The sequence below is a fragment of the Gigantopelta aegis genome, chromosome 10 (genome assembly GCF_016097555.1).
Source record: "Gigantopelta aegis isolate Gae_Host chromosome 10, Gae_host_genome, whole genome shotgun sequence".
In the NCBI taxonomy this organism is placed as follows: domain Eukaryota; kingdom Metazoa; phylum Mollusca; class Gastropoda; order Neomphalida; family Peltospiridae; genus Gigantopelta; species Gigantopelta aegis.
This window is the reverse complement of record NC_054708.1, coordinates 84,722,628-84,866,806: the sequence shown is the minus strand read 5'-3', so window position 1 is coordinate 84,866,806 and position 144,179 is coordinate 84,722,628. Positions and strand designations below refer to the sequence as shown.

The 144,179-nt window shown below is 38.0% G+C and overlaps 2 protein-coding genes across 2 annotated transcripts; one reads left to right on the top strand and one right to left on the bottom strand.

The window, feature by feature from the left end:
- The first annotated feature begins 71,231 nt into the window (after positions 1–71,231).
- On the top strand, positions 71,232–133,345 carry LOC121382596. Its single transcript, XM_041512110.1, has 17 exons — positions 71,232–71,664; positions 100,977–101,212; positions 118,997–119,047; positions 119,366–119,424; positions 120,374–120,468; positions 122,514–122,582; positions 123,720–123,780; positions 124,340–124,442; positions 125,151–125,206; positions 125,665–125,852; positions 126,267–126,549; positions 127,439–127,615; positions 128,286–128,531; positions 129,119–129,272; positions 129,878–130,143; positions 130,709–130,916; positions 131,735–133,345. Exons 2-17 carry the CDS (start codon positions 100,990–100,992, stop codon positions 131,932–131,934), a joined length of 2,439 nt encoding a protein of 812 aa, XP_041368044.1. The 5' UTR covers positions 71,232–71,664; positions 100,977–100,989; the 3' UTR covers positions 131,935–133,345.
- Positions 133,346–137,857: 4,512 nt separating this feature from the next.
- On the bottom strand, positions 137,858–138,331 carry LOC121383877. Its single transcript, XM_041513974.1, has one exon. It carries the CDS (start codon positions 138,329–138,331, stop codon positions 137,858–137,860), a length of 474 nt encoding a protein of 157 aa, XP_041369908.1.
- Between the last annotated feature and the right edge of the window lie 5,848 nt (positions 138,332–144,179).

The window sequence follows — 144,179 nt, the reverse complement described above, 5'->3', positions numbered from 1 at the left end:
CTTCACTGGATGAACTCCAACATGTGAAATACCCTTGTGTCATACTACAAAGGTGGACCTCAGTTTGGGTTAACTTCATTCACTGGATGAACTCCAACATGTGAAATACCCTTGTGTCATACTACAAAGGTGGACCTCAGTTTGGGTTAACTTCACTGGATGAACTCCAACATGTGAAATACCCTTGTGTCATACTACAAAGGTGGACCTCAGTTTGGGTTAACTTCACTGGATGAACTCCAACATGTGAAATACCCTTGTGTCATACTACAAAGGTGGACCTCAGTTTGGGTTAACTTCACTGGATGAACTCCAACATGTGAAATACCCTTGTGTCATACTACAAAGGTGGACCTCAGTTTGGGTTAACTTCACTGGATGAACTCCAACATGTGAAATACCCTTGTGTCATACTACAAAGGTGGACCTCAGTTTGGGTTAACTTCACTGGATGAACTCCAACATGTGAAATACCCTTGTGTCATACTACAAAGGTGGACCTCAGTTTGGGTTAACTTCACTGGATGAACTCCAACATGTGAAATACCCTTGTGTCATACTACAAAGGTGGACCTCAGTTTGGGTTAACTTCACTGGATGAACTCCAACATGTGAAATACCCTTGTGTCATACTACAAAGGTGGACCTCAGTTTGGGTTAACTTCACTGGATGAACTCCAACATGTGAAATACCCTTGTGTCATACTACAAAGGTGGACCTCAGTTTGGGTTAACTTCACTGGATGAACTCCAACATGTGAAATACCCTTGTGTCATACTACAAAGGTGGACCTCAGTTTGGGTTAACTACTGGATGAACTCCAACATGTGAAATACCCTTGTGTCATACTACAAAGGTGGACCTCAGTTTGGTTAACTTCACTGGATGAACTCCAACATGTGAAATACCCTTGTGTCATACTACAAAGGTGGACCTCAGTTTGGGTTAACTTCACTGGATGAACTCCAACATGTGAAATACCCTTGTGTCATACTACAAAGGTGGACCTCAGTTTGGGTTAACTTCACTGGATGAACTCCAACATGTGAAATACCCTTGTGTCATACTACAAAGGTGGACCTCAGTTTGGGTTAACTTCACTGGATGAACTCCAACATGTGAAATACCCTTGTGTCATACTACAAAGGTGGACCTCAGTTTGGGTTAACTGTGAAATACTGGATGAACTCCAACATGTGAAATACCCTTGTGTCATACTACAAAGGTGGACCTCAGTTTGGGTTAACTTCACTGGATGAACTCCAACATGTGAAATACCCTTGTGTCATACTACAAAGGTGGACCTCAGTTTGGGTTAACTTCACTGGATGAACTCCAACATGTGAAATACCCTTGTGTCATACTACAAAGGTGGACCTCAGTTTGGGTTAACTTCACTGGATGAACTCCAACATGTGAAATACCCTTGTGTCATACTACAAAGGTGGACCTCAGTTTGGGTTAACTTCACTGGATGAACTCCAACATGTGAAATACCCTTGTGTCATACTACAAAGGTGGACCTCAGTTTGGGTTAACTTCACTGGATGAACTCCAACATGTGAAATACCCTTGTGTCATACTACAAAGGTGGACCTCAGTTTGGGTTAACTTCACTGGATGAACTCCAACATGTGAAATACCCTTGTGTCATACTACAAAGGTGGACCTCAGTTTGGGTTAACTTCACTGGATGAACTCCAACATGTGAAATACCCTTGTGTCATACTACAAAGGTGGACCTCAGTTTGGGTTAACTTCACTGGATGAACTCCAACATGTGAAATACCCTTGTGTCATACTACAAAGGTGGACCTCAGTTTGGGTTAACTTCACTGGATGAACTGGAAACTCCAACATGTGAAATACCCTTGGAGTGTCATACTCCAACAAAGGTGGACCTCAGTTTGGGTTAACTTCACTGGATGAACTCCAACATGTGAAATACCCTTGTGTCATACTACAAAGGTGGACCTCAGTTTGGGTTAACTTCACTGGATGAACTCCAACATGTGAAATACCCTTGTGTCATACTACAAAGGTGGACCTCAGTTTGGGTTAACTTCACTGGATGAACTCCAACATGTGAAATACCCTTGTGTCATACTACAAAGGTGGACCTCAGTTTGGGTTAACTTCACTGGATGAACTCCAACATGTGAAATACCCTTGTGTCATACTACAAAGGTGGACCTCAGTTTGGGTTAACTTCACTGGATGAACTCCAACATGTGAAATCACTGTGTCATGACAAAGGTGGACCTCAGTTTGGGTTAACTTCACTGTGAACTCCAACATGTGAAATACCCTTGTGTCATACTACAAAGGTGGACCTCAGTTTGGGTTAACTTCACTGGATGAACTCCAACATGTGAAATACCCTTGGTGTCATACTACAAAGGAAATACCCTTGTGACATCAGGTGGACCTTTTGGGTTAACTTCACTGGATGAACTCCAACATGTGAAATACCCTTGTGTCATACTACAAAGGTGGACCTCAGTTTGGGTTAACTTCACTGGATGAACTCCAACATGTGAAATACCTTGTGTCATACTACAAAGGTTAACCTCAGTTTGGGTTCACTTCACTGGATGAACTCCAACATGTGAAATACCCTTGTGTCATACTACAAAGGTGGACCTCAGTTTGGGTTAACTTCACTGGATGAACTCCAACATGTGAAATACCCTTGTGTCATACTACAAAGGTGGACCTCAGTTTGGGTTAACTTCACTGGATGAACTCCAACATGTGAAATACCCTTGTGTCATACTACAAAGGTGGACCTCAGTTTGGGTTTCACTGGATGAACTCCAACATGGAAATACCCTTGTTCATACTACAAAGGTGGACAGTTTGGGTTAACTGGATGAACTCCAACATGTGAAATACCCTTGTGTCATACTACAAAGGTGGACCTCAGTTTGGGTTAACTTCACTGGATGAACTCCAACATGTGAAATACCCTGGTGTCATACTACAAAGGTGGACCTCAGTTTGGGTTAACTTCACTGGATGAACTCCAACATGAGAAATACCCTTGTGTATACACAAAGTGGAAATTTGGGTTAACCAGTGTGAACTCCAACATGTGAGGTACCCTTGTGTATACTACAAAGGTGGACCTCAGTTTTGGGTTAACATTCACTGGATGAACTCCAACATGTGAAATACCCTTGTGTCATACTACAAAGGTGGACCTCAGTTTGGAGTTAACATCACTGGATGAAACTCCAACATGTGAAATACCCTTGTGTCATACTACAAAGGGGACCTCAGTTGGAGTTCATTCACTGGGAACCCAACATGTGAAATACCTTTGTAGTCATACACAAAGGTGGACCTCACATGTTGGAGTTCACTCAGTGAAGTTAACAAACTGAAATACCCCTGTGTCATACTACATTCAGGTGTGACCACAGTTGTTGGGTTCATCCAGTGAAGTTAACTTGAGGTCCACCTTTGTAGTATGACACAAGGGTGGATGTTTGGAGTTCACTCCAACATGTGAACAAGGGTATACACATGTTGGAGTTCATCCAGTGAAGTTAACCCAAACTGAGGTGTTTCATACTACACTTTGGGTACAAACATGTGTATTGTCACATGGTTCATCAGTGAAGTTAACCCAAACTGGTAGGTATGGACCACATGTTGGAACTTCAACCAGTGAATGACACAGGTGGTCCACCTTGTAGTTCAAGTTTTCACATGTTGGAGTTCATCCAGTGAAGTTAACCCAAACTGAGGTCCACCTTTGTAGTATGACACAAGGGTATTTCACATGTTGGAGTTCATCCAGTGAAGTTAACCCAAACTGAGGTCCACCTTTGTAGTATGACACAAGGGTATTTCACATGTTGGAGTTCATCCAGTGAAGTTAACCCAAACTGAGGTCCACCTTTGTAGTATGACACAACAGTATTTCACATGTTGGAGTTCATTGAAGTTAACCCAAACTGAGGTCCACCTTTGTAGTATGACACAAGGGTATTTCACATGTTGGAGTTCATCCAGTGAAGTTAACCCAAACTGAGGTCCACCTTTGTAGTATGACACAAGGGTATTTCACATGTTGGAGTTCATCCAGTGAAGTTAACCCAAACTGAGGTCCACCTTTGTAGTATGACACAAGGGTATTTCACATGTTGGAGTTCATCCAGTGAAGTTAACCCAAACTGAGGTCCACCTTTGTAGTATGACACAAGGGTATTTCACATGTTGGAGTTCATCCAGTGAAGTTAACCCAAACTGAGGTCCACCTTTGTAGTATGACACAAGGGTATTTCACATGTTGGAGTTCATCCAGTGAAGTTAACCCAAACTGAGGTCCACCTTTGTAGTATGACACAAGGGTATTTCACATGTTGGAGTTCATCCAGTGAAGTTAACCCAAACTGAGGTCCACCTTTGTAGTATGACACAAGGGTATTTCACATGTTGGAGTTCATCCAGTGAAGTTAACCCAAACTGAGGTCCACCTTTGTAGTATGACACAGGGTATTTCACATGTTGGAGTTCATCCAGTGAAGTTAACCCAAACTGAGGTCCACCTTTGTAGTATGACACAAGGGTATTTCACATGTTGGAGTTCATCCAGTGAAGTTAACCCAAACTGAGGTCCACCTTTGTAGTATGACACAAGGGTATTTCACATGTTGGAGTTCATCCAGTGAAGTTAACCCAAACTGAGGTCCACCTTTGTAGTATGACACAAGGGTATTTCACATGTTGGAGTTCATCCAGTGAAGTTAACCCAAACTGAGGTCCACCTTTGTAGTATGACACAAGGGTATTTCACATGTTGGAGTTCATCCAGTGAAGTTAACCCAAACTGAGGTCCACCTTTGTAGTATGACACAAGGGTATTTCACATGTTGGAGTTCATCCAGTGAAGTTAACCCAAACTGAGGTCCACCTTTGTAGTATGACACAAGGGTATTTCACATGTTGGAGTTCATCCAGTGAAGTTAACCCAAACTGAGGTCCACCTTTGTAGTATGACACAAGGGTATTTCACATGTTGGAGTTCATCCAGTGAAGTTAACCCAAACTGAGGTCCACCTTTGTAGTATGACACAAGGGTATTTCACATGTTGGAGTTCATCCAGTGAAGTTAACCCAAACTGAGGTCCACCTTTGTAGTATGACACAAGGGTATTTCACATGTTGGAGTTCATCCAGTGAAGTTAACCCAAACTGAGGTCCACCTTTGTAGTATGACACAAGGGTATTTCACATGTTGGAGTTCATCCAGTGAAGTTAACCCAAACTGAGGTCCACCTTTGTAGTATGACACAAGGGTATTTCACATGTTGGAGTTCATCCAGTGAAGTTAACCCAAACTGAGGTCCACCTTTGTAGTATGACACAAGGGTATTTCACATGTTGGAGTTCATCCAGTGAAGTTAACCCAAACTGAGGTCCACCTTTGTAGTATGACACAAGGGTATTTCACATGTTGGAGTTCATCCAGTGAAGTTAACCCAAACTGAGGTCCACCTTTGTAGTATGACACAAGGGTATTTCACATGTTGGAGTTCATCCAGTGAAGTTAACCCAAACTGAGGTCCACCTTTGTAGTATGACACAAGGGTATTTCACATGTTGGAGTTCATCCAGTGAAGTTAACCCAAACTGAGGTCCACCTTTGTAGTATGACACAAGGGTATTTCACATGTTGGAGTTCATCCAGTGAAGTTAACCCAAACTGAGGTCCACCTTTGTAGTATGACCCAAGAGTATGACACAAGGGTATTTCACATGTTGGAGTTCATCCAGTGAAGTTAACCCAAACTGAGGTCCACCTTTGTAGTATGACACAAGGGTATTTCACATGTTGGAGTTCATCCAGTGAAGTTAACCCAAACTGAGGTCCACCTTTGTAGTATGACACAAGGGTATTTCACATGTTGGAGTTCATCCAGTGAAGTTAACCCAAACTGAGGTCCACCTTTGTAGTATGACACAAGGGTATTTCACATGTTGGAGTTCATCCAGTGAAGTTAACCCAAACTGAGGTCCACCTTTGTAGTATGACACAACAGTATTTCACATGTTGGAGTTCATCCAGTGAAGTTAACCCAAACTGAGGTCCACCTTTGTAGTATGACACAAGGGTATTTCACATGTTGGAGTTCATCCAGTGAAGTTAACCCAAACTGAGGTCCACCTTTGTAGTATGACACAAGGGTATTTCACATGTTGGAGTTCATCCAGTGAAGTTAACCCAAACTGAGGTCCACCTTTGTAGTATGACACAAGGGTATTTCACATGTTGGAGTTCATCCAGTGAAGTTAACCCAAACTGAGGTCCACCTTTGTAGTATGACACAAGGGTATTTCACATGTTGGAGTTCATCCAGTGAAGTTAACCCAAACTGAGGTCCACCTTTGTAGTATGACACAAGGGTATTTCACATGTTGGAGTTCATCCAGTGAAGTTAACCCAAACTGAGGTCCACCTTTGTAGTATGACACAAGGGTATTTCACATGTTGGAGTTCATCCAGTGAAGTTAACCCAAACTGAGGTCCACCTTTGTAGTATGACACAAGGGTATTTCACATGTTGGAGTTCATCCAGTGAAGTTAACCCAAACTGAGGTCCACCTTTGTAGTATGACACAAGGGTATTTCACATGTTGGAGTTCATCCAGTGAAGTTAACCCAAACTGAGGTCCACCTTTGTAGTATGACACAAGGGTATTTCACATGTTGGAGTTCATCCAGTGAAGTTAACCCAAACTGAGGTCCACCTTTGTAGTATTTCACATGTTGGAGTTCATCCAGTGAAGTTAACCCAAACTGAGGTCCACCTTTGTAGTATGACACAAGGGTATTTCACATGTTGGAGTTCATCCAGTGAAGTTAACCCAAACTGAGGTCCACCTTTGTAGTATGACACAAGGGTATTTCACATGTTGGAGTTCATCCAGTGAAGTTAACCCAAACTGAGGTCCACCTTTGTAGTATGACACAAGGGTATTTCACATGTTGGAGTTCATCCAGTGAAGTTAACCCAAACTGAGGTCCACCTTTGTAGTATGACACAAGGGTATTTCACATGTTGGAGTTCATCCAGTGAAGTTAACCCAAACTGAGGTCCACCTTTGTAGTATGACACAAGGGTATTTCACATGTTGGAGTTCATCCAGTGAAGTTAACCCAAACTGAGGTCCACCTTTGTAGTATGACACAAGGGTATTTCACATGTTGGAGTTCATCCAGTGAAGTTAACCCAAACTGAGGTCCACCTTTGTAGTATGACACAAGGGTATTTCACATGTTGGAGTTCATCCAGTGATGTTAACCCAAACTGAGGTCCACCTTTGTAGTATGACACAAGGGTATTTCACATGTTGGAGTTCATCCAGTGAAGTTAACCCAAACTGAGGTCCACCTTTGTAGTATGACACAAGGGTATTTCACATGTTGGAGTTCATCCAGTGAAGTTAACCCAAACTGAGGTCCACCTTTGTAGTATGACACAAGGGTATTTCACATGTTGGAGTTCATCCAGTGAAGTTAACCCAAACTGAGGTCCACCTTTGTAGTATGACACAAGGGTATTTCACATGTTGGAGTTCATCCAGTGAAGTTAACCCAAACTGAGGTCCACCTTTGTAGTATGACACAAGGGTATTTCACATGTTGGAGTTCATCCAGTGAAGTTAACCCAAACTGAGGTCCACCTTTGTAGTATGACACAAGGGTATTTCACATGTTGGAGTTCATCCAGTGAAGTTAACCCAAACTGAGGTCCACCTTTGTAGTATGACACAAGGGTATTTCACATGTTGGAGTTCATCCAGTGAAGTTAACCCAAACTGAGGTCCACCTTTGTAGTATGACACAAGGGTATTTCACATGTTGGAGTTCATCCAGTGAAGTTAACCCAAACTGAGGTCCACCTTTGTAGTATGACACAAGGGTATTTCACATGTTGGAGTTCATCCAGTGAAGTTAACCCAAACTGAGGTCCACCTTTGTAGTATGACACAAGGGTATTTCACATGTTGGAGTTCATCCAGTGAAGTTAACCCAAACTGAGGTCCACCTTTGTAGTATGACACAAGGGTATTTCACATGTTGGAGTTCATCCAGTGAAGTTAACCCAAACTGAGGTCCACCTTTGTAGTATGACACAAGGGTATTTCACATGTTGGAGTTCATCCAGTGAAGTTAACCCAAACTGAGGTCCACCTTTGTAGTATGACACAAGGGTATTTCACATGTTGGAGTTCATCCAGTGAAGTTAACCCAAACTGAGGTCCACCTTTGTAGTATGACACAAGGGTATTTCACATGTTGGAGTTTCAGTGAAGTTAACCCAAACTGAGGTCCACCTTTGTAGTCCAGTGAAGTTAACCCAAACTGAGGTCCACCTTTGTAGTATGACACAAGGGTATTTCACATGTTGGAGTTCATCCAGTGAAGTTAACCCAAACTGAGGTCCACCTTTGTAGTATGACACAAGGGTATTTCACATGTTGGAGTTCATCCAGTGAAGTTAACCCAAACTGAGGTCCACCTTTGTAGTATGACACAAGGGTATTTCACATGTTGGAGTTCATCCAGTGAAGTTAACCCAAACTGAGGTCCACCTTTGTAGTATGACACAACGGTATTTCACATGTTGGAGTTCATCCAGTGAAGTTAACCCAAACTGAGGTCCACCTTTGTAGTATGACACAAGGGTATTTCACATGTTGGAGTTCATCCAGTGAAGTTAACCCAAACTGAGGTCCACCTTTGTAGTATGACACAAGGGTATTTCACATGTTGGAGTTCATCCAGTGAAGTTAACCCAAACTGAGGTCCACCTTTGTAGTATGACACAAGGGTATTTCACATGTTGGAGTTCATCCAGTGAAGTTAACCCAAACTGAGGTCCACCTTTGTAGTATGACACAAGGGTATTTCACATGTTGGAGTTCATCCAGTGATGTTAACCCAAACTGAGGTCCACCTTTGTAGTATGACACAAGGGTATTTCACATGTTGGAGTTCATCCAGTGATGTTAACCCAAACTGAGGTCCACCTTTGTAGTATGACACAAGGGTATTTCACATGTTGGAGTTCATCCAGTGAAGTTAACCCAAACTGAGGTCCACCTTTGTAGTATGACACAAGGGTATTTCACATGTTGGAGTTCATCCAGTGATGTTAACCCAAACTGAGGTCCACCTTTGTAGTATGACACAAGGGTATTTCACATGTTGGAGTTCATCCAGTGATGTTAACCCAAACTGAGGTCCACCTTTGTAGTATGACACAAGGGTATTTCACATGTTGGAGTTCATCCAGTGATGTTAACCCAAACTGAGGTCCACCTTTGTAGTATGACACAAGGGTATTTCACATGTTGGAGTTCATCCAGTGATGTTAACCCAAACTGAGGTCCACCTTTGTAGTATGACACAAGGGTATTTCACATGTTGGAGTTCATCCAGTGAAGTTAACCCAAACTGAGGTCCACCTTTGTAGTATGACACAAGGGTATTTCACATGCTGGAGTTCATCCAGTGAAGTTAACCCAAACTGAGGTCCACCTTTGTAGTATGACACAAGGGTATTTCACATGCTGGAGTTCATCCAGTGAAGTTAACCCAAACTGAGGTCCACCTTTGTAGTATGACACAAGGGTATTTCACATGTTGGAGTTCATCCAGTGAAGTTAACCCAAACTGAGGTCCACCTTTGACCAACAAGTTAAAGGGACAGACCCTTGTTTTTAAACACTAAGGCATATTTTTCACCATGACTCTAGTTTCAACCCATACAAATGGACACTAAGTTTGGTTAATTTACAAACCTGTAACGAACTTGGTTACAACAGCAGGGCCGTACCCTGATTAAAATCCTAAAGTGTGTGTGTGTGTGTGTTTGGGGGGGGGGGGGGGGCACACTACTTTTTTAAAACAAATGAAACACTATACAAATTAAACCCTGAGAAAGTGAGATTTTCAGAGGGCAACTGCCCCCCCCCCCCCCCCCCCCCCCCCCCCCCGGCCCTGAACAAGGTGAAACAAGAGTCTGTGGCGGTGATATACCCTTAAAAATAAGACTAAATCGTGACTCCATAACCATTACTTCTCAGACCGACGTGCATTTTTAAGAATATGAAAAATGTATTTTGTGGTGACCAGAAACACTTCGGTTGTACGGAGATGGACAATCTAAGCAATACAATATAAGTAATGTTTGATTTCAGTGAATTTAACTGTGGAAGCAGAAGTTTCCTTAATTAGTTGAAATGGAGGTTTGTTTTTGTGTTTAGCATATACATGTAGCCATTTAAGACAGAATTCTAAACGTTTTACCATCTATATAGTTTACAAATTGTTGTTTCAAACGTATCCAACTCGCTTTTGCTCACTAGGTAAGTTTTGAAAAAAACAGTTGTAAAATAAATGTTAATATTTTACGGCTACTCATGTAGTGTTAAGTAGTAAGGGGCGGGACGTAGCCCAGTGGTACAGCGCTCACTCGATGCGCGGTTGGTGTGAGACTGATCCCCGTCGGTGGCCCCATTGCGCTATTTCTCATTCCAGCCAAGGGTGCACCACGACTGGTATATCAAAGGCCGTGGTATGTACTACCCTGTCTGTGGGATGGTGCATATAAAAGATCCCTTGCTGCTAATCGAAAAGAGTAGCCCATAAAGTGGCGACAGCGGGTTTCCTCTCTTAATATCTGTATGGTCCTTAACCATATGTCTGATGCCATATAACCGTAAATAAAATGTGTTGAGTGCGTCGTTAAATAAAACATTTCTTTCTTTCTTTGTGAAGTAGTATACTCTGTCCATATACTATACAACCAGTGCCCCACTACTAATATATCAAAGGATGTGGTATGTGCTGTCCTGTCTGTGGGAAAGATTTCTTGCTACTAATGGAAATGCCAGGTTCCTATATGAAGACTACGTGTCACAATGACCAAATGTTTGATATCCAATAGGTGTTAATTAATGAAATCAATGTGTTCAAGTGGTGTCGTTAAACAAAACAAACTTCAACTACATTATACTGTATACGCAATTTTAATTTATAACCAATTCTTCAATATAATTGCAACACTCGTGCCTATGACGTCATCCCATTATTGTGAGTCACGTGATCACCTGCTGAGAATTGACACCTCCAGCTTTTGATGCCTTACTTACTAACAGTTCCGTGTTCTTCAAACAAAGTTAGCTCTGTCGATAACAGATGATGCTAAGTTTGCCTGCGGCCGCAAGACGCACGCGCAACTATGTTTACCGATCACTTCATATTATTTATGTTATTAGAAAATGAATCGTGACTCGTGGCCTGGTGGAGGCAGCAGGTGTGGTGCATCTCTTAAAGAGGGCATAGCACTGGTGTGGTGTGTGGCAGACCCGCGGTGGGCCTGTGACGTGTCCGTCTGTTGAGAACTAGCACACATTGCGCACGATGCACTCGGAACACACCGTATGACGCCATTAATCAAAAGCTCTGCCAAGTTTAAAGTCACCGACCCTACTTTTAAAAATAGTTTTATAGATATATCTTTTTTGTTTCATGTTTCGTATGAAATGTATTTGACCCCAAAATGTTTCAAGAGTCGGATAAGATCTAAAACGGGTCCACAGGCTTCAAGGCCAGAAGTATTATTTTGTTTTCACTTATATTGTTTTGTTTGTTTGTTTTGTATGATTGTTTGTTTGTTTGTTGTTGTTTTTCTCTCTTTTTTTATGAAGGCCTCAGGCGGCAATGTGTTTCAGTAATGATATTTAATGTTTCCATAATCAGCATTCCTTGGATGTTTTCACACAAGTTACTTAGGTTTCCATCAACCATCATTTCATAATGTAACAGGCCTGTAGGACGAAAGTATACTGGTTTTTGTCTTACTCTATACAAATAAAGAAACAAACACAGATTAACGGACTCAGTGGTCTCATAATTCGCGTCCCAGTACACGCTCCAAGGTCAAGTTTTAGCGGTTCATTAAGGTGAAAGACGACTGTACTGACGTTTCAGTAACAAGACTATTTAGCATTCAAAAACCGTAGGGGTAGGATCATACGGTAACTTCTAGTTTCTACCCTGGGACAAATTCCTGTCGTGGTCACAACTTGAGCTGTCCGGACATGCCTCAACGTATAAGTGGATGAGGGAATAGGTATAGGGTAACATATTTATGTGCCGGACATTTCCCGTGAAACTTGGTTTGTCCAGGGCATTCGTGCTTGAACCTTCAGTGAATGTAAACTGCGCGTCAAATGGTCGAGTGATTTCACTGAACGTATCCTTCAACTTTCTGTGGCGGGATTTAGCCCAGTGGTAGAGCGCTCACCTGATGTGCTATCGGTTGCCGGATACATCAAAGGTCGTGGTACACGTGTACTATCTTGTCTATGAAAAAATACATATAAAAGATCGCTTTCTGCTTTCTTGGTAAAAGTTGCCTGTGGCGGAGGCGACTTTTCTCCTCCTTTCTAATCTCCCCCCCCCCCCCCCCCACCCACACACACTTCTGTTTTCTCTCTGTGTGTAGAAACAATTATACTGTTAATACTTTCCACGACAGTCTATTATAGATGTTTTTGTTATAATCGCCATCACATCGGTAGAGCCCAATCGACCAATCTGCGATTATAGATGTTTTTGTTATAATCGCCATCACATCGGTAGAGCCCAATCGACCAATCTGCGATTATAGATGTTTTTGTTATAATCGCCATCACATCGGTAGAGCCCAATCGACCAATCTTCGATTATAGATGTTTTTGTTATAATCGCCATTACATCGGTAGAGCCCAATTGACCAGTCTTCGATTACAATGGAATAGGAACACCGCTAACTGAGACGTTCACATGTTTAATCCATGCAGAACACTAATACAAACTGTACTCTGTGCTTGCCAACTATACAACATTGCCACAGCAATATGCCAAACCCAAACTCATTTTAGTTCTTAGGTACATTGATGCCAAACTGTTTTGATATGTACATATTGATACACGAAACCACAAGCTCTTGTACAAGGAATGCAAACTGTGACCAAAAATATCCTCATGAGAGATGCAAGCAATTATTGCATGCGCTGGAATTCTTTCATATCGTATGCCATGTATTGTGTACTGAACAAATGTCGTACCAATTGTCCCCCCTGATCGGATATACAAAGTGCAGATTGAGGTGAATAACTGCAATCAGTTGACACGCACATTCCGTGACGTTATAACATGCTCACTGGACTGGTTTTGGCGCTTAACGTTAAATGAACTTGATGGGAGGAGAACACGCTCGCAACAAAACCTATACATGTACTCAACGCAACCTGTCATCTTACCTTAACGGGCACGAAAAAAAAATGTCCACACACCTTAGCATCACTAACAAAAAACCAGCCTCGGTGGCGTCGTGGCAGGCCATCGGTCTACAGGCTGGTAGGTACTGGGTTCGGATCCCAGTCGAGGCATGGGATTTTTAATCCAGATACCGACTCCAAACCCTGAGTGAGTGCTCCGCAAGGCTCAATGGGTAGGTGTAAACCACTTGCACCGACCAGTGATCCATAACTGGTTCAACAAAGGCCATGGTTTGTGCTATCCTGCCTGTGGGAAGCGCAAATAAAAGATCCCTTGCTGTCAATCGGAAGAGTAGCCCATGTAGTGGCGACAGCGGGTTTCCTCTCAAAATCTGTGTGGTCCTTAACCATATGTCTGACGCCATATAACCGTAAATAAAATGTGTTGAGTGCGTCGTTAAATAAAACACTTCTTTCTTTTTCTTTCTTTCACTAACAAAAAGCTGTTTGTCAATATTATAATGTACAACCAGCTACCAGCATGCATACGATATGTATGACGATACTATATACATGCATATCTATAGGCGTACATATATACATGTAAAAACACCCTCCGTAACAAACAGCTATAGGCCTACTACAATTATTAGGTACAACCAAGAACCACTGTTTGACGGTTATCCCTCCTGTACGCCATCAGTTGCAAGTTAGTCACATATTTCGCATTTCTATCCAGGAGCTAAGATAAGAAATCAAAGTGATCAGATTTATTTGCACCTATGCTACTCCCTGCTAGGAAATAGGCTTACAAGGTGCAGAAGGAGAGGCAGAAGTCAAAGAAGACGAACAAGAAATTCCTCACCAATCCCTATACCATTATGCACTTGCATTTACAAAATGTATCTGTTTTTTCCGAAATACTACTATCCAACTACAACAACTTGACAAGCAAATGGAAATATTTTCTCCTATTGAACTGCATGACCCCCGTCAACAAGACATGGAGTGGTTATGTTGACTGTTTGTATTTCTGTTTTCTCCATCTCACCCATCATAACTTCTGTAGCTTTAGCAATAACAGATATGACAACGATAGCTCTTTTATCGCCATTCCATGCTTATCAAATGATATATGGACGCGCGTTTCCTTTAATTTGTTGTCTGATGCACTCAGTAACGATGGCAACAGCACTCGTATGACGTCACGGAACCAGTGGTCGTCTGGTTAAATGATCAACGTCGCCAGATTTCGGTACAAGAGGCGCTCTGTTTAGTAACATAATGGCAGGTTTTCTACGTTTCTCTCCGGTGGCTGGTGTACGGAATAACTTTTATTATGATATGATTTCATCTGCCTAGCCAGTAGGACTTATTGCGCTCACAAATTATATTATATTAAAAGATACCAGCCCAAATGAACAAATTGTCGACTGGGGTGGTGTTTGCAGGTACGAGCTAGGATGTAAATACAGTTAAAGCTGCTATCTAGAGAAAACATGTTTGCATGTAGTATACAATCAGACGTCGTTACTACACCATCAAATTTACATTATGTTATTCTGTTCATTACACCAGAATTCACACCGTTTTACACTTGTTTAACGACACCTCAGCTAAAAATTAGCCACAGCGAAGAGGAAAACAAACAACCCCCCTAAAAAAAAAAAAAAAAAAAAAAAAAAAAAAACCCATTAAAAACAAACAACCCCCCCCCCCCAAAAAAAAAAAAAAAAAAACCCAACCCCAAGCTCTATGACTCGTTTGTGCACTTGCCGTTAAACTGACTGCCTATATTGGGAACTACTCAAATGGGTTGCAGGGACGAGGAATCTTTATTTAACAACGTATTCAACGCATTTTAATTTTTTCGGTGATATAGATGATCTGGCGTCAGACATGTATAGTACGACACCAAATGGTTGGCGCGGTCACGAACGTTTGCGTTGCTTGCTTATCGCTAGACGCAGGCCCCACTCAGTTTCTAGTGAGTCCCGAGGAAACGTTTGAAATGTTCTTTGTGGTGTTTTTGACGTACAGTATCCACGTCAACACAGACTTGTTTTCAGTCGGCTGGTCCCGGTGACCTATAGGCTACTATAAATGTCCTGTCTGTGTAAACACTGTCATCGAACACCGGGTGAAATGTCACAATATGATCTTTACGATACGACCGAATCCTAAAATCCTACCGAACTTGATTAGTTACGTTATTCCGTGAGACATAACAAACCAAGACACTCCATAATGGACGCCAGCTCGACGAACATCCGTACCCCATCAGTGAGATATTAGATTATGTCACCGATACTGATAGATATGTAATAACGTAAGCGACATCTTTCACAAACTAGTCTGTGACAAGTATCAGGGACGGATTCAGGACGTTCTAATCGAGTGTGTGTGGGAGGGGGGGGGGGGGGGGGGGGGGGGGAGGGGGGAGAGTTAAAGTTTGTTTGTTTAACGACACCACTAGAGCATATTGATTTAATAATCATCGGCTATTGGATGTCAAACATTTGGTAATTTTGACATATTGCCGTAGAGAGGAAACCCGCTACATTGTTTTTTTCATTAGTAGCAAGGGATCTTTTATATGGACTATCCCATAAACAGGATAGCACATACCACGGCCTTTGATATACCAATCGTGGTGCACTGGCTGGAACGAGAAATAACCTAATGGGTCCACCGACGGGGATCGATCCCAGACCGACAGTCCATCAAGCGGACACTTTATTACTGGGCTACGTCTCGTCCCAGGGGGGAGAGGATAACAAAATTCAAAAATGGGTAATTTGAGGCTGTCGAAGGCAAATGTGCCGAGCACCCAAAGAGAACAGGTTCCGGGGGGGGGGGGGGGGTGTATTTAAAATGGACACTCCGAATGGGCGGGGAAGGACATCCACCCACTGTGGACCCGCTAATGCGCATGGAAAAATGCACAAAGTAGGCCTATATATATGCACAGAAGGTGGGAAGGTCTCAACATAATATTGTGAATTTGCATACAGGAGAGAGGGTGGATAGCGCTGAAGGTATCACTCCGCTATTTCGGACTATAAGGGACATGCATATAGACTACAGTAGGTCCATTGAAAAGAGTGACCCTTTTGGTTGAGGGTTTTTTTTTTTTTTTTTTGGGGGGGGGGGGTAAATCACAACTGATTTGCCTGTTATGTTAAATACATGTTCAAAGTGGATCCCACTCCCATAATCATAGCGTAATCAGGCTTTATTCCTGCATCTGAAGCTGAATATCACACCATGTAGTGTGATACCCACGTACTGAAGTTTAATAAGAGTTGCCCCCTTTTCGGACCTCTCGAAATGAAGTGGGAACGGGTTAGAGCTGCAGCAAAGAAACTTCAAGGTTGCGGGATCGGAAATGGAGAACAATTTCCGCGAGAAATTCAAGAACGGCGGAAAAAACTAATTCCAGTGATGAAACTTTTGCGAGAAGCTGGTAAAAATGTGAAACTATCAGCAGATAAACTGTATGTGGATGGACGATTGTATGATGGTCCGGAGAGCCGGGCATAGGACAGCGCGGAGAAGCAAGTTTCATTTTGTGATTTTTTAACTGTGAACTGTGAATTTGTGTATAAGTATGATATTATATTTTTAATTGAAACATGGTTATCTAAAAATAATTCACCCAGTTTAGATAGTTATATGTCAATTATTGTTCAAGGGTAATTAAACATAAACGAGCCAAACGTAATAATGGCGGTATATCTGTATTTTATAAGAGCTACTTTAAAAAACGGGATTAAACTAATTAAATGTGATAACAGGGCTATTATATGATTGAAGCTATGTGAATATTTCTTCAAAGTTAATCAGGATATTTTTATATCGTTAGTTTATATTTCACCGAGAAATTCAAAAGTCCATAGAATTTTAAAACATTACAAAATGACATTTTAATGTTTTCACAAAATGGCCGTGTGTACCTTTGTGGAGATATGAATTATCGTACAGGAATTGAAAGCGATAGTATCCAGATGGGCTGTTTAGACAAATATATTGATGGCATACCATTTAATGATGACGTATTTATGAACAGATTTTCTGAAGATAAAACAGTTACAGGTAAAAAAAAAAAAACTATTTAGCTTTGTAAAGAAACAAATATGACCATTGTTAATGGTCGTCTTGGAAATGACAAAGGTATAGGTAAATACACTTGCTATAATCATAATAATGGTGCTAGTGTTATTGATCTTGTAATTGCATCCACTGAAAATATGACCATTAAATATAACTAAATTTCAAGTAGAATCTCTAACAGAATTTTCAACGCATACACCTGTTATATTTAACTTAAGTTTGAGCCAATCTGAATTTGTTTCATCATCTAGCACAGTTAGTTCACGTATTTGTTATGATGTGACCTACGGAATTGCCGGAAAGACTTTTGTGAAAAGACATGCAAATAAAAAAGAACAAGGAGAATGGTTTAAGTCTGAGTGTCATAAAGCAAGAGCTGACTATAGGAGAGCAGAAACCAGATATTCACGGGATCGAAACTGTTTGAATAATAAAATTGAAATGTTCAAGAAAAGGCGATTTTATAAGAAAATAAAGCGGCATACTAAACTACTTTATAATAAAAGAGAACAAAATATAGTATGTGATCTAGCTAAAACGTCGCCTGGAAAATTCAGGAAAAAGACTAAACGATGCTTGAAAACGAATTATGGCGATCTCACTCTTGAAGATTTTGTTGATCATTTCAAACAATTGTCAGAGAAACAAAGGTGCGGAAAGTCTGCAAATACTATTCTTTTTTTTTCTTTCTTTTTTTCTTTTTTATTGTCCCCAGAAACATAAGCAAGGTCAAGGTTGGGGCCTTGAATCATTGCTGTACATGGTATTATTGTATACATAATTAAAGCTATACACTCGTATATAAAGCACTTATTAAACAATATGTGTATACATATGCATGTGCGTGTGTGTGAGAGGGATAGAGAGAGAGAGAGAGAGAGAGAGAGAGAGCGGGGGGGGGGGGGGGGGGGGGGGGGGACAGACAGACAGACACGGACGTGTGGAGTAACAGGGAGGAGGCCGAAGATAGACAAAAGGGAACAGAAACGGCGCGAGCCGTATGCACACATACATAGTATTCAATATTAAGATGAAACAGATAGGCTTAACATGATATTGTAAAACAGGATATTAGCAATGCAAAAGCCTTAAATAACTGAAGAGGAAATATTCTGGAGACTAGGAAGAAGAGTACTAGAAATAGAGACAAAGAGTGAGAGAAAAAGAAGAAGAAGAAGAAGAAAAAAAAAAGAGAAAAAAAAAAAGAAAAAAAAAATTTCTTGAAAGATAAATAAGATCAATGCGATCTTTTAAAAAAGAAATTATAGAAAGTCAATATACGTTTTCCGAACTGGCGATATTTTGCATAAAAGTATGTTCATTAGCTTATTCGTATATTTTGCTACTAATAAGTTTATACATGAATTTATACAATTTGTTTGAGGAACTGCTGCCACGGTTCCCACTGATCATCAAAGTCTTTATACAGGCAATTTTTATAAAATATATATTTTTCAATCTGTATTTTATCAATAATGAATCTTAGCATTGCGTTTTTATTTAATCTGATCTTTTGTAATTTGTTCTATATATATAATACTTAATATTAATAATGAACCAATTAATAAAACAATGCTTTTTTGTTATGATACCAAATAAAACCATGTTTTTATCCAACTGAAATTGTTCACCTTTTTTTAATGCCCATTCTTCTACTGCTTTCCATAGGACAGTAACTTTAGAGCACTCATAAAATAAGTGTTCCAGTGTTTCTGGCATAAGATGGCAAAAATCGCAAATATTAGAATCAACATATTTTATTTTATTTAGAAATATATTTGTAGCTATTATCCTGTGTAAAATTTTATACTGAAACCATAATAAAGATGGGTCTTTAATAGTTTTGAATGGTAGAGCATAATACTTTCCCCATACTTGTGAAGTGAAGTCAAACCCCAATACTGAATATCTTTTTTGGGACGTAGGGACTATTGTAGTGCGATTTAATATTGCGTATATTTGCTTACTTGTATCTTTTAAAAATAGTTTTATTTTAAACGGAAGAATCGGGTTGCAAACAGTGTTAAAACTATGATTGTTTGATTTTGTTGTTTTACAAATATATAGTTTAATGGCTCTGATTAAAGAAGCATATTCTAAAAAATTGGACTGTACTTGATATTTTGTTATGAAAGTATTGTAATTCATTAATGTCCCATGCAAATACTATTCTAACTGATATAACTGAAAACAATGTTTCTTTTGAAGTTAGTGAACTCGATGAACCCATAACGGAAAAGGATATATATACAGCAATAGATTCATTAAAAAGGAACAAAAGTTCAGGACTGGATGAATTAATTTCTGAAATATTGATTGATTGTAAAAACGTATTGAGTCCTATTTTATTACAACTTTTCAATTTTATTTTTCATTCTGGCGTTTATCCCGAAAGTTGGTCCTGTGGAGTACTTTTTCCAATACCAAAAAGGGAGACCCATCTGATGTTAATAACTACAGAGGCATAACTATTATGAGTTCCTTTGCAAAGTGTTTTCTTTAGTATTAAGAAACAGATTAAATAATTGGTGTGAAGACTAAAATAAATTAAGCGAGTTTCAGTTTGGTTTTAGGGACGGATGTAGTACTGTTGATTGTATATTTATACTATATGCAATAATTACAAAGATTCTAAGTAAAAAACAAAAATTATTTTGTGCATTCGTCGATTTCAGAAAAGCTTTTGATACAATATCTCATACCTTTTAATGGTCTAAGTTATTAAAATGTGGTATAGGAAACAGATTTGTAATAATGCTGAAGTCGATGTATGCGCAAGTACAGAATTGTGTCAGACCGTTTTCTAATGTTTCAGACTTGTTTAATGTATCACTAGGAGTTAAGCAAGGTGAACCTTTATCGCCTATATTATTTATCATGTTTTTGAATGATATGTAGTCTGAATTTCCTGATATTGCCGATTCAGTTAGATTAATGAAGGGTATTTTTTTATTTATGCTTTTGTATGCGGATGATACGATTTTATTTTCTAAATCGGAAAATGGGTTGCAGATATTATTAGATAAATTGGCAATTTACTGTGATAAATGGGTCCTCGAAGTAAATGAAAAAAAAGACAAAAATATGTGTGTTTAAAAGTCGTAAATCTAACAATGTCTTTAGATGGCGTTATAAACATACAGTATTTAATTTTGTTGATCAGTTTACTTATCTAGGTATTAAATTTAATTACACTGGTAATTTTAAATTAGCATGCAAAACTTTGTCAGAACAGGCGTTAAAGAGTGTGCATTCATTATATAATTTATTTCGACTGGTTTCATTAAATATTAGTACAAAATTATATATATTTGATAAAATGGTTGTACCAGTTTTACTGTATGGTTCAGAAGTATGTGCAATAGGTAATATTTGCTATTTCAAAATAGAAATGAAATTTTGTAAAATTATCCTCAACGCCAAGACAAGAACCCCAAATAACACCATTCTGTTGCAGCTCGGAAGGGTACCTATTTCTGTTGAATGTAAAGAGATAATATTGATGTTTTGGTTAAAAATAATTCGTAAAAGGATTCTCTTATCTACAGAATGTATAGAATACTTAGAGAAAACACTAATACTATTACTAAGTATAAAAACTGGGCATTGTATGTTAAAGTTTAGTTACAAGAACTTGGATTTTTATATCTCTGGGATTCTGAAGATGTATCAGCTGTGTCATCACAAAGTATTAAACAGAGACTTAGAGATCAGTTTATGCAAAATGTGTTTCCTAACATCTCAACGTTTTCACGTTTAAGAAACAAATTCAAAACTAATTACTGCTATGAAGCATATCTAGATAGCATATTTTGTACAAAGTACAGAATTGCTTTGTTTAACCTAAGGTGTGGTGTGTTAAATATTAATATTGAAAATGGTAGATTTAACAATATTCCTGGAGAACAACGACTATGCACTCTTTGTAAGCTAAAAAAGATTGAAGATGAATATTACTTTTTTACTTGTTTGTCCTTGTTATCGTGATATTAGATCACGATTCTTGAAGACATATTACTGTGCTTGGCCTTGCTATAACAAGTTTATAAATTTATCAGCATTAAAATCAAAGAAAATTGTACTAGATCTATCAAAATTTATTTATGTTGCAATGCAAAGACGTAAAACGTTACTCTCATAGTTCTTGTTTCCTCCTCTACTATTCTTATTACATTATCAACATTATTACTATCATTATTATTATTGTTTATAAATCATTAACTCTTAGGCCTATATATATATATATTTCCATGTTTTGTATTTTCTCATTTTTAAATGTAGTTTTATAACATGTTTATTTATATATTTTGAACACTACTGTATTAATAACAATGCAATACATTTTGTATGTTTCAGCCAATGGCTGATTTCAGCTTCCGCTGAGTAATAACTCCTGCCCCAAGTTCAGCCAGCAAACGTTTCGCTAACGTTCTCGAACTATTTGACTGGTTTTCGACGTGGCCATTTGGTTTACCGTGAAGCGCATAACCCAGTCTAGAGAGGACGTTTTTCTGCTCGGTCTAGCAGAATGTAGCCCATGGGTAAGTTCAGTCGGCCCTAGACTGGTTTTTATGCTTCACAGGTCAAAATATATACAAACCATCGCTGCTGCTACTGGGTCAAGAAACTGTGTGTGTGTGTGGTTGGACGCACACTCTGCCCCCCCCCCCCCCCCCCCCCCCCGATTCCTACGCCAGTAGCAGGCCTATATCAAAGGCCCTGGTATGTGCTATCCTGTATGTGGGATGGAGCATATAAAAGATCCCTTGTCACTAATGAACCAATGACAGGCGTGCGCTAAAACAGCTTGCTCTGAATGTGCACATTAATCCCTATACCATAATGTATTCCTCTAAGACTATATGTCAAAATTACCAAATCTTTGACATCCAGTACCCGATGATTAACAAATCAATGATCCTAGATTGACCGCGCAACTAGCGAGCGCTTTACCACTGGGTTACGTTCCGCCCATAGGCTTATATGAGCAAATGACAGTCGATACAGTTTGTGGTCGAAACGGTCTGTATGAAGATGTGTAAGGAAATGTTTTATTTAACAACGCACTCAACACATTTTATTTACCGTTATATGGCGTCGGACATATGGTTAAGGACCACACAGATATATAGAGAGGAAACCCGCTGTTGCCACTTCATGGGTTACTCTTTTCGATTAGCAGCAAAGGATTTTTTATATGCACCATCCCACAGACAGGATAGTACATACCACGGCCTTTGTTACACTAGTTGTAGAGCACTGGCTGGAACGAGAAATAGCCAAATTGGGCCACCGACGTGGATCGATCCTAAACCGACCGCACTTCAAGCGAGCGCTTTACCACTAGGCTACGTCCCGCCCACTCATACATGTTCTACATGTTCTACATGTGCAGGAAATTGTGTAAGGGGATCTAGACTGACTGACTGACTGAATGAATGAATCAATTGATGGATGTATATTTAACGACACCCCAGCATAAAAATAGGGATCTAGACTGTGTCAAGCGAAGATGTGTGAGAGGTCGAGTCATACTTCCCTGTAATATATATTGAAAACGGGAAGAAAATTCGCTTCGAGCAGGGTTTTGACCCCAACCCCCTCTGCACACGCGTCTGAATTGTACTAATATTTTTATTTGGTCAATAAATATTCTAAATGAGATTCGTGTCAAGGGAAACAACTCCAGGGATAGTATTCCTATGTGAGTTGTTTCCCTTGCATCATTTTTTACACACTAGGTTATTCCTAACGATATTAAAGCATCATTGGATTTTTATTTATTTATTTATATGCACATTCCCATAGACAGAACAGTACGTACCACGGTCTTTGAGGTGAGAGTCTCGTGGGGCACCCGTCCATCAAGGTGTATCGATCGATAGTTCATCGCACCTCGTGACTAACGCAAGTGCTGTTTAGGTTGAAAAACTACCGGGGTTTTAGTTTGTTGGGGTTTTTTGGTATAGATCGGAAATCCAACTTGTAAATTCTAATATTGATCTAGAATTTTATTTTTTCTTGTTTCAGAGACCGTGATCTGTAAGACCATTTCACAAAGTAATCGTAGCGCGATCGAATGACTTTCTTTCGCAAGCAAAATCTTCAGTGCTGAGAAAGAAAAAAAATCAATAGTTACTGACGGAACTTTTGGAAATTGGTAAATCATATAGGCGCGGATCCATGGAGGGTTGGTGCTGGAGTCTGCAACTCGTTTCAAAGAATCTCAAAATATGCCCTTGTGGTGTACAGTTGCCAATGTGGAGTTTTTCCATTACACTGGTGAATACAACATTGGCGGATCCGAAATTGTATATGGGAGGGGGTAAGGCACCCACACAGTCTATGAGTTGTGTTATGGGCGACGTGCAAAATATAAAATGTGAGAGGAAAAGAGGTGTCATTAGAGAGGGGGCGTGGCCTTCAATGCCACCCCCCCCCCCCCCCCCCCCCCCGGTGACGACATTAATATAGCGCGTTATGACCACACCCCAGAGTGTGTTAACAGTGTAAAATGAGTTGAGAAAGCATTGACCTGATATTTATACTGATATGTTTCAGCAGCGGATCCAGAGCGAGTCACAGGGGTCCCATGATCAACTCACCCACCCCGCCCGTTTCAAACTCGTTCCTTTTAATGACATTTTTTCATGTCTTTTTTTTTCTTTTTTTTTAAACTTCATCATTCACAACATACAACACTAAATACCAAAGTGCCCTGACAACGCGTCTCTTGTCGACTATATTTAAAAAAAATTTGGACAGAATGCCCCCGAACCCCCTATAGATCTCACTCTTTTTGAAAGCTCGGCAAATTCAAACTTACCGGTTTTTTTTAGAATTTTATGACCACCACCCTCCCCGTACAAAATCCTGGATCCTGTGTTTGAATATGACAGCTCTATATACAAAGTTTCTAAGATTTGACCATAAATGTTTTTGTTAACATTGTTTCTATTTCGTGTTGTGTATTGTTGGATCTTTCAGTGATGTCTTGACATCCAATAGCCGATGATTAATAAATCAATGTGCTCTAGTGGTGTCGTTAAACAAAACAAACTGGGTTTTTTATGTGATGAAGATGTCGTTGGTGATGAATATCACTATTTGTTTCAGTGCATTTTTTTCTCTCAATAAAGCAAGATGCATCTACATACCAAAGTATTTCTTTACTAGACAAAATATTGTTTAAATACCGTGAACTGTTTTGTAGTACGAATATTAAGTTACTAAAGAACATCTGTATTTTAAAAACATTTAAATCCCTAAGCTAATCGATTTATTTATTTATTTACTTATTTATTTATTAGGTAGGGCTGTAATATTTTTTATTGTACATGCAGTAGTAGCTATTTGTTCATGTCTCATTTTTATTTGATACGAGTTGTATTGTTGTTGTTGTCTTTTGGATGTCAAACATTTGGTAATTCTGACTAGTGGTCAGACAGGATTGCACATACCACGGCCTTTGACCATTTGTGGTGCACCGGTTATAACGAGAGAAAAAAAACCCCAATCAGTTGAATAGATCCACCGAGGTCCTTCGATTCTGCGACAGAAGCACCTCAGGCGAACGCTCAACCGACAGAGCTAAATCCCGCTCCCTGGCCATCTTTAAGGCGCTGCCACACGATACGAGTGTCTCGTACGAGAATAGCCGATTGTGACAAGACAACATTACGATTCCATCGGTGGTCATGCAATCGGCTATTCTCGTATGAGGCAATCGTACCGTGTGGCGGCACCATTAGACATCCAATAGGCGATTTTCTTTTGTGTTATTGGCGTATTCAAGATTTTTTTATTATTATTATTATTTTTATTTATTTATTTTTATTTATTTTTATTTTTTTGGTGGGGGTGGGGTGGGGGGGGACACCCACATTGACTAGTCTGACTATAAATTGTGGCCCTCGTGTTCATCCACCTGAACGGGGCAGCGATGTGTGTTTTTAGGTATAACAACTAAAAATAAAATACTACCTTCACCCTGATTCCTGGTCCCAGGAAACTTAACAATTCTTCCCTGTATTGAACAGGGCCCCGTTCCACGAAGCAGTCTTGGCGCTAAGATCACCGTGTATTGAACAGGGCCCCGTTCCACGAAGCAGTCTTGGCGCTAAGATCACCGTGTATTGAACAGGGTCCCGTTCCACGAAGCAGTCTTGGCGCTAAGATCACCGTGTATTGAACAGGGCCCCGTTCCACGAAGCAGTCTTGGCGCTAAGATCACCGTGTATTGAACAGGGTCCCGTTCCACGAAGCAGTCTTGGCGCTAAGATCACCGTGTATTGAACAGGGTCCCGTTCCACGAAGCAGTCTTGGCGCTAAGATCACCGTGTATTGAACAGGGTCCCGTTCCACGAAGCAGTCTTGGCGCTAAGATCACCGTGTATTGAACAGGGCCCCGTTCCACGAAGCAGTCTTGGCGCTAAGATCACCGTGTATTGAACAGGGTCCCGTTCCACGAAGCAGTCTTGGCGCTAAGATCACCGTGTATTGAACAGGGTCCCGTTCCACGAAGCAGTCTTGGCGCTAAGATCACCGTGTATTGAACAGGGCCCCGTTCCGCGAAGCAGTCTTGGCGCTAAGATCACCGTGTATTGAACAGGGTCCCGTTCCGCGAAGCAGTCTTGGCGCTAAAATAATCTAAAGTGCATATGATAGTTTTAGTACTAATATCGCTTCGTGGAACGGAGCCAGGAAGCACAAATACACCTGCAATGCATAGCTGTGTAGGGTTGTAAATGAATGACTACTCATTTTTACTTGAATTACAACTGATAGTGTGGGTAGAATGATGCAAATACATGGTGAAACGGTTTCAGGCCAGCTTGTTTTGTCCGAATATCTCTATCGTTTTTGACCGAATATCTCTATCGTTTTTGCTCGAATTTGAGGATTTGCTCCAGCACACACACACACAAACTCGTAAATTTTAGTCCAGTCAGTATAAGGTTTTACCCAAAACAAATTAGAACAAAAATGATTTTTTGTTTTTTGTATTCATATATTCATTCTATATAACATATTAAAAATCCGCTCTTGAAACTGCGTCCTAAATATGATTTTTGGTGGGTAAATAGTCATAAAACGTAATTGGGGATTTTTGGAATATTTTTTATTAGTTTATATTATGATTATATTCCTTCTTCTTTTTTGTGTTACTCATTAACGGGAATACAAACGAAGGTAAAATGGTGTTTCTAATAGTAAGTTTCTAAGGCGAGTGGGTGGGGCAGAAATGCGAGTTTTTAACAAACATATTGTTTTCATTTATGACATTAATTTAAAAAATAAATGATCAAATAAAGACAATTTTTAATTGTTTTGTATTAAAAACATATATAAATAATTTAGTTATTTCCATAAATAGCAGGTGCTGATCCAGGGGTTTGTGAAAGGGAGGTGGTGGGTTGGGTGCCGGGCATGGTAAAACGTGTTTTAATAGGGTTTTTTTGTAGGGGTTTTTGTTTTGTTGACGACAGCGAAAAAAAAAAAAAGGAGGCGCATGCCCCTCGGCACCCCCATCTCCCGGATCCGCACCTGAATAGAAAACCTTGCGCCCAAATAAGGTTTTCAGTGCTAGACAATTTACAACGTCATTGACGTACATGACAGAACGTTGCATATTAAGTAACTGGGTTATTATATGTGCAACTATTGTATAACAAGGTATATTATTAATCCCGCGTTAACCAATGTCAGATATAAGCCCATTTTTTCAATTCCTAAAATCAAATATCTCAAACATTATCATTCAGAAATTTACTGTATGGATATGTCTGAACAGATGGAAGTATAAGCATACGGTCATTACTGTTGTTAATACACTCTACCTCAAATTTAAAGATTTCATATCAGCTTCATGAAAATAGTATGAGAAACGTATGCCTATGGTAGGAGGTTCATAAATTGCTATGAACTATCTGTATGTTTTAAGTTATCCGTTATCACACGAAAGGTTCTGGTATAAAGACTGATACGGTGGAATCACTTTTATTCGAGGTGGTCAAATGCTCATGTAATTTGTGGACTAGTAAAGTGAACTAGTAAATAATTTGCAGTACGAACTAGTAATACGAAGTTATGATACTACATTTTTAATCCACGAATTTAAATACCCAATAAAATATGTATTTTAGGAAAACCACGAAAATTAAAGCCCTCGGAAATAAATGACTTCACGGTATATTTGATCCTGTAGCTGCTGATCAGTTATTGGCAGGAAACCAACAGACCAATTAAATGAGAGCTCATATATTAACATCTCAAGGACTCCATCATTTAATCTGTTTGCTATTAATCAGTTTCTTAAAACAGAAATACAGAAACTTTCGAAGACTGATTAAAATAAAAACTCGAATGGCAGTGATGTATGCTCTTATTTCTGTGGTCCAATGTTCCTTAAGTTACATAACAAAATGTAAATTTTCGTATTTTGATGAATGGTTACAGAGCTTCTCATATTGTGGTTACAACCTTGGACTGTGGCTGATGATCACCGGGATCAGTATCTGTACTCGTATTGGGATATGTTGCTATGGTTTAATAGATGTGATCACATGAACTACAGTTGTTGATGTACTAACACGTGGATGCTCATCAGCTGCCATATGGCATCCTTCGCGAATGTTTATATGATAACTTTATAGTTAAAATGTCAAAAGCACACAATTCAATCAGTTAGAATCCAATACACTCCTTGAACGTAATAAGACATATTGCACAGACTACTTACAGCCCATAACGTTGGCCAGGAAGTGAATAGTGTGTTAATCATAAAAAACGAATTGCTACCTATACCCATACCCAGTGTTGAAACAAAAGAAAGATCGAAAGGTAACTGTGAAATTATTTGGCAAGTCAGTCTTTGTTGTTGACGAACAGGGATTGAATCAAAGTCCGAACCCTGAAGGGAACAAAATGTTTGAGAAATATGCTGACAATGAGACATGTTGTACTTGATCACTACAAGGCTCTGTTAATCAAACTATGCAAATAACTAAATGCATAAACTAGGGATATACACACCTGTAGGAAGGATGCTAATGCCTAATTGGTTGAACAGAAAGCAGTTTTAAAATAGTTAATTTCCTCTTTGAAAGGATTTTAGACTCTGCCTTGAATACAAATGGATTGGGGTTTGGGGTGGTTTCACTGAGGACGATGCAGTGTAGAGTAGTAACAGCGAGTGGAACGTTGAACAACCAAAGGCCAAGCATTAGGAATCTAATGTCAGAATAGAAGTTCATGAAATTCGCTGTTCAAAACTATCTGACTAAATATTGTTGTACATATTAGTAAGAGGCTGGTGTCCTGTTGGGTGTTGCTTTTTCACATATCAATGTCCATGAAACAATTGAACAGTTTGTGAAAATCAATTCCTATAACCATAATATTGGAAAGATACCTCGTAGCACTGGAATGGTGTGTTTGCTTTTCATACTCTGAGATGCAGTGATGCTATTTTATATGGTTTTCCAAAGAGAATTGAAGGATCCTAAGAATTGGTGGTTACTGTGAACAAACAGGAATGCTTCGAACAATTAATGTGTAAAGTGTATGGCCTGACAGTAGACAGTGTAGACGAAATGTTCTATCTCGGAAACTGAAAGGTCCAAAATGTAATGTTTGCAGATGACGCATTTGGTGACACATATTAGCTATTTCGCGTTCCAGCCAGTGTACCAATTCTGTTATATCAAAGGCCATGGTTTGTGATATCCTGTTTGTGGTATGGTGCTTCTGTGGGATGGTGCTTATAAGATCCCTTGCTACTAATGAAAATTTTTAGCGGATTTCCTCTCGAAGATTATACATCAAAATTACCAAATGTTGCACACGCAATAGCCGATAATTAATAAATCAATATGCTCTAGTGGTATCGTTAAACAAAACCAACTTTAACTTTGATATGTTTTAGCATTCATGGCAGCAAACAATGCCCTTTATAAGACTTGGATGTCGACTGTATCATTTTATGACAAATGGCCGCCATTTTGTTTACCGCCAACTTGTTTTTTATCATTTGACCATAAAATTATTTTTTTAGATCTTCAAAACAAATTTTTATAAATTAATGTATAAACACATTTTGAACTAAAAAACGTAATTTCTCAGATGCACAATATATTTTGGGGGTATTCAGCATCTCCATATTAAACTTATGTTGGACCAAATCTCGCATATGTCATATTTCGTGAAATTAGACCTGACTTTAATATTTTTGGGTTAAACAAGCATTTTTTAAATTCTAAATATTACTAATTTTACTTATTTAGCACCATAAAGCTTCGTATGTTCGTATGCCCTTTAATGATAAACACAAAAATGAAGAAAGAATATAATCATAATACAGATTTATAAACAATAGTCTAAACATAAAACGTTTTCAACTTTAGCGGATTTTTAATACGGTATACTAGATACATACATGAATGCAAAAGAATAAAAATAAATAATAAAAAATAAAAATAAATAATAATAATAATAATAAAACAATAATAATTTCTGTTGTAATTTGTTTTGGGTTTACGTAATGTTTGGGTTAAATTGACTGGACTATTTATGCCCCAGAACTAATGAATTCTTCCCTGTATTCAACAGAAACACAAATACAACTCCAATGCACGCAGCAATCTTAGTGACGTCACAATCACGTAAGACATATTTAATGTGGGTGGGTTTTTTTTGTCAAATATGATTTATATCTCATCTCGTGAAATTTGCAATCATATCTCACGAGTCGCGCTTGCGAGACGATTTTGATATGATTGGAAACTTCACGAGATGAGATATAAATCATATTTGACAAAAAAACATGAAATTTTCTATTTATTATATAACGTTTGGCAATTTACCTTTATTTTTAAAATGCCAACAGCAAAATAGTTCCGGCTTTCTTACAGTGAAGATAAACGCTTTCTGCTGTGACGATAACACACGTGAAGAGTGAAACAGTAACATTTTTACTCTAAAATGTGTTATCGTCACTGAGTGACTGATAACACTTTTATTTCACTGATATTTTAAGATATTTCACTAAATGTAATATAATAAATTATGATATCGCCACACGTTGTTTATGGAATTTTGTCCACCAAGGTTGAGAAGCCACGCCATCCCTCCAACTGTTGACACGTGTCGGTTAATGATAGGACCGCAAACATTTGGTCATCATATCTTATCGCGTCTCCCATTAAACGAAGAAGACGGCAACTTGTTTGCGCATTAATTAGATTCATTACTGGAGCGCCCCCTACCGTTGACCCCTCAGTGTGACACGCGTGGCTTCTGTCGGTAATAACAAGAATGCTACCCCCTTCCAGGTCCTCTGTAATACTTTATAATCACGTGGAAGGGGCACAAACAAATTCGTGTTGGGACGAGTTCGAGTGATACTCGATTAGAATTAAATATATAAACAAAGGTCTACGTGTTTACCTGGAACTGCGGGGACCAACACTACTTCAAAGAATGTTTACAAGTGGTGACGTCATAATAACGTACGAGAACATATTATACTAACAGGTGTTATATTCTGACGAGCATCTGTATGTTGGTATACAGATCCAATTAACTCTTTATCTGTCGATGTCTTGTTCCAAATGTTACTGATTTCCACTTGTTTGCATTAAAGTGACAAGCTCGCCTTTTCATATTTGAACATTAGTTACTAATACAAAATACAAACACCTACACTTTTATGAAGCTTAAAAAAGTTAAAGTTCCTTTTGTTAAACGACACCACTACCAGATTCGGCGGTGTAGTGGTTAAGCCATCGGACTTAAGGATGGTAGGTACTGAGTTCGCAACCCGGTACCGGCTCCCACACAGAGCTAGTTTAACGACTCAGTGGGTAGGTGTAAGATCACTACACTGACTTCTCTCTCACTAACCATTAACCCTCTGTCCTGGACAGACAGCCCAGATAGTTGAGGTGTGTGCCCAGAACAGCGTGCTTGAACCTTAATTGGATAGAAGCACGAAACAAAAGCTACTGTATCTTGTACTGTATCAACACCACACTAGAGCACGTTGATTAATCAATCATCGACTACATTAATTTTGGTAATTCTGACACGTAGTGTTCAAAGAAAACTGTACTACATTATATGTTTTAAGACACATTGAAATGTAACCCCCCAGTGACGGAGAAATGTAACCCCCCAGTGACGGAGAAATGTTATCTCTTCATATAAAAGAATACACCGAACCCATTATCATTATTGCGTGTTTAAATCTACCTGTTACACAAAGCTATCAGACAGCGGGAATAAATTTGATAAGATTCTAGGTATTAAATTTGGCATTATACTTGCGCTGTGGTGATAAAGGGGTGTTTAATATGAAAGCCTGTCCCTTATTTTTACATGAAAACGCAGTTCGGACTCGTTAAACATTTTGATCGTGTTGTAAACAAATGAAGGCGCGTTACTATAGGCGTGTAATTTACAGTAACGATATGTTGTTTACAACCGAGTTCTGATATAAGAAAGAAAGAAAGAAATGTTTTAACGACGCACTCAACACATTGTATTTACGGTTATATGGCGTCAGTCATATGGGTAAGGACCACACAGATATTGAGAGAGGAAACCCGCTGTCGCCACTTCATGGGCTACTCTTTTCGATTAGCAGCAAGGGATCTTTTATATGCACCATCCCACAGACAGGGCATTTGATATACCAGTCGTGTTGCACAATGGGCCAACCGACGGGGATCGATCCCACACCGACCGCGCATCGAGGGAGAGCGCTACCACTAGGCTACGTCTCGCCCCAAAAGAGTTCTGATAAAGTCTAAATCATGAACATTTTACTTTTACGGAAATCCAACTATTGCCAAATAATCCACTAAAATTATTTCTATAGACGTCAAATGAAACGCACGAATTTAGTGATTTTATAATGAAGCTATAAATTCGTTTGTATAAAAAACGTCGAGAAACACTCGGCGATGGTTACAAACGGTTTCTTGTTTATATGTTTTCACATATCAGTCGAAGGCAGGAAAAAACAATCAGAGAATGAGTCTTTCTGATTATTGTTTGAAGTAATATTTTTTTACACCTCTAATCATGTGAAAGTATTTTATGATCGCCTATCATTCGTCCTGCACTTTACGATACTTGACGATTAAATTCTCAATAGTCACGCATCCTGGCCACACATCCTGGCCACGCATCCTGGCCGTCCCGCGGTTAAATCATAACACTGCCTTCAGCTTCTATAGACAGCACAACCTAGAATATTCTAAAGAAGTAAAATTAAAGTTGCTTTTGTTTAACGACACCACTAGAGCACGTTAATGAATTAATCATCGGCTACTGGATGTGAAACATGTCGTAACTCAGACGCGTAGTCTTCAGAGAAAAGCTGCTATAATTAATTACACAATGTAATACTAAAACTACAGATTAAATGTATGTATATATATATATATATTAGAATGTCAGTGTCTATATTTTAACGTCTTTCTAACTCCATTTTATTTAGTAATATATGTTTTATCATACGTACGAAGATAAAATCCATTTTGGGCTACTACGAATATTACAATGACAGAAACACGAAACTACTAAAAACATTGTCCTGATAAAACGGGGATGAATTTTAAAATCAATTAATTCAAATCCACATTTTGTTTTATTTTCAGCTGGGAGAAAACGCATCTTCTAACTCCAGTTTCAGAGATGGGGTGGGGTGGGTGGGTCGAAGGAAAGGGTCACCTGCCCACTTCTTCTCACTCAAGTTAGGGATTTTGTCCACACAAACATTTTGCGATGTTTTTTGTTTGTTTGTTTGTGTGTTGTTGTTTTGTTGGGGTTTTTTTTTTTTTTGGGGGGGGGGGGGGGTTGGGGGGTTTATTCAAAAATATATATTTTTTAAAACCTTTAAATTAATAATAATAATAATATACTACTTTTAATAAACAAATGAAACACTACAAATTAAGCCCTGAGATGTGTATGCTATTTTCTGGAGTAAAAAAGAAAAGAAAGAAAAAAAGTGCCCTTTCTGCGCCCCCCCCCCCCCCCCCCCCCCCCCCGAAAATAAGTTGAAATGAAATGAAAATGGAAAAATGTATGGGGTTTCCTCTCTAAGACTATATCATAATTTCCAAATGTTTGACATCCAATCAATGTGCTCTAGTCAATTTTTAAACAAAACAAACTTTTTTTCATTCGTTCGTTCGTTCTTTCTTTCTTTCCTTTTTACTTTCGTTCATTCTATCGTTCTTTCTTTATTACTTGCGTTCATTCGTTCGTTTATAAATTCATTCAATGATATATTCACGTTAATAAGTAGGCCACGTCACAACGCGATAAGTGTTATCTTGCAGTACAAATACAGTAACTGGTCTTTCCTACTTTCGTTTTAATTTTATGTTCTAACAACTATTACAAAATATGTACATATTTTTGCGAAACCAGTTGGAAATAAAGTACGTTTTTAAAAGAAATTAACTTTTTGGTACTAAAAATGATAAAACATAAAAATATCCCTTATATATCACGTGACCTGACATTGTGAGGGTTATATAGCCAATATGTGTAAGTTCTGTCGGTCCTTGGGTTTGGACGTGTGGTGTGCGTGGTGAGTTGTGGATCGCATCATGGTGGGCTCGATTCCGCAATCGGTCACTGTGATGGATCTCGGTTACTACGTGGGCTTCACTTCAGGCTCTTGGGCTATCCGAAAGTCACAGACTTTTTTTTTTTAATTTTTTTTTTTTTTTAAATACTCTTTATTTTTATTTATATACCTCAATATTTGCAATAACAGCCACTTTGTTCAATAACTTGTCTAGAAAATAGTTTTAATTAATTAATTAAACTTAATTAATTATAAATCGATTGATTGACGATACATATTTTAAATACTCTGTATGCAGCTGAACGGTGGTTTAGCGAGGCGGGGGGTGTCACGGGCGCAATGCCCCATCCCCAATCAAAATCTTTATTTTTTACTGTATTAAACTTTTATAAAATCATACATAAATACAGTGTGGGTTGCCCCCCAACCCCAATATAAACTTCAGTGCAGCTGCAACATGCAAAACACACCTTAAAAAAACCCACAAACAAAAACCAACAATTACGCTTGTCTGTCTCTCTGTCTCTCTGTCTCTGTCTCTGTCTCTATCTCTGTCTCTCTATCTCTGTCTCTCTTTCTGTCGTTTTTGCCCGAATTTGAGGATTCGCTCCATCACTCGCTTGCACGTCGTGTAAACGGAGTCGCGTTCAGTATGACGAGATCCATGTCTTATGACGTCGTCACAAATCTTATGAAGTCGGCGAATCCACAACATGTGGCAAGTTGATTGTTGACAATTAGATAGGGCCATCAGTTAAAGTTATAACTAGTTTTGTTTAACGGCACCACTAGAGCACATTGATTTATTAATCGTCGGCTACTGGATGTCAATTATTTGGTAATCTAACAGTCTTAGAAAGGAAACCAGGTAAATTTTTACAGCAAGGAATCTTTTATATGCACCATCCCATAGACAGGATAGCACATACCACGGTCATAATATAACAGTCGTGGTGCACTGGTTGGAACGAGAAATACCCCAATGGGCCTACTGCCGGGGTTGGTCCTAGACCGACCGTGTACCAGGCGAGCGCTTTACCACTGGGCTACGTCCCGCCCCTAGGACATCAGAGACAGTACAGGTGAGGTGGACAAAGACAAAAACTTTGACAGTAACATCCTCCTGACATAACATTATGGAGTGTTAGCCTCTACTGAACGCGCCCAGTTCTGTCAGGTTTTATTATTCTACTAGTAAATTATTTGGTTTTTTAAAAAAACAAAAAAACTCAAATGTCCGGGGGTGCGGTCTGTGGGGCATATAGGTGAAGGTATAATGTGTATATTTCAAAGCAAAAGTTATGAATAATTTTGGCGGGAAACCGCCATTGTGCAACCTTGACAATGTAACTACCGTGGGTAACCATATTGTCTATGAGTCATGTTATGGGGCTACGGGAAAATATATAATGTGGTGGGGGAGAAGAGGAGTGATTGTGGGGGCATGCCCCCCCCCCCCCCCCCCCGGCTACGCCAATGGCTGAGTGCATGTTTCAAATGATTGTATTTAAATTTTAGTTTGTATGTTTTCTTTTGTATACAACACACGAATGCGTAAAGCAACTTTCCTAAGTGTGCAGCAATTGTAACACGTTTCCGACCGACATAACAGTCTTAATCACTACACTTATATAAACCGAACTTTACTTTTCACAATATCAATGTTTGTATATACATATAATATATAAGGTGTTTCTCGTCGCCTGAATCCTTTTAGACTAAATTTTACCTTCCAATTATTTTATACGAATGGAAAACCCCCCAAAACAACCCCCCAAAAAAAACCCAAATACACACACACACACACACACACACACACACACACACTCACACACACACTACACATGTTAACAATGCCCGTCCAACACACTAATTATGAAAGAAGGAATGTATGGCCTTCGTGGATTATGCCCAGAGTGAGGCTTCCTAAGTAGCATTTGGATTTCAATATGAGTAATGGTACTTCCACTTATAGGCCACAACAAACTGGTAAAAGTTATGCAAACATATGTAACAAATGAGTTGTCTCAACGCACCCATGCACTGCGTTCTCATCATGGGTATAAAAGTGTGCATGGTTGCCATCCACATAAGCGGTCAGGCCCTTTATGTGGGCCCTATGAGCAACCTAGGGAGACACCACAGCATCGTAGAGGTCTAAAATTAACGAGCTACTCTCGATTCACTAATATCAAAACCTATATTAGCTCGGCCATTTACCTTTCGACCGACCGTTCAAAATTGCGCCAAATTCCCTGAATCAAAATTGCGCACCCTTTTCTCTGCTCCATTCAAATTCCATAGCATCACCCCCACCCCCACCCGCCTACTACCGATTTAATCGCACCTGCCAATGCAGGCGGTCCCTCCTCTCCCCTCCCCCCTTTCCTGTCATGGACGGAGGAGCCGGCCAATGCCGGCTCTTGTGCCCACGACAGGCGTGCGCTACAACAGCTTGTTCTGAATGTGCACGTAAAACCCTATGACCCGACCTGACCATCCACATATAAACCTATGTCAGCTCTGAAACTTTCTCTTTCGACCAACCGTTCAAAATTGCGCCCACATCTCCTCATCAAAACTGAGTACCATTTTCTCTTTGGCATTTAACTGCTCCAGCAAAATTCCATAGCACCATTACCCCCCCCCCCCCACACACACACACACACACACCTCCGCCTGTTACCAACCACAGTCGGGCTGCTGGTGCTCCCTTGCACCTGCCAGTGCAGGCGGTCCCTCCTCCTACCCACCCCCACCTTTCCTGTCTTGGACAGAGAAGCCGGCCGAGGCCGGCTCTTGTGCCCAGGACAGGCGTGCACTACAACAGCTTGTTCTGAATGTGCACGTAAAGCCCTATGACATGACTTCCACATATTCACGCACACTTCAGTTGAAAATGCGTCGTGTTTTTGCTTTGCTTAATGCTGGCCCTGGTCTTTGTGCATAGGAAACGTATCCAGTCATTCGAAGTCGTTGCCTCATCCACCCAATCACACTACGACTGACATTAAAGTGCCTCGCGACTTCTCGTTGACCGTGTTCAACCTGTATCCGACCTACTCTATTGCCCTTCTCAACATTAGTCAAAACACGACGCAACTGAAGTATATATATATTACAGACATTACGCGATATTCAAATGACGTAAGAATATGTGGGAATGACGTCAAACTCAAAGGATGTCATTTTGGATGCCCTTACTTCAAAATAAACTAGTGCATAACGTTTTTTTGTTTTCTGAACGCTGGACAGCGTTCAGTGTAAAATTGCTATTGAAATATTTGCATTTGATGACTATGAATGCATACGTCAATTAGGAGATAAACATATGGAGTTTTTAGATTTGCGGGTGTTATATTTGATCCCACAAATGTCATTTTTGACCGAAGGTGTTATTATCATTTGATCCCAGAAAAAGAATGTAATTAACCAAGCACAATAAAGAACACATTCGCCATTAGTTTACCATTATGGAGTGTCACCCTGGTAGGTTTGCTTAAATGCCAATAAACCTAATCCCGTTGATCTCGATTAATTTACATCTAATTTGAAAAGTTATCAAATTCTTAAAGTATGTGATCTGAAAAATATCACATAGGCCTACTTTGATTGCACTGAAAATGTAAGATATTATATGATAAATATTATAATTAGTATTATTAAATGTTATCGCTTTATCTACTTAGTAACTTCACTTATTTTTTGTTTAAGTTTTATTTTATTACTCGGGTTTTTAGGTGGGTTTTTTAGTAATATCGGCTATATGTCGATTTGGCAAATCGTGACTTTGGAATATCTCTTTTACTTTTCTTAGAACCGGTGTCCCAGTTTGAAATTCCTCCCGTATTCAAGTTACTCCCCGGTAATTTGAACCTAGTTTCAGATTACCGGGGGTTGTTTGAACCTAGTTTCAGATTACCGGGGGTTGTTTGAACCTAGTTTCAGATTACCGGGGGTTGTTTGAACCTAGGTTCAGATTACCCTCGGGGTAGTTTAAACCTAGTTTCAAGCTACCCCCCTTAGTTTCAAACGACCCCCCGGGGGTAGCCTGAAACTGGACGGTAACTTGCACATACCGGTATATGGTAGTTTCAAATTACCCCAAGTTTCGGATTAACCCATTTAATATCTCAAAATAGACGGCGATTCATGAACGTGTTGTGAATTAGATTAATTTTACATAGTGATATTTCCTGGGGAGAAAAATGGTGAGTGACTGAATCGTTGTTTAACGTCCGTGTATATACACAGACGACGTGATGTCGACGCAGGAAGGGGCTATACGTAAAATACAATAGGACAGACATATTATGTGTTCTATTATTTACGTATTGACTATTAACAGGGTTTGTATTCTCGAAATATTTGCTTAAACATAAATTCTGATATCCACTCTATCTAGGTTTCCATACTTTTTATGCAAAATATGTGTTCGTGTAATATGAATTTTCATATTTTATAGGAATACTTAATATATATATCAACGTTTCGATGCAAAAAAACACAAACAAAACATTGAAATCTGTCTGTTCAGGCCATGTTTGAGTCATGGTAACCGGCCTCGGTGGTGTCGTGGTTAAGTCATCAGATATAAGGCTGGTAGGTACAGGGTTCGTATCCCGGCACCGACTCCTACACAGAGCGAGTTTTAACGACTCATTGGGTAGGTGTAAGACAACTACACCCTCTTCTCTCTCACTAACCACTAACGACTAACTCACTGTCGTTGACAGACAGCCCAGATAGCTGAGCGTGCTTGAACTTTAATTGTATATAAACACGAAAATAAGTTGAACTTAATGAAATGAGTCATAGTACATATTGGTACACGGTAATCTGTCTCTGTATCAGGTTCCACTAAACTTTTTCTGTTTTGTTGCCATTTTGTATACACATTCTTACAAACGTTTGACACGTGTGTGTGTGTGTGTGTGTGTGTGTGTGTGTGTGTGTGTGTGTGTGAGGTCAGGTCAGGTCATAGGGTTTTACGTGCACATTCAGAACAAGCTGTTGTAGCGCACGTCCGCCCATGACATGGGGGGGGGGGGGAGAGGAGGGACCGCCTGCACTGGCAGGTGCAAGGGAGCACCAGCAGCCCGTGTGTGTGTATGTGTGTATATATATATATATATATATATATATATATATATATATATATAGACACATACACACACACATTTGTATACACATTCTTACAAACGTCCATGACATGGGGGGGGGGGGAGAGGAGGTGCTGGTGCTGTGTGTGTGTGTGTCTATATATATATATATATATATATATATATATATGTGTGTGTGTGTGTGTGTGTGTGTGTGTGTGTCTATGTGCCCAATTGTGTGTGTGTAATGCAAGTATCCATCTAGGAAAACAAACCCTCGATATGCTTTTAGCTCAATTGCAGGTTTGTAAAACGTTTCGCATTTCCCACGGTGTTTCATCCACTTGTACCACAAAGAGATGCACTTGGCTGTATTCATTAAATTTGATGTCGGAGAAAAAATATGTATAAACTGGAGGTAACTACAGGTGAAGTCGTGTCTTTTATGCAGCAAAGTAAATAAAACTCTCAAACAGTGGGCAGCTCCTCGCTGGAACCACTTAGCGGGCCATTGTTAATCCCCTCAATGAAGTACAATGCTGTAATTGATCGCCTAACGTGATTACCTGTTTTCTTTAATTACCTTTTATGCAGTGGACCCGCCCCTCCCGATTCAGCGCGGCTTAGTGGAAGTGGGCAACAGGTAGTTAGAGGAAACCACTTCTCTTTTGTGACTCGTCTCGTCATTTGCAGCCTTTTATCGAGCAATTCACTTAAATACCTATCTCAACTACATCCTGTGTGCTAATGTAAATAAAGCAAGAACAAAACACTCGTCCGTATAGAGAACTTCGTATGACATTATTTTATTCTGGAATTCAGTTTAAGTTTCCGAGAGTACTAAAGTGAATGTCTGTACTAAAGTGAACACCGCTAGAACAAAACCCTGGCTTGTGGACAATAGAAAGATACACTACACTGGAGAGTGTGCTGGAAGAGTTCTAGGGTTTAATGTTGAGTGCGAGTGCGAATAATTTTTACATGCTCATATACCACTAGAGTTTCGAGCATGTCCGTCCCGGGGCCTGTTAATGTTGAAGATGTTTTATTCGTACACTTAGACGAACAGATCACTCTGACACTGGTGGTGTGATTCTAGCACAATGTCTCAGTTATCAGCCTCGATTTTTACTTTTCTTCATTTCGATGTCTATATCCAGTTATGGTATCAGGTCTATATCCATTTATGGTACCATGTCTATGTCCAGTTATGGTACCATGTCTGTGTCCAGTTATGGTATCATATCTATGTCCAGTTATGGTATCACGTCTATATCCAGTTATGGTATCACGTCTATGTCCAGTTATGGTATCACGTCTATATCCAGTTATGGTATCATATCTATGTCCAGTTATGGTATCATGTCTATGTCCAGTTATGGTATCATGTCTATATCCATGTGTGGTCTTTGTCCAGTTATTGTATCATGCCTATGGTCACTTATGGTACCTTGTCTATGTCCAGTTATGTATCATGCATATGCCCAGTTATGGCATCATGTCTATGTCCAGTTATGGTATCAAGTACGATATCCTGGGCACACACCTAAGCTGTTTGGTTGTCTGTCCAGTACAGTGTTCTGATTAGGTGTTCTTGGTTGAGGGTACTGGTAGTAGGATGCGAACCCAACATCTACCAGTGACGTAACCACTACACCACTGAGATCCGACTGTACTGTCATTAAATATTTCTTAGGTCGGCGTCGATCTGCGTCGGGTCACGACCTGCCGCAGATTTGACATATCTTATGGAAACCAGGCTTAAGATCTCGGTCTTCACTCACTCATCCATGTTTCACATGTAGAAAACTGTGATATTCGTGTTGTTGTTGCAAACATATTTTATTGTACAAAGAACAAAAGAATTGGGCACAAGTTTGACAACTTACGAGGCCCTCTTCTATCATCATACAATATACTTGGCGACCTATATCACATAGCTGTAAATATAAACTACATGTGTACATTCAAGGATAACCAGTATTAGGACATGTATTATACACAAAAGAATGTGAAGGAAAGAAAAACAAATATGATACAACAGATTACACAAATAGTACATCACGTGCAGTTAAATTCGCTATCACATTTACAAATAATCCTTAAGGTAATTTAAATAATACTTTATTAATCAAAACGATGAGGGTTTTTTTAATATATATTTGAACATAAGTAAATATTTCTTTATTATTGGCATCGCTTAATGTCCTTCTAGCATATAACGGTAATTGTAAATCTATTGGTTGAAAAAGCTGTAAGGAATTACATAGAATCCGTCTCTGTTGTTCATATTGTTTACATTGTAAGAAAAAATGGATATTGTTTTCTAATCTGTATCCACAGTTACATGAAGGGTCTGTGGTAAATCGGCGTTTAAAGGGCTGCATCCATGTCGTAATCTAGTATGCAATATATTTCTATTCTTTTTCCACAGGAAAAATAATATGGAACTTTATTTACCACTGGTGTTACTGCTTTTTTGAAAGACGATATTGTTTCACACTTTTTAATTGCTGGGCTTAAATTATTCCATAAATCAATTGCTGAATAAATAAATGATGATTTTAATAAGCAGGTTCTAGCAAAAGGTGTAGATATGTCCTCCCGATTTCTTAAAATATAAGGAACCCTTTCTTCTAATCTGTTCGTGTATGTTGAACAGTCGCATTATCATAGTCGCAAGTGCCTTATGTCGCTCGTCTTTTTTACATTTATTTGAGATAAATAACTACTAATTAATATATAGCCTACACATAACTGTTGCTTAGTAATTACTCCAGTAATATTGAATTTGCTCTCAGCTGTCCTTAGGCAGCATGGCTATATATTTTTGGGACTTCTCAAGAATTTATTTTGGGGGGCGGGAGGTAGCCCAGTGGTAAAGCGTTCGCTTGATGCGCGATTGGTCTAGGATCGATCCCCGTCGGTGGACCCATTGGGCTATTTCTTGTTCCGTCAGTGCTCCACAGCTGGTTTAACAAAGGCCGTGGTATGTACCATCCTGTCTGTGTGATAGTGCATATAAAACATCCCTTGCTGCTAATCGAAAAGAGTAGCCCATGAAGTGTCGACAGCGGGTTTCCCCTCTCTATATCTGTGTGGTCCTTAACCATATGTATAACGCCATATTTTGAGTAAAAAGCCAAAAAGTATCTGTCACATATCTTTTCATTTATCATCCTCTAAAGATGTTTCAAGAAAACAAAGTTCTGCCAATCAGTGAAAATGTGGTTCTCGTGTCTATGTGTCTATGTTCAAGGAAGATCTATAAACATTACATTTGAAAACGAAAATTAATAAATATTTTTGGCTACTGTGTAATTTTGATACAGCCCCTTTAAGATCCCTTATTGGTCAGTCTGACATCTGCCGCGGAACCGGATGTCGATGCAGCACCATTTGAATACGAACAGGTTGCGTGTGTAAATCAAATAATTTTAAAGGGAAATTGATTTGTTGGCATTTATAGTTAAGAACTGATTATACATCTGGTAGGACCGTCTGCATACATTATATCATTTATAGTTAAGAACTGATTATACATCTGGTAGGACCGTCTGCATACATTATATCATTTACATACCCAAACAGATATTTAACCGCGTGGACACTAACAACAGAATATGCATATAAAATTAAGTCTATGTAATTACCAGTTTTCTTCTCACATTTACACTAGGATCCAGGTTTGTGTGCGTGTGTGTGCGTGTGTGTGTGTGTGTGTGTGTGTGAGTGTGTCAATCTAATTAAAATTAGCTCCACTATTACATGTGGATCTAACACCAGCCGGTTGGAGCTCATGTCCACCAATAAAAATTTCCTTGCAGAATCCTGCCAGTGATTTAAAAATAATTTGAAAACATTCCGAATTATCCTGAGGGTATACGGCATGTTTCGTGTGAATTACGAATACCTTAAAACATGTTTTATTTTATAAAATAAATAATTTGTAATGTAAAACTGAAGACTGATTTAGTTGGGGTTTTTTATAAATAAATAAATAATTTTTAATGTAAAATTGAAGACTGATAACCCACCCCGTACGTACTGGTATGGTTCGCTGTACTGCGGCCACTAAAATAGACTCGTCCGATATTTTTAGAATTTGTATGCTCCCAAATAACGTTATAAAAGGCGAAGTGTGACTGGTCAATATTTAAATTATTATTTACAGACGAAATGTTACCTAGACATTGGGGACTACGCAGTGTTGTTAGTTTTAAATCACTGGCAGGATTCTGCAAGTAAGGTTTTGATTGGTGGACATGAGCTCCAACTGGCTGGTGTTAGATCCACATGTAATAGTGGAGCTAATTTTAATTAGATTGTGAGTGTGTGTGTGTGTGTGTGTGTGTGTGTGTGTGTGTGTGTGTGTGTGTGTGTGTATGTATGTGTGTGCGTGTGTGTGTACTGGGGGTGCGCACCCTTCCCCTACATTTTTCGATGTTCTCCGAGAATTTTAATGTTTAGCGGATGAGTACAGTGAATTAATTTGTTTTTGTCGGGGTAAAATCTTGGTTGGTTTTGGAGTTTCTGTGGTAGATTACCATATTATTTCATTTCATTTCAACTTAGTTTCGAGCTTATATCCAATTAAGGTTCAAGCACGCTGTCCTGGGCAGGACAGTGGGTTAGTTGTTAGTGGTTAGTGAGAGAGACTTCGTTGTAGTGGTCTTACACCTACCCGTTGAGTCGTTAAAACTGCGAAGCCAGTACCTACCAGTTGGATGGCTCAACCACGACATCACTGAGGCTGGTACCATATTATTAGAGGTGCATGCTTGTGTTCTTACCTGAAGGGATGGCAGAATGGGTTTCGGGTATCACGATACGTATACTAATATAATATATACAGCACCGTCAATACAAGTTAAGGAAGGCGTGTAACAAAATAAAGAAAATACATGGTACAAACTAAGTTTATTGTTTAAAACATGAAATATATGGATCACTTCGTTTCGGTGTATTCAGTTTACTTAATAACGGGCCCTTCCTTTTATCACTTGCTTGAACATAATTAAAAAAAACCCAGTCGAATCTAAGAGATCAGGGTTTCCGATTGACAACGAATTTCAAAGGGTAAATACGTATTATTTACCCTTTGAAATTTAACTTTGAATCCTATATATCAGTATACCAATAATACCGCGCATTCTTCTTTCATGCACTGTATTTGCTCTTATAAACGTCGAGCCCGCTCTCTGAATGTTGTGGGTGTCGTTTTTAAACGTGGCACCGCCTGCCTAAAATACCCAATGCATCCGCTCCTGCATCAATTGCGTGCAGACCGCACATTTTGAGGAAGGGATTCCAGGGGGTGGATTCCCACGTATAGGCCTACTGATTATAAAATGGTGATTTGTCGTCGACCCTGTGTGAGTTTTGACCAGAACGCAGGTCAGACCAAAGGGCAGTTTAAATTAAAGGCGCTGGATTCTCGAACACCTTACTGGCCCTGTAATTAAGATAATTGCTTTTAATCGGCGAGCCAGTTGGCCGCATGGTCCGACAAAAGCACGTGAGGTTCTGACCCCTGAAATAAGGCATGTCATACAGCTATTTATGAAACACATCATGACTCCGGTGTTTCGCGCGAGCCAGGAGAAATTCCCAGGGTTTCGAAGCCCTTGTTTGACTAGTGGCCTCAGTTGGCCTCAGTTTTGATTTTACGATCAAATCAAAGTTAACGATCAAGCAGTTGGTTATCAGCTTTATAGTTTATGGTTTGTTGCATGTCGTAAAATGACGTAATGTTATAAACTGTTGCCAAGCTGTTATTAAACTGTGAAACACGGTCAGTGGCAAACATCGGTCCTGTAAAACTAGCGTCATAGTTATCAATGATACAAAAGAAAAGTGGCATTTGAAAATGGAGGAAAACTACCAGATTGGATCCATTTCGTATTGGGAATGACTCCCTTAATTTTACAGATTATCAGGAGAGAAAAAGAGAGATAGAAGAAGAGAGGGAGAAAGAGAGATAACCTTACAGAGAAGGAAGAGAGAGAGAGAGAGAGAGAGAGAGAGAGAGAGAGAGAGAGAGAGAGAGAGATGAGAGAGGAGAGAGAGAGAAGAGAGGGAAGAGAGAGAGGGAGAGAGAGGAGAGGGAAAGAACTCTCTATAGAGAGAGAGGAGAAGAGGAGAGGGAGAGAGAGAGAGACAGAGCGAGAGGAGATAGAGAGAGAGAGAGAGAAAGAGAGAGAGAGAGAGGGAGAGAGAGGAGGAGGACAGAGGAGAGAGAGAGAGAGACAGAGAGAGAGAGAGAGAGAGAGAGAGAGAGAGGGAGAGAGAGAGAGAGAGAGAGAGAGAGAGAGAGAGAGAGAGAGAGAAGAGAGAGAGAGAGAGAGAGAGAGAGAGGGATGGGAGAGAGAGAGAGAGAGAGTCAGCGAGGGTTTGTTTTGTTTAATGACGCCACTAGAGCACATTGTATTTATCAATCATCTGCTATTGGATGTGAAATATTTGGTAATTTTGACATATAGTTTTAGAGAGGTAAACCTGCTACATTTTGTTCTATTAGTAGCAAGGGATCTTTTATATGCACCATCCCACAGAAAGGATTGAACATACCGCGGCATTTGATATACCAGTCGTTGTGCACTCGCTGGAACGAGAAATAGCCCAATCGGCTCACCGACGGGGATCGATCCAAGCGCAAGCATAGAGACAGAAAGGCAGATGGACAGACAATCACACCTCCAATCCTATATAATATTCCTTGCTACGCAAATGAGACAAACAAAGAACTGACGTATAGACAGACACAGAAATAATGAAAATTAAAAGACATGGGGTGGAGTGGGGATACGGCTAAATATATAACTATTAAAACAGATTGAAGCCCAAGCTGAGGGGTCTGCCTCCCCCAAGTCGGCACAGGTGATCCAACAATATACTCCGATCTATAGCTTGCGGCATGTTTTACTATTACCCCAATTGACCGCTTTATGCGTTACTAGATGAGTCCTATTTGAAATAAGTGGAACGGGGAAAAGGGGGAGGGGGAGACATCACCGTGTCTAATAGGGAAGGGAATTGGCATGAAGATTTCATTGGACACCTCGCACACGGTCCAATGAATCGGTGTCACTCGGGTCAGTCTAACGAGACGGGTGACAAGGGCAGACCACTCTGAGCTGTTTCCTACAACCACGCGGACAATGCGACCGATCTTACGACAAAATAATGCTGAAATAAATAATTTTTGGCTTTCAGACTGTCATTGACTGGAGACAATGGCCAGCTCCCAGTGCGCGAGATGTACATTCAAGCGACCTCACCAACCCTCCTCGGGGCTTCGCAATGTCACAGGGACGAAGCGGGGGGTGTCACTAAATAGCACCATTGACGTTTTACCATGTCCAATTGTAGAAAGCAGCACCGTTTGCGTGGGTCAGACTGAATTGTATATGAACGAGGAAGGCTAATAAACTCGTTCACAATATGCTAGATCTCTCCACTGACAATAAATCACGTATTGTGTGCCTCTACAATGCTTTAGCAAATAGGGAATTACAATTTTATTTAGAGGTCGTTCGTAATTGAAAAGTGAAGTCCAAAATAATATTGTGGAAAATGGAGATAACTGGCTTTAAGCCTTAACAGATACAACGTGCAAGAATGGGTTAAATCCCCTTTTATTATTAATATATGTATACATCAGCGGTATAACCTGAATACACACACACACACGCGCACGCACACGCACACGCGCGCGCACACACACACGCACACATACACCTACACATACACACACGCACGCGCACGCATACGCACACGCACACACACGCACGCACGAGGAATATTATCATAACTTTGTGTTTGTTTTAAATGGGTACGCTGGCTTTTCCCTAGCGTACTGTTTATGTAGTTTTAGTCTGGGTGGCTAGTATACAACGTGGTATTAGAAAGAAAGAAGTGTTTTATTTAACGACGCGCTCAACACATTTTAATTACGGTTATATGGCGTCAGACATATGGTTAAGGACCACACAGATTTTGAGAGGAAACCCGCTGTCGCCACTACAAGGGCTACTTTTCCGATTAGCATCAAGGGATCTTTTATTTGCGCTTCCCACATGCAGGATAGCACAAACCATGGCCTTTGTTGAACCAGTTATGGATCACTAGTCGGTGCAAGTGGTTTACACCTACCCATTGAGCCTTGCGGAGCACTCACTCAGGTTTTCGAGTCGGTATCTGGATTAAAAACCCCATGCCTCAACTGGGATCCAAACCCAGTACCTACCAGCCTGTAGTCCGATGGCCTGCCACGACGCCTCCGAGGCCGGTAACGTGGTATTGGTTTCATTGTTGTAATAACAATACACAAGGTGAGACGAAAATTACAAAACTATATTGCCGTCTGTTTATAACAAAATACTCTGCTCCGTAACGAATTATCAACACGTGGGCAGCGGGACGTAGCCCAGCGATAAAGCGTTCGCTTGATGCGCAGTCGATCTAGGATCAATCCCCGCCGGTGGACCCATTGGGCTATTTCTTGTTCCAGCCAGTGCTCCACAACTGGTGTAACAAAGACCATGGTATGTACTATCCTGTCTGTGGGATGGTGCATATAAAATATCCCTTGCTGCTAATCGAAAAAGAGTAGCCCATCAAGCTATCTTAATATCCGTGTGGTCCTTAACCATATATCTGACGCCATATAACCGTAAATAAAATGTGTTGGGTGCGTCGTTAAATAAAACATTTCCTTCCTTCCTCGTCATGTGGTTTAATACCAATGTAATGGACGTAACGTGTCGAGAGAGCTCGGTGATCGCAATATACATGGGCTATATAATTATCGAGACTTGGTGTTCTTCCATTCTCCAGACCAAGTTCAGACTATGTATGATCAATATCTGTATATCAAACACTGATCTGTTATATTACATATTAGTTTGCTTGTTTTGTTTAACGACACAACTAGAGCACATTTATTAATTAATCATCGGCTATTGAATGTTAAACATTTGGTAATTCTGACAGAGAAGAAACCCGCTACATTTTTCCATTAGCGGAAAGGTATCTTTTATACACAGTTTGGCACAGACAGGAAAACATATACCACAACCTTTGACCACTGGTTGGAACGAGAAAACACCAATCAGTTGATCCTGCGATCTCAAGCGAGCTTTCAGCCGACTGAGCTAAATCACGCCCCTTTTCTAGACCAAGTCCAGTGTACGTATGTTAATTATCTGTATATCTAACACTGATGCTGTTATATCATATATTATACGTGTTCTTTTTAAAAAAAGTATCTTCTGTGGTGTTTAGATGTTCCTGACTTGGTCTTCATTCACTAGATCACTCGTTTGAAGAAACAGAAAGGACGATGTCACTCACACCAAACAGCATTTATTACATCTTTTCAACTATAGTGAAACAGGAAAGATGTTTCTATAAAGACACCAAAACGCAATGTTTAAAGCCGCACGCCCTAGTTCCATCCAGCGAAAATAAATTATAATTTACAAATCTACAAATCTGTAACACACTTAGATCACGTTTTTATCAAATGGAATGAACAAGCAGGGTTTATATCGATAAATACCATGGGAATCACCATGTCCCAATTGCTTGAAATAATTTTGAAAGTTAGTATTCTGATGCCTACGTCACGACAAATTTCACAGAGTGCGCACAGACTCGGGGTGCGTTCCTTTCACCTCTCCTGGACATGTTCCAACTGTCCCCTCTCCAGATATCGTAAGACTTATCAAAATTATTGGTTTTAAGGGTTTGTAACGTTTTGTATTGAGACACTTACTTGTCTGAACTTTATTGTTACTGAAAATGTTCACGAACTGTGAAGAAAAATCTCACAAATGAACAACAAGCAAACGACAACAAATCGGATGTTGATTGCGCGAACCGTGCACGAGAAAACAAACCGAACCAAAATGATAACGGTCACGTGGTATACCAACGTCTGTGACGTTTACACAGGAAGATTCCCTTTAAAAATAGATTGGACCTCGCTTGCTTAACGGTTTTTTCTCGAGTGCGCGCGGCTTTTACAAACATCAGTTTCAGAGAAATATAGTCTTTTGTTTTGCATTTTTAGCACAGTGGTAAAACGCTCGTTTGATGCACGGTCGGTTTAGGGTCGATCCAGGATGTGGGATGTTGCACATAAAAGATCCCTTGCTACTAATGGAAACATGCAGCGGGTTTCCTCTCTAAGACTATAATATTTAAAAATTACCAAATATTTGACATCCAACAGCCGATGATTAATTAATCAATGTGCTCCAGCGGTGTCATTAAACAAATCAAACTTTAAAAAGAACAAAGTTTTCTTTACTTTGCAAACACTAATATGACCAGAATCATGTTAGGACTGGCCAAAGTTGATAATGTAAGCCAATAGTTGTATCAGTAATGTGTAGATCAACGGTCAAAAGGAAACAATTTTCAAAGCTAGGGTCAGTGACTTTAAGATAAATCAATTTTTAAAAATGTACATGATGATGACCCGAGCAGTCTGAAAACTGGCGACAAAAGGTTCTCTGTGATGAAGATGGCCACGAGATGATGGATGGCAGAAATCACCTTTCCTGGATCACATTCTCTCGGTGCAGCGCGCTGGAAACGGTTTATTTATTAATTGCCATGGAGACTTGAAAGCGACAGTGCTGTTCTTTATTCGTTTGAACGGAGAACAAGCCGGACACGTTCTCGTCAAGCCACACGTGTTTTGCGTCAAGCCCCCGCTCTGTCGGACCATGTCGCGCTCACCCCGGCCATTGTCGTCCAGCGGTGACTGCTGCCCAAACACGACCTGGCACCACGGTGAGGCTAGAAAAGGCCATGTTAGACTTTGATGGAAGTTGCTTATTGAGATATAAAGGTCATGTGGTCAGCGCTGAACGACCACAGGTTAATGTGTGGCTCGCTGTCCGTGGGTTTAATCTGGAAAACCTTTGTTGGCGGAGTCACTAATTTTGTATGTATATTTGATTCGGGTTATTTGTCCTGTCGCGGATCACGAGAAAATCTGAAAGACCGTCACTCTTTCTTGTAGTTTTTTCTTTTCTATTTTTTTTAATGATGGTGATGATGCAATTTATTTTCTAGCTTATATACACATACGGCTCAAGTGCGATATCCAGGCACACAACCTCAAGGCCGTAGCTAGAGAGAGAGAGAGAGAGAGAGAGAGAGAGAGAGAGAGAGAGAGAGAGAGAGAGAGAGAGAGAGAGAGAGAGACAGACAGACAGACAGACAGACAGACAGACAAACACACACACAGACAGAGGACAGTACACAACACAGATATAATATACTAGTTAATAACGGTATCTCGCCGGTAATGTTTTTACGTAACCAAGCATACAAATATTTGTCTACGTAACAATTAAACAATGTTTAATTTTCTATTTTAGAAAAAAGAGAACAGCCCCTTTGACGTCATTCTACTATTAAAAATTAACATGTTTGGCACTGGAGTTCGAACTATTACCACTCTTTACTTCGAGGGGTCTGTTATTTGTTTACATTTATCCTAATTTGACACCCAATAGCCGATCTATTTTTCGTGCTGGGGTGTCGTTAAACATCTATTCTATTCGAGAGGTCTCAAAAGGGAAGCAACTCTCAATAAACCTCAGTAGACCAACAATGCATTACATGATGTGACATTCCTTTCTAGATGCAGGAATCAACCCTGTTTTTACACTATACTTATACGAGTTGAACCCTCCCTTTCTTAGCATAGCACATCCTAACATTCAAATCAGATATGACTCCAACAAATGAAATAAAGAAACTGGCACTCGTTTTCGCTCCTTGGCTGAAATGGTGGAATTATCCCCACTGGTGACTTCATGGGCCATGAATCATGAAAGTAGCTTGTGATTCTCTGCGAAACACATTTTTTATGACACACACAGTTTGCAATTCTGCTTGATTACATCAATGGCTATTTTAATTTTTATAAACAGTTTTGCTAACATGATAACTCAAGGAGAAGCCCTGGTCCATCTCAACCCTCAGTCTACTCTTGCGACCACCAACCTCATTGTCCTGTATATGTGAAGATAAATTAATTAATGGATGAATAGACGAACAAACAACTAAATTAATTAATGTTTATCGACACCCCAACACAAAGGAAAATCGGGTTTTGGATGTCAGACAGACAAAGGTACATAAACGAGCAAAAAAACAAAAACAAAAAAACAAAACAATTAACACCACTAGAGCATATTGATTTATTAATCATTGGCTATTGGATGTCAAACATTTGGTAATTCTGGCATTGTCTTAGTGCACCACGACTGGTACATCAAATGCCGTGGTATGTGCTATCGTGTCTATGGGATGGTGCATAAAAAAAGATTCCTTACTGCCAATCGAAAAGAGTAGCCCATGAAGTGGCGACAGCGGGTTTCCTCCTTTAATATCTGTGTGGTCCTTAACCATATGTCTGACGCCATATAACCGTAAATAAAATGTGTTGAGTGCGTCGTTAAATAAAAGATTTCCTTCCTTCCTTTTATCTTAGAGAGGAAACCCGCTAAATTGTGTTCATTAGTAGCAAGGGATCTTTTATATACGTTATCCGCACAGACATGGTAGCACATACCACGGCCTTTGATATACCTGTCGTGGAGCACTGGCTGGAACGAAATATAGCCCAATAGGCCCACCAACTGGGTGCATTAGGCGAGCGCTTTACCACTGGGCTAAGAATTCTGTTGGTGGCATTTTTCTTGCAAATGTCTTCAAGCCGATAGCCTTGCCCTGGGTTAGTTTCTGTAGTTTACGTAATAAAGACTCGAAATCAACAAAAACTCTTTTGACAATGTTGCAAGCGACACGCTGCCAGAAAGCAGAACGTGGCTGGGAGAGGGAACAAACCGCCTGGGGCTCCGGGAGAGGGGGTATTGTTGATTTCAATTTGGAGATGTATTGAAAAGGCGGGATTATTGTTGATGATGAGTGCGAGATGTTTATCTTGTCATGCACGACATTGTTTTCCTGTGCACGGGTTTAACAAGGTGCCGTAACACCATCGCGCTCCGCTCTATCGTCCTCTGTCGACTTTAATCACGTGGTCGAGTGGACCACCTAACACCTATCGATGTTACGCTCGTATCTGACACCCAGTCAAGTGGATACGGATGCTGAACTTTGAAAAAAGAGAAGATTATTATACAAGATAACCAATCAAATACTGTCTCAAACCAACCGGCTTCGATGGCGATATTTAGAGCTGGTGGTGTGTGGGATCGCTTCCCAGTACCGGTTTTCAGAGCTAGTTTTAATTGCGATCATATTCCACATTCCCTCCCTTCACCCTCTATCCCCCCTCTCTGTTTCTGTCTGTTTGTCTGTCTATCTGCGTGTATCTCTCTCGAACCTTAGTTGAATATAGTCATGAATACAATTTAAAATGAAAAGAAAAGTAGGTACTGGGATCGTATTGAATTATCGACTCCAACATATATACTAAGTCACGTAAACCGACCACTGCTCCACGACTTGTCTATTAAAGGTCATGCTATATGTTGTATGTCCCCTATTTAATTTATTTATCAATGGCATGGTCGCAAAATTAAATGTCTTGACATAGGTATAGAAACAGACAAAGAAATAATATTATTATGTTGATGATGTTGTACTATTAGCAAACACAGAAAGCAACTTACAAAAAAATGTTGGATGCCTTAGCCATATGTTGTAACAATAATGAACTGTTTGTAAATAACAACAAGTCACAGATTGTACATTTTAGAATTCCAAGTATATCAACAACTGATTCTTTCTTCGTCTGTGGAGATTCCTCCCTTGACCTATCGAAACAGTACACAATACGTGGGATTGGTTTTGACGGAACATCACGATTTTAGCATTATGGCTAAGCATGTTGCAGCCTCATCTCTAAATGTAAAGTCATGGGCAACGTCGGTTTTCAAACGTTTACCAAACTACACGATTCACATATGTAGCCTGCTACAGACTATCCTGCTGCAATATGGGGACTAAATGAATTTCCATGTGAAAATGATGTCCAAAACAAAGCTATGCGCTTTTATCTGGGTCTACACAAATATGCTCCAAACGCTGCAGTTGTTGGAGATATGGGATGGACAACATGAGACAATCAGTAGCTACAGCAAGGAATTGGTGCAGAACACTCAAACCTAATTCTAATAGGCTGGATTTTAGTGTTTTTAAATGGTCGAAGAATATAAAAAAAAATAGCATTTCAGATTTCCTGTAAAATGTAGTGATGTGGGTTTTAATAATACAACGAATCTTTTTAACAATCCAGTCTCTGTAATGCAAACGGAAAAAAAAGCAATATATGGTTTCAAACTTAAATGGAAAAATGTTTTGGAACGTGACACGTTTACTAGAAAAACAAAAATGGAGGTAATAAACTTCGTACTTATAAAGTTTTAAACATTAAATTACTACTGAATTTAGTTACTACGCCAGTGTTTGAATTGTACCGACGTGCGCTATCACTGCTTCCTAGTGGTACAGTACCTGTGGGATTAGGAATGGGTAGATATGAACATTTGGAGATTCACAAAAAAACCTGTTTTAATTGTCTTAATTATGTAGAATCTGAAAAACATGTTCTCATTCACTGTCCTCTTTATGATGACAATAGAGTAGATCTTTTTAAAAAGGCAGTAGCTGCTGTAGTAAACTTTAATAACATTTTAGATATCCCCCCCCCCCCCAAAAAAAAAAACCAAAAAAACCCACAAACAAAACAAAACCCACAAAACCCCCCACACCAACAACCCCCCCCCCCCCCCCCCCCCGTCCCCCAAAAAACAAAAAAACACAAACAAACCCCACAACAACAACGTTTAAGCCACCTAAACATTGTTAAACTTAAAGCCAATAGTTGCTATCTTATTTGATTATATCACTCATAACTCCATAGGAGTGGGGGCGGGATGTAGCCCAGTGGTAAAGTGTTCGCTTGATGCGCGGTCGGTTTAGAATCGATCCTCGTCGGTGGCGCCATTGGGCTATTTCTCGTTCCAGCCAGTGCACCACGACTGGTGTAAATAAGGCCATGATATATACTATCCTGTCTGTGGGATGGTGCATATAAAAGATCCCATGCTGCTAATGAAAAGAGTAGCCTATGAAGTGACAACAGCGGGTTTCCTATCTATATATATATCTATGTGGTCCTTATGTCTGACGCCATATAACCGTAAAATAAAATGTGTTGAGTGCGTCGTTAAATAAAACATTTCCTTCCTTCCACATTGTTGTTGAACTCTTTTTTTGAATCTATACACAAAGTGACACGTAAATAAATAATTCATCATTCTGTCTGTGAGAAAGTAGATACATAAAAGACCAGCGGGTTTTCTTTTATTACCAATCCGTCCTGAATATTGTGCGTGGAGTTGTCACTTGCACTCTGTGTATTAATTCTCTGACCCCCCAGTCCCAACCAGTGCCCCGCGACTGGCGTATCAAATACTGGCATGTGCTGTCTAGTATGTAGGTAAGTAAGTGCATATAAAAGATTCCTTGCTGCTAATGAAAAAATATCGCGTGTTTTCTCTGAAGACTACGTGTCGGAATGACGAAATGTTTGACATCCAGTAGCCGATGATTAATTAATCAATGTGTTCTAGTGGTGTCGTTAAACAAACAAACTTTAACTTTTAACATTTATGAACGTAATATATGTACATTAGTATCACGACAACCACAAAAGGCCGGAATGTTGTTCTCATGTGTAGCGGATCGTAGGATCGCTCCGCCTTAGTGCCTCGAACCAGTAATAAATTACCAAAATAAAACACATAAGATTTGAAACATAAATATTTCTTATTAAAAATATTAATAATAAAACTAAACAAAACAAAAACAAATTACGAAATATAATCGTATGTTATTTATTCAGTAATATTTCTTTTTAAAAATATTAATAATAAAACAAAACAAAACAAAAACAAATTACGAAATATAATCGTATGTTATTTATTCAGTAATATTTCTTGATGCTTTTTGAATATATTACATAAATGATTTGAACCAATAATATTTCTGAACACTCTGTGAACCAATGAATCATCCGCAATTTATTTTATATTTTATATTTCATGTTTCATTTAGTTTACTATGGAAAAAAAACCCGTTATTATCTATAATTTTATAGTTCAAAATAAATATTAGAAATAGATAAGATACCAAGAATGAACAATACAGAAGATTAATCAATTTGAGTTTATAATCATGTTCCAAATATCTGAATGCTTGTGTGGTCATCATTAAAGCTTTAAACAAGGATATATCATATACTTCAAATCCATGTTAAACAATAATTCGATAATTCAAAAACCTTTATATACTGACAAAATATGTATTCACGATCAAAAAAAAAAAAAAAAAAAAAAAAAATAGAAGAAGAAGAGAAATGAATTTAACTATGAATTATATACTTCACGATCTAAGGATAATGCCAAGTAACATATAAACGGTCAACCAGCGTGATGAAGATACGGCTGCAACATCTTGCTCTGGTTTGCATATTAAACACTTTTGATATATCCTTAAAACACAAGGGAAACTCGAATACAGAATAGAATCATGAATCATGAATTCTTTGATATTTTTCTCGTTTGTTTGTTTGTTTGTTTGTGTTTGTTTGTTTTGGAATTTTTGGGGGTGTTTGTAGGGTTTTTTTGTGTTTTGTTTTTGTGAAGGTGGGGTTGAGGATGGGGTAACGATTGCCACATCATCACTGTTAACAGTTTACTTGAACCCAATTACCAATGGGTTTGATTCTATTAAAATTCTACCGTGCCCGGTACAGTAAACATTGTGACAGCGTGTTCGTCCGATGATTGAGTGGCTGTTAAAGACTATCCCCACGACGGTAATTGACCAACCCAATCTCTCAAAACAAAGCTGGTCTAACGAATGCCAATTATTCAAGACACCCGATGCCATCCCATATCGACGTCAATATCTATCAATCATCATCGCCCCGCCCACCTTTGACGTGAAAAACAGACGTCACCTGCTCCGTCTTGCACGCACACAAAGTCAGCTTGGCGCGTGCTGTCATGGCAACTAACTAATTTTTGTCAAACAACGATACCATCTGATTAAACCAGTGTGCATTCCATCAGAAAACGTTTGGTTCTTTGTAATTAACTTGCGTCAAGCCTCTAATTAATGACTTAATCCCTGAATAACAAGCTGTAGCTTACACCTTTATTTTTTTTAAATATACTCTCAGCTTTTCGCCCGTGGCCGTTTTCACCACTGGGGTTCCCCCGCCCACACCGATGCACTTCTTTGTACGAGTGTAGAAAATGACCATATACTAAACATTTTCTCTTCATTAACTTGTTAATGGCTCCTGAAATTTGCACGGGTTTTTGACGACAAAAGAAAAAGGCGGTTTGGTTGTAAACACCACAAAAGACAAGTCTTACATTTATGCCTTTAGTAGACAATAATCTTAAAGACAATATCGAGTGGCCCATAAAAACGTTCTGTAATCGGAAATCCAATAATTTAAAATCTAAATCACTATACTCGTTATGTTTTGCACACTATTGCTTTCATCGACTTTGTCCATAAAGAAACTTTGAGGAGAGACGATCTGTTATACTTTCATCATTTCGAAGAAAACAAATAGACATTTCGAACATTTTAATGTCATAGAATTAAAGTTTTACGAGTCACTAGGGTCTGTTAAAAAGATTACCAATAGATCCGCCATCGACTTCACCAGACGTTTTTTCCTCTCCGTTATTTCATCTGCTAAACCAAGCCTAGACCATAATAGGTTCAAATGTTGACTCTAGTGTGACATTTTGATGCAATCCGAAGACGAACTGTAAGTAGCAAGTTTAAAAAAATGGCGGACACCGCTTCCGGAAAAAAAATATTGGGAGTCTGGAAGTTCGATTGCTTTACAAAGTATTTTAATAAAATCAAAATATTTTATAGAGTAATATTTGTAGAGAATGAGAAGAAAAAAAAAAAAAAAACCATTTTGGCAATTTGGGTTTACATTTAACAGCATAGCATCACATAATTTATGATAAATAAAGAAAGAAATGTTTTATTTAACGACGCACTCAACACATTTTATTTACAGTTATATGGCGTCAGACATATGGTTAAGGACCACACAGATATTGAGATAAATAGTTACATTATATTCCATTAGGTGTTAGTATTTTTCAGGATGTCTGGTTGTTTTTTCACTATAAGAATAGTATACACGATGGTGTCTTCAACTGTATGCAAAATTGTGTTCTGCAACCACTGTTTGTATCAACCAGTTATAAACAATTATGATAACCGTTTAAAACAAATTGATAAACTGCTACTAGAAGTGTATCACTTGTCAAGCAACCAATATGATTTTTAAAATCATAAATTTGTTCACAAAAGTACAATTATGATTTCTATATTTTCACTGTAACTAAAATACAGTGAAAATATGACTTTTCACCGATTATCGCTTTTATGGTTTCTGTAGATCAATACATTTCATTGCTATGAATTTAACAAATGTCATTATTCGACTCGTTTGCTTTGACTAAATTTTCAATTGCATCGAAATAAAGTTGTGGTAAATAGATTTAAAACATATTTATTTTCATATTAGGTTAAAAACAAAATTGGGCGTGATAATATAATATATTGTTAGAATAAAATCACGTAATTTGTGTTATTCAATCAGTTAACCATTTGACTCGTGTTTACGTCCACTGAAGGTTAAGGCACGACTGTCTTGGGCACATCATTCGAGAATCCCCGGTGGATGTGTCAAAGGCAGGGGGGTTTGTGTTATTTACAAACTGAACGTGATAATCGTTTACATTTCATTTCATTTCAACTTATTTTCGTGCTTATATTCACTTAAGGTTCAAGCACGCTGTCCTTGGCACACACCTCAATTATCTGGGTTGACTGTCCAGGACAGTGAGTTAGTTGTTAGTGAGAGGGAAGAGGATGTAGTGGTCTTACACCTACCCACTGAGTAATTAAAATTTGCTTTTGGTGGAAGCTGGTACCGGGCTGCGAACCCAGTACCTACCAGCCAGCCTTATGTCAGATGGCTTAACGACGACATCACCGAGGCAAGTATAAACGGCGTTACGCGTACGCTGGAAGCCGTTCATACTTAAGTGTGTAAAGCGGCTCTGTGGTTAATTCTTACATGAACGTCAAACAATATCATGTATAGTCTTTATAATTCCAGCTGAATAATAATTTCATTAATATAAAATACGAACTATTTCTTAGGGAAATCGATATATGAATTAAGGGAAATTCCCATTTTGTGATAAGGGAATTCTCACATTCATTATTTCATACATTAATACAAACAAGTTTAAACAATAAATTTACATTTAGTGATTCAAAATTAACAATTAATGTAAACAGTCAATTTATTCATTTGAAATAAATAAAATAACTGAAATGATCTATATTATTTTTTAAGCATTGCCGAAAGTAGTGCAAACTTAGGATTCATGCAGTTAAGTAACATGACGTTATCTGGACCAAAAAGAAAAAAAGAAAAAAAAAAAAAAAAAAAAAAAAGAAGAAGAAGAACGAGCATTTATCTTTGAATTATACCGCAGACGTCGTTTCCTGTAAAATATCTTCTCCCTCTTCTTGTTTAGCTGCAAAGCGAGGATCCAAGATTTTTTAATAGATGGGGGCCCAAACCTGTTGTTGTTTTTGAAAGTAGAATTTAAATGTCTTTGAAAGGTGAACGGGATAAGTTTGCATATTTTGTTTTTGTGTGTGTATTCTGACGAATGTGTAATTCCACCAGACAATCCCTATCATGATCTGAAAAGTGATGTACACGCCCGCGGGGTCCTCTAGGTTCACGTCAACAGAACCAGATCCTTCAAACGTCATGGGTGAACAATAATAATTTTAAAAAATATCATAAAAACGTATCCACTCTTTTGAAATCTATCAAAACGCGCGTGTACCATCTGTTTGGTTTACCTGCCGTCATTTTGAAATGCAAGCGTCCCTATCGCCATTGTGATGTTACTTTGGTCATTCATATTTAAAGTTAGAAAGATATGATCTTTTATCAACTGGTGATTATCTTGTCAAAACACCCGATGTATTAATGATCTGTGTATGCCAGATGTTGATACATTATTACTAGACTCAAGTCAACCTTGCTCACATGGACATCGCTAGTAAAAAGTTTGTTTTTGTTTAACGACACCACTAGAACACATTGATTTATTAATAATCGGCTATTGGATGTCAAACATATGGTCATTTTGAAAGTCATAGAGAGGAAACACGCTACATTTTTCCATTAGTAGCAAAGGATCTTTTATATGCACCATCACACAGACAGGATAGCACATATCACGGCCTTTGATATACCAGTCGTGCTGCACTGGCTGTGTCGAGAAATAGCCCAATGGGCTCACCGACTGGGATCGATCCCAGACCGACCGCGCATCAAGCGAACGCTTTACCACTGGGCTACGTGCTGCCCCCATCTCTAGTAAGCAGACACCTGTCTTAAGAAGCCACCATTGCAGCGTTTCCATATGCACCTTTCTAGGCTATAGACAGGTCAGTACATACCACAGCCTTTAATGTGTCATTCGTAAAACACTGACCGGGCAACCCTGGCAATTAAGACAGTGGTCACGGCAAAAATATTCCACGGCATTTTCCACGGCAAGTTTGTATTCAGTGTGTACGATTTGTCAGTATTACAACAACAAGCAAAGTAAGAAAACTGAAAGTTCCGTGGCAAAAATTAATGCCGCGGAAAATTTAAAACATCGCGGCAAACACCACGGCACTGCCGATTGCCGTGAATGTCAGGATTGTTCGGACGGGAAAAACAATAAAAACCGAGTTTTCGAGTGCAATCGATCCTACTTCGAAGGTGTGTGTGTGTGTGTGTGCGGGGGGGGGGGGGGGGGGGGGGGGGGGGGGGGGTGGGGGGGGGGGGGGGTTCTATCTGCCCTCGAGTAGGAATCGTGACTTGTTTTAAAACTCTCAAAATTAAGTCAAATTCCCTGGGCTGATGACGTCACACATTACGCAATAACTGTCATACACAGTGCTCATCCCGACGAGACGTCACAGTCAAGGAAGTCACATAGTCACGGTGGTGCTTGCATCAACATGGCAACTCGATAACGGCTCCCCCAGAGACGTACAACTACAACTAGAACCGCCCCTGGGTGTTATTGGAAACAACACCCGAGAAATCGTTCGTGTTAAATATGTTGGTGTAATGATTCTAAAGATACTCTCTCGTTCGGCGTGCCCAGTTGGTGGAAAAACAGACTTTGTTATCTCCCCTGATGATCAGAACAGACTGCCATTGTTGACATGTATCCGTAACAGCAGTAAAAGTGGGGTTTAGATCAGGGCTGGTCTAGAATTTTAACGGGGGAAGGGAGAGAGAGCATTGTAAGTATTATTTATATTTAGTAGGCTTGATCTAATATTTTCTCTAACATAAGCATAATAGTTGTAAATAGATAATTCAACGTGAGAGGCAAAAGGAAGGAATGTTTTATTTAACAACGCACTCAACACATTTTATTTATGGTTATATGGCGTCAGATATGGTTAAGGACCACACAGATATAGAGAGGAAACTGGCTGTCGCTACTTCATAGGCTACTCTTTGTCGATTAGCATCAAGGGATCTTTTACATGCACCGTCCCACAGACAGGATACTACATACCACGGCTTTTGTTACACCAGTTGTGGAACAATGGCTGGGACGAGAAATAGCCCTATGGGTCCACCGACGGGGATCGATCCTAAACCGACCGCGCATCAGGCGAGGGCTTTACCACTGGGCTACGGCCCGCCCCAACGTGAGAGGCGGTCGGTTATAATTTATCTTATGATCTTACGAGTTCTTTCAAAACGTATCTAACAAGCGAAAGTTTATATATCCTCTCCTTTTTCGACTAAACTTATATACGCTTGCAGTTAACTTATGCACCACAGACCAATCAATTCGAGTTTAACATATACGTCACAAAGTAATCAGGTTTTCTTATCGTGCTTATTTCATTCGATGGGATGGCTGTGGTGACCAGGTCATCACCTAGGAGCAACCAATAATAAGTGTTATTGCTGTGTGAGATCAGTTCAGTTTAATTCACATTACCAAACAATGTGGTGTGAACAAAAATAAGATCATAAATAAGGTAATGTTCTAACAAACGAGTGTGTAAGAAAAGAAGAAACAAATGTTCCAATGGGTGATGCGTGAGACCACTTTCTTCTGTACACACATCCCACAAAATAAAATATTAGACTAGCACCGGCCTCGGTGGCGCAGTGGTTAAGCCATGTGACTACAGGCTGGTAGGTACAGAGTTCGCAGCCCGGTACCGGCTCCAAAACAGAACGAGTTCTTAAAGGCTCAATGGGTACTACTCACTAACCAATAACCAACTAACAACTAACCCACTGTCCTGAACCCACTGTCCTGGACAGACAGCCCAGCTAGCTGAGGTGTGTGCCCAGGACAGTGTGCTTGAACCTTAATTGGATATAAGCACGAAGATAAGTTGAAATGAAAATGAAATTAGAGTAGCCTCTACCCGTTGATCAATCCAGCTTGGTTTACTCTATCAGGAGCTGAAGCTCCCGCTGGTATAGCTCTCTTACCACGTCAAGGAATGGATCTTGAGATAGATGCCTCGAATGAATTGCATGACACGTGTAGTACTAGCTGTGGAGTCGGCTTTGAGTAGTTCCAAATAGGTCCGTATTCACTTCTTAAACTTATATAGGCATCGAGAGAGAGATAAAGAGAGAGAGATAGAGAGAGAGAGAGAGAGAGAGAGAGAGAGAGAGAGGGGGGGGAGGGGGGGGGGGGGGGGGGGGGGGGTAGTGCATCCATCCGTTAAAAAGTCCCAGTTGTGATCTTCCAACGCCTATACATGAATGAATGAATGAATGTTTAACGGCACCCCAAATAATACATCGGCTATTGGATGTCACACAATGGTAAACATACAAATGAATTGATCAACATCAATAAAAAAAAAATTAATAATAATCTAAAATCAAGTTAAAAACTAATAAAAAAAGGTGTAAATATCACAGGTAAGTATCTATCTATCTATTCATATCTGTCTGCCTGTCTGTCTGCCTGTTTGTCTATCTATATATCTGTTTATCTGTCTTTCTATTTTTTTCTATCTGTCTGTCTGTCTACCCTACCTACTTGTCTACCCACTCACACACCCATTCATCCATTTATTTATTGTTTATAATTTATTTATTTGCATTAAATTTAAAACTATGATTATTTGTGTGTTTGTGCTCTATTGAATGTAGGACTGAGGTTGACTCAAACTAATTACAGGCCGCACCATCGTAAAAAAAATGATAAATCTACGAACGACTCCCCACCCCCCACCTCCCGCCATGTTCTGGACGTTCATTAGCACTAATAATATTTGGTTTTGTTCATGCGGGCCGCCTGCGTTGTGAACGAAATGTTTTTTTGAGCCTAATATTGAGGTGGGAGCCAAAGAAGGCGTTTATTTCGAGTGCCAATAGACGTCAACAACACACTGCGGTGAAAGGCATGCTGGGATAGCTACACGTACCGCTCACCTCAAAATTACACCCTCACCCCCTTGACCTTACAATCAATTTTAAAATGTTTTATTTTATTTTATTTTTTTCAGACCAGCTGCTAAAGCAAGTATGTCAGAAGATTAGGAAGCTGACATTATCCCGACAGATGCGAAATCTGTCACACGACTTCGTATAATGAGAGTTTGATATGATTATCAACTTTTGCGAAGGCGCGTGGCGTTTTTAAAATGCATCGCTCCGCGGACAATGGCTGTCAACTCGTGGCATGTCTTTCCGATGATAAGGTGAAGTGTTGGGCTCGCGACTGCCATATGGTAGAACATAAAGTAGGCAGGTCGTTCCACAACCACACACCTGTTCAATACACCACTCGCCGCTGATCCGTCCTACATTTAACCACAGTCACAGTGATTTTTTTACGTTTCGTTGCAATAATTAGTCTAGTTTTGTACTTATCCAGTGTAAAGCGGGTTAAGGAGATTATGTACCTCCAGTCTGAGTCTGAGCTCTTTCGTGGTGTCGGGCTTCCTTCTGATTTCAAACAGAGATTTATCTAACAGGTGGTCAGCGCCAACAGGTTTCAATTAGTCAACACAGCAGGGATGTAAGTTCGAATCCGATCAACCATACATAACACGAACATAGCCATTTTTGGGGGTTCTCTTTTTAAAATATATACATTTATTTCCATGTTTATCGTACTTCGTGTGTTAGATGCCCAGCTGTTTGGCGAGTTTGGTTAACAGATTCAACAAAATGCACACGGTAGAACTGTGTTTGTGAGTATATATAATAATAATTGTTAAATTGTCGATGTTTGTCGTCAGAGCTGAATGATGTTTTCTCCTCATTTTCTTACAGCACAAGTTTGTTTTGTACCACTACGACATATTAATTCATTATTCATCGACCACTGGATGTCAAGACATTTTGTAATTGTGACATGGTCTTCAGAGGAAGTCGGCTACATTGTTCCATTAGCAACAAGGGATAGTTTACATGCACTTTTTCCATAGGTAGGACAGCACAAACCTCGGCATTTTATACACCAGTCGTGGGGCATTGTCTAGGACTGAATTGTCAAGGGGTGTATACCGAGGATACAGACCTCATCGCCGAATTCCAAGTGCTCTGTAAATACTGCGTTTAACGTATGGATATAATACATTTGTTTTAGTTGGCAGGGGTGTAATATGTTGTTCAGATGGGTAGTTCTAAAGAAAATTGCATAAAATACATGCTAATGCATTTTCAAGATTGTAGGTATTATTTCTTAAAGTTGCATCGCCTCCGCAAACAAATCCTGCAACTGATAAACAAAGGCTAACTGGGGGAGGGGGGGGGGGGGGGGGGGCAGCATGGTTTTAGGCTTGTATAAACAAAAGTATATGTTATTTTTGTTGAACTATTGGAGCTCATTATTAAATATTCAGGACATTTAGAATACAATTCAAATTTCTATTTAATATTACGATTATTAGACGGATTGTTTTCTTTTGTGTCGTGGCGTGGTCTGTGTGTCGTTTGTCCTGGTAGTTACATGCCTATGGAAAGAACTACGTATATTATGATTGTACTGTAGTATTTTGAAATGTATGTTTTACTAAAAGGCGGACGCGTCGTATATTCCATCACACATCGCGTGTCCGCGTCGGTTGTTAAGATGGCCAAAAGGTTTATTAAAATCATTTATTTCAATAAATAAATGTCGGTTTGTAACATTATGGACTGAATTTACAAAGCCTGGGCTTGTTTTGCTACGTACAATTACAACGCTTAAACATAAAAAACAAGCTTTGCAACTTCGACATTTTATGTTTTTGCTAGTTATTATTTAAACTAACGTTTAGTGTTTTCTGTTTGCGTTTATCATACAAAACGTTTTCAAATAGTAAATACTATACTGAAAGTATTATTTTAAGCGACATAACACTTCAAAATCATGTATCAAATTTGTTTTGCAGTCACACGTTTCCCTAATCGTTGAATACATCTTCATTAAAGATGTATTTGTAACAATTTACAAAATTATGTCAATCCCTTTCCTTAAAATCCTTCTTTTGGGAAGAGTAATGGTCAATAAAAGATTAATAATGGCCCACAGGAGTCTATTAAAATGAAAAACGATGGTGAATGCGGGGACCTTGCTGAACCCACCTGTTTCATCCATTCATCTTAGTCTTCTCGTCTGCTTTTCGCTTACAAGCAGACGACATTAAAGCGCGCGCGATTCATGTCAATTTCATATCAAACACAGACGCATTAAGCTCAATAAATTTCACACTCGGTAAACTCCAAACCAAGTGTATCGGTGCGCTTTTCTGTATTACTACATGTTTCTTACCTCCAGGCACGGGAGAGCGGGGATAGGGGAAGAAATTAGTAACAGACGTTGAGATAACAGTGATGGGAACGTGTCCCAGTCTAGACCAAGTGGAAAAACCAACTGACACACGAAGACTGTGATTTGGTTTATGCTTTAGAGTTCATACTAATGATGAGTATGGCGGGTCTTGAGGAAATTTATATAACCATAAATGTTTCCGTTTTATTTGAACATTTTGTTCTTTTCTCCAATGTAGTCCGCCTCTAATGTTACGCAATTTAAAAAATAAAAACAAACGAAACAGTTAACTAAAATCATTAAAAGCAGTTGTAACGAGAAAACTGACAATAACACGCGTGAATCTACTCACCAGTAATACACTAAAATAATACAAACAGTTGATGTATACTAGAAGCAGTGTCATACATAACACTTTATAAACTGCCCTTTGCATATTAAAGAGAGATTTAAGAGACATTCAAAAAGACGTTGTGATAGTTGTCAGAATATGCAGCCAATGACTCATCGTTAGAAGCGTGGTCTACGGACAAGTGTTTCTATAATCAGAACGGAACTCCATTTACCCACAACACCATCGGTGTTACATTTGAAGTGGTTTACAAACATTTCGGCAGCAAGTATACTGCTTAAAAGAATAATTCAATCAAACATTGAAATAACTAAATAAATTAACAACACCTAGTTAATCACTTTCACACATGCACACAATAATATACAGGCAATATAATCAAACTTACAAAAAGTAACTTACGAAAGATAAATATTTTTAAACACGTCGTTAATGAAATTAACAAATGTACATAATTTCTTTATATTTGATATTGTAGGGGTGTTAAATAGCTGACTTAATTTAATGGTGTTGGGTCTAGTATCAAAACATTTCTTTAGATATGTACTTCGTTTCTTAGTTAAATCGGGACACTATAATAAATAATGGAACTCATCACCTAGTGCAATGTTACAAAGAGGACATAATTATTCTATCTCTTTTTTTCATTATTCTGCCATCTGTCTGTTTCAATCGGTAGATAATGATTGCTTGTACTTAAGCGGCTGAAAATAATGCGACGTTTTTCAGGCAAGTACAGAAGGTAGTTTTCACATTCATGTTTTGTTTTAAATATCCTATAGGTAATGCATTTTGGATTCACGATATATAGTTTCCACTCTGTATGTAGAAACGGTTTGTTTGTTTTGTTTAACGACACCACTAGAGCACATTGATTTAATAATTATCAGCTATTGCATGTCAAACATTTGCTAATTTTGACATAAAGTCAAGTATGTATTTAGAAAGACTGCCAATTTACAACGTCCGCTAGTACAGGCGCCCAAAAAACATTTCTATAGCTTTCATAAACTAATGCATCTTTGAATGCGTACAAAGAATAATGCTTTGAGCATGGAAATGTAAGTAATATGCAGAAATAGTGCTCTAATTATTTTGTGGGATAATTGCCTTTAATATGATATGATATAAACAAACAAAGGAAGAAAGAAATAAAAAAAAAGAAAGGAATGAAAGAAAAAATGCTGACATTTGTAAACTTGTTGAGAGTTTATCATTCACACATTCGGTGGACACCCGGGCTCCTCTGGGAGTTGTTCCTGCCTGATCAGAGTGCATGGCGAGTTGAACCCTTAGAACCAAGACCCATTAGGGACCATTCTCACGAACCTGCGCTCTACAATAGATGTCTGATTTTTTAAAACGATAAACCCTGTCAACTGACCTCGACTAATTCGCTGGCAGTTTGCGGCTGGCTTACTTAACTCTGCTCAGTGTAGTAATTTTATGGGTGCACACTGTGTCCAGTTTAGCAAGTTTATGGGTGCACCCCAGCATGATCCACGGCGGTGAGGAAAAACTCGAATTCCCCGGGCTCCGTTCAGGAATGCGTGCCAGGCGTCAGAGCGCCGTTTACAAGACAAATGCGAATAGCAGGTGTTGAACCGGACTCGCTGCTGTAATAATGGTCAAGTGGAACCGATCTGAGGTCGGTAGCTGCTGGGTTCGTATCTCAGAACCGGCGTTCATCCACAGTGAGTTTCAACAGCTCATATCCAATTACGGTTCATACATGATGTCCTGGGCACACATTTGAGTTATCTGGGATGTCTGTCCAGGACAGTGGGTTAGTGAGAGAGAATCGGTGTAGTGGTCTTACACCTACCCTTTGAGTCGTTAAACTCGCTCTGGATGGGAGCCGGTACCAGAATTCGAACACAGTGCCTACGAACCTTAAGTCCGATGGCTTAACCACTAAACTACAGACTCCGGTTTCAACAGCTCAACGTTTAATTAAGCGGCAGATTTATTGATTTATTTTTGTTATAATGACACCACTAGAGCATGCTGATCTATTCAACATCGGGTTTTGGATGTAAAACATTTGGTAATTTTGACATATTGTCATAGAGAGGAAACCAGCTATATTTGTCCATTAGTAGCAAGGGATCTGTTATATGCACCATTCCAGACAGGATAACACATACCACGGCGTTTCATATAAAACGTCGTGGTGCACAGACTGGAAGAGAAATAGCACAATGGGCCTATTGACCGGGATAGATCCTAGACCGACCGCGCATCACGCGAGCTCTAGTGGTATCATTAAACTAAACAAACTTTAACTTGATTTAGCACTAAAAATTTATCGAGGAATTAAAAAAAAAAAATGCTAAGGTCCAGCCAAGAAGGCTTGAATGTGGGATACTTTCTACAATTACTTAACCTAATTTTAATTGTAAATAAAAAATACCCTCCCCCACAGGTACCCCAAACAGAAAGCCCAAGTACTAATACTATAGTTGCATATAAAAGAGTAGTATATAACACAACTATAGCAAGCTGGGCGTTATTGGTTGGGGGTACCTGTGCTTTTACACACTCGGGAAAAATTCCCAAACATTTAGATACACTTACAAAAAGAAAAAGAAAATGGAAATAATAATAATAATAATAATAATAATAATAAAAAACAAAATAAATAATAATATAAAATAAGGGAACAAAACTTGTTTTCTTCTTCAAGGTGTTGTGTAACAAGATCACGATGTTTAATAAACAGTCGTCTAAGTATATACTCTTCTACATTTAATCCCAAACATGCCAATTTTCATTCTGGGAAAGTGAAAACAATGTTGTCAACACGACCCAACAACCATCAATTTATTTCCGAATTGGTAAATTTAGTACATATCAACCAATTAATGTCATTTCCATACATCCTTCTCGAACAAGCTGCTTGGGCTAGTTACTTCCCTTGAAATTGGTGAATTTGTTTGGCTGGTGTCAGACATAATTAGAAGTATTCAGGTTTAAAAGTTCGCTGCAGTTGTTTGGTGATTGGTTACACAAGTTGTAATTTGGCAGGTTAACCATTTGAAAGGTCACTGGTCTGTTAATGTAACCAATTGGAAAGGTTAGTGAGAGTTGAATGGTTTACAAATGAAGAAAACCGGTGTGGCATCTCAACTCAATTTAATGATCTTCTTTAAAATTAATGTCTTCATTATAACTATAATTAGAGCAATTAAACTGATTGGTTGAAACACTTTATTGCAAATAGTACACACACACACACACACACACAGAGAGAGAGAGAGAGAGAGAGAGAGAGAGAGAGAGAGAGAGAGAGAGAGAGAGAGAGAGAGAGAGAGAGAGAGAGAGAGAGAGAGAGAGAGAGAGAGAGACACACACACACATATATGAAATATATGAATATACATATACATATATACATATATATATATATATATATATATATATATATGCGATATGCGACTGAATGTCAGTACCGTGTGACTGACTGCCAGTAACACGGCTAACTTCACTACTAGAGTAGATATATCTGTATAAATGCAGTTTGCGATTGAATGTCAGTACCGTGGGACTGACTGCCAGTAACGCGGTTAATTTCAAGAGTATGTTGACCATCACATAGTTTAAAATGTGCTGAGGGGTCGTTAAACAAACATTACTTTCCTTTCCCTAGCTCAGTGTCCGTAGTTGTTTGACTGTTAATGCGTACATTTCAGAGTATTTCACTAATAACATGAGATTAATGCAAGGTGACGTGCTGTCACCTATTTCATTTCATTTATTTATGAACGGTTTTTAAATGAATGTTATTGAAGAAGTTGTATATCATATGAATGTCAATATATAACATTGTGTTCATTGCTGTATGCAGTTGAATAAGTCTTCATCTTATTCTTTGAGACCGTCATAAGCGTACGAGACGGGGGTGGGTGGGGGTTGCAACTGCCCCTCTAGTACTGGAGGAAAACCTGAAAATCGGGCAAAAATGATAGAGATTCGGGAAAAACAAAATGTGCTTTCCACGATTGTACCTTCAAAATTAGTTTAGCAGTGATGTTAATATGAATAAATGTATAGTTATCCAGATTCGGAAATTTTTGTCTAATTCGGGCAAAATCCAACCTGCCCCCCCCCCCCCCCCCCCCCCCTACAAAAATGGGAGCCCGTACGGCTATGCAGACCGTTCACCGTCTGTAACAATTGTCCGACTGTTTATAAGAATATTTCAAACTGATTAACGGATTTTATATCTCATATATATATAGACTTCCTGTGTTAATGGAAAAAGGTAACAGGTTTCCTCATAAGACTACACGGTCAAAATTTAATGTTTGAAATTGAATAGCCGATGATTAATTAATCAAAGTGCACTAGTGGTGTAGTTAAACAAAACAAACTTTCCTTACTTTGTTGTAACTGTCCAAACGCTATCGCAGTGTTTTTTAGAGGAAAGAAAGAAAGAAAGAAAGAAATGTTTTATTTAACGACGCACTCAACACATTTTATTTACGGTTATATGGCGTCAGACATATGGTTAAGGACCACACAGATTTTGAGAGGAAACCCGCTGTCGCCACTTCATGGGCTACTCTTTCCGATTAGCAGCAAGGGATCTTTTATTTGCGCTTCCCACAGGCAGGATAGCACAAACCATGGTCTTTGTTGAACCAGTTATGGATCACTGGTCGGTGCAAGTGGTTTACACCTACCCATTGAGCCTTGCGGAGCACTCACTCAGGGTTTGGAGTCGATATCTGGATTAAAAATTCCATGCCTCGACTGGGATCCGAACCCAGTACCTACCAGCCTGTTGACCGATGGCCTAACCACGACACCACCGAGGCCGGTTTTTCAGAGGAATTTAACAAATGTATTTGTTTTAATGGCAACGTGTAATGTCTGTTTCTGGATACGTTTGACTTCTAGTTATATATAATACGTTAGTGTAGTGTATACTGTAAATGCCCCTTTTAAAAACTGCACCCCTCCCTAGAAAAATTCTGTATCCGCCCTTGCGGAAGCCAGCATCAACCGGCCTTGATGACTTAACCAGTGCACCATCGTTGTCATAAAACTATTTGTAAAGTGTTATAAAATAAAACAATCGTGATTGTCAATCGTTTTTTGCCAGCCCAGCCGACCGTGACAGACTGCCAGCGACTGGTTGTAAACTCAATCAAGACGAGGACGCTGAAATCGTCTTCATTTTCACGCTTCACTGATCATTGACATGGGACGGATACATTTGACAGAGGGTGGGAGTGGGGGTGGGGGAAGGGGTGGGGGTGGCTGGTGGAGGTGCGAAATATTACAGACATTTAGAAAAGGGTGTCACAAAATGTAGTGCGCACCGGCCTCAGTAGTATAATGGTTAAGCCATCGGGCTTAAAGCTGGTAGGTACTGAGTTCGCGTCCTGGTACCGGCTCCCACCCAGAGCGACTTTAACGACTCAATGGGTAGGTGTGAGGTCACTACACCGAATTTTCTCATTGACTAACAACTAACCTACTGTCCTGGATAGACAGTCCAGATATCTGAGTTATGTGTCCATGACAGCGTGTTAGAACCTTAATTGGATATGAGCAACAAAATAGCTATAAATGAAACGAATGAACTTTAGTGCGAAAATATTCATAAGAGATGTTCAGCGCCTGTATAATAACAAGGGGTGGGTGAGTAGGTTACATACCCCATGGAAATTATTTGTGTCCTACCGTACATATATCTGCGTTGAAAAAAAGAAAGAAAATAAAGTTAGAAAACAATCATGTTACATTATTTAGAACTTTATTTTTATTTGTTTCATTGTAAGGATGATTTATTATTATTATTATTATTATTATTATTAACAGTCGAGTATCATATTTGGAACTTTCGTTTTATAAGTTCCATTGTAATGATGATTTATTTATATTTTTGTAAAACTAGAACACATTGTAGAATGTTTCGCTATTGAAAACCTCCCAAACAAAGAGCCTTTCTTTACAACCGGCCGCATTTCTGCGGACTCCTTTAGATGCTAGGACGCACTGCAGCTGGCGTATCTTATTAGCTCCGCTAGAGGTCGCTGGGCGTGACGTCACTAAACGCGGCTCATTCAACTCGCAGAAGGCGTACGAGTATGTAGCTTGTGTCTGTTCTAAACGATGGGATGTTAGTGATGGTTGATTTTTCGTACATTTTGAACGGATTTTACGTGTTGTTGGTGTACAATTAGACGCTGATGTAGCCCGCTTCATGATATATTCGACTGTGTGTAGCTGGAAGTGTTTACTCCATCAAGGTAAGGTTTTAATCGCACGCGCCTCTTGTTTTGCATAGCCCAGCATTGTTTATCAGACGATGAGGATTTCTCCAGTCCTGTCCACAGATGTCAGCCATCTGTATCCAGCCAGTGTTTACACACAGAACGGCCCTTGTTCTCACAGACCACTCGTCTCTTTGAGCTTTTACAGCCCACGTTTAAATATCATACACGATTTACAGTACAAATGGAATTTAAAAAAAACACCTTTAGTTGGGTTTATTAAACTCAGCCTACCTGTCAGTTCCAAATAGTAAATATTCCTAATTATGTATTAACTAATTTTAAACATGGACTATACAGAGTTAGTACACTATATTACTGTACACTTCACCACACTAGCAAATATTCCTATTTAAGTCTTTAATATTCAGAAAAAACGTAGAAAATGTTATGCTTTAAATACTGAATTTAAAATGTTTTAATTAAAAAGTTTCATTGATGACATTGAATGGTAGATGTACATATAGACATTAATAACATTTTACAACTTTTATTATTATTATTTGTTAAATAATACATGTATATATAAATGAAATATTTTATTATTCGCTAATTGCATTTAATGCCCAATGTATGCGTTTTTAAATTATCATTTTATTTTTTTATTTTTTAAATAAATGACCAGTTATAACTTCGTTACTGTGGTAGTATTTTTAAATATCACCAGCAACAATGTAGAAAGTTTAATTTCAAATGTGCTTTGTTGACACGGATGTGATGTAGCCTTGTTTGTAAACATGTCTGTTTGCTGTAAACATGGCTCTCATCTTCGGCTTGTCTCTTTTTACAATGTTCAGGTATTTCATTCCACGTTTCATACCTGTCACTTTTAACATTTCACACCGGCCACAACCATCTCACGTCATACAGTGAGAATGTCCACCCTGAACAATGATTGGTTGATTGAATAATAGGATCACGAGTAATGGGATTTGGCAGAACAACACGATGACGCCATGGGTAACCATAGAAATACGGTTCCCACAGAAACGCTCGTTCTACAATGTGAATATGTATGTAAAAAAAAAAAAATAATAATAATAATAATAAAAAAACCCAATTAATAACATAAACAAACTGTAGTGTCGTGTACATGGGCGTATGGGGACTCTTTGATTTTGGGGGGCTGGAGGGGTTGATTTGCCCGAAATTTTACCCAGATAAAAACTGCCCGAATTTCCCCCACTGTTTTTGCCCATGGTCGTGTAGAAGGAAGAAAATTCAAATGTTTTATTAAACGACGCACTCAACACATTTTTGTTTTACGGTTATGAAGTGTCATGTAGTGACGTACATGTTTAAACCAGTAGTCAGTGTCCAAGCTGTCTGGCGGTAAATACGAATTGAAGTTCAAGTTAAATTAAGTTTAGTACTCACTAACTGCTAAATCATTAATGAGCCTGTATTGTTTTGTGACATGTTGTTCGACTGATGAAACACTGCATGTCAAACAACAACAAGGTTACTTAATTCCACAGTTGCATTACACTAGTAAAATGCACAGACTTTAATTATCCCCCCCCCCCCCCCCCCCCCCCCCCCAACAAACAAAAAAGAAAAAAAGTAACCAAACAATCCAGATATTGTATACTTCAAATGAACAACACTTGCAGATTTTTGTTTCGTCTTTTAAAGATTAACACGTACATTTTCCGACTGGGATGAAACGCCGACTAATCTGCTTGAATAATGAATTACATTTGTACACAGTCTGTTTTGCACACCTTGGATCACTCAAGGTGCCAGTTCCCTGTATGCCCCAGCAACGAGTGTCCGGGTCCCCTCCGATGCCTTGTATCATTATTGATCCAGTTCCCTTTGCGTGTTGCACTCTCTCAAGAAGAACTGTTGTGACAAGCGACACCATCGACTCGTAAATCGCTAACTAGTGTGTTCTTTTCTCCTTTGTTCTTCATAGATGTGCTTTAATGGTTGAGTTACTTTAAAATGGGATTAACAGTGAAGGGTCCCCAAAACCCGTTTGCCACAAAACAAGGTAAAAAAGGCTGAAAGGGAAAACCATTAGATAAGTTTCAAAAGTTGTCACAATTAGACCGGAACTCGTGTTGCGTTTTGACTGATTTGCGTTACGTTTGTCATGCTCGAATGGTGATGGTGCTCTCTTTTTTTTCTAGTGCTCACCTTATTTTATAACTAAAATGCGTGGCGTGGCTACCATTGGCTTCGTAGCAGTTCACATATAGTAGTTTTGTTTTCTCACTCATATGTCTACCAGTTGCTGTCGCTTCTAAGCAGTTCACATCTAGTCATGTTTCTCCAATACGGTGATGAAAATAGTTTGATATACCTTAGTAAGTTACTTCCATTGCTTGTTTCATTCTTATCGACCTCACCACACAAAACTAAAAAACCCGGGCCTGATACATTCATTTGTATGGCCACTGTAAAATCATGTAGTAAACCTATTTGCATCTATATAATATAACCCCCCCCCCCCCCCTCCATTTTTTTTTACTAAAAGGTCCTCATTTATTATTGCCAATACGTATGCAGTTTGGATTTACTATTACTGATTCTGTTATTTCGATTATAAAAATCGGCTCAAAACAAAAGGGTACTTTCGTATGCAAATCTATGTGTATGACCAATGAATTCTCAATCAATGCAGCAACACATAAATCAAATGTGTACATTATAGAAGGTAATTATGGAACAGTAGTGTGGTATAAATGTGAAATCTGCATAATATATTGCTTCGGACATCACATCAATTGAATTCTGATGCCGAGGGCTACGGTAATGTGTAGTTAAGTTTGCCCAAACTCCGCCTGAAGGTACCAAACGAACTGGTTGTATTACTGGGGTTTGTAACAAGGCAATACGAGTTTCCGTCTCAGGGCTGTTTGCTGTTTGGTTCAAGTTCACATCTGATGACTTTCCCATGCTGATGGGTCAATGGGTTGAAGGTTTGCAGTGGTCGATTAAAACCAGCCGTCGCACATTCTTAAAATCAGTATAATCCGAAACGGGGCAGTTCCGTACCCAGCGGAACGAAGTGAGACATGCGCTGTTCAATTTTATTCTCATTTCGTATCGTGTTACGATCTGAATTTTACCTTTACCGTTTGTGAGGCCAGTTTTTCTAAATAGTATGTTCTCACCCAACTAAAAAAAAAAAATCGATTTTAAATTTTAACATGCTTTCGTGACCTTTTTTTTTTTTTATTATAAATCTTCTTTAAAATAATATCTATCGACCGAACCATTATAAAAATGACGCGTTTCGTGACAGCGAATCCAACTTTTCTTTCGTTTCTACTTGAACATTTTACCGGTGTCCTTCAACACGTGTTTATGTCCAAGCTAGTGTGTCATGGCACATCCTCCAAATTCTAATTCATCTTCCCTATCAATGAGTGATTAAGCATCTAGCTTTGAATACACGTATGTACCTCACCCGAGCTCGTCTGAAATCTCAGTACTAGTAATTAAAAAGTTGGCTTTGAAGACACATCGATGTGTAAATTTTTTCTTTGATCCGTCTTGTCATATTCGTGTAAATTATTTAACGAATTCGATTGCATCTTCTTTTAGACGTTAGTGGAACTCGCTGAAGAAGCCGTCTGTCTTGAGACGCCCCCCTTTTTATGGTCTGTAGTCGACTAATCAAGAATAAAATCATCTACGTTATGCAACCTCCGGTCTTACTGTACACCATTCAGCGAATTCTAATAGTAGATTTTCATGTCTTTTGTTGAAACATCTAGTCAGTATATCCTATTAACTAGACATGGTTATATGTAGATTTAATTACTGTACCCTGCCCCTCTTTCCTCCGTTTTCGATAGATGTCACTGAGTTCGCCCCTGTCCTTTGAAATGGATGTGGGCCATTAATAGTTTATTGGTTTAATCATTAAAAGTAATGTTTTTGACATTTCACACCATAACCCCACTTTCCTCTTTAGACGAACCCGATGAATTTGAAATACAAGTTTTGCAGCTGTGAACAATTTAAAGTATTCAGTGATAGCTGTGGATGAGCAGAAATTTAAATTAAATTATCTATTAAATTCAAAATGTTGCATAATCAGTTATTTTCTAACAAAATATCAATTATGACATGAAATTATTTCGCCAAATTAAGACGGACAGAAGGAAGGAAGGAAATATTTTATTTAACGACGCACTCAACACATTTTTTACTGTTAATGTTGACGGAGGCATTTGATGTATCAGTCGTGGTGCACTGGCTTGAGCGAGAAATAGCCCAATAGGCCCACTGGCAAGGATCGATCCCAAACCGACCGCGCGTCAAGCGAGCACTTTACCGCTGGCCTTAGCCAAATTAGATTTTAAAAAATAATTGGCAACTTTGACGAGTGCCATAGTTAGACCTGTTAAATATCTCACGGTGCTATTTTGTATTTGTGAACTACATCTGGACAGGCGTGTTTTTGTCGCAGTGGTAAGCGGCTCATTAATTACTGACATTCACTAGATGTGTAGACAATACAACCTGCCACAATGATACATGTACGCGTCCCAATCTCATGTTTTCCCAAATGCTGCGTGAAGCACACATGCTCAGTGCTGGTAAAACGTCTGTATTCTTGACAGGAATGTCTTGAGACCAGATTGTAAACCTTTAAAAGGCCCGTGGGGGAATGTTCAAGTGGGGAACAAGAGGTACGTCCGGTTCTCCTGGGATACTCATATCTGTAGGTGTCGAATGTTAGTAAAACCCACTGTTCTCTTCCCGTGCAATCTTATATATGTACAGCTCTAATATAGATCGTATATCTTCAAGCAATACTCGCTTTATATAGGGCTAGAGCGCACTTAGTATTGCAATTATCAGTTTGTACATTTGCAACAACCAAACGGTCGACAAGTACTGTCTAAAATACACCTTTTTAAAAATCTGACACAAGAGACCTTTAGTTTGATCATTTTAGAAATGAAATTCGTGGTATAAAACTTACATGTTAGTGACTAGTACAAACACGCAGGAATATACAGCCCTATCAAAAACAGTCAGCCAGTTTGGCATAGGGGTGTCGGTCTTGTTCCTGTAGCGATTGTACTAGCCACCAACAGATGGGTTTACTGTCATGTGTCAGAAATAATTAAACCAAAGGTCTTATGGCGTCAGGTTTAGACATCTGCGTGTATTTTAATCGCAATATGTGGGTTAGCGTATTGTTGAATTTGAAAAAGAAAAACAAAAGTAGTGTTGCATTTATTAAATTAATCTCTCCACGTCATCCTTCCTTCTATTGTTATTATTTTAAATTTATGTTTTGTTGTGATTGGTGATGCACTTGCCCCATGTTCCTAAACCTTCGGAAACAAGACTTGCTTCCAAACTCAGTTTGAGACACGTTTTCACCTCTAGTCCAGATCTTAACAGTTTTGTAAGAAGGGGACATGCTATCTGCGTACATCGCGTGTCCGACATGTCAGCAAGGTACTCAACTCTGAGAAGGCGTTGTCAGCAAGGGAGATAATTAACGGTAATGAACGGCTGAGGACGAGAGAAAGATTAATTCCGTCAGTGCCATGGAATCTGTGAGATTTATCAGTGCGATACCCCGTGTTTGAGTCGGAGGACGACGCCGCCTTGCGTTCACACCTCTAGAGCCAGAACTGGCGTGTTCGTACAGATCCGATTCCTTCTGACGTTTTCCGCCATGATGAATTTGTCAGCAAATCGACCTGGACAGCTCTGTTCCTGGTCCTCCACAATTCGAACGGTTCCACCCAGGCGGACATTAATCGCGGACACGTCTGCTGGCACCCACTGGGACTGATGTATTCGTCGTGTTTGTTTGGCTCAACTCGCCGTGAGAGGGACTCGGCAAATTTAGTCCTTTCGCCCCGAAAACTGTGATTTATTACGGAAATGTGTCCTGGTTTGTCTCAATGAGTTACGGGTTGCGACCCCGAGGGTTTTCTTCCTAGTATCTGTACATCTCTATGCTGTACAGAGGAAAATAAGCTTTGATCAATGCTCGGTGGAATGTGTTATACCAAATGTTATGCGTCCACTACTCCACAGTGAGACGTGGTCAGGTTAATAATGTGCTAAACAGTCCGTCTTAGGTAGCTTGATATTATCTTTCCCAGACCAAAGGCGTTTATAATATTGGCTAAAGAAAGAAACTTCCATTCTAGCACATTTTTACGAATAATAAAAACACAATAGTATTCTTCTGTTAATATCAATGTATATTCTGTTCTCAGTCATGTTCTGAATCATATTATTTTTACAAGTGAATTTGATTCGCGTCATTCTGACTTTATGAATGGGACATTTTTACAGCTGTCTACACTATTTTTACATAATTAGATAATTTTGGTTTGAATGTAAATGGTATTTTATATACTTTTGTTTGACACACTATAACCCGATTTATTTCTTTGTAATGGGGCATCGTTAAACATTCATTCATTCATTCTTATCTGTCACAAAAAAAGAAAAGAAATATAAATTAGTATAAACAGGTTTCATATTATGTTAAAAATAAAAACAGTGGTTGTTTGATTTAACACGCACGTAGATGTAGCCATTTTGCCTTAGTTTAACCATTTACATTCCAGTGGTATGGCTTTGTATACTTCTTAATGCTGGCTGGAATTCCTCTACTAACCCCGCCTCATCACTAATGGGTGCCAGTCCACCCTCACTTGGTGGTGTGATCAAAGACGTTAGCACGTCATTGACCAGTGAAATGTAACAACTAACTTAAAAGATGCCGACCGAGGGTCTCGTCTTGAGTGTAGGCGTGAGCTGGCGTCTTAGAGCAGCTTTTGTTTGCGTGACGTCGACATCTCGTATATTAGTTATATTAGTTATATAGGTATAGACTCGCAGTGTTATGTAACGTCATCTTCACAACTAGCCGCTCTACTGTTTGAAACAAATCTGCATGTAGTGATGGTTTTTAGTAGGTTGGTACCACTTAACATGAGAGAGAGAGAGAGAGAGAGAGAGAGAGAGAGAGAGAGAGAGAGAGAGAGAGAGAGAGAGAGAGAGAGAGAGAAGGGAGGGAGGGAGGGGTGGATGTGAGGGAGCAGCGAGTGGGTGGGGGGGGGGGGCAGAGAGAGATGGATGGAAGGGAGAGAGAGTGATGGGAAGGATGGAGAGAGAGACGGGATCGAACGAATGAAGGGATATTTAAAGAGGGGAGGGGTATGACTACTATGAGATATACAAGATATAGATTTTCCAGTTGATTGTGTAACGAGGAACAAGTCTATTTAATTTTTCAATTATTGTTATATATGGTTGGTCCATCAGTGACCCACATTTACTGGTGTACAACACGACTTGTACAAATTGTCCACCTCTGTCCTTTTGTCTTCCAATTCCATTCTCCTTACCTGGACCATGTAGCCAGCTGGCTTTCTTTGCAAGGTCCTACAATCGGACGCCGGAGCATGACGAAGTCCAGGCTAGATGTGCGTGTAACGGTGTTTTTAACCTTAATCGGATGAGGGCCGCCATGCGGAAACCTAGATTGATGAATAGATAGCCTGTGCTGTGGGCTGATTGGATTAATTTAACACCATCAAGCCTAGCGCTCGCCGAGCCCAAGTCAAGCAGTCCAGATAATTGCAGCACACTGTCCGCATTGTTCACTTGCGGTTTACCACACAGGCGGCTGGATACCGTCACGTCGTCTTGTTGGAACCCTTTGCCTAAATAATGATGACTTACACTTGCTTTGTCACTCGCTATCTAGAAAGAGCGTGTTGCAGTAGCGGATTTCCTTTTCCCTCTCCCTTTCTGTCCATCCCCTTCTATCCGCTTCCCCTTCTCTTTCTTTCTCTCTCTCGTCATTAGTTTTTCTTTGCCTGTCGCGTCTATCGTCAGTCTCTCCCTCTTCTCCCTTTCTCTCTCCCCTTCTGTCTTACCTGTCAGTCGTCTCTCTCTCTCTCTCTCTCTCTCTCTCTCTCTCTCTCTCTCTCTCTCTCTCTCTCTCTCTCTCAAATATGCATAGCCCAATGGTAGCGCTTGTCTGATGCGCGGTCGATCTAGAATCGATACCCGTTGGTGGTCCCATTGAGCTATTTCTCGTTCCAACCAGTGCAACACGACTTGTATATCAAAGGCCGTGATTATGATACATGTATGAGCTACCCTGTGGGGTGTTGCATATAAAAAGATCCTTTGCTGCTGATGGAAACGTATAGTGGGTTTTCTCTCTAAGACTATATGTTAGAATTACAAAATGTTTGACATCATATAGGAGATGGTTAATAAATCAATGTTGGGTTAAACAAAACAAACTTTAAACTTTCATACACAAGTAAAACATGCGCACATGGCATGTATACGTTTCATGTATGTATATAATGGGAATAGCAGTGAAAAGGTATATAAATGAAATAAAAGTTCGGCACTGTGCAATTCAGTGACATGCCTCGTTAACTAAACAAGTAAACTGGGGATACAGTCAAAGCTCCAGTTTAATAGGCAGAGATTAAAAGTGCCACCTTCGACCATTTGGTGTTTAAAACACGTGCTTTTTCTGCTCCGTAAGGCATAGGGTAATGTGCAGTAAACGGAGAGAGAACACACGAGCTGCATTTAAGCGAAACAAATGTCTTCCACATGGTTTTTGTGTTCATGCATTGCCATAGCTCGAGTGTTCTGTAGCCGTGGTCTACACTACGGTCTAAATTACAGAGTGTAGACCGTAGCTAGAGGACACTGGAGCTAGAATTACCAGTACAAACTTCGTGGTGCTTTATTGCAGGTTCCTGTTGAAGTTAGTTTGTTTTGTTTAATGACCCCACTAGAACCCATTGCTCTATTAAACATTGACTATCGGATTTGGTACTGTCACACGTGGTCTTCACAGAAAAACCGCTACATTTTCCCATTAGCAGCAAATGAGTTTTATATGAATTTTCGCACAGACAGGGCAGCACATACCACGGTCTTTGATGTAGTCGATAAAAAAAGCACAATCATTTATTAAAACTAACTGATTAATATTTTGCATTATGAAATGGGGATGTCTTAAGTGTTTAAAACGGGTGTCTAAAGCATAGTTTGACAAAATGACTACAAACATACTTCTAATACATACACATGTCTTAAGTGTTTAAAACGGGTGTCTAAAGCATAGTTTGACAAAATCACTACAAACATACTTCTAATACTTCCCAACACCCCAAATACAACAATGTAGCATTTCAACTTTTGTTTGAACCATAGAAAAGATAGCTAATATGCCATTGGAAATCGTACGTGCACAAGATGGCGTAAAAGGGCTATTTCTGTGTCTTGTCCACTGACGTAACCTTTTAAAACGTCTACGTCAGGACTCGCTTGGAAGCCATTTCTAAATAATATGCTTGTTTGTGAAAGAGATGTTTGCTTAACGACTACCTCACCCATGGCCGTGTTAAACGCTGAAGTAGCCATATATTTCCTTGAATTGCATAATAGCAGTCATCCTGACTTTTCGATTAAGTGAAACTAGTAAAACACTATAGAACTGTCACCTGAAATTACCCGGCGTTTTGGTTGTTTATCTTGCACTGTTTGCTATTCACTTAATCTATCTCAGGTTATACAACTATTTGTAAACTCATGTTTCCAAGAGAAAACCCATCTTTAAATCCGCTAGTAAACCTGTCATATAAATAAGGATGAAACCATCGTTTTACGGTCAATGGTTTCGTTCGTATTAAAAGTGACGTCCTCAGCTCTTTAATATTTAATGTTCTTATAACATCTAATGACCTTTTCTCTTCCGTATGACTGTCCACGCAAATGGAAAGTTAATTTGCTCCCACTGTGTCGTGTTTGAAATGGGAGTAATCCCCGGTGACGCAATTCTTACAGAACCAACTCGGCACATTACATTTTAAACAAACACGGTTGATAGATTCAAAGTCATGGGCCATTTGCCGGGTGACGGTGCTGGCGCGAGTGCGCATGTCATTCGGATGGGAAGGCGATACGTCATGGCGGAGATCCGATACTCTTGTTTCGTGGCTATCTTGTTTGAGCCCGTCTCTTATCGGTTGTTTCGGGGATGAATAAAGGCTTTTATGATCTGAATGCCTCTATCCGCAGCAACGTGTAATTAGAGGCTCCCACAAGGATTTGCAGGATCCTCCTATAAATGATTTTAAAGTTTTAATATATAACACTGGGATGGCTCTTGGGCAAGGGCTTAGCGTTGTAAAAGGTTCCATGACACGCAGCAATAATTATCTGTATTGTAAAGACAAAGTACACAAACTAGACTGTTAGTCAGTCGTTCGTTTTGCCAGCTCCAGGGGAGAAGGTGATCATCACTATTCTCAAAATTAAACATTGTCTGCATTTTCTAATACAGTAAAACATTAGTCCCTAGCTCTAGGCGGCCGTGTCAGAGTTCACGTGAATGCAACACGTGGGAGAAGAGCGGTAATACTGCAGCGCCCCCTGGATGGACGAGATAGCCCCTTCATCTCTCATTAAGGGACGATAGCACTGCAGGGTACTGTTTGTTGCTGGATCGAACCTCTTGGGCGACTCGTGTCAGACAGGAGACAATGTGATGTTTTCACATTAATAAGCCGTGACGGTACGAAGGTTTATGCAACGATGATCTCCCGAAACGTGTCTTGAAGAAACAGAAATAATTAGTTCTGTTCGCGGAATGGAGGTTTTGTGTAACAGCATGTGAAAACAAACGAAGTTAATCCTCTTTCATATTTGTAAACATTTCAAGGGGCACGCATCCATGCGTCTCATGTACACGATTAGTGAATAGAAATCGGTGTTGATGTTTGTCACCATTTTACTTCATACCCACAAGTGTTGTCAGCTTTCAGTAATCATGTGTTGACTTACTGTCATCTTTATCCCAAGAAATCTTTCTCTGAATATGCCTTTAAGCACATTTAAAATGTTGAATGCCTTAATAACATTATGAAATGTTGCATACCATAGTTGTGTTTCAGGAATTCTTCTTACGCGACATTTTTGTTTCAAGAATTTCTTCTTGAAGTCACAGGACATTGCGAATGTACGTGAGAAAGGTAACTTAATGTTACGTATTGGTTATTTCACCACGTCACACACGTCACTGAACGAGAGGTCACAGGACATTGCGAATGTACGTAAGAAATGTAACTTAATGTTAAGTATTGGTTATTTCACCACGTCACACACGTCACTGAACGAGAGGTGAGTTGCATTTATACTTGAAAAAGACATGTCTGTACGACACATCGGCACATTTTATACTACTGCTTGGTCTCGATCGTGTGGGTAATGTAAGAGTATATGAGGGAAACACATGTGACTATCATGTAGAGGTAGCCTATGTGATCATATGCACTCTGTCTATCTGCTGCGGCCTCTGGGATGGGGAAGGGAGGATATTGAATCAGAACAGAACTTCATTCACTCAGAAGACCATCGGTATTATATTTGAGATGAATCCGTTGAGTAAGGGTCGACTCTTGAAAACTGAAGCAGCAATATATATGTGAGAGAACGCCACGAGAACCTCCCTTTGAAAGGGACGTTTACTCCATCCAACCCACCCCATTCCTAACCCATAAAAACCGCTAGCTACGCAGAATGGCGCTGATCATTGCAGTGAAGCCATGCGAACTTCAGTCCCATCTAGTACCACAGGATCGTATACAGTTCACTGTCAATGCAAGTTACGCCGTATAAACACACCTTTACATAAAGATTACTTGTGGTTATATGAGAAATTACATTCTCCATTGTGCCGTATAGTTTCACTTAATTAGCTTGTTTGTTTGACAGAGAGCGTATAGAAAAGACTTCCAGTTTGGATAGTTTGGGAGGTCTTAGTTTTTCTACAGCGCAGCGTGGCACGGGGCAGCCAGACACTGCTGTCACAGTCGTCGGTTGTAAAGGACAGGACAGAGTCACCGAGAAAAAGCCGAGTGTTCACGGAAACCAATTCACCTACGTTTTGGCATGTGTCACTTCTTTGATTGAGCACAAACGGTACGACCGCAGATACGATCTCGGTGTTTTAGACCAATGGAAGGTGCCGTCCTTCCTACCAGCCCTTCCTCGCGGAGGTTATATCATCTCTTTCACACTTTAGGTGTCGGCTTGTCAGAGCTGTAACTGTCTCCGGCCGTACCCCGGAGAGAGGTGGGAGCCACCGGCACTGCAGTGGTGGGAAAACTATAGGGTGACAAGACCTGACTTTGGACGTTTTGTGAAGGTTCGGGAACAGAGATCGGAATCTGTTAGAGGGATTAACACAGACATGGTGGGATTTCCACAGTAGAAAACACCAACTTTAACAGATATAATTTTCACTCCGATTCAGCCAAAGGCATTTCTGGGTTACCTAATCGTTTGTCACATCAAATTATTTATTAAAATCAAGCCATAGTTTGTTATTGACTCACTGAAAGCATCAATGTATCCGGGTAAAAACTGGATGTTTAGGAGCAAAAATCCTTCTGTTATAGGGGCACCCCTAGTATTGTAGAATTCCATTCACCTATGATCAACCAAAACTACTTTTTGTCAGTACCTCAATGAGGGATAAACAATGATCATACGTTGTGGATATAAGAACGGTGGATATATTAACATAACATTAGTAGGAACCGGAGGGAGGGGGGATGTATTTCGATACACAGGAGAAAACTACAAGAACTAGTTTAACAACACACTCAACATTTTATCTACAGTAATAGGAAAGAAGGAAAGAAGGAAATGTTTTCTTTAACGACGCTCTCAACACATTTTATTTACGGTTATATGACGTCGGACATATAGTTAAGGTCCACACAGATATTGAGAGAGGAAACCCGCTGTCGCCACTTCATGGGCTATTTTCGATTAGCAGCAAGGGATCTTTTATATGCACCATCCATAGACAGGATAGTACATACCACAGCCTTTGTTACACGAGTTGTGGAGCACTGGCTGGAACGAGAAATAGCCACAGTAATAAGGCGTCAGACAGATATTGAGAGATGAACCCCGCTGCCGCCACTCCATGGGCTACTGTTTTTGATTAGCAGCAAGAAATCGTTTATGTGCCCGCAGGCAGGACAGTATTTACCCCTGGCTAGAACGAGAAATAACCCAAATGGCCACATTTGGCAGATCGTTAACAGAAGTAAAACAGACATTGGGTATATGTTAAAATTGTGGCGATCTAGGCTCTTACTCATAATCCGTTTTTAAAAATCAGCAGGCCCCCCCCCCCCCCCCCCCCACCACCACCACCGTCACACCTTGTGGAGATATTGTTCAAACCATCTAGACAAAAATAACTTTAAAAACACAACATCTAAACTGACATTTCCCGTTATTTGAATATAATAACGACCGCGGTTTTCCCCGAATTGTACTGTGAGTGAACTTTAAAGCCGTCTGTTTTGTGGTGGTATTGGATAGGGTCATGACTTCTTGTTAGAAGTCTTTTGTAAACAACACGCGACTGCCGATAAAAATGGATTGTTGACATTCCTGTTTACCTGAATTTGAAGAGAAATCACAAAAGATAACTTTAAAAAACTGAACTATTAAACATTAGACTTTTTCGTTTATTTGAAAATAATAATGACCGCGCTTTCCCCCGAATTGTACGGTGAGTGAACTTTAAAGCCGTCTGTTGGTGGCAGTCTCCGATTATTACATAGGGTCATGACTTTGTGTGAAAACAACACGCGACTGCCGATAAAAATGGATTGTTGACATTCCTGTTTACCTGAAGAGAAAAGACTTCCGAGAAATCCATTCTCTTCAGATTTCACCACCATCGTCGTCCGGAAATAAGAAAAGAAAAGAAAAATCTCAATACAATAAATCATAATATCAAAATGTGAACAGTGATAGAAATAATGTAGTATACAGTAGTGCTCCGTTATTGGGGAGGGGTGTGTGTGTGTGTGTGTGTGTGTGTGTCGGGGGAGGGTTGGGACGCAGCCTAGTTGTAAAGTGCTCGCCTGATGCACGGTCGATCTGGGATTAGGCTATTTCTCGTTCCAGCCAATCCACCACGACTGGTGTATAAAACACCATGGTATGTGCTCTCCTGTCTTTGGGATGGTGCATATAAAAGATGCCTTGTTACTAATGGAACAATGTGCGGATTTTCTCTCTAATGTAAGAATTACCATGTTTGACATCCAGTAGCCGATGATTAATAAATCAATGTTCTCTAGTGGTGTCACTGAACAAAACAAACTTTAACCTACGTTGAAATTCACTTCCAGAAATAAGGAGACCCGAATGTGAAATCGTTATATGGTATTAAACGCAAACCTGATGTCCACAGTTCTTTGGCTATTTTTTGTTTGTTTGTTGTTGTTGTTGTTAGTTTTTATCTTTTTGAAACACATTTTAAAGGAAAAGAAAAACATTTTTTAAAATGTATTTCAAATTATATAATGGCATGACCAATCATACTGCATGCATGTCCACTTTATTTCCTCACAAAAAAATAAAATAAATAAATAAATAAATAATATAAAATTATATAAAATTATATAAAACTGTGGACTGCTCTAATTTTTTAATACAATGGACCCAGTCAGTTCGGGTAGTCCGCTCTCAATATACATCATACTTGTGCCCAGGAATTCGCTGCGATCAGGGAACGCGGATGAGAAGTAGTTCTCTCTTTCATCCCTCCTGTGTTTCATTGTTGGCTCAAATCAACACAAACTGGCGCTTTTCTTTGTGGGAAAAACACTAACATCACTTGGCTGTAATTTGCAAATTATAGGAGAAATTAGCCGATAATTCAGACAAAAAATCAATTTGTTACGCTCGTGTTGTACCGTGTCGGCGCTTTTGAAGATGGTGTGTTGTGTTACTTTAACTAGCTAAAATAGACCGATTCTAAACGTTTGGCCTCTGGTTATAACGGAAACCTAAACACAACCACTACTCGCGTATTCTCTGATTGTGTTGAGGTGTAGAATGTTTGCGGGCTACGTTCTGTAGTGTTTTTTATTGTACAACTTTCTTATGAGATAAACTTGAAGACTGCAGATGCGGTAAATCGCGAAAGTCCTTAATTACAAGCCGCTAGTAGTTTACATACTCGTAGGCCTATTGGAGAAACGTTGTGACGATCTACCCCCTCTCCCCCGCCCCGGGTTATGTAATGTATTAGTACGATATCGCTGACCTAGTGTATGGAATGGGTTCAGTTTGAGATATTGTCATGGTCGCCGATACCATGTGATATTTGAAATAATGTTAATGTATTAAACGGCAAATATAGATATAGGACATTAAGGGCCAACCTATACTAAATACACGCGCATAAGTACACTTTCTCATCGAGTCAAGCAAGAACATTAATTACATTTATGTTTATTTCAAAAAAAAATTGTGTGTCTTTAATGCAAAAAAAGTGCCCAGGAGATGGTGAAAATGCCCCCAAAGTGTTGTGTCTACAATGCCGTGCCACATTCCTAGGGAAAACACTATACAGTGAAATTAGTTTTAACTGGGTTGCAAAAATGGACATTATTCTGTGGACATTGGGCAGTAAAACTGAGACTCTTGGCCTCTCACATATATGCTATGGATGGTTTATGACCGAGCCGTTAATGGTTATTTAAGAAGTTATCTGTGAGACTACTTGGGTGGAGCTGACATTGATCCAAGTATTTACTTATTGGACATAAAAAATTATTAAATTCGCATCAGTGCTTTTTAACTGTGGACTATATTCTGTTTTTTCCATGGCATTTTTTTTTAGCTGTGGACATTTATTTTACAGGGTTCAAGATGCTCATTTTATGAATTCTCCACCACTGCTAAAAAATTATAAATTAGCTTTTGTTGGACTATGCTAGATTTTTAGTCAAATATATCTCCTAGAATGTCTGATATATAATATTAAATATAATAAAACTGAATAAAATTATTTTTAAGTAACTGATGTTTTTTTAATAGTTTTTTTCCTCAAAGTTATTTGTGCTATGGGCTAGAGGTTTTTGAAATGTTTTGTTAGACACCAAGTCTGTGGAGCAACATAGATTGTTATACATGACTAGCTGTTGGCAATGACATGTTACAGATAGTTGTTAGACACCAAGTCTGTGGAGCAACATAGATTGTTATACATGACTAGCTGTTGGCAATGACATGTTACAGATAGTTTGTTAGACACCAAGTCTGTGGAGCAACATAGATTGTTATACATGACTAGCTGTTGGCAATGACATGTTACAGATAGTTTGTTAGACACCAAGTCTGTGGAGCAACATAGATTGTTATACATGACTAGCTGTTGGCAATGGCATGTTACAGATAGTTTGTTAGACACCAAGTCTGTGGAGCAACATAGATTGTTATACATGACTAGCTGTTGGCAATGGCATGTTACAGATAGTTTGTTAGACACCAAGTCTGTGGAGCAACATAGATTGTTATACATTACTAGCTGTTAGCAATGGCATGTTACAGATAGTTTGTTAATTTGTCTAGCGGTTGCCATCTTACGGTTGGTTTATTTGTCTGGCTGTCAGCAAGATCAATTAAACCATCTCTGTGAGGAGCTGTTAATCGAGCAGGGTCAATCAGAGATCCATCTGTCTTGTGGGCTTCAGCAGGCAGCACCATGCACTGTGCGACTAATTGCAATCTGCACTTGTCCCTCAGCCTGCTCTGTCAGCCAGGATGGGCATCAGTCAAACATGGCAGCTTCCTCCAGGGACGCTCGATTAATGGACTGTATTACATCTTTATAATTCTCACATTGCTGGCTTCAGGGCAACCTTTAATAGCACTGACCTATAGTTATTAAGCAGTGTAATACAGTTTGGGCTATTACAGCTTTTTAACTGTTAAACTGGACTTTACATATACTTTTTGGCAATTCAATCATTCAGTATTGGCAGATCTAATGTGTTTCTGGTCATCGACATCCTGTTGTTTGTACATGTACTAATAACTGAAAATGCATTTAATGCGAAATGGAAACGGTATGTATGTTTTTCTTCCAAGATGCAGGCACTGTTATCTGAAGTATTTTACTGCTGTAAATGTTCTTTTCAGATTACTTTTCAAGAATCTACAGATGTGAATAATACAATTTAAACTTTTTGTGTTCAGATCAGGGATTCGATCCCACAACTGACTTAACTCATACCTGGTAAACAGATATAAGACTGTAGCCCATGAGGCCACATAAAAGGGCATATCATTTAAGCCGTATGGAACTTATAATAGTGGTAGTAAAGTATTCTAATCAAATCGAATACAATGAAGATTGTCAATCTGTTGTACACATTTGACATATACATCATGCTTTATACCATCCATCCACTGCTGAGGATTTACTGGTTGAATAAATCAGGAACTGAAAGGATCCTGACATTCTGGATCATTAGTCTTGTAAATATTACCTGCCATTTTAACCAGTTTTGTCATTGGAAATATAAAATCATGTTTAAATATTTAATGAATAATGGATTAAGTTTTAGGATGCACCGATGAACTGTTTTTAATGAATCCTCACTTCCTTGTACATTTTCTACAAGTTATGGCTGTTTGTATCCCTGTATGGGTTCCAGTCCCCAGCTTGGTGGGGAGGCCATTACATCAATGTCTTTATTTCTAACCTTTAACTGTTGACCTTTGACCCACAGTCTGCACAGCTTGCTTTAATTTTAATTGGATATAAGTGTGAAAACAATATGCTAATATGAAATGAAGAAGGGTACCCATCCTATTTGCAAACAGAAGAACACCAACTGTGTTCATGTGTAAGTAACATCATCAGCAGGTGTAGAGGAACCGGCTATATGGTGCAGTGGTTAAGCCATCAGGCTAGCATGGTGGGTACAGAATTCGAATCCCGGTACCAGCTTCCACCCCAAGCTCAATTGATGGGGAAGTGTAAGGCCACTTCACCAACTTCTCTTACTAACAACTAACCACTAACCCACTGTCATGGACAGACAGTCCGGATAGCTGACGTGTGTGCCCATGACAGTGTGCTTGAACCGTAATCAGATGTAAGCGAGAACATAAATTGGAATGAATTGTAACTTGTGTGGGATGGGATCTAAGTGAAATGTGTTTTGTTTAATGACAACATTGATTGATACCCTGTGGAATCGGACATGTTTTCCCTGTACATTCAAGTCTGTGGCATGTCTGTGGGGAAGTGCATATAAAAGATCCCTTTCTGCATTATCAGTAGAAGTAGCCTATTTGTTCACAGCATGTTTCCATCAACCATATGTTGAACATCAAATAGTAATAGTTAGAAACAGGCCGAGATGTTGTGATTCAAATATTTCCTTCCTTCCCACAAAGCCAACTGTGGACAATATATCACCATTCAGTAGATGATCGTTTTGGTTTTCTTCTTCAACTTGATTCTAATCCATATTCTCTGCCTTTAACACCTTATGCAATATTTAGCAAATAGAATTAGAACTTCAAAGTGCTAGGAATCCACTGGTAATCCATCTCTGACAGGCCGGTTGGCCAGTGCGATTAAATTACCTGTAACAAATTGCAACAAAAGCCAATAGCCTCGAGGCTGACCAATCATTTTCTCTGCAGGATGTAGCCCTGAAATAATGACCAGCTCCACCACAAGGTGGCGCTGTACACCTGTGTGTGTGTGTGAGAGAGAGAGAGGGAGAGAAACCTGTTCCTAAACAACAGCCAGAGAAAGAGACAATTTACTGCTATTTAACTGCTTTGTGTGGAGGACATTAAATTCAATTTATTGTTGTCTTCAACACTTGAGCCCCATAGGTCATAATGGCCACCAGCAGGGAAGTACAATATTAAACTGTTTTAAAACTGCTGTTCCAAACACTGTCCCCAATGATGACCCTTAAAGCTGTGTTTCCAGGAGATGGGGACAAAGCCTGGCTGACTGTTTTATTGCTGCTAAAACAGTGATGACCCTTTTTTATAGGGGATTAATTATTCATAATCACCACCTCAGACTCCTTATTTAATATCTTGTAGAAAATTACATCTCCATAAATTCCTCCATAAACGGGTTGACCGGCCTATGTGACACAAAGTGGCCTTGAATATGTTAATTTAGACATTTTAATCCGGGAATTAGGTCGCCACAAACCACATATTGTCTCGTGGATTTGATGAAGATGTGCACTGCGTATTGACAGGTGGGATTTAGCTTGGTAATGGTTAAAAGTTTGTTCTGTTTAACGACACCACTGGAGCACATTTCCCCTGGAAAGAAAATGGATTAGATTTAGAATTATGGTTAAGAAAATCATACAGTAATGATAAGAGTCATTAAGTTGGTCAACTTAAATAAAATAAAATCTGCGAATTTTTTTCTGAAACTTGGTTTAAGGTGTTCATGAAAAAACCTGCTTCAGCACATATGGTACTTCTACTCCAACTGAAAATAAGTTACATGAGTTGATGTGATTTTCAATCTCAATATGTTTTATATGTTTTAACATTATATATTGATAAGTTACATACTAATTAATCAGTTTTCCTGTGACTGGAATGAATTGTAAAATTAACATGATTAATATATGTAATGTGACTGGTTACCTCCCTTGGAATTGTGAATTGTATGTGGCTTACATGTGAAGTGGTTGATGATTGTGATGGGTTATCTCCCTTCTGCACACAGTGTGATCCTTGCAAGTGGCTTACAAGTAAAGTGGTTAATTACATGTGATAAGTTACTTCCCTTACAATATTGCTGTTCTTGATGTGGCTTACATGTAAAGTGGTTAAGGCATGTCTTTTCTCCAGGCATCTTCAGATTAGTGTGGCATATACATATCGCTTTACCTGTTTCCAAGGAAAGTGTGGTATTGTGTTTAATCTGAAATTCATTACAGATGCGAGTGACAGCGGTACTGTGTGTAAGTAGGGATTCATCGCCAGTACAAGTGACAGCAAAGAATCATGGTGGCAGACTTGGTGAATGTTATTCACAACTGGAAGCCTTTTCGATGGTTAGAACTTACATATGCAGTGCAAATGCAGTTGCAGTTTAATGATTTTTTTTCATCCGGTTACATTTTAACTTAGCATCAACTACATAAAATCAAATGGGTCTACCTGATGAGTCTCAGGTCACTGGATCGATTCCACCCAGAGGCTCCCATCTGTTATGGTACCGGTGTATTATCCATCCCAGTCATTGATTCTCTGTTATGTCTGCTTTATGCAGTGTGGCAAGTGGGTTATTATTCAGCATCTGTATAGTCATCAGACCTTGCCTTGAAGCATCTAGCTTTTCTAGTGGTTTGCTAACCAGGCTAGGGATTTTCAAAGCTTAGCACTTAGGTTGTGACATCACTTCAGCACCCGCTATAGTGACGTCATAGCTTACAATTCTTTTACGATTCCGTAGGCCAGCTAATATTGCTTCGAAAATATGGGCCCAGATAGCTTAAAAAAAATTGAGAACAGTCATTAATTGCTGTTCTAAATTAAATTATGTGGAGCCATTTAAGATATTACCAACCTGAGCATTTATATTTTTTCCTTTGTAGAACTGGGTGGGGTTTTTTTGGGGGTATATAATTCAGATATTAAGGGGAGCTAAAATTACTTTCCTTGATCCAGTCTGGAGCCAGAGTGATAGCTCACCTTAATGGTCCGAGTCATCTGGTTTGACAAAGGGAGATAACCCACCTCAAGTGTGATGGGTTGTGGGATCAATTGCAATGAATGGACTCCACAGGTTCTTAGTGCTAAAATCACCTCAGCTGTATGTCAAAGTTGAAACAATATTTTGTTATTTTCACATTTATTTGTAATAAATAACTACAAAATAATCGATCCCACGCATAATCTTTCCATAATTAACCCTAGAATAATAATTCTAAAAAGTCTTATACTGGGCGACAGAAAGTAAAGGAATTTTGAATGGACTTACTATTAAATCATGCAGCATAAGGCTCATCTGTCCAACCCATTTTATTGCACAAAAGCAGCCAACAATGTCCCAATGACATTTTCGAGGTTTATTACTTTTTTTCATCTGTGAATTGGTTACTGTGGCCATATGTTTGACCAAACGTTTGACCAGTGAATAGCTGTGCTGGAATTGTCATCACATTCCTCCCTTCACACTTGAGTTTTGAGAGAGGACCGGACATTGCATGAACTGTGGCCGTGTCTGGCATTAAATTACTTCATTACATACTGAAGCAGCTTGAGGCCAAACATCTCATGTTGACTGTCTATTGTATCTGTAACCTTTTGTATCAGCAGTGTTACCAAAACTCTTTCAACATGAGCGCTTTACCAGTAATATTTATGTGACGTCTGCTACTCCAAGCAGAAGACACAGAGAGCTACCACATCTGTCTGTTAAGTCAACACAGCATACATCTCCCTTAAAGGCCCCTGTCTGTTTCGGGTAGGGCACTACTAGGGGTCACAGCTGGCTTAGCGTTAATAAAGTAAGGACACCACGGAAGCCAACAAGGGATTAGCTGGATCTGGATGGTGTTTGTCCAGAGACTTCCAGTGTTTGTACATGCTTTCCTCTTGGCCAGGAGAATGGACACATTTTGTTGAGGGATATTGTCCGGTGCCGGGAGGTCTTCAATATCTGTGTGAGGTGCAGGTGATGTCCAGGGTATGGTCTGTCGGGCTCTTTCATCGCTGGTGTTTGTTACACACAAGTAAATATTTTTTAATTAAAATTGATTCATGTTTTGCATCCAGTCCTATGTATAAGGAATGTTTACATACAATGATGTTTTCTCTTTATTTCATACTTTGTTTGATACCAAAAAGCCGATGTATTTTTGTGCTGGGGTGTTGTTAAAGCATTCATTCATTCCTTTATGACAGGGGTCCCCCAAGTATACATTTGTGGATGTAGTGATTAGTGAAATACAGGATGCGAGTTTATTGGAAATATTAATATTTGTTTATGCTAGTTGTAGTTTAATTAAAATGGACAAAGGTGTTATTAAGCATGTATTCGTTGCTCGTTATAGTTAAAAACTGCTATGTTTGTACAACATAGTTCTAGCTCCTGGCATATGCTGACATTTACCTGTTCATGGCAGATGTTAATCACCTCATACTGATTTACACTCGGTTTGCTTTGTAAATTAAGTATCAAATATTTTATTTAAAATGTGAAGATGTTTGTTTACACTGGGGTGTTGTTAAAGTATTCATTTATTTGTTTGTTTATTGACATATTTGTTCATTTATTAATTAATCTATTCACCTATCCACCCATCCACCCATCAATTGAGTTGTACAACTGATTTAAGAAGATACTTTGTTACAAATATCTCCAATCAAGTCTGTTGATACATTTGATTTAGAGACAGCAAAATGTGAGTAACAAATTGGCCCACTGTCGGTATTTAACAATTCATATATGAATGAACGTGACAAGGTTAGTACCACATTCCAGTATCGCCATTTATTGATGCAGTGATGCAACCGTGTGCAAACATTGTCACAGATATGTTTACAATATAAATGAAAGCACAACAAATTCTCAACATTTCCAAATATATTAATTGCTGCCACATGCTGTTGACAAACTACCTCAAAGTGTTAAGAACAACAGGTCCTGGGCAATGTGAACACAAGATAGTGGTGTCAGCACAAACAGCCCGCAGACCAGCCCAGGGAGAGCACATGCTGAAAGATAATTGTTAGACAGTGGTGAAAGGGGGACAGAAAGCAGACTGTACCAATGTGTGCAGCATGCTGTCTTGTTGTGCTAGATGGAAGCACCTGAGGGTTGAAGTCTTTCAGGTGTGTTCGTGCACCTGTGACTGGAAGTGTGTGTCCACACACGTCACCTACTGTAGACAAACGTCCATTCACCTCACAGGAACTGGTGCGTCAAGACAATAGAACATTATCTGTTCCTGCTTCTTGTTTTTCTCTCTCTCTGTTTTTTTAATCCATGGCTTTTGCTAGAAAGGGTCTTGCTTAATTAATGTTTAGAAAACTGGGAAGTTATTGAGGTTTTCGTTTTTTTATTGTCCATACATTTTCTGATGATTTTTAAAAATAAAAAAATCTCTTTTAGCTGACTCCAGTGTTTTAATAACATTATACAAGTTCAGTGATTTTTCAGTATGTGCTATTAAAATTCTTTGTGTCAATATGTGCAAGCTTTACTCAAGGTTTACCCTATGGAGTGCCAATCACTCACCTGGAGCTTGGGACAGTAGTTTATCATTTGTCTGATATTTTCAGACCTTAAAGCTGGCAGAATGGCTAATTTAGCTATTACTCCTTAATATATTATTAAACCATTTTCACTTTGGTCTGTATAATTGAATATTTATTAGCTGCTGTTTGAAGTATTTCATTGGCATGCACTATATCATCTTCTATCTGGGTTGCGCTAGGACTTCCAAGTTCTCATAGTATTACATTATTTCCCATTCCAACCACAGATGGATCCATGGTATTAGCAGCAATGAGGCTTTCATATGAAGTTTATCACAACAGGACAGGACATAATACAACCGTTAATATAAAAGTTGTGGGGTAGTGGTAGGGATAAAGTATTGATAGGGGTGGGGTACTGATAGGGATGGGGAAAAGTCAATGGGTCCACCATGGAGGTTTGATCCTGCAACCCAAGCATCTCAGTCAAGTACAATATCAACTGGGCAAACTCCTGCCCCTGCCATTGAAAGTACTTCCCTGGTGTATTTCTAAATCTTATGTCTACGGTAAACTAGGACCAAGATTAAGTTTCTCCCTATAATTGCATTTGTTTCCCATTCCAACTCAATATCCCTGGTATGAGCTATCAGGGACCTGACTGTGTTGTCATACAGTTGTCTTTGACCTCAAGGCAATGGAAATAATGTAGGGGTTTCTTCTCTAAGACTATATGTCAAAATTACCAAATGTTTGACATCCAATAGCCGATGATTAATAAATCAATGTGTTTTAGTGGTGTCGTTAAACAAAACAAACTTTAACTTGACCTCAAAGTTGGTTCATATACCATAGTTGTTGGGTTGTTGCACCTCAGACGAGCACTCGACCACCAGCCTACTCCCTGCTTCTAAGATATTTTTTGAGTCTTTGAGCGACTGACATCACACCTGAAACAGGGGCGGGACATAGCCCAGTGGTAAAGCGTTCGCTCGATGCACGGTCGGTCTGGGATCGATCCCCGTTGGTGGACCCATTGGGCTATTTCTTGTTCCAGCCAGTGCTCCACAACTGGTGTAACAAAGGCTGTGGTATGTACTGTCCTGTCTGTGGGATGGTGCATATAAAAGATCCCTTGCTGCTAACTGAAAAGAGTAGCCCATGAAGTAGTGACAGCTGGTTTCCTCTCTCAATATCTGTATGACCCTTAACCATATGTCTGACACCATATAACCATAAATAAAATGTGTTGAGTGCATTGTTAAATAAAATATTTCTCTCTCACACGTGAAACAAGCCTATTGTACCTATGTGGTGGTTAACTGTCTCGTGACATGTCAATCCCCAAATGAAGACTTCCATCATCACAGTTGTCAGTGTGTCATGTAAGACGGATGACCCAGTCTTTAAGTATGATATGTTATGACATGTTGACCCTAGTCCTCACCAGGCTTCTGACAAATGATATCATCATATATTTTTAAATGTAACCAAGTTGACCCAATGACTGCAATTGTTGTATTTATAAATACTTAATGAAAGTGGTCTTTATAAAATCCATTGCCATTGGTTACTTTGAAAATATACTATTTTTGTTATTTAGTGCAATGATATATGTTACCACATGTATGCATTCTCTTGTTATAACCTGTGATGAGCAACTTAACAGGCAACTTTACTATCATTCCAACTCCACCAATCAAATTCTAAATATTTGTTTACCAGTTACCACTCTCAAATCATGTTACACAGTTGCCACTTTCAAATCATGTTACACAATTACCACTCTCAAATCATGTTACACAGTTACCACTCTCAAACCATGTTACACAGTTACCACTCTCAAACCATGTTACACAGTTACCACTCTCAAACCATGTTACACAGTTACCACTCTCAAATCATGTTACACAGTTAACTCGTGGATTAACTACATGGAAGAGTGCATATGGTACTGGATACTTGTATTGTAATATTAGTGTGTACAGAAGGCCATATTAATATTTAAAATATGGCCTCTGTTGTCTGTTTTAAACCAGCAATCACTGCTGAAGTACATGCATGCGTATATAAAATATTGTATATAATTTATAACCACTTGTTGAGCTTAACTTGTAACTCTTAAGTTGAGCTTTTGAGTACTCCTTGTAGCTCTTAAGTTGAGCTTTTGAGTACTCCTTGTAGCTCTTAAGTTGAGCTTTTGAGTACTTGTAGCTCTTAAGTTGAGCTTTTGAGTACTTGTAGCTCTTAAGTTGAGCTTTTAAGTACTTGTAGCTCTTGACTTGAACTTCACTTGATTCAATTGCAAAATAAAACCAAGTGCTAGAAACTTACCTCCTGTTCTGAAGAATGATAAGTGTATTTGTTCCACACTGACACACAAACAGATAGTTTACCATGGTAACTGAATGTTTACTCTTTGGTTTAATGTGTCAAACATAAGCTACTGGTGATTTGTGGTGCATTGTAGTATAGAGAGTGAATATTTTTCAAAAGGTTTTCCCACTATATGTGCTATTAATTTTTATTAACAAGATTCATTTATAATCAAAAGTGTTATTTCCCCTAATTGCACAAGCTTTGTTTTTATTTTATTCTGGCCATGTGAGTATAATGAAAAAAGGGAAGAGTTATTTCCCGTCAGTTGCACAAAGCTTTGTTTTGAAGATGACACTCTGGGTGGGAGTGTTTACTGGGAAATGAACCCAGTACCAACCAGGCAGAAGGCTTAACCACTAAGTTGTTGAGGCCTCACAAAGTTAGAACATTTATTTTGTTTCACAGCACCACTAGGTGCACTGATTAATTAATCATCATCTGTTTGATAATTATCAGTCTTCAGGTGAAACCCACTACATATTACCATTATTACCTTGGGATCTTAATGCACTTTCTCACAGACAGGACAGTACATATCATGGCTTTGCCTATACCTGTTGTGGGACACTGGTTCGGACAATAGAAAACCCTAATCAGTGAATGGGTCCCCCGATGTGATGTGATCCTATGACCAAAGCACCTCATGGGAATGCTCTACCAAGTGAGCCAAATCTAACACTCCCCCCCCCCCCCCCCCCAGTCACACACCAACACCAATAACTGAGCACCTCATGGGAATGCTGTACCAACTGAGCCAAATCTACCCCCACACTCACACACCAACACCAATAACTGAGCACCTCATGGGAATGCTCTACCAACTGAGCCAAATCTACCCCCCCAGTCACACACCAATAACTGAGCACCTCATGGGAATGCTCTACCAACTGAGCCAAATCTACCCGCCCCCCCCCCCCCCCCGGTAATAGCCGAGTTGTAAAATATCTACAAAAAGTACTTTTTGCTACGCCTCATCAATTTCTCAAGCTAATCACAAAATGCCTTCTACTCCATCTTTTACTCATTTCATATGGAGTGAAAGTGTGTGATTTAGAATTAACCAAAGCCCAAGATCAAAGACCCTTGATAAGTACTGAAGATATTAGGGGTAAGTTATGAGCTGCTGACTCTACAGGGGGTCCCCCTGGATGAAGCCCTAGTAACCAATCTAACAACATTAAAGACTGTTGATCAAAAAAGCCTAGCCACATGCAGCCAGGCACATAAAAAGGGCAGATAATTTGTGTTGGGTAATCAAGGGCCAACCTGCTGTGCAGAGGGAGTGTAAAAAGACTTAGACCTGTGGTACTAACTGGCCACCCCAGCATGGCTCTAGACTGACCACTGGTCACTACTAACTGGCCACCTATGCATGTTTTACCACTGTACATTGATTTAAACTATGAATGCTTGTAGTACAGTAACCCTGTGATATTTGTTGAGTGAAGTAAGAATGCAGGGTATTGTTTAGTTAAATAGGGAGCGGGACATAGCCCAGTAAAGTATTTACCTGATGCTGGATCAATCTAGGATCAATCCCTATCAGTGAGCTATTTATCATTTCAGCCAGTGCTCAACAAGTGGAGTAACCACGGCTATGGTATGTTTCAACCTGGCTGGGGATAGTGCTTATGAAAAAGTAGCCTTTAGTGTTGATTTCTTCTCACCTCTGGGTCCTAAACTAAAACAAAAATGTGTATGTAATTAAAACCATTTATTCCCTCCATTCATTTAAATAATAACTGGTTATGGCTGCAGTCTCCCCTTCTATAACATTACTTACTAATAATGCTCACAAGCATAATTACATTTTATTTAATACTCTATCTAAATGTATAGGTGTTATTGAATTATAAATTGATCAATGATAACAGTTTGTGATTACTGAATAAAGTGATATATGAATAGTTAAATCTGGCGACAAATGTGTATAAGTTGATCAATGATAACAGTTTGTGATTACTGAGTACAGTGATGTATGAATAGTTAAATCTGGCGACAAATGTGTATTTGTTCTCAAAAATTAATATTCAAGAATTAATCTTCAAAACAAACGATCAATAAAAGATTTAATATTAATTTAGAATTGACTATCATTATTACATTTTTAAAGGATATTGCAAATAAAAAAGTTATTGTTTTTTATGAATAGAATAGAATAAAAATTGTGTACTAAAAACAAAATATAACATTTTTACATTACCTTCTTTAAAACAAGTATTTATACCATGTCCCATTACTGAAACTAATACACCAGTTTTATGAAATTGTCCAACTTTGACTTTCAAGATTTATTCCCTCTTTTTGCATATTTTTCATAACATAACATTGCAATCTTTCTAGCATGCCTTCTGGTCTGTTCCCATATTAGTACTATTTACACCACAAGTATTTGTTTCTATGTTCAAAGCATAAATTTTCCCCTCCATTAACTCATGTGTTTTCTCATTAACCCTAAACCAACAACCCACTTAACCCTTGTCTGCCAGTCTCAATCCCTTTGGGTCCAAGCTGTGATCACATGACCAGCCACCAGCCTATCAGAGTCTTCCTTGATCAGTTTGTGTTTCTGTTGGGCCAGACTGGCTCAGTCTGATGGGTGTTTTGCAGCATTGCTTCTCTAATCTGTGCATGCAACTTAATCATGTGAAAACAACATCAAAGGGCTGGAGTGATCAAGTTAACCAGTGTTTTCACTGCCTGGGTACACAGTTATGACTCAGACAAGATACAAGATGGCCGTCTGTCTGTGTTTAAACCAAACCATATCAACCTGGGTTTTATCTTGGTGGATTACTTAAACTAGAAATTAATCTTCATCTGTGTTTGGATAGAAACCCATCGCCAACTATTTCAAACACATTAATCTAGCTAAGTTAAACAAACATGCTGCAAATAAACTGAAAAGGATGAATGAACTTTTCAATCATTGTGCAACACAACTAAACTAAAAAAAATGCACCAATGAATTCAGCTTTTAGTGCAAAGCATCTTTGAATGATAAACTTTACAGATTGTCTGTACTGAAATGTATTACATTAATGGTGCTTGATTAAACCACTTATGATGAAAACCCTTTGAACAGTGTTTGGTATTTTCTTTACTTTGTTTTTGGTCTTAGATTTTTTTTCTTCTGACAGTACAAACATAACATTATTGTTCATTGCCACTTGGACTTCTGCACAGAACAGAGTTAAGATGCGGGACATGTGTAATGTTGGTCTGTGTGTTGGGGATACTTGTGATATGCTGGACACGTTAAGTATCAGTGTATATGTCCGTGTGGTGTGCAAGTCTTGTGATGTGTATGACAGAGAGCCAACGTGTTGGTAAGACTGAACAAACTTTAAGACCGTAATTTAATTCAGTTTTTGTAAATAGTATTTTGAGTGAGATGTTGGTATGGTTAAAATATTTATTTGTTTTAATATTTCTTAGACTTTTAAAGAAAGTAGAAAAGATATCGGACTCCACTCCCAAAATGGTATTGATTTGTGAGAGGGAATTTCATCCTAAATCTAACTCTAACCCCAAATGTAACTAAATCTAACCCTAACCCTAAATCTAACCTTAACCTCAACCCTGGCCCTAACCATAAACTTAAAGTTTAAAGTGGTGGTGGGGTGGTGGTGCATATTTTACCATCATATCAACAGAGTTATATCCCCTTTATTACACATATAAAGTTATGTCCCTTTATTTACTTTCTTTAAACTTCATACAGCAAAATACAAGCATAATGATTTAGAACATCTTAATTGGTACATGTTTCAAGAATATTACAATATGTTTTTCACCTGTTCTTTGAGTAAATATTTTAATTAATTAATACTTGTTTGTTGCAGTGGCAGTGAAGGAATGGAAAATTGTATGAAGCGGAGAGAGATAACGTCCAGTGAGAGTTTAGACAAGGCGAGTTTTGAGCGCGGCCTCATCAGCCCGTACAAGCGACTCAAAGTGGCCGATCTGCCGACGGCTCTCCGGTCCGAAGAAGTCTACCCCGTCCAGGTGCATTACACCAGCGAACATGCCAGTCTCGAGTCGAGCAAGGGCAAGAAGAAAAAAGTCCTGCAGAGTCGGGGTAAGATTCAAATCTTCTAATCAATCATATGGTTCAGCCCTCTATATTATGACCAATTTCGTCACATATGTTACCATTTTTATAATTTGGCGACTAAAACATTTGATACTATCAATATAAAAATAGATGGAAAAGTTAACGTAGAGGACTGTAGTTACAATGTAAAGTCATGGGCGGGGTGTAGCCCAGTGGTAAAGCGCTCACTATATGTGCAGTTGGTCTAGGAATCGATTCCCATTGGTGGGCCCATTTCAGCTGTTACTTTTGAAGTATGTGCTATCCTGTCTGTGGGATAGTGCAGATAAAATCCCTTGCTACTAATGGGAAAATGTAATGGGTTTTCTCTCTAGAATATGTTAAATTTACCAAATGTTTGACATCCAATAGCTGATAATTAATTAATCATTTGGCTCTAGTAGTGTCGTTAAATAAAATAAACTTTAACTTTAACTTTGATAACAAAGATTCTTTGAATTTAAAAAATATATATATATTACTGGTACTTATTGAAAAATTCTCTTTATTTATATACTTTTGTATCTCTATTAATAGATACAAAATATATATATATTACTGGTACTTATTGAAAAATTCTCTTTATTTATATACTTTTGTATCTCCATTCATAGATACAAAATATATATATATTACTGGTACTTATTGAAAAATTCTCTTTATTTATATACTTTTGTATCTCCATTCATAGATACAAAATAAAAATCAGTAAACATAATCAGAGAAGGTAGTTCAGAAAGCTCAAGACTGAAACATGGATTACCGTATGGTCATTTCCAAGATATGGAGGAAAGGGAAACAACTCTTACTCATACAATCAATTTTATAAATTGTAGCAGTCACAGGTAGCAATACTAGATGGTCATGAAATATTAATTATTTTCATTGAATTTAGTATGAAGTAAAATAAAATATGCCCAGTATTTTTGTTTTGACTGCCTATTTCACACTAGAATTAATTTACCACAGTTACGGAGTCAGTGTTATTAATATTAGATGATAAACTGAATGCCACAATATTCTCCTAGTGGGCAGATAGTGTGTGTAACAATTCAACAGTAAACCATTGCTTTGTGTAAATGGCGCTTTGTTCAAATATCCCATTGGCCTCTAGATTGATGAAGAAAAATAATGAAACATAACGGAGTATTTGAGACCAGGCCTGGTGCTTATAAAACTTTTAGAGTCTAAGACTCGAAACTAATAGAGGGTAAGACACTAATGTGATGACAACGCCATACAAAGTGTATGTGTGTGACAGTCATTAGAGACTGAGTTCGGACTCTTAACAGTTTTATAAGCACGGGCCCAGATTTAATTTGCTATAAGAGTTCCCCGGAACCACCCACTGGTGATGTCAGAGGCTGGACCCGTGGTCTGAACCTTTTGGATATGGGCACGTAAATAGAGTTCCCATTCCCATAAGAGTAGTTATGCCTGTATAATACAATGTGGGATTACATCTTGGTACTGTGGGATTGACTGTCAGTGACATGGTTGACTTCCTCATTGTTTTGTTTGTAAGTGGTATTTGTTGTTACCATTTATCTGTTCCCTTACTACTCTTCTTTAGCACTCACCTCAGGTGCTTTGGTCCCATGATTGAACCTCTGCAGTGGACCCATTCTCTTATTTAATTTTGGTTTTGTCCCAACCAGTGCCCATCAATGGATGTGATATGTGCTGTCCTGTCTGTGGAAAAGTGCATATAAAAATTCTTTGCTGGTAATGAAAAAAATGTAGCAGGTTTTCTCTGAAGACTACAAATTAAAATTACCAAATGTATGACACCCAATAACCGATGATTAATAAATCAATGTGTTCTAAAACCCCAAACACTTTTGAACTTTCTTTCCTTCAGTTTATTTGGTTGTACTGTAAAAGTGCCTGAGTTTTGCATACATCAGTGATGATGTCATGATATTGTCTATAAATCCCTACATTTTAATGCAACAATAGCTTTGTTGTGGTTTCCTTATTCTTGCTTTGTTTTGGTTTCTTTTGTGGGTTTTTTTGTGGTTTCCTTAAATAACATTTCTATGAGGTTATGGTGAGATGGATGACCTTCCATTGTTCACTGTCCTGTCAAGAGTTGTGTCAAAATATCCACCAGCCTATGTCTTATAAAACAAACAACTAACTTATAACATAATAATAGTTTTTATTATTTGAAATATATTTCTAACTCCTACCATTCAAAGTTCTAAAATAATTGTACGGCAGTTTTCCTTTTGTAATAAAAGTCAGCTTAAATATGAACTACAGGTGTATGCAAGATTTTCTGCTTATCAACTGATATCAAATTTATCTCCATCTATCCCCCAAAGACCGCCTTTAATGAGCTTCTGTCATCGATAGTAATTAATTACCTTGTAAAATTAAAATTTGGACTGATTGCTCACAAATTTTGCCATCTGTACAAGGGGAGCTAACTCTGTTTGCATTCTCTAATGAGTGATCTCACACCATGGTTCTCTCAGGAGATCATGATGCCAGCATTCCTCAGCAGGCCTCCCCCCTCATCACCAGCAGTTGTTCTAATTTGTCTTGGAGATCTCTGATAAAACTCCAATAATCTCCCACTGACAGACATGTGACACCCTGTCATGTAATCCATTACTCTGGAGCAAGCACAGTTTAAAATGAATGGGCATTTGAACTGACATGAGTTTTCGGACTGTTACTAATTGTCCAATAAAACTTGTATTAATCTTTATGCTGAGAAAGTCAGGGTTTTGTCAAGTTAGCTCATACACAGCTGTAAGTGGCTGTGTTGCTGTTGGCTCAGAAAATCTGAAAATAAAATTCTAGCCTGTCAAATGTCAGGGAATTAGTAAAATGTACAAATTGTAGAGACATTTTATAGTGAAATGATGAAATGAGTCATACAGACACTAGATATCCCTGTTAAGTGATAAAGTTTGGTTTCTTTTATGACACCACTAGAATGCATTGATTTACTAATCATCAGTTATTGTATTTCAAATTCTGAAACAATGTCTTAGCTAAACCCTGATACTTTTTTTTTCTGCTACAAACAAGGTATCTTTTATATGCACTTTCTCACAGACAGTACAGCACATACCATGGTCTGATATACCAGTCATGGGGGCACTGGTTGGATTTGGAAAAACCCAATCAGAGAATGGGTCCACCCAGGGGGTTCGATCCTTTTGACCTACACATCTCAGCTGAGTGTTCTACTGACTGAGCTAGTTCTCAGTCCTTCATGTTTAATGTGTTAAACCAGACACTACCACAAAGCACATATCAGGTCAGGCCATAGGGTTTTACGTTCACATTCAGAGCAGTACTGTTGCAGTGCATGCCTGTCCTGGGCACAGGTGCCGTCCTTGGCCGGCTTCTCCATCTAGGAATTTACAGGTGAATATTAAATAACCTATCAGATCTCCAAGCACATTTTATGTTGACACAGGTGTAGCTACCTGTACTAATAAACATAAATACACCAATATTCTGTTATCTTGTCCACGTTAATAAACATGTACAGGTTACAGTTTCCAGGTTACATTAACACCAGTTTCCTAGTCTCAGCCTTAATGGTGGTGTCAGAACATCACAAGACATATGTCCATAGTGATACAATACTTATTCAGTGTGTTTATTTGGAAACTCACATCATTTTGATCTTTTCTTTATTTTATATATTTAAATACTACACACACACACACACACACACACACACACAAAAGAAAAAGTAAAAAAGAGGGAATATTGACTGATCTAATCACTGTAGAGTATGGTGAGTTGGATATTTTTGATGATGATATGTGTGATTAATCTTCAATAAAGTCGTGATATTAAAACAGGGCTAGCTAGCCAATAATTTTTCAAAATTATTTAAATAAAATTTTAAAAATTGCAGAAACCCAGTTATTTTTTACTACAATATCATTTATTATATGCATTATTTTGCCATTTGTTTGTGGAATTTGAGATTGAAAATTTAGTGAGTGCCAGAGCTAGCCTTAGATGTGAGTTGTGTGTGTTTGTGACTTATTTGACAGCTGATGAAGTATGACTATTAGTATCTATTTCTTTCTTTCCATTTATTTCCTTCTTTGTTTCCTTCTTTCCATTTTATCATTTGGCAGAGAGGAAACTATATCTGATAGTAATACAGTGTGAACATGGTGAACATCAATAATATTACCACCTACTCATGCTCAGTCTTTATAGAGTTTTTTTGTTGGGTGTCATCTTGGTTATATTTGTTTTATTGTTTTGTTTAAATACATTTTGCAGCATATCTTGCCATGAATAATATTAATACTGTATGGATGGATCTCTAAGCATATCTTGCCATGAATAATATTAAAGGGACACACCCTAGTTACGTTTATTTGTTAACCATTACGGCGTTGTTTTTCGCTATTAAACCCCATTTTTCACAAATAAAATTGCACTTTACTTACATTTTATTATTTAGAATACACATTTCCATTCACCTGAAGTGCTTTTTGGTAATACTGATGTTTGTAAAACCACGAAATGCATTTTTTGCATTTTTTCACAAAATGTGTTGTCGAGAAAAAACCGTTAAGCAAGCGAGGTCCAATCTATTTTTAATGTCACAGACGTTGGTATATCACGTGACCGTTATCATTTTTGTTCGGTTTGTTTTCTCGTGCACGGTTCGCGCAATCAACATCCGATTTGTTGTTGTTCATTTGTGAGATTTTTCTTCACAGTTCGTGAACATTTTCAGTAACAATAAAGTTCAGACAAGTAAGTGTCTCAATACAAAACGTTACAAACCCTTAAAACCAATAATTTTGCTAAGTCTTACGATATCTGGAGAGGGGATACAACCAGGACAGAACAGTTGGAACATGTCCAGGAGAGGTGAAACGAACGCACCCCAAGTCTGTGAAATTTGTCGTGACGTAGGCATTGTTGTGCTTCTACCGGTGACATCAGAATACTAACTTTCAAAATTATTTCAAGCAATTGGGACATGGGAATTCCCATGGTATTTATTGATATAAAACCTGCTTTTTCACTCCATTTGATAAAAACGTGATCTAAGTGTGTTACAGGTTTGTAGATTAACTAAATTATAATTTATTTTCGCTGGATGGAACTAGGGTGTGCGGCTTTAATACTATATGGATGGATCTCTAAGCATATCTTGCCATGAATAATATTAATGCTATATGGATGGATCTGTAAGCATGTCGTGCCATGAATAATATTAATGCTATATGGATGGATCTCTAAGCATGTCGTGCCATGAATAATATTAATGCTATATGGATGGATCTGTAAGCATGTCTTGCCATGAATAATATTAATGCTATATGGATGGATCTGTAAGGATGTGCAGGGCTAGCTGTGGATCAGCAGACAATAGGCAAGTGCTGTATGAGAGGATCATACCCCATTTGAATTTATAATTTTTTTTAATTTGTTATAATAACTACTACCGGTATATTCTTGTGACTTTAAATTTGAATGTTTCATAGGATGGTACTGTTAGTAATAAATATGGATGGATGGATGAGTTTTGGTGAATGTATTGGATGGATGTCTGACTTTTTTCCAGTGACTTTTTTTCCATCCACCAGGTAACTAAATTAAAGGGTGCATGAGTGTTCGATTCTAGAAAAACAGTCACAAAAAGTAAATATTGTACTTATGTTGCTACATTATGTAGTTAATAAAACTGCATTTAAGCCTCATGGAAGTAATAAATTACAATAATGAATAGGAATTAATAAAACTAACTATTAATATTCCCATACTTAGAGCAGCCCATCTAACCTGTGTTCCTCTAGTTATTGTAAAGTCTATTCGAGTCTATATCTCATAATTGTAGGAAAGTGCACTCTAAATATCATTCCCCTTTTATTTAGACTCATGAATGTCAGGTGTCAAATCTATGTTGTGCCCAGGACGGACATGCCTGAGCCTTAGGTGGATATGGGAACCTAAATCAGTTAAGAAAGAAAGGACATTTACCATAATTACAGATACGCTTTTGCAATGAAAATTGTTAACAGTATTAATGTAAGTGTCAAACTTTGCTATATGGGGAATATTCACTTAAACCAGCAAACTATAAGTGGTTATGAATTTTGACCCTTTTTATATATATATATTATTTATTTTTAAATTGTAATAATAACTGTGGTTGGTTTGAACAATTATTACTTTTTTGTAACTTGACTGTTGTCAATGCTAAACATTAGGCAATGATTTTATAATAAAATATAAAACAGAACACATTACAAATGTTTTTTTTTTAAATATCTACACAATTATTTTAACAAATTGTATAGGCCGCAAAAGTAAATAATTTAGTGTTTTAAAATCTGTCATTACATTATGAATGCAGTTAAGGTGTATTTTCATTTAATTCTACAGATTAATTGATATCTAAACATTATCACATGTTTTGATATATTTTAGTGTAATTTTAATATACATCACAAATGAATATTTCAGAATCTATAACTAATAAATAATAAGTTATTGTCACTTTAAAGTTACACAGACCTGTTCAGGAGACTGTTGCCAGTGTAGACATCCGGTCTAATAGGATGTGTATTACAAACCTCCACAAACACTAATATCACACCACCAGATTTTAGCCTCACCATGTATGCCACTCATCCACATATATCACACCTAAAAGCCACCCACTCCAACACCCACACACACACACCGGTACCCAAACACCATGTGACCAAACTGTTTCTTTGATCACGGTGCTTGGCCAGTTCCATGATGTGTGGTGTCACATGGTCACACCACACTTTTTACACCTCCACCAGCTGAGCAGTAGTCTGGTGTCACACCACGCTTCTGTAAGTGAGACCTCCTGTCTGGTGTATTGGCAGTGTGCTGAAAAATGCATGTAATTAGACTGCTCTGTGTGCACTTTGAATAAATGTACAGGTGTTGACTGAAAAAAGACATTTAATTATTAAATATTGAATATTCTTCAGTACGAGTTGTCAAAAACATTTTAAGATATAAAATATTGTTATATTTAATAATATTGAATATCATTAAATATTGAATATTCCTATATGCTAAGTATCAAAAATGTTGTAACTTGTAAGCAGTTATAATGTGTTTTTATTTAAAAACGATTTTATATTTAAAAACAAAACTGATAACAAGCTTCTGTTGTGTGCCTTTATGGAAACATTTTGAACAGATAAGCTCACTTTGCTTCCACACTTGTATACACCTCCAAGGCTTGTATTAATAATGTTTTGTAAAATAATGAAAAATAGATAAACTTTTAATCAACGTAATGCAGAGGTCAAGATCACTATATATTGACATCTCTGACTAACCATTAAAGTCTGGACAGACAGTCTAGATAACTGAGGTATGTGTCCAGGAAAGAATGCTTGAGCCTTGATTTGATATAATTTGTACAAAGAAATAATAATTTAAAATATAGAAAATTAGCAGTTACTTTACCATCCTAGCTCTGCAAATTGTCCACGTTTTAGTACAGTATTCAAAGATGAGATAGAGTTCTTCGACATATCCCTATATTTGATGAATAATAAAATAATGCACTAGTTCTTTGTTTAGTTTAACACAATGAGTGTATCAGTTGTTTGAGCTCTTCTCATGTGGAGGTGTGAATATTGTAAGATTATCTTGATTAGACCACCAAATGTTAATGAACAGAGGGATTAGCCTGTAAGAATGATATTTTAACGTGACACTAAGAAGATTTTAGATTTGTGTGTGCCACAGTCTCACCACCAGGCAGGTGGCCAAAACAAAATAGTAATAAAAAAACAAAAACAGAATTGGGTGCTTTTTCTTTCAATGTGCATTATCAAAATAAATAAACAGAATTGGGTGCTTTTTCATTCAATGTGCATTATCAAAATAAATAAACAGAATTGGGTGCTTTTTCTTTCAATGTGCATTATCAAAATAAATAAACAGAATTGGGTGCTTTTTCTTTCAATGTGCATTATCAAAATGGCAAGTCTCATATTGTGACACTACTGTTAAGAATTTTCATTACAACAACATATCTTCAGTAATAATATGGCTATACTGTTCACCCATATTTACTTGACTTCACATACATTCACATATCCATTTACCTCAGGTTCAGGCACGGCTGTCCTGTACACTGTATTACATTTTACAAGAAAGAAAAATAAATATTACTGGCCATTAAGCAACTTTAAGATTTTTCTTTGAAGAACATAATATCACAAGAAATAAATTCAAGATATAAGGCTCTTTGAAAACATATCTGTACAAGATTCTATTTTTCATATTTGAAATTTTTATTTTGTTAAACATGAATTTATGAATTTGTCAAAAAATAAAGTGTTTTTTTTAAAATTATAATTATTTTGTTATTGTTTTTTGGCTAAGGAAATTCTTAATTTCATAAAATAAAGCAAGCAACAGATACTAGAGAAAGGAAAGAAAGAATAACTTATCAGTAGCATGAAATTAATGTTTTTAATAAAAACAAATTCTGATCTGTGTACAGAATTATTAAATATAAATTGGTCAGTAGTAAAACATTTATGTCTTATTACCGGGTAATATGAAAAATTGTAAATTAAATTGTTTAATGTAAAAAATAAACTGATAAATTTAAGTTAAAGAGTTGTGTTTTATTGTTAACACTTTTAATAACAACTTTAAAAATTATAACTTGTTTTTGCTTTTGCAATATTATTGTAACATAAATAAATTACCACTATTTTTAAAACAACGTTTCTTTATAACATTTGTGATGTTTGTTTAATATTATAAAGTTTTGCTATTATATTTTAACAAAAGAGTTAATTTTCAAACTATAACTCTTACAGTTTAGCTGTGACATGTGAAGTGAAGCATACACCACAATATGCATCCTTTGAAGGGCACCATAAAGCACACAAGGGTTAATAATAAAGCTGTTGAAACCTGCAACAATGGTTCCTGGAGGGTTCCAGGCAGGAGCAGATGCCCCCCACAAACCCCCATTACAGAAACAACACACTTGTCATTAGGGTGTGATAAAGGGAATTACCTGGACCCTGCTTTAATCAAAGGGGCCACTCTCCCTACAAGTGGGTGTTAAAAACCACATCAGGGATCCAGTTCCTGGCAGGGGCCTGTGGAGGGGACACACCCCTTGCCTGGCACCATTGTTCCAGGTAATTTTTTGCTCACCTGAAAATAGATGGAATTCCTAAGTGGTGTGAAATATGGGATGTTTCTGGTATTTCTGTTAGCTTGTGTTTTATTGGTTGATTCCTGTCATTTTATGGTCATCTCCGATTGGCTGATGATGTCTTTTAGTCACATGGGTCTGTGGATATTATCTGGCACATCTGGAACTGTTTGACATTGTATCAGTGTTTGTGTTTAGCATAACAAGTCAAATCTGTGTTTAATTAGTCGACCAAGAGCAATACTGCACCTATCAGTGTTCCCTATTGGTGAACAATCTCGCTTAGACAGAAAGGAATTGTGGGAATGCTTCTCGGTGCTTGCTGTTGATACGTGATCTGTTACTTTATTTCTACCTGTGCTCACACCTACCACCATGGTGCTCCTGTCAACGTTCTGTGAAGGTTGGTTCTTTCACTTTTCTTCTTTCATAATCTAGCAGATATATACATTTTGGTTTGGTTTTTGCTTTCAAAAAAGGTTCATAATTTATATTTTCACTTCAGATAGGATTATAATTTATATTTTCACTTCAGATAGGTTTATAATTTATATTTTCACTTCAGATAGATTTATAATTTATATTTTCACTTCAGATAGGTTTATAATTTATATTTCAGCCTTGCAATTTAAAAATGACACTTAAGATAAATAAATAGTAAGCTATAAATTAATTTTACAATTTTTGTTCTAGCCTGTATGAATGAAAGTGTTATGATTTGATACACAGTGTATTATAAACATTTTCACTAAAATATCTCCAATAATACCATACATATTAATTTGATGACTTTTTCTTACATAAATAAATATAATAAGCTGAAAATTATAATTTTTACAAATATGAAAATACCATATGTATTTATTTGATATTATACTTTTTTTCATCAACTTGTAATTTAAAATATTCAAGTCAATGTTAGTTTTTTAATACTGTTTACAATAATAACTAAATCTGTAATATAAATTGCATTAAACTAAACTTTTGTGGGTATGGGGGTGGGGGTTGTTTCATGCAGGTAAAACAGTGTACTATTAGTGTATTGATATTAACCTGCATATTGCACTGTGTATTAATCAATGTATTGATGGTAACCTGCATATTGCACTGTGTATTGATAGTAACCTGCATATTGCACTGTATTGATCAATGTATTGACTGATAACCTGCATATTGCACTGTGTATTGATCAATGTATTGACTGATAACCTGCATCTTGCACTGTGTATTACTCTGTGTAGTGACTGATAATCTGCATATTGCACTGTGTATTACCTTGTGTAGTGACTGGTAATCTGCATATTGCATATATTATTGCACTGTGTACTCAGTGTATTGACTAGTAAACTGCATATTGCACTGTGTACTCCTCAGTGTATTGACTGGTAATTTGCATATTGCACTGTGTATTACTAAACATATTAGATGTTTGTTATCTAATTTATACTAAAATGTCACCTTAAAATCTGGTAAAAGAAATATTGTTACTAGATGGTAACTGGGAGGAACTAAAGGGAATGGATAAATTTAGAAAAAAATATGATATATTAATAGACAATAAATTTGCCAAAACAAGGTTCTTGCACAGACATTTAAAGCTAGCTTATGGTATTTGGGTCTTTCAAAAAAAAAAGGTTTTAAGTATAGGAATGATTTGAAATAATAAAACAGTTTTGTTTGTATAATTATATAATTAAATTTATGTTACATTCATTACAATATATTATTATTAGCAAGTATGATTCAAATTTAATTATAAGTATTGTCTGTTATTTCTTTTACGTTTATCTGGATGTGAACATTTGTTTTTGCAAACTTATGTGAGAACGGCTTTGCCTATTCAGTTTGCTTATGGTTTTTGTAAATGTCATATGACAATACCTCTTGATAACTGTTTTCTATTTTTAATTCAGTTATTAGCTATAATTAAATATAAATGTTATAACTAATATGAACTATGATTATAGTACTTGTTGAGTAGTTATGAAAAAGAAAGTTGAATGAGGGAATAATCCTGTTTGAAGTTCTTGAAAATTAACTGAATGAAATTTCATCCTACTTATCTGGAAGAGCTACACAGGTGGTGTTGATAAAGAGCTAAGTGGTTGTAGTCTAAAGGCATTGTTGGGTGATCTAAACATACTCATCAGTCCATCCATCTGTCTTTAACTCATCAGCAGCCATGAAAGAAATAATTTCACAGATAATCCACAATTCACCTGTTTATACACAGAGAAGAACCATTTATCTTTTTTCACAATTGCACTTGAGGTGTAAACAAGAAATGGGTCTTTGAGTGAACTGTGAACTGTTTTTATTTTTCACTGTTATAGCTATTATGTCAAAATGCAAGCAATGAAATAGTTCTCTAAGTAAGCTGATGAATGTTTTTATTTTCACAATTAAAAGTTTATCACACTCAAGGTGGAAATAATAAATGGTTCATTGACTGAATTGTCGAACATCTGCACAGATGGTCAGGCAGGCGTTGTATTTATCGCGGGGTGTGTCATACAGGTATATAGCTCCCGACACCATGCGAAATATCCCTGTATTCAATACCGTTCCAATAACACTGAATAACAAACAAACTGGATGGTGGTACAAAGGGCAGTAATCAGCCATCGTGGCCTGGTTTATGGATGTTAAAAAGATCAGTTGTGTGACTATCAGGACTAATTCCATTACTGACACTAATTGTGGTTTTCTCTTAGCTTCACTGTACATCTGGTGGCCTTAATGAGTGTACAGGTAAATATTGACCTCACCTGTGAGTGTGGATTAACTCTACCAGTACCTCATATAAGTAGAACAGTTTCAGTTTGAGGTGCATATAGTTTACCAGCATCTGGCAAGAACGTATCTGTGACACAAAATATCTATAACTGTAGAGTACTCAATGGTTTAAGGATTTTTACAGTGATGTGTGCTATAAAGAAATTTGTAAATGAACCAACAGGTATGTCCAATACTTCATAGCATGTTAATATGAGTCATGTTTATTAACCATATTGAAGACTAAACAGTTGTTTTAGTATGGATAATGTATGAAACCATTATAGAATATTTCGTTATATTATTTTTTATATTAAATCATCATGTAATGTAAAAAAGACAAAAAATAAAAATCCACTCCCAAAAACAACTAACATGAGGTATCTAATACATTTTATTCCTTTTATTGTCAATTCTTACCAAATCAATTGTATTTTCTTAAGAATTGTAATGTATGAGTCACTTTATAATGTTTATTATTTGCTATTATAGGTTGTTTGTTTGCTATAATTCATTTGGAAACCATGTGTGTCAACACTTTATTTGTGGTGTTGTATCCCATAGCTATTTTCTAAGTAATGTTGGTACCGGTAAGTTAAATTTGCTGTAAAATATTTCAAATATTGTAGTTAACAGTAAATAAAAAACCTCACATGTTGATAACCTCAGAATGAATATGTTAATGTTAGTGTAATCACAGTTTATTAGCTATAGCTACTAAATAATGCTAACTTCACACAAACAAATAGCATTTGATAATGACCCATTTGCTAATATTGATTGATAATATATTGATTCTGCAAGTCAATTGTTAGTCCTGTATTATGATCATATTTTCATTTATTTGTTTCAGTTTACTATTAATAAAGACGTTGATTTATTAGGTCTAAAATAAAGATTCTAAAATCAACAGCATTACTAATTGTATTTTAAGCTACCTAAGATTGTACATTTTCCCACTGCAGTGTCTCTGTATTAAAAAGTGTTTTCAATTAACACCACGTAGCTAAGTTGTACATCAAACGTGAGCCACCAGACCCGAGACTGGATGTAGACAACAGTAGGTATGTGTTCTACCTTTGAAGATTGGGCCATAGGTTAGCTCCACGGTTAGCACCAGCCTGACAACTAGCTTCCAATAGACCAGCCATGTTTTTATTGTCATTAGTCGCTAGCAGGCAGTGCAGAGATCTAGTCCTACAGAGAGGGGCTGTGTGCTGGGCAGCACTGGCTTAGATTACTCCCCTACCATTACTATGTAGATCTAGGTAGTAGCTGGTCTGGTGGTAAATTGAGTTATCTTAGTATCATGTCCTGATGTTCCATCTTGGCTGGCCCCTAGGGACCAATGGATATCTGTTAGGGGCAGACTAATAGCTGAAATCCTGTAGTCAGTGGCTTGCATTCAATCATTCAGTTGTAGTTCTTTGACAGAGTGCTGTGGTGTGGTCATATTAGTGAGTATGGAAGTTTTTATTAAAGATCCTGTCAAGAGTTCTAAAGAGATGTTCTTGATTCTGGAGCCAAATGTTGTAACATAAGTCAGCATTTTTAATTGTTATATGTTATTAATTATTATAAATCCTGTTTGAATTACTACATGTATAAACATTAAGATGATCTAAGTTACTAATTAAATCATGTAATTTGTGTTGTTAGCAGAAAACATGTTACATCGTCTGTATAGTCTTACCCATTACTCCATTTCCTCCCTTTGTACATTTACTAGGTTGTAGTAGGATTAATGTCTTAAAACCAAATCTTCACAACACCTTTTTAGTTAAAACATAACATTATGTAAGAATTATTAAATTTTTTATTATGTGTTTTTTTTTTTAAACTAAGGACTGATTTAGTCTAATCATTCATTAAATAAAAATTAATAAGTTATTGTCTGACACCATAATAAATGAAGGACGATATTAGTTTTTAAAAAAGGAGGAAATGGCCACATTAATACATAAACATTATAATTATTTAAGATTAAAATGTCACAAGACATAGTAACACCAAGTACAACTTAACGTTATCAGTAATCATACTAAAGCTACAGCACGTTTTACACCTGTTACACAGAATCATGATGAAATATTGACCTCATGGTAGTGACATAGCTAAGATATAACACTGTGTTTATCAGCAAATACGACTAACCTCAATGATTGTTGTGTCAGTGAGGTATTAGGGGCCAATACAAGAGACTGAGCCCCTGTTTGGTGTCGCCCATTAATGCTTATCTTCTTGTGATAGTGTCAGACATTGGGACAAACCACAAACTAATACTAGCCAGGCCCCCTACCAGTGATAATCAGTGCATACTACTAACATTCTCCTCACAGCAGACTGGACATAGACGTCCAGGGAACGCAGATGAGTGTTAGCTGAATTTTGTTTTTAATGCATGTCATCTGAACAATGTTATCCAGCAATACGAGTGATAACTGGAGTTTATTACAAATATTCATGTCATGCTTATCACCAGGTAACAAATGTGTGGAAATTGTAGCACAGTAAGATTTTGCCAAATGCAATACTACATTTATTACGTTTTTTGTTGTTCTTCACCCTGAGGATAATGGACAATCTACATTTAAAAAAAAAAAATTGTGCTAATATGCAATATTAACAATGTCCTAAAAATATATAATAAAAAATTAAATTTCACCAACTACCATCCCCATTTTAATAAACTTTGAATAAAAATTGAGCATTTAAATTAAGTGGCTATAATATTTGTATTAATGGCTATCAGTGTATTTTTTAAACTGATCTTTTCCGTACATGTTTTAGGTCTGTTTGATACAGCTATACTTGGTGTGACTAATCATACAAAACTGTAATCATTTCATTTTTAATCAAACCATATTAGTGATGTTTCAATGCATCTTGTCTAGACAATGTAAATTGTTAAATGTAACCTCATTTGCCAGAGTATGTAACACTGTTTACAGATGGTTAACTGAAATTGTGGTGTGTTGCCTGTGGTTATGACTGAACAATAGTTAGCAGTGAAAAGTTGCAGAAGTTCAGTCTAACATGACTTGGCAGCCACTGTTTGGTTAGTCAAGGGGTGGACATGTGTCAATCAAGCTGCATGCTTGCTTACAGTACTAACAGTACTCATCAGTGTGTACCCGATTCCAATCTGATGTCAGTTTGTGTCTGCAATCAGTCTTTTGTTACTTTTATCTATAGGTTTATTGAGTTTGGTCACTTACAACAGGCTGTGCTTTTTTTTCTGCATGTTTTCTGAATAATCTGCAGGTTTTTTTCATATGTTCATATATAAATAATAGATGTTTGGATGAAAATAAATGTCAAATATATTTATTTACATGACTAATTATATAATTATATAAACTAAACAAATAAAGAACCTTTCATTAATGTAAATATATAAATAAAATAGATGGATAAAGTAAAAAAAAAATAATATATATATATATATAAATAAATACTGATATCATTAGTTTTACATATTAACCAGCTGTTTTGAGTGTTATCCCCTAACAGGTACATAGGCTATTTGAAAGCAACATAAATCCAATGATACACACGTCAGGTGCACAGCCTATTTAGATGGCCTATGTCATTAATATTTTATTTGTAGTTTTTCATTGAGACAAATTTGACATTCCACCAGACTTGAATGTGTTTCAATACACTATTGTCCTAATAGCTGTCACAGGGCCTACCTGTTTTCAGATGTCCACCTGACAAACTGCCGCTCACAGGTGCAGGTGCGTCTATTCACCTGGCGGGTAACGAGAGACAGGTACTGGTGGCAAGGTGTTTGTGTTAGAGACACGGCACACACACCTGCTGTCATCGCTGTCGTCTGATTGGCTGTAGCTAGATCGGTCGCATGCACTGTATTTTGGCAGTGATAATAACCTAGCTGTTTAGTCAGTTTGGTTTAACTGAACTTCTCCAGGTGATATATTGATTTCAGTAATAAAAATCACTTTTATGGGGTTTGTTGGCATTTTATGATTTACTTTAAAGGAAAGTTCTTTTCTGGAATCTGCACGTCAATTGATATTCATCAGAGACAATGAAAAGAAAGATATTTCTTTAAAAATCTTATTGCATTTTTTGTAAAGTAATTGGTTTGATAACAATAAAAAAAATCTTGTTAGATTTTTATTATGAGTATATGGGTTCAAGCTGTAAAACAAATATTTTATAATCAGAGATTGAAATTAATTGAAAAGGTTTCAGATATGAAAACTGAAAACACTGGTTATCAGCTGTTAATGAGAGTTATCTATCGTATCTGTCAACATCTGATGTGTCATTCATTCTGATTGGACAGTTTGATCTAGCCTTGATTTGTTCAAACAGTGAATCGGAAAAACTTGATTGGTCAAAAGGAAGACTATATTAATGAAAAAACATTGCATTTTAAAGAATAATTTTAATATTCAAATAAATTATTTGAATTGTTAATTTGTATGTGCTTTTCATAGATACAAAAAATATTTAATATGTTTTTTTTTTTGTTTTTTTTTATTATACAAGTTTAATTATTAAATCGTTATCAAGAGCAACCAACCAGACCAGTGGGAGGATTTGTAAAATGACATACTAAGATACTGAGACATTGGATCAGATACCAATAAACCCACATAAATAAAGATAAAACATAAACAATTCGTTAATCATTAATTTTGTTATTTGCAGATTACTTTATAAATATAATTGGGTTTTAAAAATATTATGTGTAAGCAATATTTATTCTGTTTATGGGAAGGAGTGTATAAAAAATCCCTTGCTACTGTTTGCTTGGATTGGCCTATGTGACAACAGTAAATGTCTCCTCTCACTGTCTCCTCTCACTGTCTTATGAAATGAAATAACCACCATTTTTAAGACACCAAATAGCTGTAGTTTAAAATGTGCTCTGGTGTCATGAAACAAACATTCCTTTTCTTACCACACAATCAATAATTCTATAACAGTAGGAACAATGCTTCCTGAACAGTATGGAATGTCACAAATACACTCCTCAATACACATAGTATTTTACAATACACTCCTCTCAATACTTTTTCTAGCAGCACTGAACAGAGGCATGCCACAAATTCAATGCATTTTTTTCTCACAGCACTCATAACAGTACTGCACAGTAAATATCTAGTGTCATCCACTGACTGTGATGATAATGAAACAGGTGAACAATATTGTGTCAACTTGCTGGACTAACAGTACAGCACCAGTATATATCAGTGTTCTGTCACCCATCCAATACACTCCAGCAACATCCTGCCACACCCAATCATACCGATCAGTCAATCAATCAGTCAATCAGTCCTGCCAGCCCCAATCAACAGTCAGTTGCCAGTCCCAGTCAGCTCCCTGCTGGGAACCAATCAGAGTACAGCACACATCCCACTGTCCACTGGGTGAGGCCAGAATCCCTAGCTGTCATGTGTTGTAACAACACTGCAGTAATTAGAGCAAGCTGTGTGAATAGTTTTACTCCATCCATATATAACCAATTGAGAACCTAGTGATCCACACCGAGTAGTCCTCTTTTCCACCTCTCATCCTCCACCCAGTTTTCTATCTCACTAAACTATTACCTCCATAACAGAATGGTCCTGTATGGATCTGAGAGTCAAAATACAGACTCATCTCAGGAACAGGTCACCAGAAGATCTGTGTTCTTTCAGAAAGGTGAGGCATATGTCTGTGTTAAAACAAATGTGCAGTATTGTGCTGAAGATGATATTATTATGTGTGCTCTGTCATTTATTGAAACATGCAGTTAATATTTTGTCTGATATATAATTAATTTTTTTTTTTACTTTCAGGTCAGTTGAAAATATCGGCGTATATGAATTTTGGTCTTCTAACTGTTCATGGTAAGTACATAAATCTATATAATATAATATTCATAAATGCAATATCCATAATATGATATACAAAATTAACATACTGGTACATAATATAAATGTTTGATTTTATATGAGCAGTTGTTTATTTAATTGTTACAGTAAGATAATTAAATTGGTTTACAGTGTTTCATTAAATAAAACTATTATTGTAATCAATAATTTGCTATTTTTATATTGGTAAATATTTTTAAATAATAGTTTTAAATTTATTGAGATTTTTGTTTTGTAATTATTTTGTTTGTTGATTTCTTGATGTTAATTGTGTAATATATATTATTATTTCAGTCGTCCAAGGCCGTCACCTGTCGTCTAACTGGAAACCACTGTGTGATGCCTATGCAAAGGTAAAATTTATACCTTTTAAAAAACCCGTGTCAAATGAACTGTGCTGTATTTGGTAAAAACCCATGTCAAATGAACTGTCCTGTATTTGGTAAAACCCCATGTCAAATGAACTGTCCTGTATTTGGTAAAACCCCATGTCAAATGAACTGTCCTGTATTTGGTAAAACCCCATGTCAAATGAACTGCTGTATTTGGTAAAAACCCATGTCAAATGAACTGTGCTGTATTTGGTAAAAAGCGTATAAAAGATTCCTTGCTGCTAATGGAAATATGTAGTCAGTTTCCTCTGAAGACTGTCAGAATTACCAAATATTTTATATCCAATGATTATTTAATTAATCAATTGATGTGCTCTCAACATTTTAAACAACATTTTTTGCTAATGTGCATATATATTACAATTTTTATTATTATATTGAATTTGTATCTATTGACTAAACAAATTACACCCCCCCCCCCCCACACACACACACACACTTCCAGTGTGGTGAGTTTTGGACCAACCCATAGAGTAGCTTGTCAATTAAGCCTAATTCCTCATCAGATTTGTCCAGTGTTGTTAAGTGTACCATGTCCATTGGTAGTTTAATGTTTCCAGTGTGGTATGACCATGAGTACTGAGTGTCACACACAAAGTAGCATCTTTGCCTCATCTTGGCTTGCCACACACAAGCTTACCATTAACAAGTTTCTTTAACCCAAGCTTGCTGCATCAGGTGGGACGTGACATGTACTTTCATAGTCATGTTCTATATAAATGAAAATATTTCTCTTTGTCAAAACATAATTATATATATATTTTTTGTCATTTCTAGAATTCATATTTAAAAAAAAAAAAGTTCAGATATACAATGTTTCATTGTACTCTTATTAAGACAAATATTATATTTTGTATTTATTTGATTGTGGTATTATTATGATGTGTAATGTGGTGTGCTCTGTTTCCAGATGTCTCTTGTTCCCGATGATACGCGACGAACACGATGCAAGACTGGGATCGTCATGGATTCCAACAATCCACACTTTGACGAGAAATTCTCTTTGTAAGTTACACTTTTACAGTTTTTATCTTAATCTTTTTTTTAATGATACCCTTGTTTGAAATTCTATTTTGACCCAAATGATTCCAATTTCCAATTTTTATGTACAATTGATTAATTTTGAATTATAGTTATTAGTAGTTCTAATAGTTCTGTGATCTATTGTCTTAAAACAATCTCCATCTTTTAAATGTGATCAACTCGTCCTCAGCATTAAAATGTCACCTCACTATTATCTAAAATAATATAGCAATATGGTACATATTAACCTCCATTAAGCAATCAAAAGAGGCCATTCTCACAAATCGGCTAATATCTCACAAACCGACCTGTATTAAGAAGCCACCTCTCTTAAGAGGACAGTACATATTAATCCAAATTATGTGTTATCAAAATCTGCCTCTGTGATGTTCCTTTACAAGGCTCCTTGCAACAGGTTGAGATATAATAATATGTCTATTTCAAGGGCTAGCTTTCTTTGACAATACGTCAAATTTACCAGTTGCAAATTTTAAAAACAATTAGCAAAATTTATTTTAATTTGAAAAAATTATTTCATGTCATATTTGTTATTTTGTTAGAGAATAAATAGCTTTTTGCATTTTTAGAGTTTAATAGATAGTTTGGTGGACAATAGTTCGGTGAAATTGTCCAGGTCACTAACAATGTATTTCCTTGAAATAAGAATGAACCTTTTTCCCATGTTCATGTAAAGTGGAACTTGGTATAATTGTGAAAGCAGCAGTCAGTGTGTTTGATTGTCTTACAGTGAGTACCATTGTAACACTGTACGTTACTCTTTGTACAGAGATAACACAATAATGAGTTACCTATAGGAACACAATTGGTTACCTGCTGCACAAATTGCTGTTGGTTTACAGGTGTGACAAGTCTTGTGTTACATGTCAGACAGGGGGGTAAATCAGTGGGGTTTTCTCTTTACCCATCTCTCCTAATAGTCGTGTACCTGTCTGGGCTGGTCAATGTGACCCTCTCTCACCTCCAAGTGTTATTATCATAAGTATTGGTCCTGTGATCTCCAAGAACAATAACTCACATGTAGGTGCTGTTTCTTCATCCATGGGCATCGACCGGTTTTCTACACAGAGGCTTGGTGTGATGGGACCAGTAATTAGGCTTAACAGTCACCTTGCTTTCTGATAGTTCTCTTTGATCATTCATGCAGGGACACTTAGCTTTTAAAAATATATGGTGGTTATTAAAGATGATATATATGTTAATATATCATGATTAGTGAAGTTAATATGTATTTGGATAACCATATTTTATTTACCTCAATTTAAAAAAAAAAAAATTCATCATGATTGTTAAAGTGGATAAAAAAAATTATGATTGTTAAACTTGATATTATCAAATTTGATGTTAAGATTTTTAAATTAATCAAATTTAATATATATTGAACACATTAAACTAAAATGAGTTACAATTTAACTTGAAATTCCTTTATTGAATTAATGAATCAATATAATTTGAGAAATTTTAGACTTTATGGGGAGGCTTACTTTCCAAATATATAATTTGTTTTTAATTTAAGTTTTTTGTTTTTGTTTTAACCAAACTTATTTAATTATAAATGTTACTGTAAATCATAAAATTTTTGTAATTAAAAAATTAATACACAAAATAGCTTAAGGGTCCATAAATATTTTTGACCTAATAGAACCCCAAAATGATTGTGTTCCAGCTCAGCATTCACTTACCTGAAAGTTAATGTAATCTGCAAAGTCTGCTGGCCCTTAAGTCATTTTGCTGAGTATTAAACATTCTTATTAATTCATAGGTTGTGTTTGTTATGGTTGCATTATTTACAACATAAAATTTTCTTAAATCTTCCACTATTTGTTTTATTAATAATATGAAGGTGAAAAATCCATACCATTTTATTTGGATCTGTAGTGTGTGAATGTACTTTTTAAAACAAATCTGACCTACCATTTGTAAATGAGTTTTCAGTAAGTTGTTAGAAACACTCTGTTTTGTTTAGTCCCAGTCTGTTTGTATCTGATTATGATTGTGTTTACTTGCAGTGAGTTGCTAGAAGAAGACCATCACAAACGACTGCTGGTTTCAGTGTGGCACAAAGATGAGTCAGGAACGTAAGTACACACACATTGTTTATTACAGTCCTCATGTTGTAGCCATTTCTGGATAGTAGACCTTTTCAAAAAATAATTAAATGTTAATTACATTTATTTCTTGCATAGAATATTGGTGTCCATATATTCAATGTGTTTCTGGCTTTCCTGTTTATATGAGCTCAAAATGGAAATTTTCTAATAAATGAATATATATTAATTAAACCTTTTTTGGTTTGTACATGTATATTCTTTTCAACTGAAATTTTAAAACTTTTCCCCTCAAAACTCCATCTTTATTTTCTTTGTCTGCATATACTTTAAAAAAAGGTATATAGTAGTAGTATGTGATATTTTAAATGTTTCATATCTTTTGAATAACTTACAATACATTACAAGTTATTTGTTTACTAACTACTAGTACAGTTCCTGAACAGTTGAGAATGTTTTAAATTGTTTCCAATAAGATGTTATATTTTACATACACTCATAATTACAATTAAGCATCCAAACTACAAAATCTGCTACTTAACCAATTGTTCAAAACATCAGTATAAAACTCTTTGAAGATAAAAGTATATTCCAAATAAATCACCTTCTTTTGTCTTTAAGTTTGTTAAGAGAACTTTAACACCCTTACCACTGAATACAAGCAATGCTCAGTGTGTACACTTACTGTGTGCTGTGGAGGCTGAGCCGAATCAAACGTTGTTCATAACAAATCATGATCTTTACTTAACTCTATTATTCATCTAAATACCAATCAGTGTGGGCCATTAATAAAACAAAACAGCTCCCAATAACATTTAGTCTCAACAGACAAAACACAGACAGTGTTTTCACAGTGGTTTACATCAAAGGGGGACAACTGTAATCACACCTACGTGAGAGGCAAACCAAAGCAAATTAACAATATTGGGATGTGTGCCTATTTTCATCATTTCACGCTGTGATAATTAAAGGTGCTAGACCATGTTTTCACAGGGGACATAAAAACCAGTAGATTTAGTATTGGAACAGTAGTCAGCAACTTGCTGTGCATGGAGTTGGTCCAGTCATGTATAAGAGAGGGATAGCTTGTTTCAGTAAGACCGACGTATATGTGAATGTGTATAACAGAACCCAAGTGTCTAATCAACAGCATCTTGTTTCTTCCAGTCTCAGTGAGTTTCTTGGCTGTATGTCGTTCGGTGTCAAACATCTCATGAATCCCAACAAGGTAAGGACAACTTTTAATTCTTACTTTCTTATTTTTTAGTTTACATTTATTAGTTACAATTGTTTTATATTAACTTCTTGAGGATAATTTTAGTTTATTTAATGTATATTTATATTAATCTTATCTTTCTCAAATTACAAATTGTTAACCAGTTTGAAGAATATTTTCTTCCAACTTAGAACATTTGAGTATTTTGTTAGTAGAATATAGCACTATTTCACTATGCTGATGGAAATCTGCAAAATATATACATTTATCGACAGATTGTCTCAAAGAGTAACCCTTTTCAAGAAAATCATATTCCTAATTTAAATATTTAGCATTTTATTCACTTAAATTTTAGTTTTCAGTATTATTTACTACAAATAATTATCAAATTATAACTTATATCTCAACCAAATTGTTACTTATAGCTTTTTTAAAAATAAAGATAGCTATTTGTGGCTGCAGATATATTCTGTTATTTAAGTTCATTCCTCTTAAAGCAGCTTTGACTGACATTTCCGACATAGCAAGTTTTTGTATTAACTATTAATTACAATTTTGTGTTTTTTTCCAGGAGGTGAATGGCTGGTACTACTTACTCACAGAAGACGTTGGACGTAAGAAACATCTCCAGGTGTCCAACAAACTCAAGTCCACTGCTGCGCTTAAAGCTAGAAGTAAGTCATTGCAACAAAATATCATTTCATACTCCATGTGGTGTTAATGAAACAAAATGTAATTATTTTGATGGAAAGAAATAAAGGATCACACAGATAGCAACAAGAAATAATGACAGCATTAAAAATCAATTCATAATGTCAGAAGTTGACTGGGATCATACAGGCAGCACATTCAACACTACAAGACATTCAGTCCCACGTTACAACTTGGTATGAAATACAGCAATTACTACGCTAGTTGTGAATTAAATTTGGTCTACAATTTGATGTGTCCCCTTCTTTCTTTCCATCAGTATATAAAGGCGAAGTTATATGGTATCCAAAAACTTTGATGAAAAGCTTACAGTAACTTCTGACATTTCAAACCCTGTAATGATTTTGTTCATTTTCATCACTGTTCAGTAATAGTAAAGCAATAACAGTAATTGTAATACCTTTTGATATATTTTTTTTGCTTGTTATTAATTAGTGATCCTCAGTTTAATAAATCAATGATGAATGAATTGTTAATTAATTTAAATTAATCATTTCATTCAATTATTGGTTGATTGATTAATTAATTAATACATTCTTTAAAACATACATCTTTACAATATAAAAATAAAAGATTTTGTGTTCTTCATATGTTTGTATTTACAATTATTATTTTTAAGCTGTGTATAATTAATGAAAAACGTGTATTAACGAATGACTTGTTTGTTACAGATCACCCCAACATACCTGTCATTAACAAGGATGTTCTGGGAATGGAGCCAGTCGTGGTGAGTGTTACATAAACTTTGGGCTTATTAATGTAACCAATGTTAGCCGATTCATAATATTAACTATTTCAAAAGGATCTATTAAGTTATTCTTACCACATGGATAAGTGCACAATGCTAGATCCTTTTAAATTCTACAATTTTACTGAATGATATTTTACAAAATCGTTTACAAAATATGCATTTGCTGATCATGTTACTTTTTTTGTGAAAATGTACATTATGGAAATTTCTAGATTCATGTAAATTACACATATCTATGGCTAAGTCACTGATTGGTATTTTAGAGACTGCTTGTGGACATATACATAATAGCTATGACAATTCTAGATCATTTGACTAATAAACCAGTGACAGGAGTTTTACTAAACATCCTACAATCCAATTTATTCTCTACACATTTGTTCAAACATGCACTTTCCCCAATGTTTGTGAGACTAATTTAAAAACTATTTCAGGTTCAGATGTACCGTGGAAAGAATGGCTACGGTTTCTCTGTGGTTGATTCATTCCCCGTGAAGGTGGGGCGTGTTGATGACGCCTCCCCCGCCAAGATGGGGGGACTGAAGAAAGGCGACTACATCATCAAGGTCAATGGACAGAATGTGTCGCGGTCGACCTGCGTCAGTGTCGCCAAACTCGTCAAGTAAGTAGAGTTGAAAACAGTTACATTACTTCAAAGTGCTAGTTTTAATTTGAATTTTTTGTACATATTTATCACTGTAATTTTTAAATGCGACTGTATTACTTGTGTTTTAATGAAAACATACTTTTTGTAAATATAAATATTTTAGCAATACAACACTGAAAGCCTTGTTTGTTAAGGAGAAGAATAACCTGGGTGTATATAGTTTGTTCTCAAACAATAAACTAGTATTAAATATTGTTGTTACATAAGAGTTACCTATGTCCTCTCCAAAAAAAACCTAATATTAAATACTACTTCTTCTAATAGCCACAGATTAAAGATGTGGTGGAGTTTAATTAAACATTATTGACCTTTTTTCCATTCACAATGACTTCTATCATAACTGATTGTTATTTTATTTTTCTATTTTAGGAGAAGTGGAACCAAGCTGGTTCTTGATGTTCAACGTCAGAAAGAGGTCTCCATCGAGACGTTTGACAAGTCGCCATGGAAACCATCGGCCCCGATCTACGAGTCGATCCACAACAACTCTGAGGACGATCACGATTCGTCTGACGGTGATGTTGAGGAGACCAAGGAGAACTCTTGTATCTCCGTTGATGAAGACCCGACCGGGGAGCAAGAGTACACATTCTCCCTGGATGGACTCCCCACCAGCACCCCCCTACCCCTCCTGCTGCACAAGGGTCACAGGGTGAGTACCTTGTCACATTAAGTTAATTTGTGGGTGGGTGTGATGTAAGCTGTGCATTTTTCAATCCAGTTACAAACTGATTAAGTCTGCTAAATAGTTGATGAATCTTGTTAAAATCTTTATTTTCATTATTTAACAATTTAGAGTCATCAACATTTTGTTTGGTTTCTGTGGGTCACCTTTGTTTGAGATCCATTGTATTTTGTTTACAATGCGGATCATACTCTACTTACAATGAAATTAACACTTCATGCTGATATGCCCAGCTGAATTTCATGTAGCGGTAAGAGATGTACCATATGCATAAAAATACCTTTCGACTTATATGTATATGTGTTGCAGTATACAGGGGTGCATAAAATCGAAAATAATTCACTAGCCCGCTGGACCAGAACTAGCCCGTCAGAATTTCTACTAGTCCGAAATACTATATTATTAATACTATTATAATATACAGTGTCAAAACGTTATTGGAAACACCTTGTAGGTGATCAACATCACGTGACACAACGTTATTGGAAACACCTTGTAGGTGATCAACATCATGTGACAAAACGTTATTGGAAACACCTTGTAGGTGATCAACATCATGTGACAAAACGTTATTGGAAACACCTTGTAGGTGATCAACATCACGTGGCAAACAAAATCAAAAAGACAGATCGCCCGTCGGACTGGTCATTGCATTGTTTAACTCGTCTGTCAGAATGTTTACTTGCATTTGGCGAGCGGGCAAGTACTTTCTGCAGCCCTGAGTATAGATGTAATTTTGAGATTTCCATGAAATTTATATTGCTGAATATATCATTAATAATTCAATTTTTTATCATAAATAACCATTTTGTGAGTAAAGTCTGTTAATTAATATAAACATGTGTTGTTGTTGTAGACGGCGTACACCGGGTTCACGGAACAGAAGAAACAGGAAGCTGTCCACCGTCTGCTCAGTCTGGAGCTCGACCTGATTGACTTCATGCACGCGGGCATGCAGCGCTACTCGCGGCCACTCCGACACTGCATCCTGTCGGCACAGCAACACAAGGTGCTCTTCCAGAACATCGAGAAGGTATGTGTTATAATAATTTAACATGTAAAACTATAACACACACAGGTTGAATAAAAGGTGTTCTAGATTTGATCACAAAGCAGGGGGAGTAAAACCACACAAATTAATTATTTGTAATTTATGGTAGTGGATGGGTTTTTTTGTGGGGTGGATCAGGGTTTGGGTTATATTGCAGTATGGTGTTAATGGTAAAAAAAATATAGAAATAATTGATTTATTATTATATCACATGTAGGGCTCGAATTCTGCTGCTTATATTTCCTTGATCTGGAGTAAAATATTGATGAAACAAATAAAAATTAAACTATTATTTTTACTTGTTGATTTGTTAATTAATGAATTATATGTTTATTGTGATCCACTGTGAATCCATATGTAATGGGTTTTTTGTTTTGTACGAATGTATGTCAAACATTTGGTAAATACTAAAAAATGAAACCTGCTACATGTTTTCATTAGTAGCAAGGGATATTTTGAAGTGACACAAGAAAGACATTTAGTGAAAACTGTTATGATTCTTACCTGTATGTGGTTTGTTATTTTTCCTGTGACCCGTCTATAACCTGTATTTGTCCTGTGACCCGTCTATAACCTGTATTTGTCCTGTGACCCGTCTATATCCTGTATTTGTCCTGTGACCCGTCTATAACCTGTATTGTTATTGTTTCAGCTGGTGACGTTCTCGGAGTACCACATCAAACAGATGCAGGACAACATGCCATCTGCCTACTCGGACACCGACACGTCTCAGTCGACGGACGGCAGCACCAACCTGATAACCGCGGTGGGGCTCATCTACCAGTCGAAGGTCCACATGCTGTGTCAGGCCTACGAGACGTACGCTGCGGGACTCGCAGATGCAAACGCCCTGCTCAGCGAGCAGAAGAAGAACCAGGACTTCATGAGATTCGTCAAGGTAAAGTGTCTTTTGTTTGACAACACCACTAGAGCACATCGATTTATTCATCATCGGCTATTGGATGTCAGATATTTGGTAATTTTAGTTAAAGTTTGATTTGTTAATAATTGGCTATTGGTTAAAAAGTTTAGGTTTTAGGTTTTGTTTAACGACACCACTTGAGCACATTGATTTATTACACATCGACTATTGGATGTCAAATGTTTGGTAATTCTCACATATAGTCTTAGAGAAGAAACTCGCTATTAGTAGCAAGGGATCTTTTATATGCACCATGCCACAGCAAGTTAAATAAATGAACCTGCTAGAAAGATCTACAACTGTTAGCATTTATTAACTTGTATAATCTTTGTGAACAGGTGGTTGTTATACAAATGCATATCAGTGTCACCAATTATAAAGTCAGTTGACATCTACATTTTTAATGGCACCAACATTATCAGACACTGTTTGGAAAACATATATGTGTTAACAAATTACGACTATATTTTAATTTGACACATCCTAAGAGAACGTAAGATAATAATGTTTTTGACACACACTGTCAATGATCAGTATTTGATGTGTTTGTCTTTGTGTTTCAGGAGCCGAAGCTGGAGGCGGGTCAGCCATCGATCAGTGCGTTCATGTACCGGCCGATCCAGCACATCAAGGAGCTGTTCCAGGTGCTGCAGGAGATCTACAGCAACACACAGTCCGATGGCGCCGACCACTTCACTCTCACGCAGGTCGTCGATGGTACGTGCAGCACCAGCTTTCTCTAATAAAGTTGTCTTAGTATTAAACATGTCAGAGTTACTCACCCTTAGGGGCAAATTTCATTAGTCAGCAATGCATATTCATATACTTATACCTAATCCATAATGCACAGAGTGGTGAGATACACACGTATGTGGAGATACATAAATTGAATTTATTCAACTTATTTGCATAAAAAGTGAATATTACAGATTACACATATACATATACAGATTACAGACAAATGGAAGTTGTGCCTTACTTTGATGTTATACATTCATTTCCAAGTAACATGCAAAATTCTTATTGTTTAATAATTAAAAACAAATAACTATGCATTTCCTGGTTAAAGGAAACTATGTACACAATTGTTACTTTTTAGTAAGAAAAATAACTTGGGGAAAAAAAGGTAATTTTGCTGTTATATAAATGTCGAAATAAATTATATTAAGTAACCATGGTTTACAATGTGCTGAGGTGTTGTTAAACTAACCTTACTTTCCTTTATTTAGTTAAGTTAAAACAAAAGACGGATTTAAACTAATAACTGTGACTATATTTAAAACAAAAGACTTTAAACTAACGAATGTGCCTATTTTCCCCAGGAATGCGTAGCTGTGTGAACAACATCACAAACAGCGGGTGTTGCCGCGTGGCGAGCCTGACGTCACTGTCATCACAGAGTAAGAGCAGCAGCAAGGGCTGCAGCATGAAGATTGGTTCATCATCGTCGGCGTCATCGAGTGGTGGCAGCAGTACATCATCCCACCAGCCAACCATACCGACGTCACGGTCCATGGACACGATACGCTCCGTCGACTCCGAGGTGATGAGGATTCAAGACCGACTCGTCTTCTCGCAAAATATACCTGTAAGTTTGATACATGTAATAATTAGCTTTATACGGCAAGCCTCAAAATTCATTTTTTGTGGAGTAGGAAGCTGTCTTTGCTTTTTTAAGTTTTTGTTAGGATCCCGCCTTCATGTACATCAAAACCATAGTTTGTGCCGTCCTGTCTGGGAAAGTGCATGTCAAAATGCATAAGCAACATTGGTGTGGCGGTAGTGACTTTCGTCTTTCACTTTCTACATCATTTCAAAATAACCATATACATGTAACACTCAAAACTGGCCATACAATGGGCTGAGTTTTTTTTGTTTTTTTATCCAGTTCTATCACACATTACTCATCCTGAATAGATAATTAGCAGTTACCGCACTGAAGCTGTGTAGAGTTTTTGCACTGTCTCAATTTTTTTTTAACATACTCCTTTGTGGACTTTATGTTCTAGACAATAAAGTGAGTTTTTTTGCTTAATATTCTCTACATTGTGGAATAAATTTGTTTTCCAATTGTTACATATGAATCAGCCTGTGTAGATTTGTGATAGTTTCTCCACTAAGTTGTGACCTGAGTGATTGTTTTGTTGCTGCAGGTGTTTCAGCTGTGCCAAGAGGAGCGCCACCTGATCTACCGGGGGGAGATGTTCAAGTGGGCAGGGCACCAGTGGATCAAGTGTCACATGCTGCTCTTCTCGGATGTGATGCTGGAGGTGGACGTGGAGCGTGACCACTACCTGCATGTCTCCAGCGAACCCATGTTCCTCCGCGAGATCTGCGGCATCGAGACCCAACGCAAACACGGTACGCTCAAACATAGTGCACATTTACTGTTTAACAACACCACTGGAGCACATTGATTAATTAATCATCGGCTACTGAATGTCAAACATTTGGTAATTTTGGCACGTAGTCAGAGGAAATCCACTACATTTTTCCTAATGAAGCAAAGGATCTTTTATATGCATCATCCCACAGACAGGATAGCACATACCACAGTCTTAGATCAGTTGTGGTGCACTGGTTGGAATGAGAAACCACAATGAGTTGAATGGATTCACCGAGAGTTACTGTTAAAGTCGGCTTTGTTTAACAACATCACTACAGCAGAATTTGAGGGCAGTATCTAGCTCAGTGGGTAGAGCACCGCCCTGAGGTGCGTCGGTCACAGGATCGAACCTCCTCACTGGACCCATTATTTGATTGTTTTTTTCCATCCCAACCAGTACCCCATGACTGGTGTATCAATGCTGTGGTATGTGCTGTCCTGTCTGTGGGAAAGTGCATATAAAAGATCACTTGCTGCTAATGAAAAAATGTGTTTTTTGTGTAAATGATCAAATGTAACTTTAATAATGATTAAAAATAAATTGTGTTTTAAATATTTTGGGTTCACATGCATTAAAAATGTTTTGAATATTATAAGTATGAAGCAGTTGTGGATGTCTCTGGTTTTAAATTCAATAATTTGTATTTCAAAAATACAATGAACTGATTATTCATATTAGAAAAGAAATGAAATTTATTTATATTCAAAAACTGATAGCTATTGTAATATCATTGTAATATCACTGCAACTATAAAATGTTTATTTTATTAACTTGTGTTATTCCTCTCCACAGCCACAGAATTTGTCCTGCACACGTGTCCCAAGAGTCCATGCACTGGAATCCCCGTCCAGCGCCGCATCACATACCGTGCACCCAGCTCCGAGGAGAAGTGCACATGGAAGAGTCTACTTGAGCAGAGGGTGAGCTCCATCAAGGGATCACTTGAGTACTTCAGCTCCAGCGAGATCTCCACATGCGGAGTCATCATCTAATCATCATCATCGGAAATCAAGTCATCATTAAACCTGTCATGACATCATCATCATCGGAAATCAAGTCATCACATATTCATCTTTATTCAGTCATCATCTGAATATTCATCATCATTATCTAAATTGTCATCATCTCATCTGGGTATTGCCATTATCTAGTGATTACCATCATTCAAGTACTGATAACATGAGGATATTAAAGCTCATTGTCATCATCTCATCTGGGTATTGCCATTATCTAGTGATTACCATCATTCAAGTACTGATAACATGAGGATATTAAAGCTCATTGTCATCATCATCATCATCATCCATTGATCATTATCATCTGACCTATCTTGATTATCCAAGCAGTCATAATTAACCATTGCCGTGCTGGTAATATCATCATCGTCGTCATCACCATTATCATCCTTATCATTACCACCATCATCATCATCACCATGATCTGATTGCTGTGTAAAGATCACTGATGTCTAATCCACATCTTACCATTGTCTCATCATAGTGATCGTCTCATGAGTGAGTTCTATCTGTATGTGTTCAAACAGTCACTGTGACATCTACGGATATGATGGTTGTTATTGCGTGTGCATCTTTAAGACATAATATGATGATGTTACGTGCACCGGCCAGTGAACCACTGAAAACTTTCTACGACAAGTGGTGTAAACGTTTTCAATATAATTACTGATGTTGTTACACACAAAAAAGAGATGCTCTTGACAGTATGACTTGTGTTGTTGCTCAGTTAACTATGTCACACACAAAACATAGTTTCTCGTGTTGTTGTTAAGCGTTTTGGCATGTACTCTTTGAGCGGAATATCAAAATGACATGCAGGTTTTCTTGCTGAAAACTGACAATGAATTTGTTTTTTAATTATTAGTGCTGAGGGAGAGTTTCTTTCTTTTTTTAATGTATTGACAGACTGTCCAAGTTGTGAAGCAAGACGGGCCAGCCTGTACATGTAGTTGTCTCCCTTTAATTGTAAATACTTGTACATAGACCTATCATTACTCCATGGAATATCCCCCTCTTTCACTTGTTCACTTTCTGTCTCTCTTCTCTTAACTGTCTGTTGCCTTGAGGGCCTCTTGTAAATATTGCATTGTGGGCAGACATCACACCATACAACACAGTGTTGCTACATGCACCAGAGAAACGTTATATAGAACACACAGTAATTGTTTCTCTGTCTTTGTTAGTCTACATACATAAAAATGGAAACCGCGCCACACAAATTGCAAGTGCTATGTTGCATTGTCATTGTTAGTATGTTGTATGCATGTTGTTGGTACATACACTGTATGTACATGTTTCTGTGTGTAAATAATAGTATAGGTTTCTTCTTTTGTACATTTGATCATCTTTATTTATGTCTATAAATGAAATAAAATCTGGAAAAACACCATCAGTTTTGGTTATCATTTACGTGCTGTCATACGTTTCATCGCAGATGTTTCAAATTTGTGCTGACAGAGATAAAAACTCACTGGACTGACACACAATAATGGTTATTTGTGCTGACAGAGATAAAAACTAACTGGACTGACACACAATAATGGTTATTTGTGCTGACAGAGATAAAAACTCACTGGACTGACACACAATAATGGTTATTTGTGCTGACAGAGAAAAACTCACTGGACTGACACAGAATATGGTTATTTGTGCTGACAGAGATAAAAACTCACTGGACTGACACACAATAATGGCTATTTGGGCTGACAGAGATAAAAACTCAGTGGACTGACACACAATAATGGTTATTTGTGCTGACAGAGATAAAAACTCACTGGACTGACACAGAATAATGGTTATTTGTGCTGACAGAGATAAAAACTCACTGGACTGACACAGAATATGGTTATTTGTGCTGACAGAGATAAAAACTCACTGGACTGACACAGAATATGGTTATTTGTGCTGAAGGAGATAAAAACTCACTGGACTGACACACAATAATGGCTATTTGTGCTGACAGAGATAAAAACTCACTGGACTGACACACAATAATGGTTATTTGGTTTCTGACATCCGTTGGTGAGAACTTCATTCGTTATTTTTTATAACATATAGTGTTAACAACAACCACTTACGTGTGATAACATTTTAAAGACATATGACTGGCTGCTCCTAGGTGATGACCAGGTGACCAATACCAAAAAGCACGGTCGAATCGATCACTGTGACATACAAGTAAACCTGAAATTGACTTATGTGACGCACAAGTCTATAAGTGCTAGGGTCTTACATAGGTTTTAGTTGAAAAAGGCATTTAAATTTATTTTAAAACTGTTTTCTGAAGATATGTAAGAAATAGAATACTACATTCATGTCTGTGAGATACCATGTTTTTAACCAACTCTTACGATAAACAGTGTGTAACAGCCGCTTATGTAGTATTCTTTATGTGTCACATGGGTGAGTTTAGTATATGACAAAATGACATGGATATTTTATATCATTGGAATATGTCACATAACATGGGTGGGTATAGTATGTGACAAATGTCACATGACATGGCTGTTTTATGTATGGCACTGGAATAATATGTCACAATGATGGGTGGGTATTGTACATCACTGGAATATATGATATCATTGGAATATGTCACATGACGCATGGGTAATGTATGTATCATGGGCATTTCTCACAATGATGGGTGGGCTTTAAATGTGATACTGAAATGTGTCACAATGACATGGGTGGGTATTGTATATAACACTGTAATATGTCACAATGGCATTGATGGGTATTGTATATCACTGAAAAATGTCAATGGCATGGGTGGGTGTTGTATATAAGAATTAAATATGTCACAATGGCATGTGTGACTATTGTACGTGACATTGAAATATATCACAATGATGGGTGAGTATTATATAAAACAAATTTAATGTCACAATGACATGGATGTGTACTGTCTGTGACACTGACTTGGGTGGGTAGTGTATGTGACCCTAAAGTATGTCACAATTACATGGGTGGGTATGGTATTTGACACTGACATATGTCACAATGACAAGTGGGTAGTGTATGTGACACTGAATTATGTCAATGACATGGGTGGGTATTGTATATAACACTGGAATATGTGACAATGACATGGGTGGGTATTGTATATAACACTGGAATATGTGACAATGACATGGGTAGGCATTGTATATCACTGACATATGTCGCAATGAGATGGATATGTATTGTATGCGACATTGAAATATGTGACAATGGCATGGATGGGTATTGTATATGGCACTAAACTATGTCACAATGATATTGGTGGGTATTGTATAACACTGAAATATGTCACAATGACATGGGTGGGTATCGTATTTTAGAAATATGTCACAATGACATGGATGGGTATTTTATATAACACTGAAATATGTTGCAATGACATCGATGTGTATTACATAAAACACTGAAATATGTCACAATGGCATGGGTGGGTCCTATATATAACACTGACATATGTAACAATGACATGGATGGGTATTGTGTATAACACTGGATTATGTCATAATAACATGGGTGGGTATTGTATATGGCACTAAAATATGTCACAATGTTATTGGTGGGTATTGTATAACACTGAAATATGTCACAATGACATGGGTGGGTATTGTATATGGCACTAAAATATGTCACAATGTTATTGGTGGGTATTGTATAACACTGAAATATGTCACAATGACATGGGTGGGTATCGTATATCAGAAATATGTCACAATAACATGGATGGGTATTTTATATAACACTGAAATATGTCACAATGACATCGATGTGTATTACATAAAACACTGAAATATGTCACAATGGCATGGGTGGGTCCTGTATATAACACTGACATATGTAACAATGACATGGATGGGTATTGTGTATAACACTGGAATATGTCATAATGACATGGGTGGGTATTGTGTATAACACTGGAATATGTCACAATGACATGGGTAGGCATTGTATATCACTGAAATATGTCGAAATGATATGGGTATGTATTGTATGTGATACTGAAATATGTCACAATGGCATGGATGGGTATTGTATATGGCACTAAAATATGTCACAATGATATTGGTGGGTATTGTATAACACTGAAATATGTCACAATGACATGGATGGGTATTGTATATCAGAAATATGTAACAATGACATGGATGGGTGTTGTATATAACACTGAAATATGTCACAATGACATGGGTGGGTATTGTATATAACACTGAAATATGTCACAATGACATGGGTGGGTATTGTATATAACACTGACATATGTCACAATGACATGGGTGGGTATTGTATATCAGAAATATGTAACAATGACATAGGTGGATATTGTATATAAGACTGATCTATGTCACAATGACATGGATGGGTACTGTATATAACACTGGAATATGTCATAATAACATGAATGGTTATTGTATATAACACTGAAATATGTCACAATGTCATGGGTGGGTCCTATATATAAAACACTGAAACAATGGCATGGATGGGTATTGTATATCACTGAAATATGTCAATAGCATGGGAGACTATTGTATGTGACATTGAAATATATCACAATGACGGGTGAGTATTATATAAAACAAATGCCACAATGACATGGGTGTGTACTGTCTGTGACACTGACTTGGGTGGGTAGTTTATGTGACACTAAAATATGTCACAATTACATGGGTGGGTACTGTATATGACACTGACATATGTCACAATGACGAGTAGTGTATGTGAAACTGAATTATGTCACAATGATATGGGTGGGTAATGTATATAACACTGGAATATGTGACAATGACATGGGTAGGTATTTTATATCACTGAAATACATCGCAATGACATGGGTATGTATTGTATGTGACACTGAAATATGTCACAATGACATGGATGGCCATTGTATATAACACTGAAATATGTCACAATGACATGGGTGGCCATTGTATATAACACTGAAATATGTCACAATGACATGGGTGGGCATTGTATATAACACAGAAATATGTCACAATGACATGGGTGGGTATTGTATATAACACTGAAATATGTCACAATGACATGGGTGGCCATTGTATATAACACTGAAATATGTCACAATGACTTGGATGGGTATTGTATATAACACTGAAATATGTCAGAATGACATGGGTGGCCATTGTATATAACACTGAAATATGTCAGAATGACATGGGTGGGCATTGTATATAACACTGAAATATGTCACAATGCCATGGATGGGTACTGTAGATAACTCTGAAATATGTCACAATGACATGGATGGGCATTGTATATAACACTGAAATATGTCACAATGACATGGATGGGTACTGTAGATAACTCTGAAATATGTCACAATGACATGGGTGTCCATTGTATATAACACTGAAATATGTCACAATGACATGGGTGGGTACTGTATATAACACTGAAATATATCACAATGACATGGATGGGTACTGTATATAACACTGAAATATATCACAATGACATGGGTGTGTACTGTATATAACACTGAAATATATCACAATAACATGGGTTGGTACTGTATATAACACTGAAATATATCACAATAACATGGGTGGGTACTGTAGATAACACTGAAATATGTCACAATGACATGGATGGGTATTGTATGTCTTCTTCTTTTCGTTCGCTTGTTGACTACATGTCGAGGCCAACAGTGACTATGAACGATACTGTTCTCTATAGATCACGTTTTGTGCCATACAGCTTCTTCTGGAGAGTTGTAGTTGTTCAGGTAGTCTCCTTCAGCTGCTGTAGGTTTATGCAGTCTTGTATGGCATGTTCGGTCGTCTGTTCTGCTTCTCCATGGGAGCACATCAAGAAGGTACCAGCTGGAACCTCTTATGCATATGCTGGTTAAGCCTGTTGTGTTCTGTCCTTAGTCGGAAAATGATTACCTGTTCTTGACGGTTTGTTTGGGAGGTCTATAGAGAGATTTAATATGGGATTTCATCTCTTCGTAATTCACCCAATTATCCTCCTGTTCTTTAGCTGCACTCAGTTTTGCCAGTCTGTCTGCATTTTCATTTCCTGGTATGCCACAGTGAGCAGGGATCCATTGTAACACGACTTGGTTGACACTGCTGATAGGATGTAGGGCTTCTGAAAGTCGGTCAAGCTTGTTGTTTCCAAGAGTCAGGAAGACAACATGTGAGCATTTCTCCTCTCTGGTGCTGATGATGTGGGCAGCATGAATGGTAGCCACAACCTCTGCAGCATAGTTTGTGCAGTGCTTCGCTGTAGAAAAATGTGCCTCCTCTCGGTAGCCACTAGGGTCCATGATGTATATTCCAGCCCCTCTGTTTTCCACTGCATTTGTTGCAGATCCATCAGTATATACCTGTGTCCATGATGTCTCTGGGTTCATCAATTATGGCCAGTGTCAGGGCTCGTTTGTATGGTTCATTGTGTTCCTCTCCAGGGGTGAGGTGTTGGACCATTGTGCAGATCTTTACATTGTCCAATTGTGGTTCCCATGGTGGATGCAGATGACAGTACTAATTTGATGGATTTATCTGGGAGTTGTCCCTTGTTTCCTCAGGAGTTATTTGCTCTCTTTATGAAAGCTTGTTCTTTTTGAGTCTGTTGCAGGGATAGTCATTCATTCTCTTGTTCATTGGATGTTGTGGCAAGAACTTGAACTTAGTGGCTTGTATCGTGAGCTTGGAGTTACAGCGTTTGCTGAGGGGTACGATGCCAGTGAGCTGTTCCATTTTCTCGATGGGGGTTGATCTCATTGCTCCAGTTATTATCCTGAGTGCTTGGTTTTGAACACTGTCTGGTTTTTGTTTATGTGACTTTGCTGCTGTTGACCATGCACTGGAGCCGTACTCAAGATGTGGTCTGATTACTCCTTGGTAGGCACTTTTCAGTATGTTATGATCAGCAACCCACTTGGTGCCAGCTAGTTTTCTCATTATGGCAAATTTTCTTCGAGCTTTGGCCTCGGTTTTTTCCACTTGTGGTTTCCAGATCTGTCTCTTGTCAAAAATGATCCCCTTGTATGTCTGTTGGTCCTCATACTGGAGAGGCGTGTCATCAAATGTTAGGTTGCCTGCTTCCTGTTTTGTGGAGAGTGAGAAAAGAGTGGAAGCTGACTTGTCTTTGTTGATTGTCATGCACCAGTCTCGAGTAGTTGTGTGACCAGGTCACTGATGAAGATGATTAAGAGAGTAGGTGACAGTACTCCTCCCTCAGGTACTTCATGGCGTATGAGTACTTTATTGCTGTGTTGGCCATCTACCATTACTCTCGCCCCTTCGGGTATGAAGATAAGACTTGGTCCACCTGTACATGTTGCCACATATACTGTTTTTTGTAGCTTTGCTAGTAGGCCATCTTTCCAGACCTTATCAAAGGCGTTTTGCAGATCAATGAAGGAGGCAAGAACAACCTTCTGTGCTTGAAAAGCATCTTCGATTACTTGTGACAGGTAGGTGGCCTGGTCTTCTGTGCTGCAGAATTGTCTAAATCCTGCCTGCTCTTGAGTGATGATGTTCTCAGTGTCAAGGAACTGTTGAAGCCGATGATTGATGATGCGCTCTAGGGTCTTGCAGACACAGCTAGTTAGGCTGATGGGTCTGTAGCTGCTTGCCTTTTGTTTGTTTATACCTATTTCAGTATGGGTATCATCACTGCCTCTTTCCAGATGTGTGGCACCTTACCTTCAGAACAGCTTATGTTGAACATTTCTAACAGTTTGGATCGCGCAGTATTGCCTAGGTGTTTCAGCATTTCATTAGTAATACCATCCGGTCGTAGAGATTTCTTATTTTTAGATGTTTGAGGGCATTTTCAAGTTCTGGTAAAGTTATACTATTCGTCATGGAATCTTGTGGGGTAGCTTTACTTGCCGTTTCCTTTTGTTCCGTTCGTATATTTCCATCCTCCATTAGAGTGATCTTCTGTCCATGGGATTCTTCCTCATTTAGTTGTTTTGTAAGTTTCCATCATTTGGTGCTGTCCTTTTTCAAGGTTGAGTGCAGCAGTTTTGTCTCTCCAGCGTTTTCTTTTGGGTTCAATCTTGGTTCTGAGGTATATGGCTTGAGCATGCTGAAGCTTTAGGTTGTTGTTTTGGCTCCGGTTAGACTCTGATTCTTCCCTTACCCGGGTTAGTTCATCATGTGCCATTTGAAGTTTGTTATTCCAGTAAGGAGCATATACTTTCCTGACTCCTCTTGGGATATTTTCTTTGGCATCTTTAATTATTTGGAGGTTGAATTCCTTCACTACAGTGTCTATGTTCCTTCCCTGTATTTCAATTTCTTTGGTAACTCGTTCGTGTGAAGCTTGAAAAGTTCCCATTTTGCTTTCTTGTAGTTCCACCTTGGAGGCTGTGAAGCTGTATGGATTTGGCTATCACTTAAGGTTAGGAGGACCGGTCGATGGTCATTTCCCCCTAGCTGTGGTCCTACTTCTCGACTAATGACTCTTTGGACATCGTCAGTTGTGGAATGCCAACGCCTGGAATGGAATGTTGGTTGATCAAGTGGGTCATTGATGAGATTAAGGTTCTTTTCATCCTGCCAGCTTTTTATCTCCTCTCCTCTTTAGTCCATTTTGTTGTAACCCCGGCTCTGTGATTGGCTGTTGAAGTTTCCAACAAGTAGGAAGTTACTGTCTGATGTCTGAATATCATCAAGGGAGAGTTCTTTGTCATTTGGGCAGTACAAATTTACAATGTGAAGCTTTGTTTTGTTTTAATCTTGACCCCAATGAATTCAGCTTCCTCCATATATCTATTGGTTTCAATGGCACTGATGTTGTTCCTAACCAGAATCACTACCCCACCCTTGGTTCTTCCACTATGATCACTTCTGAAGGTCTGATAACCTCTGACCTTGACGCTCATCGATTCTTTCAGATGGGATTTTTGGATGCAACAGAAGTTGATCTGGCTTTCATGCATAAAGTGCTGAAGCTCTGTCTTTTTGTTTGAAACTCCCTCAGCATTCTAGTGCATTATGTTGATAGGGGTGTTTTCTTTTGTTGCTTTTGTCTTGCCAGTAGCTTTACTTCCTCGTCTCCTGGCTCCGCGAGACGGTCGGGAAGGACTTCCAGTAGCTGAGAATGGGCCCCCTCGAGGTAAGGAGCCCGGCGCTGCACCTGCCTGGTGAGTCATCACAGGGCGAGCACCGAGCACGTCATTATTGTCCAGAAATGTAGTCATAATAACTGTTGATGCATGGTATTGTGGTCTATTAGAGTGCGCCTTGCGGTCCAATACCTCTGACTTCAGCACTCGAGGTTTCTTTTAGGGTTACCTCACCCGTAGTCCATATCAGTATCTACCCATTGACCAGTCCAGCTTGGGTGTCCCTAACAGAAGCCAAAGCACTTGTTGGCATAGCTCTCTGGGTCACTGAGACATACAACCCCCCTCACCACGTCAATGAATGGACTATGAAGGGGAGGTATTGTATGTGACACTGACATATGTCACAATGTCATGGGTGGGTATTAATATCATCGGACACTAATAACGAAAAACATAAATCAGAATTTCTCTACTATTATCTTGCTTTGGTGTAACATACAGTATCATTAGACAATTTAGTGCTTATTAACTAATGACCTTATTGGTACTATATACGACTCATCAAGAGTTAGCAAACAAACATGTTTAAAATCCCTCGTGCAATAATTATCCTCTATGTATAAGATACCAGTTACCAATTATTATTAAACTTATTTCCCAAGTGTAATAAGTTTCACTTATCAAGAGCTTTTGCGAATAATAAATGGAAATTGTTACACGAGGGGCATACATTTGATAACTGATACCAAGTTTGTTATTGTTTTTATTATTTTTAAAAATGTTCGATATATGCATACATACATGTAGCTGGGGGAGGGGGCTGGGGGACGGGGCACAACCTTTAGTAGGTGTCACAGCCTCTTTATGGAGGGGCACAAGCCATATTTTTACCTTTATCACAAATTTAACAACAACACCGAGAGGCATAAAAGCAAACTGATTTCATTGTGTATGTTTGCCAAATTGTGATGACGTCATATTTAATACCGACAAAGTCATTGGTTTGTAAGTGCCAAATCGTCCAATAATACTGTACATGACACCAGTGCAGAGTAATAATACTCACCCCCTCCCATTCACAAACAAGTCATGCGATGGGTGTAATCTAAGTTTCTTACACACCCATTGACGAGAACACCATTCGTTATTTTTGGTATACTTGTTTACACATATACGTGTGTTAATAATTTCAAGACATACGACTGGCTGCTCCTAGGTGATGACCAGGCCACCAATGCCATACATCCAATTCAAAAACAGCATGATCAAAATCGATTACATTGTGACGTATAGTTAACCTGACAATTATTTGTCTGTGAGGCATAAGTTACCTACAAATGCAAGGGCTGTAAATAACTTTCAGTCAAAAAATCATGTTAAAATTTGCTTAAAAGCTCGTTAGATGCATTTTAAAACAACTCGTTGTGAGATAAATGGTATCTAATGACCACTCGTGTATTATTTTAAAACAATTCGTTGTGAGATAAATGGTATCTAATGACCACTCGTGTATTATTTTCTATTTAACGTACTGTTATATACGTATTACAACTCGGTTTATAATCCTTATTGTGTACATACGTCTAGCTTTAACTACCTACATTACAACTCGGTTTATAATCCTTATTGTGTACATACGTCTAGCTATAACTACCTACATTACAACTCGGTTTATAATCCTTATTGTGTGTACATACGTCTAGCTATAACTACCTACATTACAACTCGATTTATAATCCTTATTGTGTGTACATACGTCTAGCTATAACTACCTACATTACAACTCGGTTTATAATCCTTATTGTGTACATACGTCTAGCTATAACTACGTACATTACAACTCGATTTATAATCCTTATTGTGTGTACATACGTCTAGCTATAACTACGTACATTACAACTCGGTTTATAATCCTTATTGTGTGTACATACGTCTAGCTATAACTACGTACATTACAACTCGGTTTATAATCCTTATTGTGTGTACATACGTCTAGCTATAACTACGTACATTACAACTCGGTTTATAATCCTTATTGTGTACATACGTCTAGCTATAACTACGTACATTACAACTCGGTTTATAATCCTTATTGTGTGTACATACGTCTAGCTATAACTACGTACATTACAACTCGGTTTATAATCCTTATTGTGTGTACATACGTCTAGCTATAACTACGTACATTACAACTCGGTTTATAATCCTTATTGTGTGTACATACGTCTAGCTATAACTACGTACATTACAACTCGGTTTATAATCCTTATTGTGTACATACGTCTAGCTATAACTACGTACATTACAACTCGGTTTATAATCCTTATTGTGTGTACATACGTCTAGCTATAACTACGTACATTACAACTCGGTTTATAATCCTTATTGTGTACATACGTCTAGCTATAACTACCTACATTACAACTCGGTTTATAATCCTTATTGTGTGTACATACGTCTAGCTATAACTACCTACATTACAACTCGGTTTATAATCCTTATTGTGTGTACATACGTCTAGCTATAACTACCTACATTACAACTCGGTTTATAATCCTTATTGTGTGTACATACGTCTAGCTATAACTACCTACATTAATGCTTGTCGCCGTGACAGAGCGTTTATGAAAAAAAGTAGTATTAAACTATTTAAAAATAAAAAGGGACGTTACGTAAGGCTGTTAAATACACCCACCCGCTCCCTGTAGCGCCACGTAACGTTTGGGCCTACACCCACTCACCCCCTCGAGCGGTACGCAATATTTGAATGGCCCTTTATGAGTGCTCGCTGGGGTAAAATAAAACACTACATTTGTATATAAATTCCACTTCCAGCATTACTTATAAAAACTGTTATCGCTTCTCTGCGTGGTAAGTATGTATACAATATTAATAGCTGCTAATTGTCATTATAAGTGGACAATAGGCGGATCCATGGGGGTGGGGGAACCTGGGGACCCACCACCCTAAACTATACAAGTGCCGCCTTTCCCCTCTTTTAATTGCTTTCTTCATTGGGATGCCCTTTTGAGAAGTTGATCCATGTGCCATTTTTGCCGTTAGTCCCCCCCCCCCCAAAAAAAAAAAATAATAATAATATTCCCTTGATCCGCCCCTGGGATGAACCAGGCCTATATTAACGTACCTGTCTTCAATTAAGGCACGTCTACCCTATAAC

Coding starts and splice junctions, on each gene's coding strand:
- LOC121383877 (XM_041513974.1), bottom strand. CDS start 138,331: ATGAACCCAGAGACATCATGGACACAGGTATATACTGATGGATCTGCA.
- LOC121382596 (XM_041512110.1), top strand. CDS start 100,990: ATGGAAAATTGTATGAAGCGGAGAGAGATAACGTCCAGTGAGAGTTTA. Junction 122,583..123,719: donor CACAAAGATGAGTCAGGAAC/GTAAGTACACAC, acceptor TGTTTCTTCCAG/TCTCAGTGAGTTTCTTGGCT. Junction 130,144..130,708: donor TCTTCTCGCAAAATATACCT/GTAAGTTTGATA, acceptor TTGTTGCTGCAG/GTGTTTCAGCTGTGCCAAGA.